Below are 107575 nucleotides of genomic sequence, written 5' to 3'. Positions count from 1 at the left end.
TACGTGCGCATCGTCGGGTTTCACTATAGTGAAACGGATGCCTGTAAATTTGGGAGGTCGCCGGGCGAATTGTATCGCATAGCCAAGACGGATCGTGCGTAAAAGCCAGCGCGACGGACTGGGAAGTTGCTGCCAAGCTTCCAGATACCGGGCAAGGGGAATTAACGGCACAATCGTAGTACCCGCGGCGAGCGGAACGGCGGTGCTCGATGACGCGCTCTCTTGGGCTGCGTTGACATGTGTATTGTGAGAATGAGCACTCACCTGACTCCGCTGATGGATGGCTGCGCGGGGAAGACTCTGATGAAGATATCTCGATGCGCTTAACACATCCGTTGGCGAGAGAGGAGGGGGAGGACGTAGGGTTATGAGCCCATCCGTCACACCCGACTGCCTCTGATGACCTGGAGGAGGAAGAGGAATTCGCTCTTTTTGTGGTTTTGTGGGTGCCGGCTGAAAAGCCGGCGGAACGGAAATTAATGAAAACCAAAGATTCCCCACCCGGTCCTCCTCCGGGGGGGGGAGTGGTGCGTTCACCATCCCCCGAAGAGCGATCCCCTCCACCTCCAGGTCGCCCATCTCAGGGCCTCTTAGATTTTCGCTTTCCACCAGGCTTAGCGGGCTGAGCGGGCGGGGCGGGCTGCTGACGGCCGGTTCCTCGCTTTCTTGGACGGCCCCGATGAGGAACGGAGGCGGCCGCCGCTGCAGGACGCCCTCGGCGAGGGGCAGACTGAGGTGCCGACGTCGACGGGGCAGGTGCTGGTCTCTTCCGACGCGGCATGATGTTGGCAAGAGCCTCAGTCTGCTTCTGGGTGGCGGAGACCTGTTGTGCGAAGTCTTCCACCGCCTCGCCGAACAGGCCGGCCTGGGACACCGGGGCGTTTAGAAGCCGGGTTTTGTCGGCATCCCGCATGTCCGCAAGGCACAGCCAGAGGTGGCGCTCCTGGACCACCAAGGTGGACATAGCACGACCGACGGCTTGTGCGGTGGTCTTGGTCGCACGTAGCGCCAGATCCGTAGCCGCACGCAGGTCTTTAAAGACCGCCGAATCGTGACCTCCCTCGTGCAGATCCTTCAGAGCCTTAGCCTGATGAACCTGCAACAAAGCCATGGCATGTATGGCAGAGGCCGCCTCCCCACAAGCCTGGTATGCAGACTCCGTTAGAGCTGACGAATGCCTGCAGGCCCGTGAGGGAAGGGCAGGACGGTCCTTCCAGTAGGAGACGCCGGCAGGACACAACTGCATCGCTACCGAACGCTCCACTGTCGGGATACCGGCATACCCTTTAGCGGCCCCCCCATCGAGGGAGGTGAGGGGTGATGGCTGATACGGACGGTTCCGGGAGGAAAACGGGGTTTTCCACGTCCGAGTCAGCTCATCATGCACCTCGGGAAAGAAAGGTACCGGTGGGGAAGACTGTGAAGCCCGTGCAGCCCCAAAGTACCAATCGTCTAGGCGGGACGGTACGGGAGGGGGAGGAGCTCTCCACTCCAACCCGACCGTCTCCGCAGCCCGAGCGAGCATGGCCGTCATCTCTGGATCGAGATCGGGAACCGCAACCCGTCCCGAAGGAGGGAGAGGATCCGGATCCACGTCTGAAAATGACGGCCCCCCCTCCGATGTTACGACAGACAAGGAATCCTCGGGAGGTCCAACAGAGGCAGAAAGCGACGCAGAACGCGCGCTCTCCGTCTCCATCGGAACCTAAGATGGTTGCGGATCCGCTAGCTGAGATACGCTGGACGAACCAGCTAGATGATTCAGCACCGTGAGGCGGAGGTCGTCTCTCCGTAGCTTCACAGCCGCCTTCTTGGCGGTGATCAGCAACGGAGGGCGGCGTTCCCGGAGAAACGCCACACGACCCCGCAGATCCGCAAGAGTCAGGCTCTCGCAAGCGGAGCATGTCCCTCCCACGAAAGCCGCCTCAGCATGCTGGAGACCCAGACATGAGAGACAACGATCGTGTCCATCGCGAGGAACCATGTACTTGCCGCATCCAGAAGTTGAACACGGACGAAAAGACATCTTTAAAAAGACGCTTTAACGCCCGTGAGCAGTGAACGGCTGTCTTTAAAAAGACGCAAGTTCAACTGCAGCTCTTTTAGGGGAAATCACTCTTTTAGCTATGTAGTTGATGAAGCACACAGGGAGGAGAACGCACACACTCAAATAAAAGAGAGTGAAAAAGAAAGAGGTGGAAACACTCGCGAGCCTCGCTGTGGTGCCTTCGCCCAACCAACTGACACGCAGAGATCTATTCCTTTAGATTTAGAGCAGCTTCTCGTGAGCAGTGTCACTGCCAGCTTTCGAAGCTAAAAAGCTGATTTGATAACTGCACCTGCCGCTCATTAAATACCTATGCGGCGGGGCGGCGCCGGCAGATGCAATTATCTGCATGCCAAGTTCATTGGCGTTTTAAAGGTTTCTCGAAGCAGATAGGTCACCCGCGAAGCGGTTCCCAATTCGTCGGTCACGACGTGACGTCGTAGTGACCGACTGAAAGGGAACTATTACTTAATGTCAGCATTGAAAGAAACATGCATACATTAAACAGGATGTGTCTCAAGCAGCATCCCAGCATAATAAATCAAAAAACCTAAACACATGTTTTACCACATTCCTTTGATATTTAGTTATAAACTTAATAAAGCAATAAGCTCCGCGAAGCAGTGGGTTATCAGTGCATTTTATAACAGCTAAGGGTGTTGTTAGGCTCGACGCGAAGTGGACCCCCCTTAGCTGTCATAAAATGCCATGTAACCCCACTGCTTCGCGGGGGGTATTGCGTTTATAAAACGGTTACTTAATATGCATAACGTTAGTGGGATTTTATAAAAACACAAATAAGTTGTAATTATATTAGTACAAATATTAGTCTTCCGCCAAACAAAGTAGTTCATCAGAATCAAGTGTGACTGAAACAGAGCGCAGTTCTCAACCAACACAGACGCAGCAAAGACACAATGAAAATATGATTTAAGACTGTGGTGTTTATTTTTATAAATCACCATTCATCTAATTTATACATTAACATTTATACCGTGCAACTGTTGAAGTGATGATCAAATATGCTTGGAAGCATGCTTAACGCTTTCCCCGTCAGTGTTTTATTTATTTTTTTAAGTTGCCACCCAGTTTTAGTTTAATGCCTTGCATAAAAATTATCTTCTTTAAATAAACATAAAATATCAAATGAAATCATGAATGCGTCAGTGTTTAAGTTGGGTAAGATCGCCACCGAGTGAATAGCGGAAATATGATTTTGAGGTGTAAATTCCTCAGGGAGTGTTTTCTCTTTATTGATGAGATGACTCAACAATATTTATTGAAATTTATCTGGATATCGACATAATTGTGCAATTGTATACAAATTAAAAATATGATTAAAGAGTGTGTTGTTTATTTTCATAAATCAGTACGCAGCAACAGTGGCGTATTGATACTTATTTAATGAGGTCTGAACCGTGGGTTTACCGGGGTATTTTATCACGGCTTAGAATGCGTTTCAACCAATCAGAATGAAGAACCAGAACTTCCCATTTTATAATATACAATATACATTAGTTTTTTTAACACTTTAACAAATCATTATCCTAACTTAAGTCATTGTTAAAGCAGAGTCCCATAAATATATAATTTAAAACAAAAGATTAGCCTACATGTTATATAGGGAATGAAGTTTACATTATAAAGTTTACCTGTTATAAAAGAAATAAAACAAAATTAGAACACACAAAACTTCAATTTTCAAAATGTTTTTAATAGTGATGATTATTTTCCTCTCTTACCTGTTTGTGTTGTTAGTCTGCAGGCAGTTCAACAGGACTGATGATTCAGGGCTTTTACAGGTGAAAATAATCAGGAGGCAGCTTGAAATGAACTGACTAAATTTAAAATAAAAAAGGCGGGAATTAAAGGAACAGTATGTAGGATTGTGGCCAAAACTGGTATTGCAATCACAAAACTTGTGGCTAAAACTGGTACTGCAATCACACAACTGGTGGCCAATACACTAAAGCCCTTCTCACACAGATATTCCGTAAGATACACGGGACAGGCATCCTGGAATTTTCCGGGACCGTTTAATATTTTATTCATTCACACTGACATGATTACCCGGTCCCGGAAAGACACGTGACCTGTTGAAAGTCCCGCCCTCTCTTCTACGCAGCGTCTGAAGTTTGCATATTATTTATTATTTCTCTCTCCAAGAAACACTCGCATGCATTTTTGTTTATGATAAGACTACAAAGGAGCGCGTGAACGCACAGTTCTATTCTGGTGAATGATCTCAGCTTCATAGTGGATATTTGACGAGCTCCCTGATTTCTGCTTTGATACAGTTTTCAGACATTTCTCATCGTGATTGTTTATATGCATTTAAAACCCGCATTTTGAGGAGCTGAACGATATTTCTTGTTGGGATGACGCGCGGGTATTTTCGTTTATTATAGCTCAAATAAGCACGTGACGCGATATTCTTTTATGCTGCTGAATGATCTCTGTTTCAACGCAGTAAGTAATGAGCTAGCTTACCTGATATCTGCTTCAGTCCAGTTTGCTGACATTTCTCGTTGTGAATGTTGTAAATCCGTCATTTTAAAGAGTTAAACCAACTTGCAACTTCATGTTGCCATGACACGCACGTCCTCACTACGGCACGTGCGTCATTGTTTATGCGTCTCATTTATCATTTCCTGATAACTGCATCAATCTAGTTTGCAACATTTCTCGTGGTGAATGTTTATATGCATGTTATCTCTCGTTGTAAGGAGCTGAACCATAACTTGTGTCCTCACTTCGACACGCCCATTACGGCATTCGTCCGGCTTCTTGTTCACACAGAGGGTTACCCGCGTATCTTACTAGGTCCTCTTTCCGGCAACGATCCCAGAAGATTAACGGAACGAGTTTTTGTTTACACAGACGCTTGTCTGGCAATTTTACGGGTATTTTCTGGGACCAGAGGTCTGTGTGAATGGGGTTAAAATGACAACATAAACATCAGTTGAGGGCTGCAACTCCACTTTTTAAATGACAATATCCTGGCCAGACCACTGTTGTCAGTATTTGAAATTAAAATTATTTCTTAATCTCTAGAGACATATCAGGGCCATTTTATGATTTGTTGATATACATTTCTTACATACTGTTCCTTTAAATAACCCCTTTGCTAAGACAAATAACCATTTCAGCACAAAATGGTACTTCAGTAAGCTCTATATAGAACCACTATAATCGTTTAAGAACCTTTGAAGAACCATTTTTCTTAAGAATGTAGCCACAGCTTTCAAATGCAAAAACCACACTTCAGACCTTTAACATCATTAATTTATAAGGAAATTATTTAACAACTAGACAATACATGTCTATATTTTTTTATAAATCTTTTAAGTCAACTGTCCTATTACTGTTGGCGTCTTTAAAAGGGAGAGTTACATATTAAACGCTATAATTCCTAAACCCTTCATTCAATTTGTATGTGAATACCCTCTAACTAAAGCTGAAAGTGTGCACTGTAATCCAATATTCATAATATGACTGTAGTTGGAATAAAATTTGGTAAACAGCTTATAACTTAAAATGTGCTGGAGCTGACTGTATTTTGTACAGTATTACATTTTATAAAAAGGTATACAATGGTAAGTAAATGTGCTTTCTCTTATGTTTTTAACAGAAGTTGATCCCTGCTCCAACTACAATGTGTTGGATGATCTCTGGAGATCCACCAGTAATCAGGATTCATCTCAGATAATGTGTGACATGAATGTGAATTGGGCGGGTTGGTATCGTCTCATCATTCAGGGTGAGAGTGTTCAGATGCCAGACACATGTGTCCCAGAGAACCGATGTGGTACTCATGCACCACTGTGGTTAAATGGTGGACATCCAACGGTTGAAGATGGAGTGGTCACACGAGACGTCTGTGGTCACTGGAACGGTGACTGCTGTTTTTTCCACTCCAATCCCATTCGAGTCAAAGCCTGTCCAGACAATTATTATGTCTATGAGTTTGTGAGTCCTATAACCTGCCATTTGGCATACTGTGCAGGTAAATATATCAACATATGCTTTGTATATGATATGATAATTCATTCTTTGTTGATTTAATATTCATCCATTCCCTACAGATGTTACAAACATTATCACAACTCCAACCTCAATCATAGAAACTACAACAGGTATGTGTTGTGTTGTTTATTGGGTTAAAATCTAGAGGAATATTGATTTTTATGAGCAGTTCAGATTCACTGATTTGACTGAGACTCTAGGGCTTTTCACACTGCGCTTAACCCTGGGTTATCTTCATTCCAAACCCTGCTTTTAACCCTGGGTTAAGTAGCGTTTCACACTTGTAATTTGAAAGTGGTGTTAGCACCGCTTTTTACCCAGGGTTATGAAACCCTGCTCCGGAGAAGGGTTAGCACCGCATTTGCGGTGTTACCCCCGCATTGCGGTGTTAAGTTTGTTTAGTGTGAAGCGGAACGGTGTTTGCTTGTTGCTGCCGGCCGCTTGGCAACAGACAGCCAATCAAAATTGAGCAGCGAGGGTTACGTCACGTCAGGAAACAGGAAACGCGCGGCGTGTAAACAGCAACCAGAAGTTACTACTAAAATGTCCAAAGACGGAAAGCGTGTGAACTGGAGTGACGAGGAGAGTGTATTATTTCTTCAACTATGGTCAGAAAAGTCTGTTCAGGACAAATTGGACGGCACGGTCAGAAACAACAGAGTATTTAAAGAACTGACTGAAAAACTAGCTGAGGCTGGGTATCAACGAACGCCCGGTCAGCTACGCGACAAACTTAAGAAAGCAAAAAAAGATTACAAAGCTGTAAAAGATAACAATGCCTGCTCTGGGGCAGAACGACAGACATGTCCTTTTTTTGATATTTTGGACCCAATTCTTAAAGATCGACCAAGCGTCGAACCTACCATACTTGTTGACACTGCTACAGACTTGTGTCCTGAGGAGACAGAGGAACTGGATGACATAGTGCCCAGCGAAAACGCCATTTCCATTGAAACTCCTGAACAAGATGAAGTGGTGAATTTCCCTTTGGATTCTTCTGTCAACGAGGAGTCATCCTCCTCATCGGTAAGTAATTATGGTATACGTTTAATAATTCAAAAGGGAGACGAGGAGAGTAGGCTACACTTGAAGATTAACCATGCTTTTATTGTAGAAAAAAAACATGTTTTTTGCGTATTGACTTAACGTACATTTGTAGTTTTTCCACAAATAAATAAAATGTTTCAACTATAAAACCATGGTTAACATTCAGGCTACTCATGAAAAACTAAAACCCAATTTTTATTGTTACAATTTTTGAGGCTTTTGTGCATGATATCAGTTATTGCTCATTGAAATATACAATTAAACAGGTAAGAAAATAGTTTATACATGTTTGAAGATGTATTTGCCCTTAACATTTTAATAATAACATTCAAAACATTTGGAAACATAATTATTCATTAATTCCTGTGATCCAACGCTGAATTTTCAGCATTATATTAGTCTTCAGTGTCACAAGAACAGCACTGTGGATCGTCTCGGTTACGGATGTAACCCTCGTTCCCTGAAGGAGGGAACGGAGACGTCACGTCGTGACCGACGAATTGGGAACTCGCTTAGAGAGACCAATCTGCTTCGTATACTACTAAAACGCCAATGAACTTGGCATTGAGATATTTGCATAATGCTGGCGCCGCCCCGCCAGGTGCGTATATAAGGCGCACGTGCAAATAGGGAAATCAGCTTCTGTTCGCTGAGAAAGCCGGAAGGTGACCGGCCTAAACAGCAGGTGGCAGCACCTGTGGCGACGGGACGTGACGTCTCCGTTCCCTCCTTCAGGGAACGAGGGTTACATCCGTAACCGAGACGTTCCCTTTCAGTCGGTCACTACGACGTCACGTCGTGACCGACGAATTGGGAATCCCTACCAAAACGCCACTGAGGGCTGACCTCTTCCAGTGTCTGCGTAAAGCCCTCCGGTTCCACTTAAGGATAAGGAGAATTAGGTTTTAAGGCAGAAGGCCGGGCACTAGATGTTCCTTTAACCCACAGTAGTGCCAGCGACTGGGAAGCGCCCTATCTGAGCGGTATAGGGACGCTGCGGAAGCCACCGCCCCGTTAAGGGCTATTGGTGGGCGAAAGTCAACCGTAGTTGAGGTCTAAATGACAGCCGTGGCTGTGTAAGCAAAGCAGTGCTCTGCTAAGGGAAACGTGGGCTAGTAGGATTAACCCCACGGAATAATACTCACAAAGGAACCCGTTGGGACGCAATGTGGGGCCCAAGCCAAACACGTAGGTTCGTAAGAATACAGCTAGTGAAAGGCTGACAGCCAATGCTCCGCAACAAAGGCTGTCAAGGCAGTGGAGAGAGCAAATCAAACCATTGCGCATTTTTGCTCTGTTAGCCTTCCATACTGAAAACTCAATTTGGAGCCTCAGTCGGAGGCTGCAAGCCGACTTGCGAGTCTGCTCTCCGTGCCCTCCCTGGTAAGGAAAGAACACGAGAGGATACACGCTCGATTCGAACATTGTAAAATCTAATGAACGTATTAGGTGTCGCCCAACCAGCAGCTCTACAGATGTCTGTTAGCGAGGAACCACGAGCTAAAGCCCAAGATGAGGCAACACTCCGAGTGGAGTGCGCTCTCAAATTAAAAGGCAAGGAATGCCCTGCAAATTATAAGCCAGGGCGATAGTATCAACTATCCAATGAGACATCCTCTGCTTAGTGACAGCTTTCCCTTTCTGCTGGCCACCATAACAAACAAAGAGCTGGTCTGAGGTCCTGAGGCTTTGCGTGCGGACCACGTAGAATCGCAGTGCGCGTACGAGGCACAGCAAAGCCTCGGTTGGGTTTGCCTGCTCCAAAGGCAACGCTTGCAAGCTCACCACCTTATCTCTGAAGGGAGTGGTGGGAACTTTGGGCACGTAGCCTGGTCTGGGTCTTCAGTGAGACAGCAGGACCAAACTAAAGGCACGAATCGTCAACAGAGAATGCATGTAAATCTCCTACTCTCTTCATGGAGGCCAATGCCTCAGGAAAAAAGAGGGAGGGCGCGAGGGGTTTAGCCTGCGAGCGCCTCTTTAAAATGTAATAATTAAATCATGCTGGCCAACTGATCTGCCGTAGATAAGTGAGTGATGAGCAGAAATAGCGGCGATATCAATTTTAATGGCGGAGGGACAGCTTACCATCTAACCCATGTTAAAGATATAAAAGCATAATGTCAAAGGGCATTCTCTGGGTCCTCGCGTTGCGAAGAGCACCGGGTGACGAAAAGGTTTCATTAAGCGCATAAGCCCGTCCTGTGGACGGTGCCCGAACCGTGTCGATGGTGTTAGATACCGCTTGCGATAAATCACCTAAACCTTGCACGCGCTCAACGACCATACATGGATATCCACAGGTCGGGGCACGAGTGCCAAATGTGCCCCTTCCTAAGAAAGAAAGTCCTTCCTCAGGGGAATCCGCCAGGGAGGGCTGTCGCGAGGAGCATTAACTATGAAAACCAATTCTTGGTCGTCCAGTACGGACGATTAATAAAAGGCTCTCCTCGTCCTGCCTGACTTTGCACAGTGTCTGCGCAATAAAGCTCACTGGAAGGAATGCGTATTTACGCACCCCCCGCGGTCAGCTGTGTGCCAACGCATCCACGCCGAGGCTGCCCTCGGTTAGTGAATAAAATAGGTGACATTGGGTATCGTCCGGCGACGCAAACAGATCTATCTACGCACAACCGAACTTCTTCCAAATTAGCTGGACCGTCTGGGGGTGGAGTCGCCATTCGCCGGGGGCGCAGCTCGGGAAGCGCGTACCGCTGTATTGAGCGATCCCGGGATGTAAATGGCACGAAGGGACCTCAGATGCTTCTGACTCCAAAGGAGGAGATGACGAGCGAGATGCGACAGGTGACGAAAGCGCAAAACCGCCTTAACGGTAAATAACGCAACAGTCGCAATGTTATCGGTGTCGACAAATACATCCTTCCCTCGCATCTCCATAGCGGAGCGTACAAGTCCCAGATATACAGCGCACCGCTCGCGGCAGTTGGGGTGCTATGCACACCCCAGAGACTGCAAGCCCGTCATACGTGGCTGAACATCCCGTGCTGAGGGCATCGCATGCTACAGAATGCCAGGAGACCCCTCAGAGGCATATCTTGCTATCAGAAATGCTGGGTCTACTACGGGGAAATCTAAATGACACGCAGGTGTAGTGTTTACACAATGTATGCCGGTGCGCCACGCTCTCCTCGAGACTCGATCGTAAAGCCAACGCTGAAGCGGTCTCATATGACGCAGCTCGAGCAGAGTCACAGCTGCAGCATGCTGTCATATGTCCAGGAGCTTCTGAAATTGTTTCAGAGGGACCGCGTACTTCCCTCGAATTAAACCGAGGCAAGTCAGAACTGACTAGTTGCACGCTCTTGTAAAACACGCCAATTAGTTGATCGAGTCTAATTCCATACTGAGAAAAAGGATCCTCTGCACGGGGCAAAGTTGCTCTTTCCCAGTCGACCTGATGACTTAAACGAGCGAGATGTCGAAGCATTAACTCTCTGTGTTCGCGCACGTCTGCCAAGAACGGGCTATTATAAGTCAACGTAAATAAAGCAGAATGCGAACAACGCTCTCTCTCTGATATTTTAATGCCGTGACTAGCACTTTCATGGAGACACGGAGAGAGAGAGACAGCTCGAATGGTGTACTTAATATTAATATGCCAACCCCACGACGCAGAGCGAAAAAACGGTCTAAGGCGAGGGGAGATGGACACAAAAGTACACGTCTTACAGGTCTAAGGCTGCAAACCGATCTGAATATTGAAATACGAGCCTCGGCGTTATCATCCAAAAAAAAGACCACCTCTGTAGAGCCGGGCGTAAATCAAATCGATCGTAACCCACCGCGTATTTTGGGTACTATGAGATAAAGGCTGGAAAACCCTATCATCATATCATCATCTCGGTAAGAGGGACCGGCTCGATAATCCTTCGCCAGCAGGACATCGACTTATGCACGCAGTACATGTGCATCGGACACTTTCACTATAGTGAAACGAAAGCCCGAATTTTTGGGGTTGTGCCGGTAATTGTATTTCGTAACCGAGGCGGATCGTGCGTAAAACCCAACGAAACGGGCTGGGAACTGAAGCCAAGCACCCAGGCACCGTACGAGGAGAATTAACGACACTACCGGTGTACCCGCGGCGGGGCAGCGAGGCGGGACAGGCGGGACTGCCGGTGCGTCTGCCGTGACAGCATAAGCATCTACAGTATGTGTGTGTGTGACACTGACCTGAGCCCGCTGAGGGAAACGGTCGTCCGGTCTCCTCAGCTGAGGACGCAGACTCCGAAGGGTTTGCTGGTGGTCCGGTCTCCTGAGTGGAGGGCTCGGACTCCTCAGAACACCCGCTGGCGATAGAGGAGAGGTAGGGTGAGCTGGTGTGTGCCCGCTCACGGCTCTCTCGATCCTCTGGAGACCTGGAGAGGGAAGAGGAATGCACTCTGTGTGTGGTTAGTGGGTACCGGCTAAACAGCCGGTGGAACATATGCAAACCAAGAATTTTCCACCCGACCCTCTATCGGGGAAAGGAGCGAATCACCGTCTCCTGAAGAGTGATCCTCTGCCAATCCAGGTCGCCCGCGGGCGGGGCGAGCTGCTGACGACCGGTTCCCCCGCGCTGCCGAGATGGGGTCCGAGGAGGGGAACGGAGGTGGTCGCCGCAGGACGCCGACGGCGAGAGGCAGACTGAGGAGCCGGCGTGGTGGTTTTTTCCAAGGGCAGCTCTCCTTCGCCGGGGCATGACCTCAGAGATCGCCTCAGTCTGCGCAGCGGAGCTGTACGACTCCACGGCCTCGCCGAAGAGGCCGGTCTGTGAGACAGGAGCATTCAAGAAGTTATTCTCGCCTGCGTCCGTCAGCCAGACACAGCCAAAGGTGGCGATCTTGAACCACTGTCGTGAACATCGCACGACTGAAGGTCGCGGCCTCCCTCGTAAATCCTTGGTGAACCCGTAGCAACGTTATTGCGTGCAGGGCTGAAGCCGCCTCTCCGCATGCCTGACGGACAGCGCCCGTAACCGGACGACTGTCTACAAACACGGGAGGGAAGGGTTGGGTGGTCCCTCCAGGAACGCAGCTGCATCGCAACCCCCCGCTCCACTGAAGGGTCCCTGCCCTTAGCGGCTCCATTGGTGAGGGAGGTGAGGGGTGAAAGCTGAAGCTGAATGGCCGGATGGCCGCAAACCACGTCAGCTCTTCGTGCCGTTGGGAAGAAAGGCACAGGAACAGAGGACCGAGAGGCCCGAGCAGCTCCGAAATACCAATCACGTGGGCGGTACGGTTCGGGCGGAGAGGGGTTAATCTCTCCAACTCTACCGTTACCGCCGCTCGAGCGGGCACGGCCGCCATCTCCGGAACGACTCCACTTCGGAGGAAATTGGACACCCCTCTGATGCTGCAGAAGTGAACGGGACCAGAAGGAGGTCCAATGGATTCGGCAGACATCGTAGAACACGACTCTGCCGTCTCCACCGGAACCTCAACCGGCTGAGGATGAAAGGCCGGTAGGTGGAGGACGCATCCTCCGTCCTCCTCAGCGTAGTGATGCGAAGAGCGTCATGCGAGCGCTTGACAGTCGCACCATGGCGGTGTCAGCACTGCAAAGACGCGGACAGCATTCCCGTAGAAACGTCAGTCGTCTCCGCAATCCAAGAGGGTTATGCTCTCACAGAGAGAACAAAAACTCTCCACGAGCGTAGCCTCAGAGTGCTTGATGCCCAAGCATGAAGACAGCGCTCGTGAACGTAACTGGAACCCTTATACCTCTCACATCCAAGATCGCACGGACGAAAAGCAATCCTGAAAAGGACGCCGATCTCCGAATATACGAGAGAGTGGCTGTCTTTAAAAAGAGCTCTCACGTATCACTCTTTTAGGGAAATCACTCTTTAGGTGCTCAGCTGATGATGCGCACAGGGAAAGGCAACGCACACACTAAACTCAAAACAAAAAATATGCAGAGCAGTGGAATACTGCGAGCGTCCGCTGTGTTAGTACTGCTTGTCAATCAACTTCAGCAACCGTTCCCAGAAGAGCAGATAGTAGCTTCTCAGTCAGATAAAGCCGGCTTTCGAAGCGAAAAAGCTGATTTCCCTATTTGCACGTGCGCCTTATATACGCACCTGCAAATATCTCAATGCCAAGTTCATTGGCGTTTTAGTAGTATACGAAGCAGATTGGTCTATCTAAGCGAGTTCCCAATTCGTCGGTCACGACGTGACGTCGTAGTGACCGACTGAAAGGGAACTGGGCATTATCAGTTTTGTAAATGATCATTACTGTAAAATGTTGTGTTACATGATTCATTGATGCAAGCACAAAATCTATCAATTTAAAGTTAATAACACACAAACTTATATTTGTTTATCAGACATCAGGTGCATCAGCCAGCTCTGTTTACAAGACACCCAAGAGAAGACAAAAATCAGAAGACTTGGAAAACATCATGAAGCGTTTCTGTGAGCATCAAGATGCAGCCAAAAAAGACTTCATGATGTGGGTGGAGCAACGAGAAGAGGCTGCTGAAAGAAGAGAAGAGCGGCGCCGCAGAGAAGATCGGGAACATGAGGAGAGACTCTTTGCCCTTTTAGGTCAAATGTTTCAACCACAAGAGCCACAAAACAATTCTCACACAAGATCCTACACACACCTATGAAAATGTGGGAGCCTTTAAGTGCTTTAAACACATATATTTATTAGAAACTTTAAACATAGCAAGTTCGGCAGCATAAAGACAGAACCCTTTGGGCTAAAGTGTGTTGGATTGTCTCAAATGAAAATTTTTTAAATGGTAGTACCTTGTGTTATATGAACTATATACATTTTATTAACCATTTGGACCTAATACATAAAATGCATATTAATATATACTTAAGTTTATTGCTTAAGATGCTTCTTTTGTAACTTTTGTTAAATTGTTTAATAAAGCAATAAATAATAAAAGTTCCAAAATTTACAACAGTATTTGCAAGGTATCTATATCCTATTTCTTCTGAGGTCACATTTGCTTATTTAGTTCTTATCTCTCAAAATATTCAACAAAGGCATTGCGCACTAAACAAGCATCGGCATTGTCATTGGCAATTTCACAAGCCTCGATTGCTTGGTCCACCTCGTTCATCAGGTGTGTGTCGAAGTCTTCTCCTGAAGATTCACACAGATTGTGGAGCACACAACATGCAATTACTAAATTTGGCAGCTTTCGGATGCTGGTGTCGTTTCTTTTGAGAAGGATGCGCCATCTGCCTTTTAATCGTCCAAAAGCATTTTCAACGACCATTCTTGCCCGGCTTTGGTGATAGTTGTATGCCCTTCTTCCTGGAGTTTGTAGCCTGTTGTCACTGAAAGGTTTCATCAGCCAGGTAAGTGCTGGGTATGCACTATCTCCAAGAATAACAACAGGAACAGACTTTCCCCCAATTTGTCGGTGCACTTGAGGACACAGAAGTCCTTCACTGCCTAGTTTGTAAAGCTGTGAGTTTGCAAAAACACGTGCATCATGAACGCTTCCTGGAAATCCAAAGTTCACGTTCATAAATTTGTACTGATGGTCAACAAATCCCTGAAGAACCACAGAGTGAAATTTGCGATTGTAGTAGTCGCTTTGGAATTCCTTTGGGGCCTGTATTGGAATGTGAGTGCCATCTACTGCGCCAAAGCAATGTGGAAAACCCCATCTGGTCACGAAACTTCGTATCACTTCCAAAGCAGCATTTCCTTTTGGGATGTGAATTAGATCTTTTGCAAGAACGTGAACAATGGCTGCACAGACCTAAAAAAAATTTAATACAGATAATGAAGTTAATTGCTTATTTCTAATCAGCTATTCTGGTATTCTTTAATATATAATAATCTCAACTTTATTACTTCTTGAGAGTATAAAGATATAGTATAAATGTAACACTTAACATTAATTTATTTAGTAACATAAGCTAACTGAGCAGTACAACAGTATTTATTAATTGACTGTTTATCAATTAATAAATTGTTCGTTTATGGAATTGTTTCTTCATGTTAGTTCACAGTGCATTAACTAGTTTTAACAAATTAATTCGTAAATGTTAAAATTGACAATGCTGTAGAAGAACATTATTCATTTTTATTTCATGTTAACTAATGTAGTTAGCTATAATTTAATTAATGAACTTATTACAAAATGTTACCATATTTATATTTTATGTTTAATTTGTTTTATTTTTAATTGTAAAAGTATAGTTGAGCCAAAAATTTGGCTCAAAAGTTACAGTGGTTTGATGTATTTTATCTCAGAAAGGTAAATGTAAACACATCTTCATTCTTTTTAGCAGGAACATATTTTGCATGGCTTGGTCTACTTCTACACATTTTAATATATTAGAAAAAGTTTACCTGGTGAACCACAGTGCAAACTGTTGAAATTCCTACTCCAAACAGTTGAGCAATGGTCCTGTACTCTGCGTTGGTTGCTAGCCGCCACAATGTAATTGCGACCCTCCGTTCTGCATCAATAGCATCTCGTAGAGAAGTGTTGACTTTCGTAATGTGGTCTCTCAAAGCGTTTACTAAATACAAAAAAGTTCTTTGTGTTATTCAAAGTGGCGTATCCAGTCACTGTCAGTAAAATTTCTGCTTGCAATGAAATTCCACCAGTGATGACATTTGGGAGCGACCCATAACTTCCGGGATGAGGGTGCGACTGTAAACAATGACGCAATTGTACAAGTAAACACTAGTCTATCCACACTTAAAAGAAATTCAAAGAAATATTCATATACTTTGCTCCTCCTTTAATTCTTTTGCACTTTTGTCTTTGTTTTCTTGCCTTGTGCGTCTCATGAAGCTTAAAACGGCTAAAGACCTACGAGGCGACATTTTTTAGTAACCGAAAAGACGCAGAAAATGCGTGTAAACAGGTTGCTTGCTGGTCTTCCATTCAGTGAAAGTGACACCGCAAATATGCAAATAAGAACGTTAACCCGGGGTTTAGGAATATACAGTGTGAAACGCATGTTAATGAATACCCAGGATTAACAGTTAACCCCAGGTATAGTATAAGCAGTGTGAAACATGATTATAGATAACCCAGGTTTCCGTTTATCTGGGGTTTAGGATGACCCAGGGTTAACAGTTTCAAGTGTGAAAGCATCTTTGTGTAACTTTCTCTTTTCTCTCAGTACCTACAACTCTCAGCTATGACCCATGCTATCAGTATAACACTATTGATGACTATTGGAGAGACATACGGCTAAACCCATACCAGGACTATGGACATGATGACACTACTGTTGAGTGGAACAGCTGGTATCGACTGTATTTGAATGGAGAAAGTGCTCAGATGTCTGAATGGTGTGTAAATCCAATGGGATGTGGTGGTGAAACTGGACTGTATCTCAGCGGTTCTCATCCACGACTTGAGGATGGAGTGGTGACCCGTGAGGTTGTTGGAAACAGTTTGTGGTGGTGGTACTCCAGCCAGTGTGGTCAGTACAGATCCAACCCCATCCAAGTCAAAGCCTGTCCAGGAGATTATTATGTCTATAAACTCGTCACCCCAGATGTGTCAATCTCCAGACCTTCATACTGTGCAGGTAAAGATCTCTGAGGAACTCTTGTGATCTTTTCTTTCTCTCATTTCTTTCTCCCAGACGTGACTGTCTCACTTGTGATGTTTTGCTTTTTACTTATTAGTTGTTAGTAAAGAGATCACTATTCTCTGATAACTTTTTGCAAAAATTGTTGGATATAGGCAAGCAGTGCGTTGTTGTTATTGAGTCATGTGGTGGTGTTTTTTCCACTGCAATTGCTTATAATTTCTAGATACATATTAACCTATTACACTTCACGCTGACTGCAGAACTGACTAGAACAATGTCAAGGGATCTTTTATTAACATCTCTTTTCTTCATGTCAGTTGCTTTCAGCAGCATCAACAATGATCCCTGTTACAACTATGAGTCTCTGGATCGTCCCTGGAGAGCAACAACTGAAAGTGGATTGTGGATTTGTGATGATTCTTTCTCCTGGAATGGCTGGTACAGACTTTATCATTATGGGATGAACATCCAAATGGCAGAGAGCTGTGTTAATGGATACATGTGTAACACATACTTGGGTCTGTCACTCAATGGTCCTCATCCTCAGATAGAAGATGGGGTGGTGATCCGTGAGGTCTGTGGGTCAACTTATTGGGGTGGCTGCTGTGATGTGAAGTCAGAACCCATCAGAGTTAAAGCCTGTCCAGGAGATTACTATGTCTATGAACTTGTAAAACCAGTAAACTGGTGTTCAGGATACTGCACAGGTACCCTACACAGGTTTTTTCTTTCTTACTATGACTTTACATTTAAATGGTTTTTAAAATGATTCAGTCATGTATTCAATTTTCTTTTTTTAGACATCAGCACTCTATCACAGATCGATTTTACAACTCCAGCTGTGATTACTGGATCAAGCTTCACATTGGGTAGGTTTTACATTATGTTTTAAAGTCTATAATTTGGGGAAAATGGGAACTTTATATTTAAAGTAAATAATAAAATAATAAAACTAATACAATTTTTGCAAGTTATTGCAGTCTTCTGTACATTAATTTATTCACATTCTGTACACACACACACACACACACACACACACACACACACACACACACACACACACACACACACACACACACACATATATTTATAAAACGGTTAGTTCCAATCCTTGATCCTGATTGGTCAATAGGTGTGCTTTATTCACAATAAAACACTGCTATGACCGCTTCACCCAATGGTTCTATTTAATATCACTGCGCCCTTAGCAACACCCTTAGCAACACATAAACATATAATGAGACAAAGTCTGAGAGCAGTTTGTTGTTTTTATTTGAGCTTTCATGTTGTTGTTCGCAGTCAGGGACTATTTTTTCTAGCGGAAGGAATGCTTTTATTGATTTAACTTCATGAAAGTTGCACTAATATTTTTTTTACTTTAATATTTTGTGGTAACCGTTTTATAAAAGCAATAAGGTACTCGAGGCAAGTGCTGTATCGTGAATAAGTAACGGCTGAAGGGGTTGCAGGCACTCCGCTTCGCGTCGTGCCTAACAACGCCCTTCAGCCGTTACTTATTCACGATACAGCACAGCCTCTCTTACCTTATTGCTTACATATATTCTGTATAGACCCTTAATAATTATATGAATATCTATTTATTCTTGTATATTTGTACATACATCTATTCTACTACTATGTGCAGTTCTGGTATAGATACTAACTGAATTTTGTTTCTTGTTTACAAAAAAGTTATCTTATCTAATCTAATCTGTATAGCAATAAAATGATCATGAGTTAATATTACACAGTCATTTTGTAGATGTTTGTCTGGTTAATATGCAACTGATGAATTTGGTTAAAATTAGAATGTATAAATCAAGATTACATTGTATTATTGTTTTTCACATTTGTTACTTTTTGGCTATAAAATTCCAGTTTTATGGCCAGATTTACGCAAACCATCATTTTGGCGCTAAACAATGACTGTCAGGATTTACTAAAGGCACACAGAGTAGATCATTGGCACTGTAAAGGTGTAGTCTAGTTAGCTTTGCGGGTGACCTTATTGCTTATGCATTTCTAGGAGTTTCCCTTTCATATACAACATTTATTGTAGGAGATTATTTTAATGATTTACACACATGATTTACTAAGGTTTGCATGTGCCATTACTGGTATTTGCGCCATTATTTAACGCTGAAAAAAGCGTGACTTGACCTTGAAATGGCAGCAATTGTAGCTGATAGAAGGCTTGGCAGAGATCATAGAGCGCATGATACAATGCAGTGGATTGTTTTAACATGTATCAGTTTATTTGGAATGCCAGATAAACATATTATTCAAAAATATTGTTAACCAAGCCATGTTATGCATTAATTTATTATTTTTAATAGGACTCGAGAAGTCACATTAGCCGGTGTTTTATTCTTCTTCTCGTAAACCTTCATTTTTCGTCCTCCAGTTCTTTTCAGTGCAGCTACTTAAAACAGAGCTAACTGCAATGTCCGTGGTGCTGAACTCAATATCAGCTCAATTTAAGACCCTGGACTAATTTGCGCTGCTTTTAGTAGAGTGTGTTGGTCATTTTGGAAATCAGCTGTTGCGCCTGTGATATTTAATTTGCGCTTTTTAAGTAAATAACTGGCAGATATTACCACTCCCATCTCAGGTGATCCATGCTTAAGTTATGACACACTGGATGAGTACTGGAGAAACACACAAGATTACTGGTATTGGTATGGATATATAACTGGACATGATGACACCATTGAAAAATGGGACGGCTGGTATCGACTCTTCATCAATGGATCGAGTGCTCAGATACCTGACTGGTGTGTTCCTTATATGACATGTGGAGGTTTCAGTTCTCTGTGGCTTGCTGGTTCTCATCCTGAAGTAGAAGATGGAGTTGTTACTCGTGAAGTCTACGGCTCTTATTATGATCATTGCAGTCATTTCACATCAAACCCAATCCAAGTCAAAGCTTGTCCTGGAGATTATTATGTCTACAAATTCACCAGACCAAATGTAGCGATCCCACTCCCTACATATTGTGCAGGTACATTCATTCTGTTTATATATTTCCATGAATTTTGTTGTAACAGGAATCAGTTGACCTGAACTATTATATGAACTGAACCCCAACTACATGCATTAGACAAATCAAGTTTACATCAGTTTTAACTCAAAATCATTTATTGACATAAAATATTTCATTTCTGCGCTAATAAAACCCTGATAAGCTGTCAGATATGCAGTAATATCAGTAATACAGAGTATAGAGTAGATCAATGAATAAAGTAAAAAAATACACAACAAACTTAATTTGCATTTTCACTTTTGTGGTAAAGAAATACTACATGCTAAACAGGGTCCATATTTACCAAAGCAAACACTAATTACCTGAACAATGGCTTTACAGTAAACTATTGTCATTGAAATCAGTTCTTATTCTTTGATTAGGCTTATCTAATCAAAAATCTAGCTTATGGGAATTTTTTGTCTCTAACATTCAAGTAAGAATGTTTAGTCATGATAACTTAAAGCGTTCTCCCAGAATTAAAATTATGTCATTAATTACTCACCCCCGTGTTGTTTCTTTCATAAATACAGTAAAGTCAGAGACTTAATGAGCACAAAGAATTATTGTCACTTTTTGAAATAAAGATTAAAGCACTGCAGTCACATTGACTATATTGATGATGTCTTTACTGCCTTTTCTGGGAGTTCATAAAAATATTTTATTTGTGTAACTATGATGATAAAAGGTCACAAAGTGTCCAACAACGTGAGAAATTAATGACATTGACTTATTTTTATTCGGAGGTGAGCTAACACTTTAATTTTATAAGTAAAGACAAATTTAGGATTTATGTTGTGTAATTTGTATGTCAGCTATATTTGCAGGTCTGTGAAAGATTCTGTACTGTGAAAGATACATGTATTATTACCCTGAATGTCTTTAATCTGTATCCAATATAATCAACATTTAGTAATGGACTCATATTTTCCTTATAGTTGTTTTCAGCACTCCAAGTGTTGACCCCTGTGACAACTACACCAGTCTGGATGAACCCTGGAGATCCACTGATAACTCTATATATAACTATTACTACTACACCATGTGTGATTATAATGTCGATTGGAATGGCTGGTACAGACTTTTCATCAACGGTCAGAGTACTCAGATGTCAGAATCATGTGTCAGTTGGGGGATGTGTGGCACTTATAACCCACTGTTCCTCAAAGATCCTCATCCACAGCTGGAAGATGGAGTGGTCATAAGACATGTCTGTATGTCCTCATGGAATGGCTGCTGTGGTTTAGAATCTCATCCCATACAAGTCAAAGCCTGTCCAGGAAATTACTACGTTTATGAGTTTGTCAAACCATTCGACTGCTCAGCTTATTGTGCAGGTAGAGAATTTACTTATATCGTCTCTTTTATCATGTCTGGGTTTTGTTTGAAAAATGATTCACATTGATATCTACAAATGCTCCTGATTACAGTGAATAACACATTGACAACAATAACAGCAACACAGGCAACAACACAGATAACAACAACACAGATAACAACAACAACAACGCAGACAACCCAGAACTCAACCACACAATCCCCTTCTTCACCCAACACAATCCCTGGTAAAGTCCTTTTCCATCTATGAGCGCTCATCTTCATCTTTCTGGCATATTTTTAGTAAACTATTTTTTTTTTGTTCATCTACATATTGAAAGTGGAGTCAATTTGTGGAGAAAAAATCTGAAATGTAACTTTTTGGGTAAACTGCACTATTGCTGTCTCTGCTTTATACCCTTTTGGAATCCATACAGCTGATTTCTGATGTCTGGCGGTACAAATTTTAACATACCTTAGCATAATTCATTGAATCTGGTTAGACCATTAGTATTGCGCTCAAAAAAAGAGTTTTTATATTTTTCCTATTTACAACTTTACTCTTCTGTGTAGTTACATCATGTACTAAGAGTTCAAGTTGATTTTCTAGGCCGATATGGCTAGGAACTATACTCTTATTCTGGCGTAATAATCAAGGAATTTGCTGCCGTACCATGGCTGCAGGAGGCGCAATGATTTTACGCAGCACCCAAAAATAGTCCCCTTGGTAACTTTTTATAGCAGGGGACATTTTTGGGCAGTGCGTAATATCATTGCACCTGCTGCACACATGATATGCAAAGTCCTTGATTATTACGCTAGAATGAGAGTATAGTTCCTAGCCATATCGGCCTAGAAAATCACAACGTTTATTTTTCCGTTGGTCTTAGTACACAATGTAACTACAGAAGAGTCAAGTTTTAAATAGGAAAAATATCAAAACTCTTTGGTTATTTTTGAGCGTGATGGTAAGGGTCTAATCAGATTCAATAGATTATGCTAAGCTATGCTAAAAGTGATACTGCCAGACCCGGAGATCAGCCGAATGGTTTCCAAAACTGTTAAAATCTAATGTTTAACACTACGGGAGCTTGAAATTAAGCCAATTTGTCAAAAAAAGTGGATTGTCCCTTTAAGGTCTAGAGTCTTTTGTCTTTTAGGTTCATGTTCTCAGCCCTCAATGCTCTGCTGTCCTGGACAAAATAATGGCTGCTATCGAGGGTGTTTTTGTGATGTGGCCTGTCTTACATTGCGGGACTGCTGCAGTGACTACATTCAGACATGCACTTCAAGTAAGACTAAATATTATCAACACCAACTTCTTTTTTGTGTTTTCACCAAATATGTTTTTCTTGAAGTGTCTTTGACTTTTTGCTTCAAAATGTTTAGCAACTTTATTTATGAATAATTTGTATGAGTAGTTCATGCAGTGTACAGAAGAGAAAAATGTATAATGTATAATTATATTGTATTGCTGTCTTTGTTTACTGTATATTGTTTCAGTTAATGGCACATTGGCTCCTCTATCAACAACTTCACATCCATATTCACCACCAACACCACCATCACCAATGATGACCTCTCATTCAGGACTCACACCTGAAACACAAACAACAGGTGCTGTTTACTGCTGACTTCAAATCACAAATCACAGTTACTACACATAAATTTTTTATTAAATAGAATTGAAATGTTTTCCACACTGAAGCTGTGTGTCTAAATTTAACATACAAGTACAAATATTTGTTTATCTTAATTTTTTACATTCGAATCTACAAGCATTTGAGTTCTGCTATTCTTTGACCTCCATACAGAAGGCACACTTTTGATTTAATAGATTTAAGTAAATATCAGCAAGAACAGAGATACAATACTGACAACTAAAGCACTTGGACCAACTATGTTTAGTCATGTTGTATGTTAAAAATGATTGTCTGTGTCGGGGGCTCATGTTCTCAGGGCAGTTCCCTCCATCACCTTTGAATCCTGACTGTCAGGATTTGGCCATTGTATCCTGTTTAATATTATGTCTTGTCATTATGGCTGGGTTCTGACATAGGGCTGCACGGTTAATCGAAAAATAACCGAAACCGAAATTCTGAAACTTTAACCGACCCCATTTTGTCATGTCGGTTATTTTCGTTTTTTAATCCTGTTAATACTTTCCCTTTAAAACATACTACCGCGTGTGAGGTTATGTGGCTCCGCCCCATCCAGTCAGTAGCATATTAGAGACACATGGAGGAGAACTCAGACACTGTGTTAACTAAGCAGATCATCTAGTGCCAAAGAAATACGAAGTAGCCGCGAATGTGCGGGCCCCCGTGATAAAACGGAATGCGCGATCGGGTTTTTACCGCAAATTTGCATGACGTGTAAAAGTTGTATGTCACCTTGCACTCAGTTGAATTTACTGATGAGTCTACGCAGCCCAGCGTAAAGTAAACACATAACTCAGAACCGCGAGAAGACGCGGGAGTGCCCGTGCATGTTTAATTAGACATAGCAGGATGAGAGAAGACAAGAAACGTGTAAAGGATACAATGTGTATTACCCTACCACTCATCTCATTATCTGGATATAACTTATTGTATATGTATGTATGTTATGGCTAGAATTAGTCATGTGTGTTGTATAGATCTTTGGTTCATAAGATTTCCTATGCATAATAACATGTGCAGCAACTGCATTTGGTCAAGTATATTTAGTATTTTTCAGTAATGCAGTTATTTTGGGGGGAAATGTGAATAATAGCATTGCAGGCTGATTTAAGGTTTTCCCTAAATTTTCTGCTTGTGCTCCTAAATTTTTCAGTCAGGGGGTACAGTACTTCCAATAACAAAAAAGTTAGTCTGGAGCCCTGAATTACTAGACTTTTAAAAAATTAAGTTATTTATTTTCTACTTTTTTTAGGAAACTTGCAGTATACAGTAAACTAAAATGTGACTCTTTTCATTTCAAGCAATGTTTGCTTTGATTTCAGTTAAAGTCAAAATGTTCAATAAATAACCTTCACACATAATACTTTCCTCTTCACTTAATTCTTTTAAAATCACAAAGATAACAACAAATGCCCTTTAAATAGAAAAATATATCCCACCTTTAATATCTGAGCATATTTAAAATACAAACCATGGCATTGAACTATGAGGCAAAAAATAATAATAATTGCTCATTAATCGATAACCGATGTCAAATGTTAAATTAACCGAGGTTTTGATTTTAGGTCAAATCGTTCAGCCCTATTCTGACAGTCCCATGTCTTATGTGAAGGCTCATGATCTTGTGTTTCAAGTCATGTGCCTTCGGTGTCTCGTCTCCTGATAAAGTTTAATAAAGTGTTTTTTGTTCTCCACGACATCGTTTGCATTTGGATTTGGGTTCATTTGACCACATTTCCTGACACTGACACATTTTGATTCTATTTACAGTATATTGGCATTAAACTGTTTGTAAATTTGATTTCATGTTAAATGAAAGTGTACTAAAGAAATATTTTACATTTTATAAGAAGTATATAATGTTTAGTAAATGTTCTTACTCTTATGTTTTAAACAGAAGTTGATCCCTGCTACAACTACAATGTGTTGGATGATCTCTGGAGATCCACCAGTAATCCGGTTTCATTTGAGATAATGTGTGATGTGTCTGTGAATTGGACGGGTTGGTATCGTCTCTTCATTCATAATGAGAGTGTTCGGATACCAGACACATGTGTTCAAGAGTACAGATGTGGTACTCGTGCACCACTGTGGTTAAATGGTGGACATCCAACGGTTGAAGATGGAGTGGTCACACGAGATGTCTGTGGTCACTGGAACGGTGACTGCTGTTTTTTCCACTCCAATCCCATTAGAGTCAAAGCCTGTCCAGACAATTATTATGTCTATGAGTTTGTGAGTCCTGTAACCTGCCATTTGGCCTACTGTGCAGGTAAATACACTAATATATATTATATATACATATGATATGATAATTAGTTCTTTGTTGATTTAATATTCATCTATTTCCCACAGATGTTACAAACATTAGCACGACTCCAACCTCAATCACAAAAACTACAACTGGTATGTGTTGTGTTGTATACTAGTTTAACATCTAGAGCAGTGTTTCTCAAACTTTTTCAGCCCAAGGACCACTTTATCTTCCATTTTTTTTTTGAGGACCACCTAACAGAATCCCACTCTAACACGCCCCCATAAAACAACAAAAGAGGAAGGATAAGCTAAATTTAAGTTTAATATGCAACTGTTTCAAGTCAAAAACTATTTTTTTAAACACAAATGCAATGCTATGTTCAGAAATTATAATATGAATTTTATTTCATTTGAAAAAGTAAATGTGAAATGAGTTGCAGCTTAATATGAACAACAAACAGCACATGTGAAACAAACTGCAATTAAACAGCCTGTAACAAAAATAAAACTGTAACAGCCTATAGGTCCCATTTAATGTCATTCCAAAGAGCCATTAGTTTAAAACTGATTTGAAGTCTATGGTTGTAACTATGGTAACAAAAAGCTGAACGCTTTTTCCTAAATGTCCAAAATCACTGAAATTACAGGGATTTTACACATGAAACAAAAACTAGTACATTACAAAACTAATAGATCTGTGGATTTTGGCTGCTTTCAGTTGACGCTTGATCTTTTCTTTTGACTCCTCTTCGGTTTATCCACACTCTAAAAATTAACACATCTTGTGTCTAGTTAAGGACAACACACCTAATTAACACAAATTAACACATCTTGTGTTGTCCCTTTTATTTATATGAACTCTAAATCAGCACGAAATGACACATAATGTGTTAAAATGAACACATAATGTGTTAAATAGTTTAACACAAAGCAATGTGTTAAAATTAACACACCCTGGATGTGTTAATTTTAACACATTGCTTTGTGTTAAACTATTTAACACATTATGTGTTGTTTTTAACACATTAAGTGTCATTTAAGTTCATAAAAAATAAAAGGGACAACACAAGATGTGTTAAAACAACACAAAGTGTGTTGTTCCAAAAATAACACAGAGATGTGTTAAATTAAGGACAACACACTAGATGTGTTGTCCTTAACTAGACACAAGATGTGTTCATTTAATACATTCATTTTAAGAGTGCACCGATCCATTTTTACGTTATTAAAACAGAATGGCAAGAACTGATATCACAGTTTCACAAGTGCATAAAAAATCTACTTAAGTGATGATTGTATAAACACTTGCCTAGTTTAGGTCATCTTTTGGCGAACCACTGGGGGGGGATTTGGCGGACCACTAGTGGTCCGCGGACCACACTTTAAGAATTACTGATCTAAAGGAATATTGAATATAATAATATTTTTATGATCAGTTCAGATTTACAGTTTTGACTGAGACTTTGTGTAACTTTCTCTTTTCTCTCAGTACCTACAACTCTCAGCTATGACCCATGCTATCAGTATAACACTATTGATGATTATTGGAGAGACATACGGCTAAACCCATCCCAGGACAATGGACATGATGACACTACTGTGGAGTGGAATGGCTGGTATCGACTGTATTTAAATGGAGAAAGTGCTCAGATGTCTGAATGGTGTGTGACTAGTATGGGATGTGGTGGATATAGTGGACTGTATCTCAGCGGTTCTCATCCACGACTTGAGGATGGAGTGGTGACCCGTGAGGTTTTGGGAAGTAATATATTGTGGTGGTACTACGGCCAGTGTGGTCATTACAGCTCCAACCCCATCCAAGTCAAAGCCTGTCCAGGAGATTATTATGTCTATGAGCTCGTCACACCAGATGTGTCACTGTCAATGCCTTCATACTGTGCAGGTAAAGATCTCTGAAGAACTCTTGTGATTTTTTTCTTTCTTACATTTATAAGTAAAACAATCTGCTACTGAAAATTCATCTAAGCATGTTCAACCCTTCGAGGTCTTTTAACTTTTTAACTTCATGTGTAAAATGTTTTCAGTCGCAATGAAAGCCAGACATGAATGTCTAACTTGCAGTGTTCTGTTTTTTAGTTATGAATTAACAACTTATTAGTTATAGTAAAGAGACACTTTTATCAGCCAGCAGATGGCACTTTTAGAACAGCAGATATGAAAATCACTATTTTCTGTTACAACCTTTCACATAGCATCTTTAGGTTATAATTACATTAAAAATTCAAATCCAATAAATCTATTGAATCAATATATAAATGTGCATTCATCTTTGCCATATTAATTTAGCTGACTAGTGGTATACACTGATTAAAAAAATAGATATTAATTGCATTAATCAAAACACGTCAGATTAAGATCACTGTCATTGCTGTTGCAATACTTGGGACGTCATCTCTGAACTTTTTTGACAGCGATCAGCGACAGCGAAAAGCCACCACAGGTTTAGCAATGCCATCAAAAGTATTATTTTGTTTTTGTTTATTTGTTGATCACAAAGCGTGTACAAAGTGAACTTATTAGGCAATAGCTAGCCTGGCTGTAAATGTGTTTAAGTAATTCTGACCGACATTCGCCCTTACTGGCGAACATGGCACAAAATGTTGAATATAGGCAGGCATGTGTGTTGGTGTTATTGAGTCATGTGATGGTGGCATTTTTAAACTACAATTCCCTGATTTGTAGACTCTGAGAGGTCACTTAAATAATTTCTAGATACATATCAGACTATTATACTTCAAGCTGACTACACAGCTGCTTGACGACTTTTAGGCTACCAGGAAATACTCTGGTGCTCCAGACGGCCAGTCCGCTAATGTCAAGGGATCTTTTATTAACATCTCTTTTCTTCATGTCAGTTGCTTTCAGCAGCATCAACAATGATCCCTGTTACAACTATGAGTCTCTGGATCGTCCCTGGAGAGCAACAACTGAAAGTGGATTGTACATTTGTGATGATTATTCCTCCTGGAATGGCTGGTACAGACTTTATCATTATGGGATGAACATCCAAATGGCAGAGAGCTGTGTTAATCCATACAGCTGTAACACATACTTGGGTCTGTCACTCAATGGTCCTCATCCTCAGATAGAAGATGGGGTGGTGACCCGTGAGGTCTGTGGGTCATATTATTGGGGTGGTAGCTGCTGTGATGTGAAGTCAGAACCCATCAGAGTTAAAGCTTGTCCAGGAGATTACTATGTCTATGAACTTGTGAAACCAGTAAGCTGGTGCTCAGGATACTGCACAGGTAACTTTTCCTTTCTTACTTTGACTTTAAAATCATTTAAAATAATTTCAGTCATGTATTCGGGTTTCTTTTTTTTTAGACATCAGCACTGCATCACAGACCAATTTCACAACTCCAGCTGTGATTCCTGGATCCAGCAGCACATTAAGTAGGGTTTCTTAATGTTTTAAAGTTCCAAAAAGTTATATTTACAGTAACTAATAAAAAAATAAAACTAAAAGTAATAAAACTTTTGCAAGTTACTGCAGTCAGGGGTTAAACTGAGATTTGTTATGTGGGGGGGGGGGGGGGTCTCTGTGTCATTATGCACAATGGATCAACAAACTTTGAGAGAAGTTATAAAAACCAACCTCCTTGACTAATTCTAGGCATAAAGGATACCCAAAAAGATTAATTTAACAAGAAAAGGTACAACATACCAGAGGTGGGTAGTAACGACTTACATTTACTTCGTTACATTTACTTGAGTAAATTTTTTGGGTAACTAGTACTTTTAGAGTAAATTTAAGGATGGGTACTTTTTACTCTTACTCAAGTACATTTCTAGTGAAAAAACAGTACTTTTAATTAGCTACATTCGGCGGCGTTACTGCGCTACTGTCAAATGGTATTAATTAATGAATATATTTTTAAAAAAGTTTATAGGGCGTGTTCGAAAGTTTCGCGAGACAGGCTGCGTCACCCTTTAGCGCGCGACCGCGTGTAGATAGGAGAAGCAAATGAGGGCGCGTGTGCGAGATATCGGAGGCAGATCATGCGTGGCTTCAAGTTCGGTCTATGTTTTCACTCCAAGAGCTCAAAAAGAATAGTTTCATAATGCGATGCATGCTTTGTTCACTAAACGAGCTGACATCACAGCGTACAGGAATTCAAGATCCAACCTGAAGTAAGTGTCACAGTATTGTCTATTTGAACACTATTTATGGTCAATTCACACACTGTCCGAGTTTTTTTGCCATATGCACTCTTGTGCAAGCGATTACAAATCCTAATGTAAGTTAAACCATACAAACAGCACATTCACATCTGCACATTTCCATATAATTTCCCCACAACTAAACAAACTTAACAGCATAATGTAATGACTGCATTTATACAAATCCGGACACCTCACTAATGTGTAGAAAATACATTCAAATAAAAACGGGATTGTATTTTAGTTAAATCCTTCCTAAAGAATGAATGAATAAAAATAAGAGAATAAAGTTTGATTTTAAAGAAACATGTATTATATATTATAATAAATGTAGAGTTGATTTGCACAAACAGATAAGTTCCATATGAAATTCTAAAATGATCATTTTTATTAAGCTCCTGTTTATGTTCAGTAATTGCACTTTACTGGCAATGAAAATAACCTATTCATATAAAAACATGATAACAAACAGACACACATGGTCTTTTTTTGTTTACTGTTTGCATGTTTTAAGGCAGATGCTGACAAGTTTGTGTTGTGAACATGAAAATAAATACAGAGTTAACCATCAGAAAAACATCTGTGTGTGTGTGTGTGTGTGTGTGTGTGTGTGTGTGTGTGTGTGTGTGTGTGTGTGTGTGTGTGTGTGTGTGTGTGTGTTGAGATTTTTTTCTCAAATAACACGTTATGTGATGTTAATGTACCCATTGCAGGACTGAGATAGGCTGCTTTACTTGTATATAAGCAGAACAATGAGACTTTTAAGGAGAAGTTTGTGAAAACCCTCCAAGTAGTCTGAAATTCAGTGCTTTTGCGCTACTTCTCTATCAGATCGGAAGTAACGAGTAACTAACTACTTGAGTAGTTTTTTAATCTAATACTTTTTTACTCAAGTAAATAATTAGATTGATACTTTTACTTTTACCTGAGTACAGATTTTGGGTACTCTACCCACCTCTGCAACATACAGTATTGAATCAGCAACATGTCTTATAAAGGAGCCATAGAGATTCCCTGGTCAGACAGGACACTCCATTACAAACAATTACACAAAGGCAATAGACTAAACAGCATTTGTACACACTATATAGTTAAATGTCACAAAATAACTGCGGCCCTGATGGTCTGGTAGAGTAATAATTTGAGTAAGAAATCATTTGTATTGCGTACGTGTTGAACACGGCCATCCGAGCATTGCGGTGGTGAGTATACTTTCAAAGCTGTGCGAACGTGTGTACACGCGAGCCGGACGCGGAAAAATGTATACCCAGCTCTTAACTAAGCACATGTAAAAAAGCGGTAAAATCCTGGTCACGCATCTGTTATTGTTGTGTGTGCCCTGCACGCACGTGCGTTAAGTCTAATGAATGGAAACACATTATTCGCTTCATATCAGTGCACACGCACTAGCATAGCAAGGACACTTGCGCGGAGCAGAGCGAAACCTTCAGCCTATGTTGAAGTTAATTTAAAACTTGCCCAATTTTAACCGTGACTGCAGTCTTCTGTACTTTCATTTACATTCTGTATATTCATAATCTGTATATACATAATCAGACACTTACATCCTGCACCTACATCTAATCTAAACTAACCTAACCTTTATAGCAATAAAATTATCACAAGTAAATATTAAACATTGTCATGTTGTGCATGTTTGTCGTGCTACTCTGTAATTGATGAATTTGGTTTTAATTAGAATTTATAAATTAAGATTACATTATATTATTGTTTTTTATATTTGTTACTTTTTGACTTTTAAATTCCAGAGTTAGTGTCAGTGTGACAGCTTCTAAAATTTGCATAATAATGTAAATAATTTGTTTTAGTATATGACAATTACTCTTTCATAAAGTTAAAAATAAATCTATTTTTATCTCAGGCGATCCATGCTCAAGCTACAACATACTGGATGAATACTGGAGAGACACACAGGATTACTGGTATTGGTATGGATGGATTGGTAACAATGATGACACTCGTGTGAAATGGGACGGCTGGTATCGACTCTTCATCAATGGATCGAGTGCTAAGATGGCTGACTGGTGTGCTCCTTATATGACATGCGGAGGTTATACTTCTCTGTGGCTTGCTGGTTCTCATCCTGAAGTAGAAGATGGAGTTGTTACTCGTGAAGTCTACGGCTCTTATTTTGATCGGTGCAGTGGTTACACATCAAACCCAATCCAAGTCAAAGCTTGTCCTGGAGATTATTATGTCTACAAACTCACCAGACCAAACGTAGCGATCCCACTCCCTTCATATTGTGCAGGTACATTCATTATTCTTATAGACATGAATTGTGCTCGATAAACTTTAAAAATGTTTGAAAACCTGTTTTCTTCAAACTTCTTAGTTTTGTATAAAGTGAAAATACACAGTTTAGGGTGTATTAACAGGACCTTAATTGCATTCGTTAGACAATCAGTAGTCTTTACTTAAAATCATTAATTAAATGTAAATACAGAGCATTGAGTAGAAGTCATGATTGACTTTGTAAATAATTGATTAAACTTGATTCTTTAATCTGTATCCAATAGTTGTTTATAGCACTCCAAGTGTCGACCCCTGTGACAGCTACACCAGTCTGGATGAACCCTGGAGATCCACTGATAATTTTGTATATAACTACAATTACATGTGTGATTATAATGTCAATTGGAACGGCTGGTACCGACTTTTCCTCAACGGTCAGAGTACTCAGATGTCAGAATCATGTGTCGGTCAGGGGATGTGTGGCACTTATTACACACTGTTCCTCAGAGATCCTCATCCACAGCTGGAAGATGGAGTTGTCAGACGACACGTCTGTATGTCAACATGGTACAGCTGCTGTGGTTATGAATCTCATCCCATACAAGTCAAAGCCTGTCCAGGAAATTACTACGTTTATGAGTTTGTCAAACCATTCGACTGCTCAGCTTATTGTGCAGGTAGAGAATCTACTCATATCATCTCTTTTATTATTTCTGGGTTTTGTTTGAAAATTATTCACATACAAATGCTATTAATTACAGTAAGTAACATAACGACAACAACTCAGACAACAACAACAACAACTCAGACAACAAAAACAACCACACAAGGCACTACTTCACCCATCACAACCACAGGTAAAGTATTTATTTATGAGCTCTCATCTACATCTTATGGCATATTTTCATGAAACTCATTTTTTATAGTAAATGTGTTGCTTGCACCTAACCTAAGACAATTATACCAGAATAAAAATAAGAATAAAGATTAATAAATAGAAGTATTTAAAATGATTTCAGAAAATATCTGAAAATTTGAGGGTTTGATCTGAGTGCAGTACTACTGTAGAGTGAGAACTATACTGCACCAAATAATAAATAAGAAAATGGTAATTTTTATATATATATATATATATATATATATATATATATATATATATATATATATATATATATATATATATATATATATATATATATATATATATATATATATATATATATGAAGAGTTTCGTTGCAAAACCAGATAACCACTGATTTTTTAATTGTTCAGAAATCTCGTTTTTTGGTTGTGCATTCCAATTAATTTCAATTCAACTGCAGTTGTTTTGTTTTGATTTAAACCTTCATAACTTAAAAAATACAGCTAAGTAGTACCATAAAAAAATAATAACATGATAACATAATAATAAACATGTTTTCACAAAAATGTTAATATTTTATATATATATATATATATATATATATATATATATATATATATATATATTTTTTTTTTTTTTTTAAACCAGAGCAAATTTCATAGAACAGATATTTATAATCCACAACCAGTGTTGGTTGTAACTAGCTACTAAGTAAATAGCTACTGTAATTTAATTACATTTTCTTTAAAAACTTAAGTAAGGGATTACTCATATTTCTCCAGTAATTTAATTACAGTTACTTCTGATATAATTACTAAATTAATATAATTTATAACTAAATACCAGAAATTATATGTAACACAATAATAGATTTAAAATCAAAAATTTAAGTCTAATTTTAAAATGCATGTTTTATATTTATCCTACTCACTTTAAATACTTTTCTGATTTAATAAGATTAATGGTAACTATCTAATGTAGTTTACAATTCTCACTATTAACTGGTTGGTTATCAGCATTAATATAACTGATATATTGGCTGATTATTAATACTTAAAAAGCACATATTAATGTCAAAATGAAGTTAAAATGTAAAACTGTCATTTGTTTTGGAATATTGGAGTATTTTTTTTTACAAATGACTTATCTGTGAGCTTTATTTTTTTATCCATGTGGCCTCATAATAGCAGTGATTAGCAACATGACTCAAACAATCAGTTCTCAATGAACAAATTCACGTCCAGCCCTTACTTTTATTAATTTCATAGGCCGTCGTTTTACTCGGATATACGTCTCCACGGGGAAAATTAGACAATCCCTACCTATTTCATGGCGACTTCAAAGCTGGTGTAACTCGGGCTGCTTACACAAAGTGAGAGAGAGACGAATCCATATGTAGATGTTTTTTTTTAATCCCAAAAGCTCAGGCAAACACATCCAAAGGTTAATCCAAAAGCGTAATCCAAAATACACAGTCAAAACCATAACAATAAACAAAACATGAACAGGAAAGGCAATGAAACGCTCGGTAATGCAGCTCTACACTAAACAATACTTCGCAATGCAATGATGAGTTCAACCAGTTTTAAAGGAAACAAACAGGAAGTGAAGTGTGACATGACCAGAATACAAAATAAAAGACCAGGGGCCCATTTCAGAAAGGTGGTTAAGTGCAAACTCTAATGTTTGTTAACCTTGAAATGAGGCAAACTCATTTCCGTTTCAAAATGAGAGGTAGGTTAAACCTAAGACAGCTGGGTAAGTCAAGCCTGTTTCAGAAGGAGAGGTAACTTATACTCAGAGTCTGTTTCCGGCAGGGGCATGTCTAGAGGGGGGGCATGGGGTGGCACAAATCAACACAAATCAAATAGATTTTTGATGATTACCATTTACATTTTATTTTACTTTTTAAAATGGCTTTGTACGCTTTTGCAAGCGCTCAGCAGCGCCTCTCTCTTGCGTGCACGCTTTCTCACTGCTGCGTGCGGAACCTCAACGGTGCCTCTCTTACATGACACTGAGTGAAGGAGTTAAAAGTTGGTGGTGTTTTCCACCTGGGTTCCTCCGTTGTCTTTTCACGTAAAAGTTAACAGTCAACAGATGTTACTGACAGAGAAGACGGTTGATCGAGTATTATGACTTAACGAAAGGTTAGTATTTTCCCCCACACACACCAGTTCTTTGTGTACGAGCTCTCTCCCTCCCTATGGTGCGGTATGCACGCGCACACGTTACAGTATTCTCTGGTATTTTTGAATTTGCGCTGAATTGCATGCGCTATACGCGATCCACAATTAAACTATCACTCGCATTTAAAATTAAAAGCGCTCATAAACACAATCAGATGAGAAAAGTAACCCTGCATGAGACACACAGGTAATCCGAAATCACCTCGTATCAGCTCTTCAATGTAAATTGTATCAGACAATGTCGCATTTAAATCAGGATTTTAACAGTATAAAGTAACAGCTGGTTGGATTAATCATTAGGTGTTATTGGGTCGTGTTTAGTCACTATTTTAAACTCTTTCTTTATGTCTGACAACAGAACAGATAATATGTAAAAATAGCATTCAGTTGTGTTAAAATACAATATATTAAACAATGAAAGTCAGATCAGACAGAGAAGAAAAACACATTTTTAAGTACGCTAATATTTTCCCAAACGGTCCTGATATGTCAGAACATTAACTAATACCAGCTACACGCAACTCTGTGTAATTTAGCCTAGTTAAAGGAATAGTTCACTTAATTTAAATGGTCATATACCTAAACTTGTTTCAAACCTGTATGAGTTTTTTTTCTTCTGCTGAACACAAAAAAGAAAAGAGTTAAGAATGTTGGTAACCAAAATCAGTTGATGGATCCCATTGACTTCATATGTAGGAACAAAATAACATGCAGTCAATGGGGTTCATCAACTTTCTGGCTACTAAGATTCTTCAAAATATTTTATTTTGTGTTAAGCAAAAGAAAAACTCATACAGGTTTAAAATAACTCTAGGATGAGTAAATTATGAGAATTTATTTAAAGTGAACTATTCTGGAACAGAATTGTGTTGTCTAATCCATGCAAAATACAAAAAATTAATACCATCTATATTAGACCACGTGGCATTGCACAAGAACCATGCTTAATATTTTCTAAACCAGTATTTATTTTCATTTGAATTTTCTGATTGCCCCCCCCCCTGACTGGTTCTTGGTCCCGGGTCCTGTGCCCCCCCATTTAGAAAATCCTGGAAACGCCCCTGATTTCCGGAGTAACTTACTCTGTGAACGTAACCTAACCATAGCCTTATGAACCTATTTACAAAGTCTACCATTCAAAATCATTGCAGGGTCAAACATTAGGACTTTTTAAGTTGTGTAAATGTGGTTTTAAAGAGAAAAAAACATGTACAGGTATACTTTATTAGATTTTAAACTGATGTTGTAATATTGCAACCGAGGATTTTACAGGGTTAACTGCGATAAAAAATTGAATGTATGCATTTACCAGAGTAGCAATTTCCAACAACAACTCTTTTCTTGAAAAAATATGCTTGTAGTTGGTGTACACTTGCAGTAACACTTTCAGTTACAAATGATTTAGGCTCCACTGTGTAGGATCTACTCCCATCTAGCGGTGAAATTCTATATGACAACCAACTGAATATTACTTTCTACCCCCCCCCCATTCGGAACGCATTTTAACTCGTACGGTGGCCCGGCCGTGTCATGCCAAGGTTAACATGGCTTCCAGTAGCTACAAAGCAAAAGCAATGAAAAAAATGAACAATTTGCAATGTCATTTGCCTGTGATCCATCAAAGCACACAGATTTATGTTAAACATGGAAAAAGTCTGATTGTCATGATATGTCCGCTTAAAATCACATACAAAAAGCAACCATAAACGTAGCTTAGACACTCCTTTTTCATCGACGCGAGGAAAAATATCACAGGGGTTGTTACACTTGGTATAAGATGTGTTTTCTTCGATCGGATCACAAGTGGACGAGAGAGACACATCACGTTTACACTTGGTATTTAAATCTGTCTCTTTTTGTCCATTTTCGACCGCTTCTCTGATGTTGTAATATTGCAACCGAGGATTTTACAGGGTTAACTGCGATAAAAAATTGAATGTATGCATTTACCAGAGTAGCAATTTCCAACAACAACTTTTTTCTTGAAAAAATATGCTTGTAGTTGGTGTACACTTGCAGTAACACTTTCAGTTACAAATGATTTAGGCTCCACTGTGTAGGATCTACTCCCATCTAGCGGTGAAATTCTATATGACAACCAACTGAATATTACTTTCTACCCCCCCCATTCGGAACGCATTTTAACTCGTACGGTGGCCCGGCCGTGTCATGCCAAGGTTAACATGGCTTCCAGTAGCTACAAAGCAAAAGCAATGAAAAAAATGAACAATTTGCAATGTCATTTGCCTGTGATCCATCAAAGCACACAGATTTATGTTAAACATGGAAAAAGTCTGATTGTCATGATATGTCCGCTTAAAATCACATACAAAAAGCAACCATAAACGTAGCTTAGACACTCCTTTTTCATCCACGCGAGGAAAAATATCACAGGGGCTGTTACACTTGGTATTAAGATGTGTTTTCATCGATCGGATCACAAGTGGACGAGAGAGACACATCACTTTTACACTTGGTATTTACATCTGTCTCTTTTTGTCCATTTTCGACCGCTTCTCTCCAGATTACTTAGGAGATGGTCTGTGGACGAGTCCCTCTCCTGTCATTTAATCATGAGCGGGAGTAATGACGGGTTTAATTTGCTGGCAAACCTGTACGACGGTCGACAACTATCAAAATGGCTTTGATAAACGCCAGATCAGTATTGAATAAGTCCTTTATTCTCAATGACTTTTTTATCTCTCACCATTTGGACTTTTTATTTTTAACTGAAACTTGGCTTGGATCCAATGAGTTTTCTATTTTCGGCGAACTTTGTCCACCTGATTGTTCTTATTATAGTACCCCTAGATGCGACGGAAGACGCGGAGGAGGAGTCGCTGTGGTTTTTAAAAATCATTTTCAACTCAGGACCGTCTCACTCAAGTCCTATTTCTCATTTGAACTACAATGTGTGGAAATTACGTCAACTACATCCCCGGTTCTATGTGCCCTCGTCTATAGACCTCCCAGACTGGATAAAGACTTTACTGTGGATTTTGCAGACTTTCTGTCTCGGGTTATGTCCGTATATGATCGTCTTCTCATCCTCGGTGATTTTAATATTCATATTGACTGCCCAGGTAAGCCTTTGGTCGCTAAGTTTAGCCGGGTCTGTGATTCCTTTGGCCTTATTCAACATGTTGAGGAGGCTACTCACGTCCATGGTCACACCCTTGACCTCATTCTGTCCTCTGGTCTCTCAATTGGAGATATTAATATTGAAAACATTGTATTCTCTGATCATAAACCTATCATATTCAACACTACATTGTTTTATGATCTATGTCCTACAAAATCCTCAGGCTATTCTATGCGTAAGATAAATGCTGAAACTATAAATCTCTTTATTGACAGTTATCATAACAATGCCGTAAACTCTTTACTCCCAGCTTCGGACTCCTCTAGTCCGGATAAGCTACTTGAATGTTTTAATTCCTCCTGCATTTCCATTCTGGACTCTGTTGCTCCTGTTAAGTTTAGGGTTCCTAAACTTAAATCTCAGCCATGGATGAATGAGTCTGTCCGTCATCTCAGACAAGATTGCCGGAAGGCTGAGAGAAAGTGGAAGAAAGACCATCTCACTGTCTCCTTTGACATTTTTAAATTCTGTTTGGATAAATTCCAAAAGGCAGCAAAAACAGCAAGATACAGTTTCTTTTCTGATGTTATTACCAGTCATCATAATTCTCCAAAAACTCTTTTTAGCACTATAAACTCTATTATTAATCCTAGTAATATACTCAAAATTGAGCCATCGAATACTGTCTGTGAAGACTTTTTAAAATTCTTTCTTGACAAAATTGATGTGATCTATTCCTCTTTTAATGCACCTGATCTCTGTGAATTTCCGCCTGTGCCATCTAGAACAATGATGTTAAATGATTTTCAACCTGTTTCCATTTCTGAACTGAGAGATGTGGTTATGCAGACAAAAAACACCTCCCCCCCCTCATGATGTTATACCATCTATTATCATTAAGGAGGCCTTTGATACTTTTGGTCATATAATTGCGGCTATCATTAACTCATCTCTAGTTTCTGGTATTGTTCCGGCATCTTTTAAACATGCTGTTGTTCAACCATTATTAAAGAAACCTAATCTGGATATTTCTTCCCACAACAATTATCGACCCATTTCAAAATTGCCATTTATTTCAAAAGTATTGGAGAAGGTGGTTTTTTCTCAAGTATACACTTTTCTTAATCGCAATAATATTCTGGAACCTTTTCAATCGGGTTTCCGAAAACATCATAGCACTGAGACTGCTTTACTAAGAGTTACAAATGACCTTTTGACAGCTGTTGATTCAGGTGAAAATGCAATTCTGATTCTATTAGATCTTACAGCGGCCTTTGACACAGTGAACCACAACATTTTGCTATCTCGTTTAGAGAACTGGGTGGGCATTAGAGATTCAGCTCTTGATTGGTTCCGTTCATATCTCCAATCTAGGACTTTCTCAGTGTCGATAGGTCAGTATTCCTCTTCGACTGCTTCTCTTGCTCACGGGGTTCCACAGGGATCAATTTTAGCCCCACTTCTTTTCAATTTGTAAATGTTACCTCTGGGGAATATCATTCGAAGTTTTAATATCTATTTTCACATGTACGCTGATGACTCACAATTGTATATCCCATTAAAATCCAATGCCTCTTTACAGCCCCTATTAAATTGCCTTGACAGCATTAAGACATGGATGATAAATAACTTTCTCCAAATGAACCGTGACAAAACTGAGGTCATTATTTTTGGTCCACAAAAAAATCGCACCGGTCTGAGAAATAATTTGGGCCCTTATTCATCTTATGTAAAGCCTTCAGTAAAAAATTTGGGGGTCATCTTTGATTCTGAGCTCAATTTTGAGAAACAAATTAGTACTGTTGTCAAGAGCAGTTTTTATCAATTACGAACTATCTCCAAATTGAAACCAATGCTAAACTTTAAGGATCTAGAAAAGGTAATACATGTATTTATCTCATCTCGATTAGATTACTGTAATTCTCTTTATGTTGGTCTTCCACACTCCTCTTTAAATCGTCTACAGTTAGTTCAAAATGCAGCCGCTAGGCTCTTGTCAGGTAAGAAAAAGTTTGATCACATATCGCCAGTGCTAGCCTCTCTACACTGGCTTCCAGTTAATTTTAGAATACAGTTTAAAGTTCTTTTAACTGTTTTTAAAGCTCTTAATGGTAAAACACCCGATTATATTGCGGAAATCATTCACCCTTATACAGCACCTAGATCTCTTAGGTCTAACGATCTATCTCTTCTCTGTGTCCCTCGCTCAAGGCTTAAATCTAAAGGGGATAGAGCTTTTGCTACGGTTGCGCCCGTTCTCTGGAACCAGCTTCCACTCAGTATAAAAAACGCATCATCTATTGGGGTTTTTAAAAAACAACTTAAAACTCATCTCTATCGTAAGGCCTTTCCTGCTGAGTCTTAATTATTTTTTTCTTTCTTTCTGCTTTCATGGTTTTATTTTACTTATTATGATGTGCTTTTTTATTATTTATTGTGTATTGACTTCCTGTTATGTATCTGTACAGCACTTTGGTCAGGTAGAGCTGAATTTAAATGTGCTTTATAAATAAACTTACTTACTTACTTACTAAATTGACGCAAACTAATATTATGTCAGAGTCAAATGCTTATGTTTTAAGTAAACATGTTACATGTCCGTGTATATGTAAGAGCTTTAATCTCTGATATTGGTGAAAAAAGATTGCTCAACTTTCACACGCTTGTAAAATGAAACGAAAGACGCGCAGATCAGACGCTTTTATCAATGAAAGGCTAAAAATAGCGCTGTACACTGTGTGTTTGTGATAGAGGTCAGAAAAGATGAAAAAACATTTATCTCAGTACCTCAGATTGCATAAATGGGCGGAGAGACGGCGTGTGGCTGTTCAAACACATTAAACCACATGCGTGGTTACACTAACAAGTGTTATGCATAACCTTGCTATAGTTAGCCAAAGAACTATAAAACTTCAAGTTTACAACATAGACTGTATATAGATGTAAACGAATATAATGAATTAACTGTGGAGAAGATAGAAAGTGTGCAACTTCTGTGTCCCTTGAGCCTCATGATCTTGGTAAACTAACATTACTCCAATATTGACTTTGGTCTTAATGTTTTTCCTGTCGCGTTGTCATTTTAAATCCCCCTTTAGCTTCCTTGGCGACGTGTTTTAATGTCCTCGAGAATAGTTCTTCAACAGGCTTTCAAATCTGCCTCAAATCAAAGCATTAGATCGCGGGATCATCACGGTGTGCGGCTGTTAAATCCGAAGGATTCAGTCTACGCAGGTCGCCTATCCGGGCTGCATACGTCATCAAGCCTGGTTTATTTAAATTAACTGAGCATTACATTTGCAAGTCATAAGCATATTACATCAATTTACAATTAACTTAGAATAATTGTCAGCTTTATATTTGTTAATATTCTGAAATAGACCGTCTTGATGACGTTTACCGCCTACACATGCAACCTCCGGAGGCTTCAGTTAGCGGCCAGCGTGAGTGTAGTCTGAAAGCGCGAAAGGCGGAGCTTGAATTTCAGGAATGTCCCTCATCGGCGAACGTATTTCAAAGATGGAGGCACAACATGGATGCGCCAGTCAAGCTACTCGAACGTATGTATTTTAAATAGCAGATTCTGAGAATACTTTGATTAGTGGGTGGAAGTAATTACACATGAATGAGCACATACTTTTGAAAGAAAACATGGGTTTTTGCTAAGAATTAATCAAAAAAGTACACAGTGGAGCTTTAAGACCTCTTTGTCACGTGGTGTTGCCATGGTTAATCGTTATATCGGAGCTCCATTGATGATGGCTTTCATTGTGGCTGTGCACACGATTGAACTAACTCAGATCAGCTGTTCTGTAACTCAGAGTTTCCTATTTCAGAGTAAGTCAACTCAGAGTTCAAGTTTAAACTCAGAGTTAGTTGAACCTCCTTATTGAAACGGGCCCCAGTACTAGAACATGGCTTCAAAATAAACAAACAACAACAAAACACAAGACAAAACCATTACACACAGATTCTGCAAAACCTCATTCTACATCATTAATACTTCCCAATGTATACCTTAAACTTAACAACTATTTACTAAGTATTAAAAAGCAGTAATTAGGAGTATTTAGAGCAAAAGTACTTAATAGTTTGAGTGTAGAAAATTTGTCCTTATAAAGTGTGACCAGAATAATTTATGTACTTTCATATGATTTATTCAAGCCATTTTAAGACTGTCTTTGTCATTTACTAAATAGAATTTAAAAAAAATATTGATAAGTATTTTTTTATTTTTTTTGAGAGAGAGAGTAATTTGTACAGTAATCTAATTACATGATTGTAGATGTAATTTTTAACTAGTAATAAATTTCTTTTTTGAGCAACTTACCCAAAACTGTCCACAACACAGAATAATAACTAAAATGGATTGCCTATACTTGATTCTTACTACCGATTTTTGATTCACTAGTTGATCGTGAGTTTCTTGTTGAAAACCAAAGATTGTGCAGAACCTGGAAGATTTTTCTGAAAAGTGGATAGTTTAATATCACAGATCAAACAAAAGACTCATGATCAACTTCAAAAGATAAATGTAATTCATGTCATCAAGTCACTGACTGTTCTAGTAACGCAGCGCAGTGTAAATAATAAAGCATATGCAAACATTTCAACTAGGATTATAGTAAATTCAGTTAATATTTTATGTACTTGTTGCACATATGTTAATAACTGTTATGTGAAATGGTTTATTCAAAACAGTGTACCATAAAAAACAAACAGAAATTTGTATAATCATTTTCCAAAATTTTGTGCATGGGTTTAATGTTCGATATGTCAGAATTTATTAGCAAATGCATTTCCATCTTCCATTTTTCCATTTACTCTTTCGCATAAGTCAAAAACCACCTCAAGTGAACTTAAAAACTTAAGGGATTTTTTTTTTCAAAATTTGGTGTTTCCATCACTCATTTCTTATGCGATACTTCTATGTTCTGCGGTATATACATAAACAAAACACAAAAATATATGATCGTTTTACAAGTTATTTATCTATTACTCTTCAAAATTATTTCAGGCCCAATCCCATTTTATCCATTTGGAGTTGGAGACATAGAGAATGAACGCATTGATGATGGAAGTTCTGCAGTCATTTACCTCCTTCAACCGTTTATATTTTTTGGACACACATACAACCAAATTTATGTAAGTAAACCCTTATGAAAATATTTGTGTATGTTTACTTTTAAATGATTAGAAATGAATGATACTGGATTGTTCTATAGCCTGATTTTTTTTTATTCTGACGTGATAATAAATGCACATCTGTTTTATGTCAACAACAATGGACACTTGACCTTTGATGGACCCTGGTACAGCTACTCCCCATACAGCTTCCCAGGTCATGGTGGACAAGACATCATCGCTCCTTTCTGGACTGATCTTGATAATGGTTTGAACGGTGTGATCTCATATCAGCAGTACACCTCTGGCGATGTCCTGACGCAAGCTACACAAGACATAAACCAATACTTCCCTGATCTGAGCTTTTCTGCTTCATGGGTCTTTGTTGCAACTTGGGACAGAGTGGCATATTTTTCATATTCAGGAACTGTAAGAGACTCTTTTCTTCTATCTAATAAAACATTTAAATAGCAAAACATGACTAAACTATTCAATGTTGGAATTTGTATATATATTTACAGGAAACATCATTCCAAGTGGTTTTGATTTCAAATGGCCATCTCTCATTTGTTTTAATGAACTATGGCAGAATTGCTCCATCACAGCGATTTGTACAGGTATACACATTATGAAAATCTAATAAAAGAAAATCTAATCTATTTGTATTATCTGTAACTAAATGACTAAGTAGACATCTTGATCTTTTTCTTACCATTAGGCTGGTTATGACACCATCGACTCCAGCTATTATTTCTCAATTACTGGATCACTCCAGACTGACTTCACAGGCTTAACATACAGCACCAATGTCAATGTTACAGGCAGATGGGCCTTCAGAACAGATTATGGACCACAGGGCTGTCAGTTCAATGGTAATTTTATTTTCCCAGTTTTCCCAGTGCATATTTAATATTAACAAGTCGCTATCCAAACTCAGGTCATGGAAAGTATGTCTGCGCTGCACACAACACTACCCACTACAGTACATCAAGGACTCTGATAAAAGAATTCTTAAGAAACACAAAGGCAACTGTTCAGATGTAAGAGCATGGCCACAAAGTCTGATATTAGTCACACAATCACTATCGATATATTTAAACAGCTCAAATAAATGCTTGTGAATATAACAAAATCCATTCTGGGTCTCATAATCCTCTCCCAAAATAAATATAACTGAATGCAACATCATCAGCTACAGGATCCTCTATAAAGGACATGACATTTTAGTCGCTAAACGGGAAGTTTATTAAATTGGCTTTGCAAGTCATTCCCACTTACTGCTTTAGCTTTTTAGTTGCAATTTTAGTGCAATATATAAATTACTGTATATTTAGTAGTAAGTTAAAATTACTTGGAGAGGCAATTTAATTATAACATAAACCTAAAAAATGTTTTGCAGTTTACGTTATAAAAATGTTTGCAATTAATAGATTAACTAAAGGAACTAACAAGATAGTTAAACACTGTTTCTCATTTGAAAAAAAAAGGGGGGCGCAAGCATCTCTAAGTTTATGAAATAAAACCTGCTCCTGCTCAGAGTGTACAGTAAGTTACCCTGTAAAGTGACTCTGAGTATAAGTTACCTCTCCTTCTGAAACAGGCTTGACTTATACCACTGTCATACCTTACATTCTGAAAGGAAAACCCAGAGTTTTGCTAAATTCAGGGTTAACATACTCAGAGTTTTTACTTAACCTCCTTCCTGAAATGGGCCCCAGGTTTTAAAGTCCAGCACTCACTGTCAAGAGCATACATGTTGTGTTTTGGGCGCCAGTCCTCAGCTTAGAATCCTGCCATACTAACTTTAATATCTGGCTCATTTGTGCTTAAATATTTAAACTGGCTAGCTTCCTAACCAGCAGGCCTCATTTGGTTAGCCAGCTTCATCAGAAACAACTGTTAATCAGGAGTTTTGGATGCTGAACAACAAAGCAGCACGAATCAGCTTGGACTAGCTTGAAAAATCATTCTGACCTAAGCTGGTTCTTTTCTAGTGCTTTAAAGAATAATTTTTGGTGTTTATATTTACAATACCTACAGTAAATCTTTGTTTCAGGTTTATCAGTGCAATTGGGAGATTCTTTCTGGAGTGACGTCAACTGTCAGGAGAGATGCACCTGTACCAGCAGTGGCCTCCAGTGCAGTCTGGAACCCTGCACTTATTCCCAAGCATGTCGTGCAGCAGCTTTCCAATACTCTTGTCAGTACATTCCAAGACAAACCTGCACCATCGCAGGAGATCCTCACTACTACACTTTTGACAATCAGATTTTTCACTTTCAAGGAACTTGCACTTATGTTCTCTCTGAGGTTAGATTTATATTTGTGATCTAATTGTGTGATCTAATTTATAATTCATGTATAATTCTGAACTTGTATCATTGTTTAGGCTTGTGGAAATGGTTTGCCATACTATCACATTGAGGGCAAAAATGATCATCGAGGTAGTACACATGTGTCATGGACTCGAATGGTCAGAGTGTTTGTGTATGACCAAGAAATTGAACTGATTAAAGATCACTATTATGAGGCAAAGGTCAGTATTACTTTATACTATTACTACATTGCAATAATATTGATTTGAATTTGATGATCTTTTCATCTTCCTAAATTCCCTTATGTCAACATCGTCCAGGTTAATGGAACCTTTAGAGCAACACCATTCACACTGAACAATGGATCCATCCAGGTCTATCAGTCAGGTTTCACCTTGGTCATCAGCACAGACTTTGGTTTGGTTGTTACATATGATGCATACAGCTGGGTCACCATCTCTGTACCTTATGAATACCAGAATGCCACATGTGGTCTTTGTGGAAACTTTAACCTGCATCCTGAAGATGATTTCCGTTCTCCTTCTGGAGATATACTGAGCTCAGATGTGGACTTTGCAAACTCTTGGCAAGTAGAAGGAGACACAGACCCTGAATGTCATAATGTCAGGTGCACTGGTCTGGCTTGTCTTGATTGTAGCGCCAATGATATGAGTGTTTACAGTGATACAAACCACTGTGGCCTCTTAGGAGATGTTTTTGGTCCTTTTGCTGCCTGCCACTCTGTGCTTGCACCACAGACCTACGTAGAGAACTGTGTCTACGATCTTTGCCTAGGAGGAGGATACCAACCAATTCTGTGTCAGGCTCTCAATGTGTATGCTGCTCAATGCCAACAACAGGGGGTACAACTAGGCCAGTGGAGACGACAGGGATTTTGTGGTAAGACAATTTGCATTTAACTTAAATCACTGTGCTACAGTAGGAGAAAGTTCAGAGATTCTTGCTTGTTCTTACTTACACCCTCCCATTCCAGAGATTAATTGCCCTATTGAGCACAGCCATTTTGAGGCCCAAGGAACAAGCTGTCCTGCCACCTGCAGTGATCCCTCTGCTCCAATGAACTGTCCCTTGCCGGGCCAAGAGAGCTGTATCTGTGATGATGGGTACATTCTCAGTGCTGGGACATGTGTACCCGAAGCAGCCTGTGGATGCACCTTTGAGGGATTCTATTATGCTGAGGGACAGTCAGTAGTGTTGGATGAGGACTGTGGCAGGCAATGTGTTTGCAGCAGCATGACAATGATCTGCTCTCACCATCAGTGTGGTCCAGCAGAGGTGTGTGAAGTTCATAACGGTGTAAGAGGCTGTAGACCCACCAGCTATGCTACTTGTTCAGTTGAAGGCCTAGGTTCATATCACACCTTTGATGGAGAAACTTTCAGATATCCTGGAGCTTGTGGATTGACCCTTGCAAGGGTGATGGCGCCATCCCAACTGCCATCCTTTGCTTTGACAGTGGAGAAAGTGCCTAGAGGCCTTCAAGGTTTTGCTAGGTTCCTGAAGTTTGAGGCAGAAGGAACTCAGGTCTCTATAGAAATGGGAGAAGGTAGCAATGTACAGGTTAGCCAAAATGCTTTATCTTATAAGTTTTTCCTGTATTAAAAGCAACGTCATTCACATGCTAGATCATTCAACATTTGTTCCCTGTTCCCATCCATAGGTGGATGGACAGATGGTTGGTTTGCCCATCAGTGTTGGTTCCAGTCAGATCCGAATCTATCACAGCAGTGTTAGGGGTTTTGTTCTGGAAACAAACTTTGGGGTGACCATTAGAGCTGACTGGCCACACATTGTCCGAATCACAGCACCAAGCACTTACAGTGGTACACTCGGAGGTCTATGTGGAAACTTCAATGGAAACATTGACGATGAGTTTTACAGCCCAGATGGTGTCCTACTGAATGACACCCAGACATTTGCAGACAGTTGGCGTGATGGGTCCCTATCAGCCCACTGTGAGGACCCAGCTGACCTTTGGGAACCAGGACAATATCAGAACAGCAGTCAGTTCAGTGAGCACTGCAGCATCATGACCATGCCTGATGGACCATTTGCTGAGTGCAGCAGAACAATAGACCCTTCACAGCGCATACAAGGTTGCATTCAAATGTTGGAGCAGACAAGCGGTGCAAGAGAGGCTCTATGTGAGTCCCTGCGGGGATACACACTGCTCTGCCAACAGAAAGGCATCACAGTTGGAGAGTGGAGGAGCATTACCTACTGTGGTTAGTATTTTGTAACTTCTGAGATTTGCAGATTCAAAACTGAATATTGTTTAATTAATTACTTTTACATTGAGCTGCAAAGTGCTGATTACATTCTCATGATTCTTATTATGCTCTATTTCCAGATCCCATCTGTCCACTAAATACCCATTACGAATTGTGTGGCACATCCTGTCCTGCATCCTGCCCTAGTCTCTCATTTCCTTTTCAGTACACCTTGCAGTGCCAGGAGGGATGCCAGTGTAATGATGGACTTGTTCTGAATGGAGATCAGTGTGTGCCTCCAACAGGTTGTGGTTGCCACTATGCTGGACGTTATCGGCAGCCTGGAGAGCAGTTCTGGCATGGTGAAGAGTGTCAGTCTCTGTGCGTTTGTAATGGGATTACTGGAAATGTCCAATGCACACCATCATCTTGCAGTGAACAAGAAGTCTGCCGTGTGGTCGATGGAGAGTACGGCTGTCATCCCAATCCACATGCTAGCTGTTCTGCCTCAGGAGACCCCCATTATATATCTTTTGACAGAACCTACTTTGATTTTCAAGGCACATGCAGATATGTGCTGGCCACAGTATGTAATGACACTCGTGGGCTTCCGGTCTTCCAGGTGGACGCACGAAATGAGGCATGGTGGGGATCCTCGGTTTCAGTTACCGTTCAGGTTTTTGTCAATGTTTCTGGGCATCTTGTGCACATGACACAGGAGATGAATGGTTATTCTTCTGTTCAAGTAAGCAAACATCACTCATTATCATGTTCATTGCTGGGCAAATTTTTTTTTTAATTTAAAATGTTTAACTTTTATGATCAATTTAATCTTTATACTGCCTTTAATTAGTGATACAAGCACTACTTTTGCAATCTTTTGAGCTGGTCACAACTATTTGTTCAGTTGTATTTAGTCACTATTTGTCTGCTTAGTGTAAATTATCTGTTTGTTTTTCTGTTCAGGTTGATGGAGAGATCAGAAATCTCCCAATCCTGCTTGACTCTGGCAGGGTATCTGTCTACTCCACTGGATCACAAACAGTTGTTTCAACTGACTTTGGTTTCAGTGTGACTTATGGCTTCTGGGCAGTAAACATCATTGTACCTGCAGACTATCGAGGAGTTACATGTGGACTCTGTGGCAACTTTAATGGTCATACAGAAGATGACTTCATGACTCCTTCAGGTTCTTTGGCACCTTCAGCAAATCAATTTGGAGCAGAATGGAAGGTTGAGGATGAAGTGCAATGCAGTGATACACACAATAGAAATGATGACCCATGCCAAGATCAGACCATTGCTCATAGTCTGTGTGAGATCATCAGGGACAACCAGGGCCCATTTAGCTTCTGCCATGCTGTTGTAGATCCACAAGCATACTTTAATGACTGTTCGTTTGATGTGTGCCTCTCTGGAAACCGAAATGATGTCTTGTGTCACTCTTTGGAATCTTATATGAGGGCTTGTCAATCTGCCAATGCTGTTGTCTTCCCCTGGAGAGAAAGTGCATCCTGTGGTAAGTGACTGGAAGTGGGAAAATGCCCGTTTAATTAATCCATAATTTAATTAAAAATGTGTTGCTGGTTTAAGGGATTTCTCTCATCTTCATTTTTCAAAAGAAAAAATGATTTCTTTTTAAATTTTGCAGTGTTTATAACTACAGTAAGTGTATTATACAGGGTGAATGATACTAACAAAAAATGTTATGGTACATTTTGCTTCTTTGTGATGAATATATTTTGTTTGTTTCATTGACAGTCATGCCGTGTCAGTTAGAGAACAGTCACTATGAGTTGTGTGGCACAGACTGTGGTCATACGTGTGCCAGCAGCGTTGATGCTAGTTGTGAACACACATGTTCAGAGGGTTGTTTCTGTAATGATGGATTTGTGAGAAGCGCAGGACTCTGTGTACCTGTAGAGCAATGCGGCTGCTTGTATGACGGATTCTACCATGATGTGAGTATTTAAACTTTTATAAGCTTTAGTTTTACTGCGTTAATGTCTTTTTATGGATGAGTATGTAAAGTACTGTGGTTATACTGGTAGTATCACCTGGTAGGACCAATGGTAGTATCACATAGTATTTTAATACTATATTTGGTAGTTGATTACTGTATTCAGAGCACTGCTTTTTGTGCTTCTATAAATAAGAAAATGTGGTGACATCATGGCACTCAATGGTAACCTTTTTTTATTTAGCCAAATAAATGTACACTCATTCATTATGTTTCAATAGATTGGTGAACAGTTCTGGAATTCAGAATGTTCTCAACGTTGTGAGTGTTTTGGCCCGAATGATCTGCGTTGTTCTGCATCCTCTTGTCCAGCGACTATGGAATGTACAGTCAGAAATGGACATCGTGGCTGCTATAGTGAAATGTCCACGTGTACAGTATGGGGTGACCCTCACTACATCACCTTTGATGGGGCTGTCGCCCACTTTCAGGTATGATTCAAAAGAGCTCAAAAGAGCAAAGTGCTCACAACTTTCTCACCAACTCATGACAGAATATTAGTGAATGTACTTAAACTTTTTGAGACTAATGTGATACGTGCATCGTGTCAATTTCTATCAGGGAACGTGTTCATATGAGATCGCCCAGACCTGTGGTAATGCTACTGATGAAGATCTGGAGTTCCGTGTGGTGGCCACCAACAGGCACCGTGGAAACATGGCAGTGTCATTTGTGTCTGTAGTGGATGTTTGGCTGTCCCACCATGGACAACAGGCGCAAATCACTATTGGACAGAACAGAAGACTAAAAGTAAGTTAGATTTTATATTGTTAAAGCAAATACATTAGTCTTTATTTTCTTATCTTTCTTTTGCTCCAAATTTGTAATTTTTAATGAATTTAATTCTTTAATTTCCCTCCAGGTTAATGGGAACTCCACTGACTCATCAACTTTTCAAATCAGTGATCTTGTGGAAGTATATGAGGAGCCGGGATTTGTGGTTTTAAATGCATTTAATGAATTCACCGTCCATTTTGATGGGCAGAGCACTCTTCTAGTCAGACTGAGCCAAAGTTTCCATGGATCCGTATGTGGAATGTGTGGCAATTACAATGGAGACCCAGCAGATGATATTGCATCACCCAACGGAGACCTTGCACCTAATGATAATGACTTTGGCAACAGCTGGATTTCAGACACCAGTACACCAGGGTAAAAAGTGTGGGACTTTAAAGTAGTGGCTCCAACTTCTGGACAAATGTCTTTTCTGATAGCATTCAGATTTATTCAAATACATCAATTAATTTCTATAACGCTTTTCACATTTTTTTCCCCTTTTTTGAATCATTCTGAACAAAGTACTAAGATAATGTGAGATGTAATGTTATTTACATGTTATTTAATGTTATAAAGGCATGTGAAGATGTTTTCAGTTACACAAATCTGTAGAATCGATATGCAAAACACTAGCCATGAAGAAATTCATGCCATTTCATTCAGTTCAGTTGTTAACCTCATTGATAAAACGTTCATAACCTCAGGAGGACATGAAATTCTGAGTTTACAGTAATACAGAACCAGAACAATTTTGGGATGCTTTACTGTTTGACTGGATCACTAAACCACAAATACCACTATACAATAAAATATACCACAATCTTGATCTTGAGACATTGCTTTAATGCACGAGAAACTGACCTCCATTTTTGTGTTTTCTTAGATGTGGTGCGAGCGATCGGACCGCTAATCCTGACGAGTGTCCATTCAAACAGGAGTATTCGGATCTGTGCAGTATTATCACCAACACAAACGGACCTTTCCAGGAATGCCATCATCATGTTGACCCTGCACCGTACTATTACTCCTGTGTGTATGACCTGTGTCTCTACACAGCACAAAATGGCATGTTGTGTTCAGCTGTTCAGGCTTATGAGGCGGCTTGTGTCGTATTGGGCACACAGATCCCAGAATGGCGCTCCAGTCTGCAGTGCTGTAAGTCAAAATTCTCAACATGCAACCAAACGAATGACATTGAAAATTAAATAAACTTTATTTTTGCCTAAATACATACTTCCTTTTAAAAAAAGCTGTTCTACAAAATCCTTCGACTCAGTCCTGTGGCTTTAGCTGCAGTGCATTTCTAGATATTTTTAGGGACAATTTCAATTCGTTTTTAAATAAAGATGTATCAAATGTATTATGTGAAGTTGTTAGAAATTAATTTTAAGACTTTCATAACTAGTGTTTTCATTATCACAAAAATAATTCAGTCTTTACAATAAACTTCCAAGTGTCTGCTTTGAAATGAAACCAAGCAGCATATGCTTCATGAACTGGTTGACTTTTAAGTGGTTAAAGGAGTAGTTCACCCAAAAAATAGGTCTCACTGACTTTTCATAGTAGAAATTAAAATTACTATGGTCAAGTCAATGGGGACCATTTTTGGGTGAACTACTATTTAAGTTTATTTTACCTCTAAACCCAAACAAAAACATAAAATAAATCAGGGGATCCAAAATTAGTTGTCTGTCTGTGTTCATCTGTTTTCTTCTTAGCTGAAAGAGATCCCTGTTCTGCACTCAACTGTACTGAAGATGAATGGTGTGGAGAGATGAACGGTGTTTACGGCTGTTTATGCAATGAGAACCAACCCAGATCTGATCCTGACTCTTTTGGTTTGAATCTTCCCTTTACAATATCTGAAATACAGTATAACCCTTTTAATTTTTTACCAATGCTGACAATCTGTTTTTATCTCTCAGATTTCTTTGAAACCTGTGAAAGCAGTACAGGATCTATATCTATATCTCGCTGTCAGCTCTTTGAAGCTGGTTTTTCAGCTGATGGCCTGCACCTCAATGATCCCAGCTGCAGAGGAATCATCCAGAATGGCCGAGTGGAGTTTAGTTTTGATAACAATGAACACAACTGTGGTACAAATCTTATGGTAAGACTCAATATCTACATAGTGTTCAAATTAGGGATGTCAATTCATGCAATTTCCCATATTTAATTATATTTTTCTAGTGTTCACCTCACTTTCTGGGTCGATACACCATTTGTTGTAATTATATCCAAGAAAGGCACTTTCCCTGTCATCACCTCGGCTTAGACCTGCGGCATACTTTTTAGCAAAGATGCTTATATTATGGAGATGGCAAACTTGCATTAGAAAACATGCAACAGTCAACTTCGGTGGCGTGTAGCATCTCAACCAGTCAATAATGATCAGTGATATATGTGGCGGGCGTTCAAAGTGTAACAACAGTAAATTACAGTTTACATTTTACAGTTTCTTGACAGAATACGGCTTCTTGTCTCTTTCCGTTTATAACAGTGTTAGCAGCATTGCTATGCTAATCTTGCAGGCTTCCCTGAAGAGGGTCTTTGCTTTCTGTATCCTAACCGTATTTGCATTTTCTGTATCAGACCCTATCAGATTCACTGCGGATGCCATTTCGTTGCGCTGACAGCCAGCCTCGTCTCGCATGACGTTAAAAAGCCCAGGTGTGTGTTTGGCATCGAACATCGTTGTGATCATGGCTAGTTTAACTTCTGCGCGCTCATTTCATTTTTGTTCTCCGGCTGTATGTGTTTTGAGCAGGCACTGCGCACATGTGCATGATTGTGCTTATTCGACAAACGTTAAGTTTTATCGATTTAATTATTATCGAAGATCGATTAACTGTTAACATACCTAGTTCAAATACACTCAAACTATAGCTACATTTTACAATTTGTTCAATCTAAATCATTTTCTGATCTTTCTCATTTTTTAACTAAAAATTATGTTTGTGATCTACAGGCCAATGGCACTCATATCATCTATGAGAACTTTATTTTGGGAGCACCAGGATTATCTGAAGGTCTCATCAGCAGAGAGAGAATTCTGCAGATATCATTCAGCTGTGTTTACCCCCAAACCCAAACACTTTCTATGATAGAAATCAACCCACTGGAGAGGTAAAAAAATTATTTCTACTTTGTCAGTATACATAATTATACACAACAAGAAAATCCACTGATCTAAATAAATGTCTGGATTGTGCATGACGTCACAATTGTGAAGCCACCGCACTGCCATATTGGTAAGCCCTAACATTCTGTTAAATTAAAGAGCCCCTATTACATTGCTAAAACGGTGCAATTTGGTGTAATGCAATGTGTTTGCATGGTTTATGGTTCAAAAAACATTATTTTCCACATAATGGACATTATTGTTGCTCCTTTATTCCCTACGTCCTTGAAATACGTTGATTTTGTACAAAGCTCATTCTAAAAAGTGCAGTGTCCTTCAATTGGCCAGCTAACCAGTACATTTATGATTGGCCTGAATACCTTTGACGTCAGCCAGAAATGTGACGCTCCTTACCGTATTTGGAAGATTAGCTCCTAATGCAATACTGACAGGAGATAATTTAATCTTTGCTACCATATCAATATGAGCTGAACCTGAACCAGAAAATGCAGATGACCAAGCTGATCAATCAACTTTACCACCGCGGCTTTAGCAGAACGTAACGGATTGGTAAGGTAAAGACACTAAAACATTAAAACCATGTCTGCATTTGTGATTGTAGAAACAACAAGCACTACTATGCACTGCAAAAAACAGATACCCTGTAATTCACCAGATGAATTTAGATCATGATTTTGAATGTAAGTCAATTATGCCCTCTGCCGGTTGGGAGTACCAAGATGGTCACTCAAACTCTTCTGGTAGCTTCACTTCTAGCTGTTACGTTAGCGTTCTATGTGTAATCCAGTCATTTATATAGATCAGTGGCTATATCCCATATATTTATTTTAACTGATATGTGTTGTTGTTTTCCCAGTCGTGTGAACAAGAATCTTGTTGGTCAAGGGATGTATCAGGTCCGAATGATCCCATATCATGATGTTGGGTTCTCTCAGCCCTTCAATGGTAGTGTGAATGCAGAACTCAACCAGCAGATTTTTGTTGAGGTTCGTGTTGATGGGGTTGACAGTCGACAGTTGGTGACAGTGATTGACACATGTTGGGCTACACCTGTGAATGATCCAGATTACAGTCTGCGCTGGGATCTCATCACTGGAGAGTAAGAGACAAACATTTCTTTGTGTTTGCTGTAACGTTTTTAAAGACATTTAAAGGGTTAAATAAATAATCCTCCTTATCCTCAGGTGTCCAAATCCACATGATAATACAGTGAAGCTTCTTCAGAATGGTGTCTCAACATCCAGCCGTTTCTCCTTCAAGATGTTCATCTTCAACTCAAACTCCACTAAAGTTTACCTGCACTGTGCTGTTCATCTTTGTATTCTGGCCAACAATCACTGCTCAGCGGTTAGTTTACAAATATATACATATATATTTACAGTACACAAAATACTTTGATGCTGTATATAATGGCTGTTTAATATTGTTTACAATCAATGCATAATGGCCTAAAAAAACATATATGTGAATTGCGGTTCACATTATCTATCATGTTATTTATTATGAGAAGATTAAATTATTTGGGATTAATAATATTACGCACCAGTGAATACTGGAGCTAAATCATTGTAATACTCTAACTTGTGCTCTTATTGGCTTTTTTTTGGGGGGGGGGGGGTCTTCAATAGTATAATTATATATTATCTGATGAAACATTTTCAATCTTTTAGCACTGTGGCTCTGGATATCACCAGAGGGTCGGTAGGTCTCTGGACTTCCGTGACAGTTCTTCTATATCAATGGGTCCTTTCGTCTGGTCTGATGGAAATGCAGGTAAACATTTGCTTTAATATGCTTAACGCTACGTTAACAGAAATTAAAGGACTGTTTTATTTTAAAGTCTTATCAATTTGTGTTTTGTAACTTAATCATGCACTAAATCCTATTCACAGGCACATGGGCTCCAGAATTAGTACGAGCGTCCGGAGCTCCAGGTCTGACTGGTTGTTTGATGATACTGCTGGTTTCACTCTTGAGTGCCTGCATCATCTTCTAGGACATCTCCACAATGCACGATTTTTAATCTTAAAAGTTTCTATTCTATAGCTTAACATTTACTAACACACCAATGAAGGATTAGCACTGTACGTGTTTTGATGAATATTTTGAGATTATTCTGTATAAAAATAAGATTTAGTTTGATTGTCAATTTTCTTTTTATAGTCTTTCCTTTAAAATACTTTATTGTGTTTAAAACAAAAAGCATATTGTAAAAATAAAGTTCAAACCAAGCATCTAAATATGTAAGAAGTTGATTTGATTGACTTTGAATGTTGCATATTTGTTGGTGACAGTAGAGTACATTAAAAACTACTGATTTGAGTATTTGAAACTACTAGTTTAGCAGAGGCTTTGTAGGCTGTGTAATTTGGGAGTTGTGTTACAACAATGTCTTCAAAACTCCAACAACAAATAAGTTTAATTTGTCTGTTGCTGGCTGCTAGCCTCTGGAAATGAGTAAATATAATGAACCCTTTAAAGTTTGTAAGAACCACAACCAACAATTTTTTTTCTTGGCAGAAATCTCCACCTGTTGCTCTTGTACACCTGCACCAAAACCTGCAGCGGATAGCCATCCACGTTCCTTTATTATTTTGATGTAATTGAGAATATTTGATGAAAAGCTAGTCAGGATAGGCAGCTTTAATTCAGAGACAATTTTTTTTGTCTAGATTGCTATGAAACAGGCCCGTTACAATGAGGTTAAACATTTTCTGATCTCCATGCTAGATATTAAGTTTATCTAAAGGATCTCACTGGCTTTAGAATCACAAAAAATGAGACTCAAAACGTGGTGTTATCCGCTCAGTCTCTGGACGCACAGGCCAGAGACTCAGAACTTGTGGTAGATCTGGGACAGTCTCTGTTGTCGAACTCAGAACGAGGAGCTGTAAAATCTCAAGGAGAGATTCAGAAACTTGGTTGGTTTTCTGATGATCTGTTATTGTCTCTCTCAGCGGAAGACTCAGAACTTGGGTGCCCTGTTGAGCGATGGGGGGCCTCTTAGCACAGGGCCCGAGACTCAAAACGTAGGTGTGCTCTGTTAATGTCTCTCTTTTCAGGAGGACTCAGAACGAGGAATGACTGGAAAAAAGGAACTTTTATAACATTTTAGATAAGGAGGAGTTTGCATTTTGGAGCTTTCCTGATGCAGAGCCGTGATTGGCTGTTGATGTCAGAGGAAGTCCACAGAAGATGGTCCATCTCTCTTTACTGCGAGTAACTCATTTGCATTGCATAAAGTACAAAGTTTAACTTTGTCTTCAGAATTTCATTTATGCATTTTCCACTTACCAAACCCTTTCTGAAATAACATTGGCATTGTCCTGAGTGTAAAAAGTATAAACATGACAGCAAAATGTTACCATATATCAAACATGCATTCATTCATTCTTTCACACGTTAATAACTGTGATTATTTGAACAGTTTCATAACAAAGAGATTTATTTCAGAATGCTAGTGTCTTTAAATGAGTATGAAGTCAACGGGTGATGGTTTTAAGTCCATTTTGGTGGTGGAAGGATGTGCAGATTTGTCCTTTGGTTTAGCCAATACTTTGTAAAGCCTTGCTGTGTGCTTAAGGAATTTACGATCAGCCCTTCAGATGGTGAAAGGGTTTTTGAAAGGATGATAAACAGAGATGGTGTGGGCCAATCAAAACGTCATTTTCTTCTCCGCTTTGGCACGAAGGTCAGCCATTAAAGATGTCCGAGCAGCCTTACCTGATTGACTGGACACTTGCTTATGTTTACCCACCAAAATCCACTCCAAATGAAGCAATTGGGGAGAGGTCTGGAATGTTTGTTGTACGCTGTTCACTACATGTATAATGCATATAACAAGAAAGATCTTCCTCTTCTTTCTTATTTTTTTTAGCAGTTTAGACTGCTGAGGCAGATCCCCCTAAAACAATCTGTGATTATTAATTATACACTCCAACTGGGTAACAGTAAATAATCTTGATCGTCATATAGTTGTTCTTATTCTACCTGTCTAACGGGTTTAGTTATGTACCAAGGTGATGCTTCTGACATTAAGTTCCACGAAGTGTCATTAGGAATGTTGCTGCACTGGTTCAAATGATGATTCTTTATAAATAAAATTGATTTATTGTTCTTGTCTTTGTGTAAAGTAAACACGATGAAGAGAAACCAAAACGAAAGAGTCAACATTGTGTGCATGCTGTTCCATGTTCGCAGGTGAATTGTGGTGTTGTGTGGGCGTCATGGGAATTTTGTAGACTCCGCCTTAGGGTAAAATGAAACTTTACTTCTATTTAATATATGTTTACAACCCTAAAGTTGTGTATTAGTCTGTACATTCACATGTCATGTTTTTTATAAAAAACATTGAATATTTCTCAAAAATGTTATACATTTATTACTTTAAATAAAAATATTATATTATCAGTGAAAGTGACGTATTTGCCAATGCATGGCAACCCATACTTTAAATATGACCTCTACATCACAAGAAACCAAATATATGTTCGTTTTATGGGTCATTGTGGCTTTTATGGTTCTCCTGATTTTGCCAAGTGGATGATGTCCTCAGGGCAACATTGTGTTGACCCTGGGACAACATTTCAATCAACCAATCAGATTTCAGAAAAAAGTTTACAGTTTGTTTTAAGTTTAAGCTTACAACTAGGATTAGCTGTTTCTAGACCATTGTTTTTCACTTATCATGTCCCTCTGATTTTAGGGTTTGGTTATGGTTAGAGTTGGGGTTTGGGGTGGGTTTAGGTTTTATTTAGAAAAATGTTGTCCTTGGGTCAACACAATATGTTACCCTGAGGACATCAACCACTTGGCAAAATCAGTTCGAGCGTGGTTTTATACTGCCAAACGTAGTTAAAATGGCCTGCATGATAAGCTTGAATGATAAAAACTGTGTTTGTATCCTCACAATTTATTTGAAATTGATAGCCTTCATTCCTTCTGCATTCAGATCTATTCATTCAATGACAAAGAGCATCTTTCTGAATGACAGGTGAATAAGGAAGCAAACGGTTAAAAATAGAAATTTCACATTAAGACAAAGAAAAACTGGTACTTCTACAGTTTTCGTTCTCGTTCCAGTTGTAAAGCTCCACCTATCATTTATTAATAAAGTCACAGATTTCAACAGCATCTCTACTCTACTTCAATCGATCAAGAGAGAATCTCAGTGATTTTGCTCTGTAGTAGCTTTTAATCTACGGTAAATTGAATTGTCATAATTTTTTATATTTTTGTCGCTCTAAATAATTTTGTAATATTTACATTGTGTGTGGGTGCAGGAGTTGCAGGTTTGACACAATGAGATTTTTAATCTCATTGTCTGTGTGTCTGATGTTGTTGATTTTTGGTGAGTGTTTAACGCATCTTTAAGTACACAACTGAAGAATCTTTCTTGTTTCTTTGGAAAGACACATTAAGTCATCAAGTTAAAGTTAAACATTAACTTTTTCTAATTATATTTTGTGTTGAACAGATGGAATAACCATTGGAGTGGAAGGTACTGTTATCAAAGTTTGCTAACTTTTGGCTAGGTTTGTGCCTTAAAGAAGGCAATATAATGATAATAAAAAATGTGTTAGTCTTCGTTTTAAAATGACACCTTGTCATATTTTACCAGTTTACAACAGACTATTGTTTCTAAAGACTATTAATCAGACAGCAGAATCCAAAAGGTACTTTGTCTAAAGTTTTGTATAAAGCTTACCAGTTCTTTAGAGAACTAAGGATTACTTAAATAACTTAAAAAGGGATGGTGTTTTTGTGTAAACAGTTGTAAGACAGCATTTATATTTAATAAGAACACAAAGAGGAAGTTTATTGAAAGTAATTTAGTTTAAAATGTGGGAAGCTTGTTGTCTCTCCAAAGTACATTAACTGGCTACAGCACTCTTCTGGTCTGGACACTGGGAATCATTGGTACAGTAGTTAGGCCTAAATAGATGTAATGTTTTCTTTTAAATAAATAAATGGGTCTGTTCTTAATTAAACTTTTAAAACTTTTCAACAATTCGGCCACGCTGTGAAAAGCCCCTGATAGTTTGAAGATTAAAAATGTTACTAGACCTTTTTATTTCAGTTTTGATGTGTCCCATTATTAAGAATTTAATAAATCATTTCTGGCTAGGAAGTTTCGGAAGTAAAACATCAGATGTATTCAACCCCATGGTATGCTGCGCATACCGAACGGGGTATGACAACAATTTATGAAACTTAATGTCATACGCCATCTGGTCTCTGCAGTGACGCATGAAGTCGAAAATACCTATCTTTTTCAATTATCAAATCTCTGCCCTGTAAATAATGTCATTGCCAAGGTGTGGTTACCCAAACTTGGAATCTGACTTCTCATTTAATCCATCCAGTAAGCAGTGAATACACCCACACTCAGTGGCATAACTTTCTTGTGGTGGAGACACATTGTCATAGGCCAGGGCTATTCAAATCTTACCCTGGAGGGCCGGAGCACTGCATAGTTTAGCTCCAAACCTAATCAAACTTAACCACCTGTGATTGTCTAGTGATCATGATTGATTAGCTTGCTCAGGTGTGTTTGATGAGGGTTGGAGCTAAACTATGCAGTGCTCCGGCCCTCCAGGGTAAGAAATAAATAGAGGGAATGCATTGACGTCACTTTTCCACGTGACCACGCCAGAATTCGCCCCCGTCGAGTGGCAAACCTTCAACAAAATGGCTGGTTTTCATAGCGGCTGCAGTGCACATGCTTGTAAAACTGAGAATTATCAGCTTAAATTAGATTTAGTTGGACTTGATAGCAGAGGTGGACAATACATAGTTACATTAGTTACATTTTCCAAGCATCTGTGCTTTATTAGAATGTGTTTGTATTGGGAAAAATTTTACTTCACTACATTCTAAAGCACATAATCATACTGTGTATTCTTTAATGTTGCATATTAAAATGTATTTAATACCTAATTACATTTAAATTCTGTACATTTACTTGAGTAAAAATATGTTAATGTACTTATTAAGTTTAAAACAAACATGTGTATTCATGAAATGTAATAGAATAAAAATTATGATAATATGCTTTGGAATGTATGTTTTCCAAAGAAAAACACAGATAAAATACAAACACTTAAAGATAAAATACAAACACTTAAAAAAAACTTTTAAGTAGAAAGTAAAACCTCTTGATAGTGAGCCTAGTAACTTATCAACCCACCTGTAGTCTGTGGACGTTGGCATGAACGATCTATTTATTTCTCCTTTCGGTGTTTTCTGGCAGTCTGTAAAACGATAGCTCCGATTTCTTGTTAATCTGTTAGTACAGTCTATCGCACAACAGCTGTTTCTCATTTAGACGCGTTTTCCTCGTGGGAAAAACATTACTTCACTACAGTCTAAAGCATACAATCATACTGTGTATTCTTTAATATTGCACATTAAAATGTGTTTTATACCTAATTATATTTAAATGTTTTACTTTTACTTGAGTAAAAGTACGTTCATGTACATAAATATTAAATGTAAAACAAAAACGTATTATTTATGAAATGTAATAGAAAAAAATTATGCTTTGGAACGTATGTTTTCCAAAGAAAAACACGGAAAAATACAAACACTTGAAAAATACTTTTAAGTAGAAAATAAACCCTCTGCTTGTTAGTGACCCTAGCAACTTATCAACCCACCTGTGGTCTGTGGACATTGGAATGAACGATCAATTTACTTTTTCTTTCGGTGTTTCTTGGCAGTCTGTAAAACGATAGCTCTGAATTCTTGTTATTCTGTTAGTACAGTCTATTGCACAACAGATTTTTCCCATTTTGACGCGTTTTCACCGTGTTTTCACCAATGTCACGCTGTACTTAAATGCTGCCGCTCTGTCTTTTGCCACTCATTGTGGCAAACCTGCAACTCCTGCACCCACACACAATGTAAATATTACGAAATAATTTAGATCGACAAAAATATAAAAAATGATGAGAATTCAATTTACCGGAGATGAAAAGCTATTCATATCCTCTATAACCCTGTTATAAGGCCGTTTCTCAATATGCGTTCTTATGCAAATTTCCATTTGCTCTACATCATCACCAACCGTCAAAGTCCGGTTCAAATACATAAGAATAGTGAACGCATGGAAGTACCCAGATGTGTTTTTGATATCAAGAAATCATTGAATGAAGACTTCTGGGTTCCTAATCCGCTATAAGTCCCATAAGACATTGTGACGAAACAATGGGAGGAGCAAGGAGTTGCTACTCATAACTATATTTTAACGTGTTCTTAATGACAATATGCGTCTTTAAAGAAATACTTCACTTTCATAAAAAATCCAGATACTTTACTCACCTCATTGTCATCCAAAATGTTTCTGTCTTTCTTTGTTCATGTGAGAAGAAAATACGTTTTCTGAGGAAAGCATTTCAGGATTTTTCTCCACATAGTGGACTTTAGTGGACCTCAACAGTTTACAGTTTCAATGCAGCTTCAAAGGCTCTAAACGATCACAACCGAGACATAAGGGTCTTATCTACCAAAACCATCGTCATTGTCAAAAAAAACCTTTTAAACCACAACTTCTCATCTTAAACTAGCCATGTGACGCACCAGTGGGACCTTGTGTATTACGTAATTAAGTGGAAAGGTTACGCGTTACGTATGTGCAAGGGTGTAACTTTGGTTTGAGAATTGGGGAGACACAAAATGGGGGAAAATGTTTTCGACTTATATCCCATTCACTGCATTTACATTTAGACACTATGGTGACACAAAATAGGAAATAATTAAGTTAATTATAATGATAAATTCTGCCAAGAAGAATATGCTACTAAACTATGTATAAGGTTCATTGGTAAGGTTTACTGTTTTCTACATAAAATCACCCTACATAATGTAAAGAACATATAAAATATAAACTTGATATCTTTAATATTTACTGAGTAGTCATGTCAGTGATTAAAATCATAGTGAAATTAATGCTTGAAATCAAACTGTGATGCTCACAATAAAATTTGAGACTTTAGTCTGGTTTTCACAGAGTCAGAGTCTCAGTGACATACTGTATACTAACACATCAATAAAATTGTAACATTTAAAAATGGCAAACAACAACAATACATCTTTTCTAGAAATGTACTTTCTCCATTATGCAGGGTCAAGAAATGCTTGTCCAAAGCTTGTATTATTATTATCATTATTCATAAAGTGAATAACCATTTTTGTGACGGACTTTTCATAGAGATCCCATTCAGAGCGATCTTTAAAACAGACACGGACATGCAGAAGCTTGCCAGAGGGCAATACTTCCGGGTTTAAAAAGTTGCGGAAGGGCGCCACCTAGTGGATAATAGCGGTATTGCGGAAAGACGGAAATACTCGTCATTGGTGGGGAAGCGTTTTCTCTTGATTGACGAAATATCTCGTCAATGGCGGGGAAAGAGTTAATGTTCTTATTTTTATGAAAAGCTCCAACTCATCTAGACAGCGCGGGTCACTTGCTGCGTCTCAATTCATCCAGCTGTGGGTCAAACAGAAATTGCGTGTTACGTTAATCGCGCGTTAATAAAATTAGTGCCGTTAAAATGAATTTGCGTTAACGCATTAATAACGCGTTTATTTTGACAGCCCTATTTATTATACATCATAATCAACTCCTCGGATGCATAAAAATACTTCCTTGGCATATTGTGTTACAAATGTTTGGGTGTGTAACTAATAGAATTTTTAGTTTATGTTAACTATCTTATACGGCTATGTTAATTAAAACAGCTTATAATGGCTGACTTTGCCTCAGAATCATAACAAAAAACAGGTAATGTATCTGTTTTGTATTCCTCACATTATGTAAACTGCATTTATAGTAAAGAAATATAAAGATGTCCTAGCAAATAGCAGTAAATACACACACTTTATCCTCTGAAGTTTACTTCTCACTCCGTGAGACCGCGCTAAAAACGAAAGATGGGGCGCAGCGAGGGAGAGAGGGCCCAAATAAGGGGGTTGCGCTTGAGGCACATTCAATGGCTGGGAACTTCCAAAGTTTATGGGCCATTAGAATCATCCTAAGCATCCCCCCTTACGGCGCCCCATCAACACAGGCAGACTCTTCCTTGTTCTGCTCGGTCCTGTTCTTACTTGACAATGTGCGGTTAAAAAAATCTAAACAAACGACTTTAAAAGTGGGGGGACACCATATGTGAAGCGCACACTTGCGGGCCATTTTAAACAATAAACTGACACAAAGACATTTATAAATATCATTCCACATACAACTGAAAGGTCCTATTTCTCCACACTTGTAAACATTGGAGCAGTAGTTTTGCATACGTCATGCTGGCGCATCACAAGACTAGTGCCAGATGAGAAGTTGTTGTTAAAAAGTTGTTGTTTTTTGTGAAAAATGATGATGGTTTGGCTAGATAAGACCCTTATGTCTCAGTTGGGATTGTTAAGAGTCCTTTGAAGCTGGATTGAAACTGTGTACTGTTGAAGTCCACTAAAGTCCACTATATGGAGAAAAAAAAACTTAATTTCTTCTCGACTGAACAAAGACATCTTGGATGACATGTGGGTGAGTAAAGTTCCCAGATTGGTCTACTGTTTTAGGTGAAAACATCATCACCTGTTTCTTGTTTAGATAATTATTAGTCATGTATATTTACCCCTGCCTTCAGTGTTCAGTTCATTGGTAAATGGTAAATGGACTGCATTTATATAGCGCTTTCACAGACCAATGGCCGTCCAAAGCGATTTACAAGTTTTTGCCTCACATTCACCCATTCATGCACTCATTTATACACCGACGGTGGTGTCAGCTATGCAAGGCGCCATCCAGCCCGTTGGTGTGTATTTGCAGCTGGTCTTCATTTTTCCAGTATCGTCAGTGTTATGTGTGTATTTTCCAGTCATCCCGTTTATTGTTTTGTTATTATTTATATTTATTCGTATTCTTATAACTCCTTGTTTCCTCGTCTCACTCTCTAGTAACATACAAATGATAGAGATGCACTGTACATGGGGACGGGGACTATTTAGTTTACTCATATATTAATAGTTGTGAATGTTTGTAACTATACTGTTAGCTGTTCTGCTTTCAAATACATATGTAAAGAATCTTTCTCTCAAAAGAAACAAAATTATTAGATGTGAACTGACTATCATTTCCAAACATTAAATCTTTGTGGTTATTGTTTTGTTCAACAGCTGGAACAATCACTGATCCAACAAAAGGTACTGAAATCAATTTTCCAATTTATCTTTACTCTTTTGAGCATATAACATGTCTTCTACATCACTACTAACACGGGACTGGTCTACATCTGTGCTAACAAGACTTTGTATGAGGTTGTAAATGATTATAAATAAGTGTGTTAGTTTTCATTTAAAAACATATTTTACCAGTCTACAACAACTTATTACTTTATTATTTATGACAGAAGATTATTAATCATTGTTATTTATAGCATAATGCAAAACTAATTGATCTGGAGTTCTGTTTAAAGCTTACTAGTTTATTTCAATAACAAACGTGCAAAAAGCAATATTTTTTAATTATACTTTATTATCGGAAAATGGATAAAGTAATGCAAAAGGGGTGGATTATTATTTTTCAATGATGTAGTCGTGTAGTCTGTGTAGCATACAGATCAATCCGCTCTTGCTGTACTTTGATGTCAAACATTTGTAGCGTTGCATAAAGTCAAACACACTTATCAGCTTTACCCCGTGGAGTTCTTAATTTGCATTCAGACGATTATACCTTGTTGTGAGGAGAGGTTTTAGGTGAAATTGTATTATTTAGTTGAATAAAAACATAATTTTGCTTCCTGATCTGCTTTTTCAATTCCTTTGTCAATAAATGAGTCTCCTTTTGTGTGTGCTGCACACTTAATTACATTTACTTTAGTTGATTGAGGTACTGTCTCAAATAGTTGTGTGATCTCTGTAAGATGTTTAATTGGGTGGCCATTACTTTGCTTAAACCCGTTTTTACACCATATTCCTCCCAAATAATGCACCACGCCATGCCCGTAAGCGGAGTCAGTATATACATTGATTTCCAGACCCTTCCCAATTTCACATGCTTCAATTAAGGCCATTACATCTGCACGCTGAGCAGACATGTGCCCATGCCACACCCTCTCACGCCTCAATACTTTAAATCTGTCATCCACTGGATCTCCCATGATCACACTATATCCCATGCAACTTTAACCTATCTCATTTTTATAGCATCAACCATCTACAAACAAATGCTTGTAACCAGGATCCCCTTCTTAACCCAAGTCTGCTCTCAGTTTCATGTCTTTAATGCCTTCTGTTATACAAAGGCATGGTGGGCTTTATCTACGATATACCAACATCTGTCTGATTTTTTTCCACATCCTCACGTTTAAATTCCCTAAATTACTTTACCCTACTGGCATATTCTGGTATTAACTCTGGTATGAACTACAATACCCTGCGGCTCCCATTAATGCCATCATTTGCTTTACTGTGTTTTGCTATGGATAGTCAAGCATGGTTCTGTAGTGTTTGTCACAATTTTTTTATTTTTTTAATTCCGCAGCTTGTCTTGGAAGATCAGCTACATTTTCACACTTGTTAGGAGGGTGTGTTGCCACCGTTTTGCCCTGAGAGTGGCTCGCTGACTCATTTGACCCTGCCCATCCCACGACATAGGTTCCCATGGGGGCCTTACTAATGTCTTTGTGTCTTTTCTTTTCTTCCAGACTAACTTGAGCCAGCTTTTGTTCAGTCCCTTTAGCTTGTTGCTCTACGTCTTTTTCGTGTTTCTGGTGTTTGGAGGCATGATGTTTCAGTGTCTCCACCCACTGGCTGTGCGGCATGGCATCCAGCCCTGTTTTGCACAGACACTGACAGTGCGTCCAGCAGTTCCTTTCTGAACAGTCTTTCAAAGTCTCTTGGGTCAGTGAGGTCTTTTCTCAGCCCCTGCCTTTTCCAAGTTTGCAAGTTTTTAACAATTCACAGTGCACAGTCCTCCTGACCCAGTGCAGCGGGGGTCAGTTTGGTGCCGTCAACTTGATAGGAAACTCAGTTCTCAGGGCACCCCAGAGTTTGCCTCTGTAACAGTCAAGAGCCTGGGCATCAAAATCAGATGAAACCACACTCTGTCCAATACCTGTTGACCACAACACATCCTCAATTTCCCTCAAGCTAGTGATTTTTGCCAGTAAGGCCTTAATGTCACCCACGCCAATCTCGTACCTTGTGTTCCTTTCTCCAATGCACCTATCCAGGGACCAGCACCGTCTCTTAAACTTGGCAACAAATTTATTATAGTCTCTAAATCCCTATGAGCCCATGGGACATACACAGCTGTTTTTCCTTTAGTACGCAATGGAAATACACTCACACATGGCTCATTTATTCCACCTCTAGGGGTGCTTTTTAATGATCGGGATCTGCCCTCTATTAGGTCAAAGTCTAAAGCTAATGTGTCCCTATATTCCAAATCTCTGTTTCTCTCCTCTACCAACATCTTAGCTCTGTAAGTTCTTAATCCATCAGGTCCCGACATTTTTGTCATATCTACACCACCTTTAGGAGCTAGGTACTCTTGTGTCATTTTCATATCTAGCCTGTCATCATTGTCTTGCTTTCTCTGTTCCATACCCTGGACTGCCCTGGCCTTTTGTAGTTTAAGCAGGTTTTCTTTTGCTCTCTCTCTATCCTGCATTTCTTGCTCCAAAATCATCCTTTCTTCCTCTTGTAATCTTATTTCCAGCCCTGTGATAGCCCTGCTAAACCCAAAGACTTCACGTCTTTAGTTAGTTCTGTTATTTCCTTGGCTTTCCTGGGCTTTCCTTGTTCAATTAGTTGGTCCAGATGTTCTTACTGAGTCCTGGTATACTGACTAGCTCCTCCTATTGCTTGATTTTGTTCACTGACTGAACCTTCCTTGTCTCCATGAATCTCATCATACAGTTCCACATTTCCCTCAACTTCTATTTCCCCTTTAAGCTGCATAGTTAATTTCATAACTGGATACAGTGTGCTAGCAGTTGGTAAAGCAACAGGGGTGGTTGGGACTGGATAAGCTGTAAAGGGAGGGAGGTTTTCTGAGAGAGTTGTAAAGGGAGAGCTCATTGTGTGTATAGTAGAGGGAGGGCATTGATTGTGGGAGGCAGAGGTTGTGGGCGGTGTATAGGGCGGTGGCTTGACTGTTTTAGTGACCACAGGTAATTAGTTTTCAGTGTCTAATGGCTGTTCAAGCAATCGTGTCTTTTCTGTTCTTTCTCTGTGCTTTGCCAGCTCTTGTGCTCTGACCTCTTCTCTATCAGCCATCACTCTTTCAGCTTCCTTACTTTAACAACCTCTAGCTTTTTACCACAGGTCCATTCCATCTAACAAGGCTTTCCTCTTTTCCTTCTTTCCATCTTTCTTGGTTTTCAAATGCTGATTAGCTATATAATTAGTCAATCAAATTTTCATACTCTTTATTTTTTCTTTATTCCACATTCCCTGTTCTGGCCAGCGAAAGGGAGGCTGCTCTCCTTTCTTATATTTGTTACTTCTGGTATATTTAGATCATTACACAACTTAGCGAATGCTTTACCATCAAAGCCTTTGTCTAGCAAGTTACACCAGTCTACAGGGGCAACAGTGATAGCACACTCTAATTCTTTGGTTGCTGCTTCCATGTTACGTTGAATAGTTGTTTTCTTTATTTAGTGATTCACTGTGTCTAATTCTCGGACATCGGATGGCAAATCTTTACACAGCTTAGGGGCTAAGTAGGAAAAGGATCTACCCCCTTTAGACACTTTTTATATTCTAGGGATAATTAAGAGACCAGAATTTAACGACCGTGTATGTGATGGATTGTATTTTGATAGTAATTCTCTAAGATACGAAGGTGCTAGGCCATTTAAGGATTTATAGGTGATTAGTAGTATTTAAAAATGTATGCGATATTTGACTGGTACCCAGTGTAAAGATGCCAGAAGTGGGCTTATGTGTTCATACTTCTTAGCGTTTTGAACTAGCTGAAGCTTGTTTACCTGATTTGCGTGGCATCCCTCAAGTAATGAGTTCCAATAGTCTATTCTAGAGGTCATAAAAGCGTGGATGAGCTTCTCTGCATCGGATGCATACAGCATATGACGTATTGTTTAGATATTTCTCGGATGTAAGAAAGCTGTGTGGCAGCTTTCTCGGGCTTTATTGATAATACTATTGTACTGACGACAACTTCAATAGGAGACTCCACTGACAATGGTATTAGCTGTATCCTCTTTTACAGTCTGGATGACTGTATTACTGAATTGACAAATGGTGTTTACATCAGTGACAAAACCTTTCAAGATCTTTTCTTTCTTTATTTAATGTTTGTTTATTTCTTTCAGATTTTTTGGGCTTTATTGATACTACTGTTGTACCAACAACAACTTTAACAGGAGACTCCACTGACGATGGTATGTGCTGTATCCTCTGAGGGTTACAATCTGGAGGACTGTATTACTGAATTGACAAATGTTGCTTACATCAGTGCAAAAACCTTTCAAGTTCTTTTTTTATAAGTTCTTTATTTATTGTTTCTTCATTTCTTTTAGATTTTTCAGGCTTTATTGATACTACTGTTGTACCGACGACAACTTCAATAGGAGACTCCACTGACAATGGTATGTGCTGTATCCTCTGTTGGGTTACAGTCCGGAAGACTGTATAACTGAATTGACAAATGTTGTTTACATCAGTGCCAAAACTTTTTAAGTTCTTTTTTTATAATTTCTTTATTTAATGTTTATTCATTTCTTTTAGATTTTTTGGGGTTTATTGATACTACTGTTGTACCGACAACAACTTCAATAGGAGACTCCACTGACAATGGTATGTGCTGTATCTTCTGTTGGGTTACAGTCTGGATGAGCGTAGGGCTGTCCTCGACTAAGGATTTACATATTCGAATCAGAATTGTCGAATCTTTTCGTAGTCGACTGATAGTCGAATTATCTATGTGTGTGTGCATGGGTTGGGAGGGGGTCAGACCAGGTACAAATTGATAACTTTTATTTTCTTTCACAATTAGCACACATAAACAACTTTCTGATAAAGTGACCAAAACTTTCTTTCAAGTGATGAACGAAGACAAAACTGACGATGCATTTATATATTTTTAAGGTAAAATGTAAGGCAACATTTGTTTAATTATTCCTCATAACATTTTAAAGCCACAACTACAGAACATCAGACAAAAAAACATTTTGATAACTAAACCTTAAAATATAACAAAGGTGATCCTGCCTTGGAAACCTCGGCTAATTCAGTGTTTTTATTTAATTTGGAGATTAAGCGCGTCAAAGCAGTCATGACCAAAAAAAACGACAAATGAGAAATGACAAATAATTGGTTTACTTGCAAATTATAAAAACAAAGCTTTATATACAATTCATAAAAACACTGAAATTAATGATTTTATAGACACTACGCGTTATTATTTAGCACAGAAATACATGCTTGCTTTCACTTTGATCATCTCCATTCACTTTAGATACAGAAACAACTGATGATATTATTTATTTTTAGGAATCTTTTTATTTCAGGAATCTTTTCTATCATTTGAAACACAGACCATAATATTAAATCACAAGAAAGACAGTTGTGTCAGGCATAAATGTAGGTTCAGTGCAGATATTTTCCGTTTCATCACCGAAATTTAAAGAAACGGCTTACCTGTTTTGTAGTTTAACTTTTGACAAGATAACCACTATGTTTTAAATACATTTTAAAAACGTATACCCGTCGAAAACATCAGTTTTCTTAACGTTTAGTTTGATGAACTTCTAAATATGAGACGAAGAGCACCTTGCACGTTCGGCTAAACTGCATGCGCAAGCATGGCCAGCACGCAATAGTGCGACATCTATACAACGAAAAGCAATTCAAAATGTACACGTGAGGCTCTGGGACAGATGAACCCAAACGCAAACGATGTCGGGGGAAAACAGAAAACACTTTATTTAACAAACAAAAAACCCCACGAGGGGGTACACAACATAAAACATAACTCTGACAGATAACACTAAAACTTGACTTGGTAACTAGACTAGACTAGAAACGTACACACAACACGAGAACAGAACACAATGAACCTGCACAGAACTAAAGATACACTGACATTAAATAGAAGAAAAACCAAACAAGATAACGAGCGGGAACAGGTGATGGGAGAAAACCAATGATTATTAATAAGCAGGAGAACGAGGGGGCGGGGTCACAAGACAAGACACCGGAGGCACATGCCACACAAAAAACAAGGCATGAACCTCCACCCAAGGCCTGGGACTGCCAGAACTCTGCCACCATGACAAAATACAAATATAACAAGACTTCAAGGCAGAGTCCTGACAGTACAGACTTAGGCTCTGTTTACACGTACATGGTTATTTTTAAAAACTGAGAGATTTACCTTCGTTTGTGCCCCTCGTTTACACGCAAACGGAGAACTCGCCTCTGAAACCGATTGTTTCTAAAAACTCCGGCCAGAGTGGAGATCTTGAAAATCTTCGGGTTGCACGGTTGCATGTAAAGTGAGACAAACGGATGTTTAAGCAGGCAACGTCACAGACTATGCGCCAGAGCTCTCAACTACGTCAAAAGTGCGACCCATGTTTTCATGTGACTGCTACTCTGAACGCTTCCAAGATCACATTTATGTTCGTGCAAACTCGTTTCGTGTGTTTGTATTTGCAAATACAGCTGCTCCATTATGTCGAGGAGCAGAGACGAGTGCTCGGAGATCAGCAATTTTACGCGTGTAAATTAGATGAGAATTTACATTAATAATAAATACATTTTTTTAATAAAATAAGGTCAGAAGTAACAAAGTGCAGAACAAATGTGCAAAATGCCTCAAGTGCACGAAAACAAAACACAAGCCAAATAGATAAATCAGATAACCCAGAGTGATTTATTAATAAAATAAAATAAAGAAATTATTAAAAGAACGAAAGTATAGCCAGAATTGCAGCTTTTTCTTTTAAATGTAGAAACAAAGAGGCAATGGTTCCTTAACATAGAAACCTCTTATGGACGTGTAGCCCCGGTCACAGGAGTTGCTGGATTTATTAACGCATTTTAAAAATATTTATTGAAAGCTGCTACTTTACATATTATTTACAGAATTATAATAATATGCTGTATATTAATATATTGGGAGAAAGCTGTTATATGTGAAATCAGAGTTGTGCACAGTGCACCCATATACGGCCAAAATTAAAGGATCCTCATTTCATAACACATCTGCGACGATTCGACTGTGAGATTGCTAGTCGAATCAGGCTTCTCCTATTGATGCATCGAATCTTCGACTATTCGGGGTCACCCCTAGATGAGTGTATTACTGAATTGACAAATGTGGTTTACATCAGTGACAAAACCTTTCAAGTTCTTTTCTTTCTTTATTTATTGTTTTTTCATTTCTTTAAGATTTTTTGGGCTTCATCGATACTACTATTGTACCAACGACAACTTCAATAGGAGACTCCACTGACAATGGTATGTGCTGTATCCTCTATTGGGTTACTGTCTGTATGACTGCATTAATGAATTGACAAATGGTGTTTACATCAGTGCCAAAACCTTTCAAGTTGCATGAGGAGTGATTGTATTAAATTGAAAAAAAAAATGTGTGTGAAAGCTGTGGTGAACTAGTTCCTTTTCAGATCCCAATTAATGATTTGTGTTTGATTTTAGAAATAGAATTTAATTTTATTGTTGTTATAGTATATGCTGGCCTTATTCTATTATATCCATTGTTTCTTTCAATGACCAAAGACATACAGATTACATATTATATTTTACTTTATTTCAGTCTCATTTTATCCATTTGGAGTTGGAGACACACAAAATGAACGCTCTGATGATGGAAGTTCTGCAGTCATCTACCTCCTGCAACCGTTTATATTTTTTGGACACACATACAAGCATATTTATGTAAGTAAACATTTGATATGAAATTCATTCTTTATTAATCTGTTCAGATCTGAAAGATTGGGAGATGTCTTTTTAAAGATTCTGTCCATCATAATAAATCCATGTTTCTCAGGTCAACAACAATGGACACTTGACCTTTAATGGGCCATGGAACAGCTGGTCTCCATACAGCTTCCCAGGTCATGGTGGCAAAGATATCATCGCTCCATTCTGGACTGATCTTGATAATGGTTTGAATGGTGTGATCTCATATCAGCAGTACACCTCTGGCGATGTCCTGACGCAAGCTACACAAGACATAAACCAATACTTCCCTGATCTGAGCTTCTCTGCTTCATGGGTCTTTGTTGCAACTTGGGACAGAGTGGCATATTATTCATTTTCAGGAACTGTAAGAAACTCGGCTTACTTCTGTCCAGTAAAACAATAGCAAAACGATGACTAAACTTTTAAATATTGAAAAACTGCTTATATACTTACAGGAAACATCTTTTCAAGTGGTTTTGATTTCAAATGGTCATCTCTCATTTGTTTTAATGAACTACGGTAGAATTGCTCCATCACAGCGATATGTACAGGTATGAACATTATGAAAATTTATTAAAATCTAATCTAATTGTATTATCTGTATCTAATTGACTAAGTAGACATTGATCTTTTTCTTAACATTAGGCCGGTTATGACACCATGGACTCCAGCTATTATTTCTCAGTTACTGGATCACTTCAGACTGACTTTACAGGCTTAACATACAGCACCAATGTCAATGTTACAGGCAGATGGGCCTTCAGAACAGATTATGGACCACAGGGCTGTCAGTTCAATGGTAATTTTTTCCCAGTGCATATTTAATATTAACAGTTAATTAGCAATTTTTTTGACATGGTGAAGCTATCAGGGGCCTGTTTCAGTAAGCAAGTCCAACCAACTCAGAGTAAGTCAACACAGAGTTCAAGTTTTAAAGGATTAGTCAATTTTGTTATAAAAAAATCCAGATAATTGACTCACCGCCATGTCATCCAAAATGTTGATGTCTTTCTTCTGTTCAGTCGAGAAGAAATTATGTATTTTTTAGGAAAACATTCCAGGAATTTTCTCATTTTATGGACTTTAATGAACCCCAACACGTAACAGTTTCAATGCAGTTTAAAATTGCAGTTTCGACAGAGTTTCAAAGGACTCTAAACGATCCCAAACGAGGCATAAGGGTCTTATCTAGCAAAACGATTGTCATTTTTGACCATAAAAATAAAAATATGCACTTCTAGCCCCTTACGGAACGGCTGAAATTCCACAAGGGGGCGTATTTGTTCCTCAGACGTTGCACAATAAACGTGACATCCGAATATTTTCATTATAAATCGCGAATGTCCGTTAGTGAACTAATTGTATACACTATTTATATCGTAATTTGGTCAGAAACATCAAGATTGTGAGATGAACAAATCGTTTTTGGATTAAAAGGCATGGATATTCCATTTCCTTGGACTTTTGGGGATTTATGAACAATTTCCCAAAGCGGATAAAGGGAAGATTTTGAAGGTAAGTAAATATCCTAAATTGGCGCCGCACGGTTCAGGTAACTAAATCTTATTATGCTTTGTGTGTGTGCGCTTAATGGAATCCCGAAAGTCTAAGCTTTTCAACGATGTGCCGCATTTAACGCTTCAAAGTTACAATGACATTATGCAGCCTCACGTGCAAGGGAGGGGTGTGCCGTGTACAGTGTTCCTTATCAGGTTGAACCACAACTTTTCGTCTATCTCCGGTCCTGTGACCCGCTAGCGCGACCTCACATAATTGCGTAATGCTGTGGAAAGGTCACGTGTTAAATATATGAAATATATTAAAGTCCATTAAAATGAGAAAAATCCTGGAATGTTTTCCTAAAAAAACATAATTTCCTCTCAACTGAACAAAGAAAGACATCAACATTTTGGATGAAATGGTGGTGAGTAAATTATCTGGATTTTTTTTAAGAAAATGGACTAATCCTTTAACTCAGAGATGAGAAACTGATAGTTTATGGTTACAGAACAGCTGCAATTAGTTAGTTCAGTTGACTCTAAGTAGGGTGACTCTGAGTTAAGCGTGTACACAGCCACTATGGCTATAGCCCTATTCGGACGGGATTCGTTTTACAGGGGGACCTCTGAGAAAATCATGCTTCTCAGAGGTCCTCTGTGTTTTTAATCCCTTCCGAATCGACCATGTCTGTGTTTTTCTTTTACGACCTCTGTAAAAATTCCAAAGCAATTTACCTACTGTTTTTCGCCGAACTTAGAGGTCCTCTGAGAAATCCAGTCCAGATGCAAATGTCTGTGTTTGCCCACACTATCTTTTGAAAACGCGGTTCTTGTCGTGTTTTGGCCAACGTGATCTGCCGTAAGGTGTTACTGACAGGCATATATTTTACTTCCTGAGTCCTATTCATTCAGAAATGGATGGTTTTTTTTACATTCGGCAAAATAAATAATTAAATCAAGACGAGCTGAATATCAACCACTGTTAAGACTGGCCACTGTAATATCAGTATAAGGTAAACTCAACCTTAATTTGTTAATTAATAAAGATAATCAATTGTTAAAACGACAAAAGACTCCACTGAGGATGGTATGTACTGTATCCTCTGTTGGGTTATAGTCTCCAGGACTGTATTACTGAATTGACAAATGATGTGTGTGTCAGTGTCTAAAACCTTTCAAGTTCTTTTTTATAAGTTATTTATTTAATGTTTGTTAATTTCTTTCAGATTTTTCAGGCTTTATTGATACTACTGTTGTACCGACGACAACTTTAATAGGAGACTCCACTAACAATGGTATGTGCTGTATCCTCTGTTGGGTTACAATCTGGAGGACTGTATTACTGAATTGACAAATGGTGTTTGCGTCAGTGTCTAAATCCTTTCAAGTTCTTTTTTATAAGTTCTTTATTTAATGTTTGTTCATTTCTTTCAGATTTTTTGGGCTTTATTGATACTACTGTTGTACCGACGACAACTTTAATAGGAGACTCCACTAACAATGGTATGTGCTGTATCCTCTGTTGGATTACAATCTGGAGGACTGTATTACTGAATTGACAAATGGTGTTTACATCAATGCCAAAACCTTTCAAGTTCTTTTCTTTCTTTACTTAATGTTTGTTCATTTCTTTCAGATTTTTTGGGCTTTATTTATACTACTGTTGTACCAACGACAACTTTAATGGGAGACTCCACTAACAATGGTATGTGCTATATCCTCTGTTGGGTTACAATCTGGAGGACTGTATTACTGAATTGACAAATGGTGTTTACATCAATGCCAAAACCTTTCAAGTTTTTTCTTTCTTTACTTAATGTTTTTTCATTTCTTTCAGATTTTTTGGGCTTTATTGATAGTACTGTTGTACCGACGACAACTTTAACAGGAGACTCCACTGATGATGGTATGTACTGTATCCTCTGTTGGGTTACAATCTGGAGGACTGTATTACTGAATTGACAAATGGTGTTTGCGTCAGTGTCTAAATCCTTTCAAGTTCTTTTTTATAAGTTCTTTATTTAATGTTTGTTCATTTCTTTCAGATTTTTGGAGCTTTATTGATACTACTGTTGTACCGACGACAACTTTAACAGGAGACTCCACTGACGATGGTATGTACTGTATCCTCTGTTGGGTTACAATCTGGAGGACTGTATTACTGAATTGACAAATGGTGTTTGCGTCAGTGTATAAAACCTTTCAAGTTCTTTTTTATAAGTTCTTTATTTAATGTTTGTTCATTTCTTTCAGATTTTTTGGGCTTTATTGATACTACTGTTGTACCGACGACAACTTTAACAGGAGACTCCACTGACGATGGTATGTGCTGTATCCTCTGTTGGGTTACAGTCTGGAGAACTGTTTTACTGAATTGACAAATGGTGTTTACATCAATGCCAAAACCTTTCAAGTTTTTTTTTCTTTACTTAATGTTTGTTCATTTCTTTCAGATTTTTTGGGCTTTATTGATACTACTGTTGTACCGACGACAACTTTAACAGGAGACTCCACTGATGATGGTATGGACTGTATTCTCTGTTGGGTTACAATCTGGAGGACCGTATTACTGAATTGACAAATGTTTTTTACATCAATGCCAAAGCCTTTCAAGTTTTTTTCTTTACTTAATGTGTATTAAATTCTTTCAGATTTTTTGGGCTTTATTGATACTACTGTTGTACCGACGACAACTTTAACAGGAGACTCCACTGATGATGGTATGGACTGTATCCTCTGTTGGGTTACAGTCTGAAGAAATGTATTACTGAATTGACAAATGGTGTTTCCGTCAGTGTCTAAATCCTTTCAAGTTCTTTTTTATAAGTTCTTTATTTAATGTTTGTTAATTTCTTTCAGATTTTTTGGGCTTTATTGATACTACTGTTGTACCGACGACAACTTTAACAGGAGACTCCACTGACGATGGTATGTACTGTATTCTCTGTTGGGTTACAATCTGGAGGACTGTATTACTGAATTGACAAATGGTGTTTGCGTCAGTGTCTAAATCCTTTCAAGTTCTTTTTTATAAGTTCTTTATTTAATGTTTGTTAATTTCTTTCAGATTTTTTGGGCTTTATTGATACTACTGTTGTACCGACGACAACTTTAACAGGAGACTCCACTGACGATGGTATGTACTGTATTCTCTGTTGGGTTACAATCTGGAGGACTGTATTACTGAATTGACAAATGGTGTTTGCGTCAGTGTCTAAATCCTTTCAAGTTCTTTTTTATAAGTTCTTTATTTAATGTTTGTTCATTTCTTTCAGATTTTTTGGGCTTTATTGATACTACTGTTGTACCGACGACAACTTTAACAGGAGACTCCACTGACGATGGTATGTACTGTATTCTCTGTTGGGTTACAATCTGGAGGACTGTATTACTGAATTGACAAATGGTTTTTACATCAATGCCAAAACCTTTCAAGGTTTTTTTTCTTTACTTAATGTTTGTTAATTTCTTCCAGATTTTTTGGGCTTCATTGATACTACTGTTGTACCGACGACAAATTTAACAGGAGACTCCACTGACGATGGTATGTACTGTATCCTCTGTTGGGTTACAGTCTGGAGAACTGTTTTACTGAATTGACAAATGGTGTTTACATCAATGCCAAAACCTTTCAAGTTTTTTTTTCTTTACTTAATGTTTGTTCATTTCTTTCAGATTTTTTGGGCTTTATTGATACTACTGTTGTACCGACGACAACTTTAACAGGAGACTCCACTGATGATGGTATGTACTGTATCCTCTGTTGGGTTACAGTCTGGAGAACTGTATTACTGAATTGACAAATGGTTTTTACATCAGTGCCAAAACCTTTCAAGTTTTTTTTTTCTTTACTTAATGTGTATTAAATTCTTTCAGATTTTTCAGACTTTATTGATACTACTGTAGTACCGACGACAACTTTAACAGGAGACTCCACTGATGATGGTATGTACTGTATTCTCTGTTGGGTTACGGTCTGGAGAACTGTATTACTGAATTGACAAATGGTGTTTACATCAATGCCAAAACCTTTCAAGTTTTTTTTTTCTTTACTTAATGTTTGTTAATTTCTTTCAGATTTTTGGGGCTTTATTGATACTACTGTTGTACCGACGACAACTTTAACAGGAGACTCCACTGATGATGGTATGGACTGTATCCTCTGTTGGGTTACAGTCTGAAGAAATGTATTACTGAATTGACAAATGGTGTTTCCGTCAGTGTCTAAATCCTTTCAAGTTCTTTTTTATAAGTTCTTTATTTAATGTTTGTTCATTTCTTTCAGATTTTTGGAGCTTTATTGATACTACTGTTGTACCGACGACAACTTTAATAGGAGACTCCACTGACGATGGTATGTGCTGTATCCTCTGTTGGGTTACAATCTGGAGGACTGTATTACTGAATTGACAAATTGTGTTTACATCAATGCCAAAACCTTTCAAATTTTTTTTCTTTACTTAATGTTTGTTCATTTCTTTCAGATTTTTTGGGCTTTATTGATACTACTGTTGTACCAACAACAACTTTAATAGGAGACTCTACTGACGATGGTATGTACTGTATTCTCTGTTGGGTTAAAATCTGGAGAACTGTATTACTGAATTGACAAATGGTGTTTACATCAATGCCAAAACCTTTCAAGTTTTTTCTTTCTTTACTTAATGTTTGTTCATTTCTTTCAGATTTTTTGGGCTTTATTGATACTACTGTTGTACCGACGACAACTTTAACAGGAGACTCCACTGACGATGGTATGTGCTGTATCCTCTGTTGGGTTACAATCTGGAGGACTGTATTACTGAATTGACAAATTGTGTTTACATCAATGCCAAAACCTTTCAAATTTTTTTTCTTTACTTAATGTTTGTTCATTTCTTTCAGATTTTTTGGGCTTTATTGATACTACTGTTGTACCAACAACAACTTTAATAGGAGACTCTACTGACGATGGTATGTACTGTATTCTCTGTTGGGTTAAAATCTGGAGAACTGTATTACTGAATTGACAAATGTTTTTTACATCAATGCCAAAGCCTTTCAAGTTTTTTTTCTTTACTTAATGTGTATTAAATTCTTTCAGATTTTTTGGGCTTTATTGATACTACTGTTGTACCGACGACAACTTTAACAGGAGACTCCACTGACGATGGTATGTACTGTTTCCTCTGTTGGGTTACAATCTGGAGGACTGTATTACTGAATTGACAAATGGTGTTTGCGTCAGTGTCTAAATCCTTTCAAGTTCTTTTTTATAAGTTCTTTATTTAATGTTTGTTAATTTCTTTTAGATTTTGGGGGCTTTATTGATACTACTGTTGTACCGACGACAACTTTAACAGGAGACTCCACTGACGATGGTATGTGCTGTATCCTCTGTTGGGTTACAATCTGGAGGACTGTATTACTGAATTGACAAATGGTGTTTACATCAATGCCAAAACCTTTCAAGTTTTTTTTCTTTACTTAATGTTTGTTCATTTCTTTCAGATTTTTTGGGCTTTATTGATACTACTGTTGTACCGACGACAACTTTAACAGGAGACTCCACTGACGATGGTATGTACTGTATCCTCTGTTGGGTTACAGTCTGGAGAACGTCTCGGTTACATATGTAACCCTCGTTCCCTGAAGGAAGGGAACGGAGACGTCACGTCGTGACCGACGAATTGGGAACCGCTTCGCGGGTGACCTATCTGCTTCGAGAAACCTTTAAAATGCCAATGAACTTGGCATAGAGATAATTTCATCCGGCACAGGTATTTAATGAGCGGCAGGTGCAGTTATCAAATCAGCAATTTTTTGCTGAGAAAGCTGGACAGAAGGAAAGGGTCCGGCCGATATCAGCAGTGGAACAGCAAACTGTGGCGACGGGATGTGACGTCTCCGTTCCCTTCCTCCAGGGAACGAGGGTTACATATGTAACCGAGACGTTCCCTTTCAGTCGGTCACTACAACGTCACGTCGTGACTGACGAATTGGGAATCCCTACCAAAGCGCCACTGAAGCTGACCCTTCCAGTGCCTGCATAAACCCTCCGACTCTCCTCTTTAAGGGAACGGAAATGGGGTTGAAGCAGAGGCCGGTCACTACTTGTTCCTTAACCCACGATAGTGACTAGTCGAACTGGGAAGCGAACTCGTCAGGCGGGACTAAGATCGCTGCGGAAAAAAACCCTCTAGGGGTCTACCACTAAGGTGATGGATAAAAAGACACGAGGTCTATAAAAATACACTCTCTTAGCAACACTAGAGAGGCGCGGAACGAACTCCGCTAAGGGAAACGTGGTAAATCATAAACTTTCCACGGAAATACTCACAAAGAAACCACTAGGGGGCGCAATGTGGGCGCTAGCCTCACCCAAAAAGTCAAGAATACATCTAGTGAGAGGCTGGCAGCCAATGCTCCGCAACATCGGTCACCAAGCGGTGGAAAAGACAAAAAACATTTTTTGTAACGTTTTTGCCTTAATGGCCTTCCATAATGGTGCGGGTTCTGCGCAGCCAAAAAGAAAGGCTCCAAGCCGACCCAGGAGCCGTTCCTCGATGTTCTCACTGATCTGACGCCAGCCCTCGAGAGGAGACCGGCTCAACACGAACACTGAAGAATCTAGTGAACGTCTTAGGCGTCACCCAGCCAGCAGCTCTACAAATATCTGAAAGCGAGGAACCACGAGCCAAAGCCCAAGATGAAGCCACGCTTCTGGTTGAATGGGCTCTCAAACCAAAAGGGCAAGGAATGCCCTGTTTCTCATAAGCCAGGGCGATTGTGTTTACAATCCAATGAGACATCCTCTGTTTAGTGACAGCTTTCCCTTTCTGCTGACCACCGTAACAGACAAAGAGCTGTTCTGAGGTCCGAAAGCTTTGAGTGCGATCCAAATACACACGTAGTGCACGTACAGGACATAACAAAGCCATAGCTGGGTCTGCCTCCGAAGGCAGCGCTTGTAAGTTCACCACCTGATCTCTAAAGGGAGTGGTGGGAACTTTAGGCACGTAGCCCGGCCGGGGTCTCAGTTTAACGCTGGATTCAGCCGGCCCGAACTGAAGGCACGAATCGTTGACCGAAAATGCATGAAAATCCCCTATCCTTTTAATAGAAGCCAATGCGAGGAGCGTCAAAGTTTTCATAGTGAGAAACTTGACGCTCACCGTCAGCAGAGGCTCGAAAGGGCAGTGCTGAAGGGCTTTCAGCACCATGGACAAGTCCCAAGGAGGAATAGAGGGAGGCGCGAAGGATTCAGCCTCCGTGCACCTCTTAAAAACCTTATGACCAGATCGTGCTGACCCACAGATCTACCGTCTATGGGTGCGTGATGCGCGGATATTGACGCGATATCTACTTTAATAGTAGATGGTGACAGCCTCTTCTCCAAGCGGTTCTGGAGATATGAAAGCACAATACTGATCGAGCATTCTCGGGGGTCCTCTCGCTGAGAGATACACCAAACAACAAACAGGTTCCATTTCAGCGTATACGCCTGTCTCATAGACGGTGCTCGCGCTGCAGCGATGGTGTTAGATACCGCCTGGGGTAAACAACCTAAAACCTCCGCGCCCCGTCCAAAGACCACACATGGGGGTTCCACAGATCGGGGCGAGGGTGCCATAATGTGCCAGGGAGTCAGCCAGGGAGGGACTGTCGCGAGGAGAGTGAACTCTGTAAAACCAATTCCTAGTTGTCCGGTACGGCGCAACTAATAGAATGCGCTCCTCGTCCTCCCTGACTTTGCACAGTGTCTGCGCAATAAAGCTTACTGGGGGAAACCCCGCGGCCAGCTGTGTGCCAGTGTATCCACGCCGAGTGTTCCTTCGAATAATGAATAAAACAGGCGACAATGGGTTGTCTCTGAAGAAGCAAACAGATCTAACTGCGCTATGCCGAAACATTTCCAAATCAGCTGAACCGACCAGGGGTGGAGTCGCCACTCGCCGGAGCGCGCTGCTCGTGAGAGCGCGACCCCGACATGTGAATGGCACGAAAAGACCTCAGATACTTCTGACTCCAGAGGAGGAGAGACGGGCGAGATGCGACAGGTGACGAGAGCGCAGACCGCCTTGGCGATAGATATACGCTACAGCCGCAGTGTTGTCGGTGCGCACTACATCTTAAGCATCAAATCACGTTGATGAAACGAACGAGCGCAAGATATACAGTGCACAGCTCGAGGCAATTTATGCTAATGTCGCTGGAATGTCGACTAGACCCCCGAAGCGACGAGCCCGCCGTACGTGGCTGCCCACCCCGTGGTAGAGGCATCTTTGCCAACAATAGCATGCCTGGAGACCTCTCAGTGGCACCCGCACCCTGAGAAACGCTGGGTCTGACCATGGGGTGAAAGTGTGACGGCATCTCTATGTAATTATAATACTGTGAAAGCCGGTGAGCCACGCTCTCCTCGGGACTCGGTCATAAAGCCAACACTGAAGCGGTCTCATATGGAGCAGCCCGAGCGGTGTCACGGCCGCGGCTGCTGTCATGTGCCCCAGAAGTTTCTAAAATTATTTCAGTGGAACCGCAACCCTGCCTTTAAATGTTGAAGCAAGCCAGAATTGACTGAACACGCGCTTCTATGAGACGTGTTGTTAAATCGACCAAATCCCGTTACTTTCCGAGAAAAGAGATCCTCTGCACGGGGCAAAGTTTACTCTTTCCCCAGTTGGCCTGAAGACCGAGACGAGCGAGGTGTTTAAGTACACGATCTATGTGTGTGCACAGCATCTGACGAAACTGAGCTATTATGAGCCAATACGCCAAAACGCAAATACCGCTCTCTCTCTCAGGGGCTGCAGTGCGCCATCCGCAACTTTCATGAAGACACAGGGAGAGAGAGAGAGAAAGCCCGAACGGTGAGACTTTGTACTGATATGCCCTCCCCTCGAACACAAAGCGGAGAAACGGCCTGTGTAGGGGGAGTATGGAGACATGATAGTATGCGTCCTTCAGGTTGAAGGCTGCGAACCAATCCTATGGGCGGATGCATTAAAATATGCTCCTCTGCGTAAACATTTTGAACAGCATTCTGTGAATGTGAACTCTGTGAATTCTCGATTCAGTACGCGCAGATCTAGGATCGGACGCAACCCGCCACTCTTCTTGGGTACAATGAAGGGCTGTAAAGCCCCTAATTTATCTCGGCTGGAGGGACCGGCTGGATCGCGTCCTTCGCCAATAGGACAGCAATCTCCGCACGCAGTACGTGCGCATCGACAGCCTTCACCCTGGTGAAGCGAATGCCTGAATATTTGTAAGGTAGGCGGGCAAATTGAATGCGTAACCGAGACGGATCGTGCGTAAAAGCCAATGCAACAGGCTGGGAAGCTCTTCCCAGGCCCCCAGATACCGAGCGAGAGGAAATTAACGGCACGATGTGTGTACCCGTGGCGAGACGAGGAACTCAACGACGCGTGCTCTTTGGCCGCATTGTGAGATGTTGTGTGTAATGAAACACTCACCCGAAACCGCTGATGGATGCTGAGCAAAGGCTCCTTTGTTGATGTCCCGCTCGATACATCCGCTGGCGAAAGAGGAAGAGGAGAACTTAGGGTTTTGAGCCCGTCCGAAACTCCTATATGCCTCCAGTGATCTGGAGAAAGAAGAGGAATTCGCTCTTTGAGGTTAGTGGGTGCCGATTGAAGTCGGCGGAACACAAAACGAAACCAAGGATTCCCCACCCGGCCCTCCTCCGGGGTGGGGGGGAGAATGATGCTTTCACCATCTCCTGAAGAGCGATCCTCTCCATCTTCAGATCGCCCGACTCAGAGCCGCTAAGTTTCATTTTCCACCTCTGTAGCGGGCTGAGTGGGCGGGAGTACTGCTTACGACAGGTTCCTCAGAGCTGCCGGGATGAAGGAACAAAAAAAGCCGTAGCAGGACGCCCTCGGCGAAAAGCAGACCAATATACTGACGTAACGGAGGGGGCAGCTACGCTCCGACGTGGCATGATGCCTCAGTCTGCTCTAAAGCGGCCGATCATTGTTGGACACTCTCAGCCGCGTTGCCGAAATGGCTGGTCTAAAATGGAACATTAGGACGATTATTAACGACCTACTTAATGCCCGCAAGACACAACCAGAGATGGCGTTCCTGGACCACCGGGAGTTGGCATAGCACGTCCGGCGGCCTGTGGGGTGAACCCAGTCGCTCGTAGCACCAGGTCAGAGCCACACAGGATTCTTTAGTTGCCGGACCGTGACCTCACCTGTGCAGATCCTAGGCGGACCTGCATCACGCCATGGCGCGCACGGCAGAGGCCTCCTCTCACAAGCCCGTGGGTCTGTGAGGGGAGGGAGGCTGGTCTCTTGGAGCAGCATAACCCTTAGCGGCCCCGCCGTCAGGAGAGGTGAGAGGTGATGGCTGAACGATCGGTTCCGGGAGGAAAACAAGTTTTCCACGACCGTGTCAACCAACATGCACCCCGGGAAGAAAGGCACAGAAGGTTTGGGGCTGTTCTTGCAGTCCTGAAGTGCCAATCATCTAGGTGGGACGGTGCGGTGGGGGAGGAGCTCTCCGCTCCACACAGACTGTCTCCGCGCTCCCGAGCGTACATGGCCGCCACTCGGGGTCGAGCACGGGAGCCCCTACCCAACCCGAAGGCGGAGTGGGTCCGAGTCGGCGACCGAATAGACGACCCCCTCTCCGATGCTGTGACAGACATAGAATCCTCATGAGGACTGAAAGAGGACGAGAGCGCGTAGAACATGCGCCACCCGTCTCTTACGGCACCTCTGGCTGTGGATGGGGGTGCTGAGAGTCACTGGACGAACCAGCTAACCGATTCAGCACCGTTTATAAGGAGATAAGATTTCCGGAGTTTTGCCACCGCACCTTTAACGGGGCTCCGCAACGGAAAAACGGGGGTGACGTTCCCGGAGGTACGAAACCCGTCTCCGCCATCCAAGAGGTTCATGCTCTCTTAGGAGTATGAACCCTCCACGATCGCAGCCTCAGCATGCACTCTTGCGCACGAGAGAAAACGATTTTAATGTGCTGATGTTGATGAAGCACACAGGGGAACGGCTACGCACACACTCAACTAAGAGTGAGAAAAAAGTCAAAAAATTAAAAAGAGAGGTGGAACACCCGCGAGCCTCCGCTGAAATGCCTTTGCCCAACCAAATCGAACACGCAGAGTTCTCCAAAGAGCAGAGAGTAGCTTCTCGTGAGCAGTCAGTCTGCCAGCTTTCGAAGCTAAAAAGCTGATTTGATAACTGCACCTGCCGCTCATTAAATACCTGTGCGGCGGGGCGGCGCCGGCAGATGCAATTATCTGCATGCCAAGTTCATTGCCGTTTTAAAGGTTTCTCGAAGGAGATAGGTCACCTGCGAAGCGGTTCCCAATTCGTCGGTCACGACGTGACGTCGTAGTGACCGACTGAAAGGGAACTGTATTACTGAATTGACAAATGGTGTTTACATCAATGCCAAAACCTTTCAAGTTTTTTCTTTCTTTACTTAATGTTTGTTCATTTCTTTCAGATTTTATGGGCTTTATTGAAACTACTGTTGTACCGACGACAACTTTAACAGGAGACTCCACTGACGATGGTATGGACTGTATCCTCTGTTGGGTTACAGTCTGGAGAACTGTATTACTGAATTGACAAATGGTGTTTCTGTCAGTGTCTAAATCCTTTCAAGTTCTTTTTTATAAGTTCTTTATTTAATGTTTGTTCATTTCTTTCAGATTTTTTGGGCTTTATTGATACTACTGTTGTACCGACGACAACTTTAACAGGAGACTCCACTGATGATGGTATGTACTGTATCCTCTGTTGGGTTACAGTCTGGAGAACTGTATTACTGAATTGACAAATGGTGTTTCCGTCAGTGTCTAAATCCTTTCAAGTTCTTTTTTATAAGTTCTTTATTTAATGTTTGTTAATTTCTTTCAGATTTTTGGGGCTTTATTGATACTACTGTTGTACCGACGACAACTTTAACAGGAGACTCCACTGACGATGGTATGTACTGTATCCTCTGTTGGGTTACAATCTGGAGAACTGTATTACTGAATTGACAAATGGTGTTTCTGTCAGTGTCTAAATCCTTTCAAGTTCTTTTTTATAAGTTCTTTATTTAATGTTTGTTCATTTCTTTCAGATTTTTTGGGCTTTATTGATACTACTGTTGTACCGACGACAACTTTAACAGGAGACTCCACTGATGATGGTATGTGCTGTATCGTCTGTTGGGTTACAGTCTGGAGAACTGTATTACTGAATTGACAAATGGTGTTTACATCAATGCCCAAACCTTTCAAGTTTTTTTTCTTTACTTAATGTTTGTTCATTTCTTTCAGATTTTTTGGGCTTTATTGATACTACTGTTGTACCGACGACAACTTTAACAGGAGACTCCACTGATGATGGTATGTGCTGTATCGTCTGTTGGGTTACAGTCTGGAGAACTGTATTACTGAATTGACAAATGGTGTTTACATCAATGCCAAAACCTTTCAAGTTTTTTTTTCTTTACTTAATGTTTGTTCATTTCTTTCAGATTTTTTGGGCTTTATTGATACTACTGTTGTACCGACGACAACTTTAACAGGAGACTCCACTGATGATGGTATGTGCTGTATCGTCTGTTGGGTTACAGTCTAGAGAACTGTATTACTGAATTGACAAATGGTGTTTACATCAATGCCAAAACCTTTCAAGTTTTTTTTCTTTACTTAATGTTTGTTCATTTCTTTCAGATTTTTTGGGCTTTATTGATACTACTGTTGTACCGACGACAACTTTAACAGGAGACTCCACAGACGATGGTATGTGCTGTATCCTCTGTTGGGTTACAATCTGGAGGACCGTATTACTGAATTGACAAATGTTTTTTACATCAATGCCAAAGCCTTTCAAGTTTTTTTTTCTTTACTTAATGTGTATTAAATTCTTTCAGATTTTTTGGGCTTTATTGATACTACTGTTGTACCGACGACAACTTTAATAGGAGACTCCACTGAGGATGGTATGTACTGTATCCTCTGTTGGGTTACAATCTGGAGGACCGTATTACTGAATTGACAAATGTTTTTTACATCAATGCCAAAGCCTTTCAAGTTTTTTTTCTTTACTTAATGTGTATTAAATTCTTTCAGATTTTTTGGGCTTTATTGATACTACTGTTGTACCGACGACAACTTTAATTGGAGACTCCACTGAGGATGGTATGTACTGTATCCTCTGTTGGGTTACAATCTGGAGGACTGTTTTACTGAATTGACAAATGGTGTTTGCATCAATGCCAAAACCTTTCAAGTTTTTTTTTCATAAGTTTTTTATTTAATGTTTGTTAATTTCTTTCAGATTTTTCAGGCTTTATTGATACTACTGTTGTACCGACGACAATGTCAATAGGAGACTCCACTGACAATGGTATGTGCTGTATCCTCTGTTGGGTCTTACTGAATTGACAAATGGGGTTTACATCAGTGTTAAAACCTTTCAAGTTGCATGAGGAGTGATTGTATTAAATTGAAAAAAAAAATTGTGTGTGAAATCTGTGGTGAATTAGTTCCTTTTCAGATCACAATTAATGATTTGTGTTTGATTTTCAAAATAGTGTACAATTGAATATTATTGTTAATTTAGTATATGCTGGCCTTTTCCTGTTATATCTATTGTTTCTTTCAATGGCCAAAGTTATACAGATACAGCCTTACAGAGATAAACCAACAACAATCATATAAAGAACATGAAAAAAGTCAATTTACTGTAACACAGAGTGCCAGAATGTGACAAAACAAGTACATCTCAAATGATCAGATGACCTATGAGATCAACCTATCACCTAAACTGGGGACCAAACAGAAGATAATGTAAACTTCTATCTCAAAACTGGCTGGACATTATTGATAAAAAAATAAAAATAGGTCAACACTACTTGAACAAAGTCTTTTTGTTCTTTCAATCTTGATTTCAAATTTTCAGCAGCCATTACATTTTCTTAATTTTACAAATAATTGTGCAAAATTGTTTATTTGGCATTAGAAAATGACTTGTCATTATATAAGTCAAAATATATAATAGTTAAAACTGTTTAGTTCATTAAATTCGGCTTAAAGATGCAGTCTGTAAATGTATTTGGTTGCAAAAAAATCTGTTATTTAGCAAGTGCATAAACACAGTTGATTAACCTGGATATTGTGTATACTTAAACAATGACGTAAACATCACTTAATATTTTGTGTTTTGGACCAATGCTTAAAAAGTTTAGTTCATTTAACTTTTAAGCGTACAAAATCAATTAAACTAAAACATTTAACTAAACTGAACTTAAAATTCCAGCATCTTCGGCTATATATAAATAGCAAGAACTGGTTAATCCATACACAAGTTAATCCACACAGGTTGATCCATACACACATTGGTGAGGGGCAATTTGGAATCTCCAATTCACCTAACCTGGATGTTTTTGACCTGTGGGAAAAAGCCGGAGTACCCGGAGTAAACCCCTACTGACAAGGCCGGCTTCAGTGTTGTCAGCTTGCATTCTTGTTTTGCTGATAACAGAAAATAAGTAACTGAGAAGAGATTTATTGGGCATTCAGCTATATTAAAATACAGTATATAATACTACAGAGAGTAGCAGAATAGCGAAACTAGCAGACTTCAGCTATTCAGCTATAACACTAGCTGTTTTATAAAGTTTGGGGCGCGCCTCTCTGTATGGTGAAAGTGTGGAAATAAATGCCTTAATGTGGTTGCAATTGGTTATTTGGGGAAAGTTGTGGCTAAGTGGATGATTGGACTTGTAACCCAAAGGTTGTGGGTTAGATTAATTTCATGAGAAATCTAGACTCTTTGAAATCGGGTTCCCTTTAGGACTTCGACCGGTATAGCTGATCAAAAGTTATCTCGGTATCTTGTATGGCTTGTATCTCTGTGTCTTGCATCCAGGCAAGACAATGACATTACTCCAAGGTAGAGTAGGCATGAATTTTGACACTATGCACTGCAAGCACCATCTTGTGTCGAAACGCGGAAGTACATTTGGCACAAGTCTTAGGGGGAAGGGGTACTGGCTAGCCATTGAGTATACATTATTGTGGTGCATTATGGGATTGAATAAGAGCACTCAATAACCACTAAATGGCTGTCCTCTTATATAGTGCACTATTTAAAGGTCTAGAGAGCTATTTAAGACACAGTTAGTTGCAAGTAACCATAACCTCTCATTGTCATTTACCTCTAAACCCAAACACATAATATTATGAAGACATTTTATGTTTTTGTCCCAATGTACAATAAAAGGGGGGAGGGGGGCATTGTCATTTGTCTACTGTATGTGTCAAAATCTATTTCATCTGTTTTCCTCTTAGCTGGAAGAGATCCCTGTTCTGAGCTCAACTGTACTGAAGATGAATGGTGTGGAGAGATGAACAGTGTTTACGGCTGTTTATGCAATGAGAACCAAACCAGATCTGATCCTGACTCTTTTGGTTTGAATCTTCCCTTTACAATTTCTGAAATATAAACCTTTTTTATTTCCTAATCTATACAATCTTTTTTTACTGTATCTCTCAGATTTCTTTGAAACCTGTGAAAGCAGTACAGGATCTATATCTATATCTCGCTGTCAGCTCTTTGAAGCTGGTTTTTCAGCTCATGGCCTGCACCTTAATGATCCCAGATGCAGAGGAATCCTCAAGAATGGCCGAGTGGAGTTTAGTTTTGATAACAATGAACACACGTGTGGTACAAATCTTATGGTAAGATTCAATATCTACATAGTGTTCAAACTACTATACCTGAATAACTTCCACAAATGAAGTTTCACAATTTGATATAAATCTTTAGATTTCTTTTCAACAACAACAAAAAAAACAATGTTTGTGATGCACAGGCCAATGGCACTCATATCATCTATAAGAACTTTATTTGGGGAGCACCAGAGTCATCTGAAGGTCTCATCAGCAGAGAAAGAATTTTGCAGATATCTTTCAGCTGTGTTTACCCACAAACCCAAACACTTTCTATGATTGAAATGAACCCACTGGAGAGGTGAGACTTTATTTCTACTTTGCTATGCATATAGAAGACAATCAATATACAAGAAGACACGACTATATTGCATTATAACTGATCTATTTTGTTATTTTCCCAGCCTTGTGCACAAGAATCTTGTTGGTCAAGGGATGTATCAGGTCCGAATGATCCCATATGAGGATGTTGGGTTCTTTCAGCCCTTCAATGGTAGTGTGAATGCAGAACTCAATCAGCAGATTTTTGTTGAGGTTCGTGTTGATGGGGTTGACAGTCGACAGTTGGTGACAGTGATTGACACATGTTGGGCTACACCTGTGAATGATCCAGATTACAGTCTGCGCTGGGATCTCATCACTAAAGAGTAAGAGACAAACATTTCGGTTGCACTTTATTTTACAGTACGTGTACTTACCTTGTACATATGTGACCAGTCACGGAAACTAGGGACACAAGTCGGCAGCACAAGTTTTGAGATAATGAGCAACAAAGTGTTTATTTTCAAAATTTGTGATTTTCGTTTTATTGCAGAATCTGTTATAAAACAGAGACGCTCGGAATTAACAAATAGAACTTTGAGGTCTGTATCTAGAGGTGATTGTGATGTTTCAAAAAGAAAGTCGGTTTTCTCTCAATCAGCCTTTTCGTATAAAGCCGCTAAGGAATGGAATGGTCTTCCGGACACTATAAAAAACAATGCAGATTTTTATAGTTTTTCAAGGGCAGTTAAAGACTGGCTTTTAGAGCACCAGTCCTGCTCTCACTAATTAGTATTTTAAGTTAGTGTACTTTCGCACATAATTGGGTAATGACAATTTTATATTTATGTATTGGATGCTTGTGGTCAACAGCATTTTATTGTATTGATTGTTCTTGTTATATTAATATTTTCTATACTTAGTGTTTTGTTAGGTATTTTTAATTGTGTGATGTAATTTTAACTGTGTAGGACTACAGATGGAAAGTAGCTTTCTGCTAAATCTGGTGCAGCCATCTTTTTAATGTAACTGCAGCTGCACATTGTCCTGAATAAACAAACTCAAACAAACAAATCACGAAGAAGCCTCTCTATGTTTGAGATAGCAGTTTTTGTATATTTAAAAGCGTACATTTTGAGGTTGAAATAGGCTTGTTTTTCCGGAGATTCTAGCGTGGTTTTCGCCCCCGCCCGCAAAGGGAACACGACTACTAAATAAGGATAGTTCGCCCAAAAATGTAAATAATGTAAGTAATGACTAACAACTTTATTCAGCATTGTCTTCTCTTTCGGCTCGAGCGTGAAGTCACGTGACTGTAGTTCCGTGTCACTGACTTTATGCGGCGCCGCAGTCGGATGACGTCAAAGTACCGCGAGAGCTCTTTAACTCTTTCATTGCCATTGACGAGATATCTCATCAATTAAGAGAAAACGCTTCCCCGCCAATGACGAGATTTTCCGTCTTTTTGCAATACCTTCCGCAACTTTTTAAACCCAGAAGTATTGCCCTATGGCAAGCGGCTGCATGTCCGTGTCTGTTTTAAAGATCGCTCTGAATGGGATCTCTATGAAAAGTCCGTCACAAAAATGGAATTATCTCTGCTTTTTGCTCAAAATTTGGTGATTTTGCAGAAACCTATTCATATTCAAAAGCTGATTACAAAAGAACTACTGAAGGTAGGATGAAACGTTTTTTTTTGTTTGAAAGCAGAGGGTCTGTTCTTTTATTTGATATATTGTATGTTTATATATTTAAAGAAGAACTTTTTCTGGAAGGCAACTTTTTTAAAAAAACGCTGGCGGTGAAAGAGTTAATAAATCTTATGGAGTAGTTTAATTCTACTCGCTCTCGCGGTACTTTGACGTCAGTTCTTGCATCACAACATGAAGACAAACACATACACAAAAAGTCACACAGACATTGTCGAATACGTTATATAATTGGCTGCATGTTTTGTCCATCAATATTATCAATGAAGTCTTTGGCTGATGGAGGAACGAGCGAGCGATTGGTTACATTAAAGTGTAATATCATATACAGTGCTACATTTTGCTGTTGAAAACGGGTTGTTTTTCCTGAGATTCTAGCGTGCAGCGGGGGCGTCATTGTCTGTGTTTATTTACATACAGCGGCTTTTGATACTTTAGTTATGGACCCGCCCCCCAAGGGAACAGCGGGGCTACTAAGCAGCACTCTGACAGGCTCAATGTGATATCATTGATATCACAGTGCAAACTTCGGAAATGATGACATCCACAAAGAAGACACAGACAAAGAGAGGTGTGCCCGAACGACTTATTTCATTGGAGAGAACGAGATCTGCAAGAACACTTTTCTGTTTCTTGTGGGGTGAGTTTCCATAAACATTAAAGTTTGTCGTTTTTTGTTCATTGTAAGAACATGTAGACCTTCACATTTAGTGCAATTGTTATTAGCTAGCTCAGGTTTCGATTGCCAAAACCCAAAGTTATTGTTAGCTCAGGACTGTGGTTTCGATTGCCAAATCCCCTATTGTTATTAAATAGCTCAAGACTGTGGTTTCGATTGCCAAAACCCCTATTGTTATTAAATAGCTCAAGACTGTGGTTTTGATTGCCAAAACCCAAAGTTATTGTTAGGTAAGGACTTGGTTTTGAATGCCCCCATTACTATAATAAGCTTTTAGATGACAATGTGAGCATCTGCTATTAATTTGAATAATGCCTGAATTGACTGATGTTAATGACTTAGCTCACGTATGTGTAGCCGTTAAATGTGCATTATAAGTCAAAACTAAAAATATTTTTAAGGTTTTATTTTAATCAGACTTAAACAGGTCTAACCACAAACTTTTACAGTGAATTAAAAGTAAAAGGTATTGGTCAAAATTTACTTAAGTAAAATTACCTATAATTGGCAAGACCATGATGTTAAACTTTTTTCTTTCTTTCCTTTTCAGCATTGGGAAAGACACCCTGGCTGATATAGTCAAACACTATGAGGAGAATGGGGCAAGACCACGTTTGAGGAAGAAGCATTCACTGCCACGTCCACCAGTCAGGTTCATCAGCCCTGAGGACATCAACAGAGTTGTGAACTTCATAAAAAACTATGCAGAAGACAATGCCATCTTGCTGCCTGGCCGACAGCCTGGGCATAAGGACTGGCATATGAAGTTGCTGCCAACTCGTGTCCAAGGCTTCAGTGTGGCCTGTCTATGTGAAGTCTGTTAAGGAACTTGGTATGTGTAAACACTGATTTAGAACTGAGTGCTTATAATGTGAAATGATATACAGACATACTTCATGCCCACAATCACATGCCCAGCGCCAAAGGTCACAACACAGAAGAGGATGCGGATGTGAGGAGTAACTTTGTTTCAAGAACAGCAATCCTTTGTAAAAGTCTGTGGCAGTTTGTGCAGCAAGTAGATTTTTGATGAGGCATTTCTTTTTCTTATCCTTTTGAATGAAGGCAGCTGTGTTTTTCCTTCTGGAATATAAGCTGATGGCGGTGGGAGGCTAGACAGATGAAAAATGCCACTTTTTTGTAATCCTCCAGTCCCGAAAGTTTAACGTTGATGCCAAGCTTTGTTGTTTGAGCACTATGCTGATTTGCTGATTTGCTGAAGTTAAAATTATAAGATAAAATATAAAAAGCGATAGAGCAAAGCGCGGAGCAGTAAGCAAGAGCGTCCGAACATCTAGGTATTGTGTTGAAAGGCACAAACTTTAAAAGCCGTTTTCTCAGCATTAAGAATTTTGGAGTGCCTACCTTCAAATGGCCACAACTTTTCCAAATCTTATCAGATTTCCATGTGTTACACTTTTTAGAATATGTGAATAACTCAAAATGTCCCAGATCTGACTTGTGTCCCTACTTTCCGTGGCTGGTCACATATATGGTTAATAAGTTGTACTTACCGACAAATGTGTAGTACTTACTTTTAGGTATCTACATGGTAATTAATTGGTTTCATTACTGTACTTACATACTTGGTAGTTATTATGTAACTCTAGGTAAGTACTGGGTAATAACATATACATACTTATAGTGTAGATATACTGTAACTAACGAGAAACATTACTGTACTTACAAATAAATGTACAATATAAGTATTTAGTATTTACAGGCAAGTTAGGGTTAATGACATGTATTTATAGTGTACATTTATATTAACTAATATCAAACACTACTGTATTTACAAATTGTATATACATGATAAATGTGTGGTACCTGTAGGCCAGTGTAAGTTATTGACGGCACATATGGTGTATGTATACGGTTACTAACGAGAAACACTACTGAACTTACAAATTGTATATACACGATAAGTGTGTGGTACCCAAGCATTGACTATCATACGCATTAACTACTGGGTACATTCACTAGTACGTCCATGGTAACTGCATGGAAAAGGAACTGTAAAATAAAGTGTTGATTTTTACACAGTTATTACATAGGACCTAACACCTAAGATATAGCATCATATACAGGTACATGTCACTGTCTGGCAATCCCAACCATTGACCATCATATGCATTAACTACTGGGTACATTCACTAGTACGTCCATGGTAACTGCATGGAAACAGAACTGTAAAATAAAGTGTTGCTTTTTACACAGTTATTACATAGGACCTAACACCTAAGATATAGCATCATATACAGGTACATGTTACTGTGAGGCAAACCCAACCATTGACTATCATACGCATTAACTACTGGCTACATTCACTAGTACGTCCATGGTAACTGCATGGAAACAGAACTGTAAAATAAAGTGTTGCTTTTTACACAGTTATTACATAGGACCTAACACCTAAGATATAGCATCATATACAGGTACATGTTACTGTGAGGCAAACCCAACCATTGACTATCATACGCATTAACTACTGGGTACATTCACTAGTACGTCCATGGTAACTGCATGGAAACAGAACTGTAAAATAAAGTGTTGCTTTTTACACAGTTATTACATAGGACCTATCACCTAAGATGTAGCATCATATACACGTACATGTTACTGTGAGGCAAACCCAACCATTGACTATAATACGCATTAACTACTGGGTACATTCACTAGTACGTCCATGGTAACTGCATGGAAACAGAACTGTAAAATAAAGTGTTGCTTTTTACACAGTTATTACATAGGACCTATCACCTAAGATGTAGCATCATATACAGGTACATGTTACTGTGAGGCAAACCCAACCATTGACTATCATACGCATTAACTACTGGGTACATTCACTAGTACGTCCATGGTAACTGCATGGAAACAGAACTGTAAAATAAAGTGTTGCTTTTTACACAGTTATTACATAGGACCTAACACCTAAGATATAGCATCATATACAGGTACATGTTACTGTGAGGCAAACCCAACCATTGACTATCATACGCATTAACTACTGGGTACATTCACTAGTACGTCCATGGTAACTGCATGGAAACAGAACTGTAAAATAAAGTGTTGCTTTTTACACAGTTATTACATAGGACCTATCACCTAAGATGTAGCATCATATACACGTACATGTTACTGTGAGGCAAACCCAACCATTGACTATCATACGCATTAACTACTGGGTACATTCACTAGTACGTCCATGGTAACTGCATGGAAACAGAACTGTAAAATAAAGTGTTGCTTTTTACACAGTTATTACATAGGACCTATCACCTAAGATGTAGCATCATATACACGTACATGTTACTGTGAGGCAAACCCAACCATTGACTATCATACGCATTAACTACTGGGTACATTCACTAGTACGTCCATGGTAACTGCATGAAAAAAGGAACTGTAAAATAAAGTGTTGCTTTTTACACAGTTATTACATAGGACCTATCACCTAAGATATAGCATCATATACAGGTACATGTTACTGTGAGGCAAACCCAACCATTGACTATCATACGCATTAACTACTGGGTACATTCACTAGTACGTCCATGGTAACTGCATGGAAACAGAACTGTAAAATAAAGTGTTGCTTTTTACACAGTTATTACATAGGACCTAACACCTAAGATATAGCATCATATACAGGTACATGTTACTGTGAGGCAAACCCAACCATTGACTATCATACGCATTAACTACTGGGTACATTCACTAGTACGTCCATGGTAACTGCATGGAAACAGAACTGTAAAATAAAGTGTTGCTTTTTACACAGTTATTACATAGGACCTATCACCTAAGATGTAGCATCATATACACGTACATGTTACTGTGAGGCAAACCCAACCATTGACTATCATACGCATTAACTACTGGGTACATTCACTAGTACGTCCATGGTAACTGCATGGAAACAGAACTGTAAAATAAAGTGTTGCTTTTTACACAGTTATTACATAGGACCTATCACCTAAGATGTAGCATCATATACACGTACATGTTACTGTGAGGCAAACCCAACCATTGACTATCATACGCATTAACTACTGGGTACATTCACTAGTACGTCCATGGTAACTGCATGGAAACAGAACTGTAAAATAAAGTGTTGCTTTTTACACAGTTATTACATAGGACCTATCACCTAAGATGTAGCATCATATACACGTACATGTTACTGTGAGGCAAACCCAACCATTGACTATCATACGCATTAACTACTGGGTACATTCACTAGTACGTCCATGGTAACTGCATGAAAAAAGGAACTGTAAAATAAAGTGTTGCTTTTTACACAGTTATTACATAGGACCTATCACCTAAGATATAGCATCATATACAGGTACATGTTACTGTGAGGCAAACCCAACCATTGACTATCATACGCATTAACTACTGGGTACATTCACTAGTACGTCCATGGTAACTGCATGGAAACAGAACTGTAAAATAAAGTGTTGCTTTTTACACAGTTATTACATAGGACCTAACACCTAAGATATAGCATCATATACAGGTACATGTTACTGTGAGGCAAACCCAACCATTGACTATCATACGCATTAACTACTGGGTACATTCACTAGTACGTCCATGGTAACTGCATGGAAACAGAACTGTAAAATAAAGTGTTGCTTTTTACACAGTTATTACATAGGACCTATCACCTAAGATGTAGCACCATATACACGTACATGTTACTGTGAGGCAAACCCAACCATTGACTATCATACGCATTAACTACTGGGTACATTCACTAGTACGTCCATGGTAACTGCATGAAAAAAGGAACTGTAAAATAAAGTGTTGCTTTTTACACAGTTATTACATAGGACCTATCACCTAAGATATAGCATCATATACAGGTACATGTTACTGTGAGGCAAACCCAACCATTGACTATCATACGCATTAACTACTGGGTACATTCACTAGTACGTCCATGGTAACTGCATGGAAACAGAACTGTAAAATAAAGTGTTGCTTTTTACACAGTTATTACATAGGACCTAACACCTAAGATATAGCATCATATACAGGTACATGTTACTGTGAGGCAAACCCAACCATTGACTATCATACGCATTAACTACTGGGTACATTCACTAGTACGTCCATGGTAACTGCATGGAAACAGAACTGTAAAATAAAGTGTTGCTTTTTACACAGTTATTACATAGGACCTATCACCTAAGATGTAGCATCATATACACGTACATGTTACTGTGAGGCAAACCCAACCATTGACTATCATACGCATTAACTACTGGGTACATTCACTAGTACGTCCATGGTAACTGCATGAAAAAAGGAACTGTAAAATAAAGTGTTGCTTTTTACACAGTTATTACATAGGACCTACAACCTAAGATGTAGCATCATATACCGGTACATGTTACTGTGAGGCAAACCCAACCATTGACTATCATACGCATTAACTACTGGGTACATTCACTAGTACGTCCATGGTAACTGCATGAAAAAAGGAACTGTAAAATAAAGTGTTGCTTTTTACACAGTTATTACATAGGACCTACAACCTAAGATGTAGCATCATATACAGGTACATGTCACTGTCTGGCAATCCCAACCATTGACCATCATATGCATTAACTACTGGGTACATTCACTAGTACGTCCATGGTAACTGCATGGAAACAGAACTGTAAAATAAAGTGTTGATTTTTACACAGTTATTACATAGGACCTATCACCTAAGATGTAGCATCATATACACGTACATGTTACTGTGAGGCAAACCCAACCATTGACTATCATACGCATTAACTACTGGGTACATTCACTAGTACGTCCATGGTAACTGCATGGAAACAGAACTGTAAAATAAAGTGTTGCTTTTTACACAGTTATTACATAGGACCTATCACCTAAGATGTAGCATCATATACACGTACATGTTACTGTGAGGCAAACCCAACCATTGACTATCATACGCATTAACTACTGGGTACATTCACTAGTACGTCCATGGTAACTGCATGAAAAAAGGAACTGTAAAATAAAGTGTTGCTTTTTACACAGTTATTACATAGGACCTACAACCTAAGATGTAGCATCATATACAGGTACATGTCACTGTCTGGCAATCCCAACCATTGACCATCATATGCATTAACTACTGGGTACATTCACTAGTACGTCCATGGTAACTGCATGGAAACAGAACTGTAAAATAAAGTGTTGCTTTTTACACAGTTATTACATAGGACCTACAACCTAAGATGTAGCATCATATACAGGTACATGTTACTGTGAGGCAAACCCAACCATTGACTATCATACGCATTAACTACTGGGTACATTCACTAGTACGTCCATGGTAACTGCATGGAAACAGAACTGTAAAATAAAGTGTTGCTTTTTACACAGTTATTACATAGGACCTATCACCTAAGATATAGCATCATATACACGTACATGTTACTGTGAGGCAAACCCAACCATTGACTATCATACGCATTAACTACTGGGTACATTCACTAGTACGTCCATGGTAACTGCATGGAAACAGAACTGTAAAATAAAGTGTTGCTTTTTACACAGTTATTACATAGGACCTAACACCTAAGATATAGCATCATATACAGGTACATGTTACTGTGAGGCAAACCCAACCATTGACTATCATACGCATTAACTACTGGGTACATTCACTAGTACGTCCATGGTAACTGCATGGAAACAGAACTGTAAAATAAAGTGTTGCTTTTTACACAGTTATTACATAGGACCTATCACCTAAGATGTAGCATCATATACACGTACATGTTACTGTGAGGCAAACCCAACCATTGACTATCATACGCATTAACTACTGGGTACATTCACTAGTACGTCCATGGTAACTGCATGAAAAAAGGAACTGTAAAATAAAGTGTTGCTTTTTACACAGTTATTACATAGGACCTATCACCTAAGATGTAGCATCATATACACGTACATGTTACTGTGAGGCAAACCCAACCATTGACTATCATACGCATTAACTACTGGGTACATTCACTAGTATGTCCATGGTAACTGCATGAAAAAAGGAACTGTAAAATAAAGTGTTGCTTTTTACACAGTTATTACATAGGACCTACAACCTAAGATGTAGCATCATATACAGGTACATGTCACTGTCTGGCAATCCCAACCATTGACCATCATATGCATTAACTACTGGGTACATTCACTAGTACGTCCATGGTAACTGCATGGAAACAGAACTGTAAAATAAAGTGTTGCTTTTTACACAGTTATTACATAGGACCTACAACCTAAGATGTAGCATCATATACAGGTACATGTTACTGTGAGGCAAACCCAACCATTGACTATCATACGCATTAACTACTGGGTACATTCACTAGTACAAACTTATTGTGTATATACAATTTGTAAGTACAGAAGTGTTTGATATTAGTTATTATATATGTACACAATAAATACCTGTCATTAACCCTAACTTGCCTGTAAATAAAAAATACTTAAATTGTACATTTATTTGTAAGTACAGTAATGTTTCTCATTAGTTACAGTATACCTACACTATAAGTATGTATCTGTTATTATCCAGTACTTATCTAGAGTACATAATAACTACCAAGTATGTCAGTACAGTAATGATACCAGTTAATTACCATGTAGATACCTAAAAGTAAGTACCACACATTACAATTCATAGGTACAACTTATTTACCATACACTGTAACAAATTTCTGTAATTTCTACAGCAAAATTTTACAGTTACTTCTTGTTCTGTCATTTTACAAAGTTTAGCTGTACATTGCAATGCATTGTGGGTCAAAAAACTATTACAGAAGTTGACAGCTTTTCCCCCAAAATAAATTACAGGTATATTTGCGCTTGCCTGTAAATGATGCAGTATTACAGTTATTCACTGTTGAATGCGTTGCACGAGGCAGCTTGACGCCATTTTATGTCGGATTGCAGAGGAGCAGGGACATTGCCACGCCACTCATCCACAATATGTAAGTATACTATTATAAATAGCTATTATAATTGTTAATGTTGGTTGAAATAAAGTTTACCGTGTATCAGTCAAGCCCCACAATAAAGTTAATAAAGAAATTTTGAACAAGCAATCCCAGGTGAAGCAGTTTAGCAGTTCAATTTAATAAAGTAAATGGTATAACTTTCATGTTAACCCTTTTCATATTTATACTGGACTTCAATGTATGTGCCTTAACGTCACTCAGGCATGCAAACAGGGTGCGTGCATGCGCGTATGTGCACGTCCACATTGATGCATAGGTCTTATACATGCATACATATATTTTTAAATATTAAAATATTGATAGGATGAGATAGAGAGTTTTTAACAAACGTGCGTGTTAGGCGCCAAATTCTTTCTCCGCCGGTGGCAGCGTCAAGCAATGCTTAGCAACGAAAGAAGATCTGAAGCGCCCACGCGATTTGAAGAGGAGAAAAGCGGCGCGGTCACGTTTTCCGCGTGGTTTCAGACGCGACATGTAAAATAAATGTAAAGCAACTGTGCGTATGTGTTGGCCATTTCGGTGGCTGCTCGAGCCGAGCCCCGGAGGACCCAGGGGATCAGGGCATATCTGCGTGTTTATTGTAGCACTTCCACTCATAAAACAACAAGTGAGAAACCTTTTTGGGGTTATAATGTTTCCACCTGCGCTGAAAACGCGTTCTGATGGTGTACTTGTAGCGCAGATTGATATTTTTTCGCAACAATGTATGATCAACAAAGAATAATAGTCAAGCTTTCAAAAATGATATTGCTATGAAAAATTACTGTACATTTGAATCTATTTTTCTTTGTTTTTTAGGTGTTGGCAACAGCAACAGACATTGAAAAAAGACTACAGTTTCCTGACTCTAATTGTCTTAAGTAGTCAATTTTTTTGTAATGAGTTGTAAAGCATTGCAAAGACAGAGTCTATGAAGGACACACATTAGTTTAACATGGATATGTTTATGTGGAAGGCAACAGATTTTTTTTGCATGTAAACCATTTGTTTATGCTTAGGCGAATCAGCGTTTGGATGCTGAGCATCGGGTGGTTGTGCCTCCACATCCCAACTTCGTGGCTGGAATGGCAGCTTTGTTTTAAGGTTACCACAACTTCAATCTTGTGTAACAGGAGCAAGCATCTTGCACACTGGAGTTCATTCAAAGGTAACTATGTGCTTGAAGTACAATGCAGTTTATCATTATTTTGTAAAGTGTGCTATTATGAGTAACAGAGGTTTTATTTTGCTTTAAGTGTGCTTACAGGAAATCCCTTTAACATGATATTTTAGTTGATAAATTGGGTTAATATAGCAGTTATTTACCCAAATGCTTTATATCATTGCAGAACAAATTCATTGTAACATTCAAACATTGACAATAAAGATTTATTTGATTATATATTTTGAAAAGTAGTTCTGCATTGGGGTAACTGAGCATTTAGGTAAATAAACTGCAAACTTGCTTTGTTTTTTTTTTATGGCATTCACAAGAAATCCCAGATGAACATTAATTTTACAGTTATGCATAATTTCATATGCCCACCCAGCCCTCACCCTCCCCACTATGGCAGTGATGCTCAAGGCAAACACACAAAAAAGGATCTGTATGCATATACTGTATACACACACCAACATATATATACTGATACATAAACATATCTTACAAATCTACCTAGATGTTTTTTAACAAAAAAAAAGAGATTTGCATGATCTTTGACAATCAGTCATTTATTCATGGTTTTATTGGGGTATGAATGAGACTTTGTTATGAAAACCATAGGATTCGGAGTCATAGGATTAGTTCTTTTGGAGTTTTTTCACAAGTCTGTAGGCCTACATGTTATCAACTGTAGTGATGTAGTTGCATGGACATAGCCCTGTACTATGAGTCCTTTAATTGTAGATCTTTGGATGGACCAGCCCAACAACAGCAAACTTAGACAACCAAAGAAAATTTTACCAAAGACATGTCTTGTGTTCCTCAACAGAATACATTTATTTTCCTGCTTTAGGGTGCCCTCTGACCACTCCCTACATTGGAACAATTTTGTTCATTACAGACTGACAGTATAACTACGTTGTGGAGCCTCGCATCTACGTATCTAGAATGTTTTTCAAGTCTGAAAGCACTATAAAGTCGCTTAATACACTTAATATGGTGTATTATGCCATGAATACTAAAATGTTATATTGTTGTGGTTTGTTTTATGTTTTGTTGTCCTTTGAAGCAGGGGATAGTCGGGAAATTTTCAACCAGAGGACCTGCTGCTTGAGGTTATGTTAATGCAACTAACCTAACCATAACTCATGCAATTTTGTGACTAGAAATCCAAATCATCCCTTCAACTGCTATGACTCTATATTTCACTATAGTCATTGCATTGGAGAGCCACTTCCTGGTTTAGCTTGCCTGGACAGCACAACTGAAATTAAATGAATAATAATTACCAGCTGAATTTTTCTGTTGCAGTTTTTCTGCACTTAAGCTGAAAAGGGCAAATCAGCTTGATTTGCACAGTCTGATGTATTTTGCACTCTCTTGTAGAGCAGTTAAGGTACTTTTTCATAAAGTTTATTTTCATGTCATTTTGTGATTTCAGATGCTTCATTGGACTGAACCCCTCCAGTGGGACCAAGAAGAGGGAAGGTACAGGAGAAAAAGAAGAACTGCATTAACCCTCACGTCTCCTCTCTTCTTAAGCGGCTGATAGATTTTGAATGGCTTCAATTGTAAGTCTCAAGCGACTTCCTCACAATATGAATGGACATTGTTCTAAATGTTTTCTGAATTTCACTGAATGTTAAGAAAATGAATAGAATATGCTGTTAAGAAAAAGACATTCTGAAAATGTACAGTATTGTAACACTGTATTTTGTTTTAATAATAAAATTTCATGATTTTGCATCTTGGACTATGGTTTTATTTAACAGTTGAAGAGAATCTTATCCAATGATGTTTGGATTTAAAGCAAGCCTGGTCTTATTTAAAACATTTTACAATAGGCATCAGCAAAGATTAACTATTTATTTTTTACAACAACACAATGTATTGTAAAATATTTACAGATTTTTGCTGGCAACTTGAGTTGGCAGCAAAAATATGTAATTATTTCAAAACACATTATGTTGTTGTAAAAAAGATTCTACAATAACATATTGTATTGTGAGGAATTTACAGATATTACCTGGCAACTCTAGTTGCCAGGTAATATCTGTAATTTGAAAAGAAAACAAGATAATGTTGTAAACTAAATTACAATAAAGTAGTGTTTTAATATAAAAACCTAATACTTTGCTGTAATTTATGTACAACAATAACCTGTAAACGAAATCCAGTATTATACTGTAATTCATTTTTACAGTTCTTAAAAGCAAATTCACAAAACTTTACAAGATTTTACTGGCAACTTTTTTGCCAGGTACTTACTGTAAAATCTACAGGCAAATTCGTTACAGTGTATATGTACAAGGTAAGTACAAGTACTGTAAAATAAAGTGCTACCAACATTTCTATGTGTTTGCTGTAATGCGTTTAAAGACGATGGGTTAAATAATCCTTCATATCCTCAGGTGTCCAAATCCACAAGATAACACAGTGAAGCTTCTTCAGAATGGTGTCTCAACATCCAGCCGTTTCTCCTTCAGGATGTTCGTCTTCAACTCAAACTCCACTAAAGTTTACCTGCACTGTGCTGTTCATCTTTGTCTTCTGGCAAACAATCACTGCTCAGCGGTTAGTTTACAAATATATATTTGTACAGTACACAAAATACTTTAATACTGTCTATGTATCGCAAGTATTCTTGGATAAGGACATTAAACTCTAAATGGGTGATTTTGGCTAGTATCCATGGCCTTAGCCAGCTATAAGGTTTTTTTCTAAATGTCTTATATTGGCATTCATGTATATAAATAAGTTTGGAAAGTTTACTGTGTAGTTTAATGTAAAATGATGGAGATCTTAAGTTGCAATGCAGACACTATCAAAAAACAGAAAGAAACTCGGGTACAAAGATGTAGAACAATTGGGTTTAAATTAAATACACTAAAATGCGTGAAATAAATGCGTAAAAGTCTCCTCAGGTTTAAACGCTCACTCAGAGAAGATAAACCGTTGATAGTTTGAATGTGAATTTCCCGCTGTTGGGGCTGCGCGTGTTATGTGACTAGAGGGTGCTAGAATCAAAGAATTAAAAATCTGGGGACGTAAAGCTTACAAAGTTTACAGTTCTGTATGTGTTCTTATTCTTTTAATTTTGACTTTATTTATTCTATTAATTGTATTTTTTTATAAATGTTATTTGCACAAATATAATGGCTGTTTAAAATTGTTTAAAATCTAAACAAACCTAAAAAAAAAAACATTAAAAAAGTTCACATCATGTCTATCATGTTATTTAACATGAGAAGATAAAATTATTTTGCATACCCCCCCAAAAAATAAATTTGTTTTCTGAAGAACATTTGGGTTTTGTATAAATATTAATATTATGCACCAATGAATCCTGAGTTTAAATCATTTTAATACTATATTATTGGCTTTTTTTGGGGGGGGGGGGTCTTCAATAGTACAATTATATATATTATCTGATGAAACATTTTCAATTTTTTAGCACTGTGGCTCTGGATATCACCAGAGAGTCAGCAGGTCTCTGGACTTCCATGACAGTTCTTCTATATCCATGGGTCCTTTCGTCTTGTCTGATAGAAATGCAGGTAAACATTTGCTTTAAAATCCTTAACGCTACATTTACAGAAATATAATGAATGTTTTATGTTAAAGTCTTATTAATATTCTATTTCATTCTTTTCTATCATTAATTTGTGTTTTGTAACTTAATAATGCACTAATCCACAGACAAATGGGCTCCAGAATCAGTGCACGTGTCCGGAGCTCCAGGTCTGTGTGGTAGTTTGATGATACTGCTGGTGTCACTCATGAGTGCCTGCACCATCTTCTAGGACATCTCCACAATGCACAATTTTTAATCTTAAACGTTTCTATACTATAGCTTAACGTTTGCTAACACACCAATGAAGGATTAGCACTGTACGTGTTTTGATGAATATTTTGAGATTATTCTGCCTGTAATAAGATTTAGTGTGATTGTCGATTTTCTGTTTTTTAATAGTCTTTCCTTTTAAATACTTTATTGTGTTTAAAAAAAAAAAAAAAAAAAACATTGTACAAATAAAGTTCAAACCAAGTATCTGAAGTTGATTTGATTGACTTTGAATGTTGCATATTTGTTGGTGCCAGTAGAGTACATTAGAAACTACTGATCTGAGTATTTGAACTACTGGTTTAGCAGAGGCATTGTAGACTGCTTAATTTGGGAGTTGTGTTCCAACAATGTCTTAAAAACTCCAACAACAAATAAGTTTGATTTGTCTGTTGCTGGCTGCTAGCCTCTGGAAACGAGTAAATATAGTGAATCTTTTAAAGTTTGTAAGAACCACAACCAACAATGTTTGTTCTTGGCAGAAACCTCTACCAGTTGCTCTTGTACACCTGCACCAAAACCTGCAGCAGGTAGCCATCCACGTTTCTTCATTATTTGCTACGATGTAATGTAGAATATTTGATGAAAAGCTAGTCAGGATGGGCAGCAAATTCAGAGACAAAAATCTTTGTCTAGATTGCCAAGAAACTGGCCCCTTACTATAAGCTTAAAGGAACACGCCCACATTTTGGGAATTTAGCTTATTCACCGTATCCCCCAGAGTTAGATAAGTCCATACATACCTCTCTCATCTCCGTGCGTGCTGTAACTCTGTCTGACGCAGCCCCCGCTAGCTTAGCTTAGCACAAAGACTGGAAATGCATGGCTCCAGCTAGTATACTGCTCCCAATAAGTGACAAAATAACGCGATCATTTTCCTATTTATGTGTTGTGATTTGTATAGTCAAACCGTGTACAAATAACAAGGTGATATGAGACACAGCGATCTTTTAACAGTATACATACTGAGAACTATATTCTCTGAAGACGAAGCACTGCCGCATGGGCGGAGTGATTTGCACAACTCTGACCGAATTCTCTGCTGCTCACCAGGGGCTTCTCGTGTGCTGCGAGCAGATCACTCCGCCCATGCGGCAGTGCCTCGTCTTCAGAGAATATAGTTCTCAGTATGTATACTGTTAAAAGATCGCTGTGTCTCATATCACCTTGTTATTTGTACACGGTTTGACTATACAAATCACAACACATAAATAGGAAAATGATCGCGTTATTTTGTCACTTATTGGGAGCAGTATACTAGCTGGAGCCATGCATTTCCAGTCTTTGTGCTAAGCTAAGCTAGCGGGGGCCGCGCCAGACAGAGCGACAGCACGCACAGAGAAGAGAGAGGCATGCATGGACCCATCCAACCCTGGGGGACACGGCGAACAAGCCAAACTCCCAAAATGTGGGCGTGTTCCTTTAAACATTTACTGATCTACATTTTTATTTTTATAATTTCAAAGAAGTTTAAATTAATTGTAAATTTAATTTTGTTTAAATTTTTACCAGTCTAGACTCCCGAATTCCCTCTGGGACTTTGAAAAACCCTGCCCTAATCCCTCGGTTTTTCCATTATGCTCCTTCTGTATAGCTTTGTGGTAAAGTATTGCTTTTTACTTTCGGTTATGAAGGATTTGAAAAATGTTGTTTAGCTTGTTAAAATGTTCTTTTATAAGTAAAACAATGTTCATGTTTTGTTATAGTGCTTGGTTTTAGGAGTAAAACATGAAAGTAACTGTAATACACTAAATGGACCTTTTCTTTTCATGTTCTTTTCTTAAAACCAAGCACTATAACAAAACAAAAACATTGTTTTACTCTAAGCTTAACAATATTCTTTAAATCCTTCATAACTGAAAGTAAAAATCAATGCTTTACCACTGACCTAGGAGCACAATGGATAAACTGAGAATGTAACAAAACAAATAGGCTACATCTCAAAACATCACATGACTATTGAGATAAATCTCACTTTCACCTACACAAAGATTGGGAGTAATGTATAGATCTGCTGTTTCAGAAGATAATGGGAACTTTAATCACTAGTCATTGACAGACCTGATTTTCAGCAACAGTCACGTCAACATTTTCTCTTTTCTCCAATTTAGTAATTGTGCTCAATTGCTAATTTGGTACTAGAAAATTACTTGCCACTACATAAAATATTTTGATTAATTAAATTCAGCTTAAGGATGTAATTCATAACTTTATTTGGTGATAAACAAAAATCTGTTCTTGAGCCTTAGTGCTTGAACAGGGTTTGAAAACTGATATCCTATCAGAGTCGGCGCCAGACCATAACTAACAGGGGGGCACTCGTCTTCCAACGGGGGGCACGCAATAGCAACAATAACTTGCAAAAACAAGACATTAAAACAACAAATACAGCAAGCACACACTCATACAACTGGTACAGACTTTCAGCTCATTTCCCGTATAAAGTGCAAAAGACCACAAACTATGCGCAAAACTATTAAACTTCGACCGCGGCGTGAGCGCAAGCTGAGCTCCGCTGTGCTCGCGCTTTGCTCAACGCAACAACAAACCGCACTCGGGCGGCGCAAGCCATTGAAATGAATGGGTTTCATAGCGCAGCGCACACCGCGTCCTAGCTTTAAAAAAGCCGCTCTACCATAATCACGTTGTAATGC

General features: G+C 39.1%; 4 protein-coding genes and 2 long non-coding RNA genes across 7 annotated transcripts; all 6 read left to right on the top strand.

Moving 5' to 3' along the window:
• Positions 1–5679: 5679 nt before the first annotated feature.
• On the top strand, positions 5680–21079 carry LOC129420660 (uncharacterized). The gene is made up of 7 exons (XM_073866517.1): positions 5680–6053; positions 6133–6183; positions 16233–16646; positions 16970–17359; positions 17453–17521; positions 19264–19653; positions 20613–21079. Exons 1-7 carry the CDS (start codon positions 5756–5758, stop codon positions 21077–21079), a joined length of 2079 nt encoding a protein of 692 aa, XP_073722618.1. The 5' UTR covers positions 5680–5755.
• On the top strand, positions 6582–13981 carry LOC141363733 (uncharacterized). Its single transcript, XM_073867211.1, has 2 exons — positions 6582–7099; positions 13451–13981. Exons 1-2 carry the CDS (start codon positions 6617–6619, stop codon positions 13733–13735), a joined length of 768 nt encoding a protein of 255 aa, XP_073723312.1. The 5' UTR covers positions 6582–6616; the 3' UTR covers positions 13736–13981.
• Positions 21080–21134: 55 nt separating the features above from the next.
• On the top strand, positions 21135–55316 carry LOC129420657 (alpha-tectorin-like). The gene is made up of 30 exons (XM_073866516.1): positions 21135–21239; positions 22152–22283; positions 22495–22608; positions 24550–24924; positions 25008–25058; positions 26398–26811; positions 27785–28177; positions 30976–31365; positions 31634–32026; positions 42501–42628; positions 43326–43479; positions 44664–44917; positions 44997–45143; positions 45243–45822; positions 45917–46503; positions 46604–47168; positions 47294–47898; positions 48120–48672; positions 48915–49114; positions 49395–49604; positions 49735–49923; positions 50036–50325; positions 50834–51105; positions 51669–51788; positions 51876–52060; positions 52919–53076; positions 53949–54191; positions 54277–54439; positions 54763–54865; positions 54985–55316. Exons 2-30 carry the CDS (start codon positions 22172–22174, stop codon positions 55086–55088), a joined length of 8052 nt encoding a protein of 2683 aa, XP_073722617.1. The 5' UTR covers positions 21135–21239; positions 22152–22171; the 3' UTR covers positions 55089–55316.
• Positions 55317–58219: 2903 nt separating this feature from the next.
• LOC141363737 (uncharacterized) lies at positions 58220–68709 on the top strand. The gene is made up of 4 exons (XR_012369357.1): positions 58220–58592; positions 64268–64294; positions 68434–68502; positions 68641–68709. It is a non-coding gene; the product is annotated as an uncharacterized lncRNA (long non-coding RNA).
• LOC141363658 (sushi, nidogen and EGF-like domain-containing protein 1) lies at positions 68707–72893 on the top strand. The gene is made up of 7 exons (XM_073866515.1): positions 68707–68718; positions 68785–68917; positions 71516–71584; positions 71901–72022; positions 72135–72413; positions 72505–72600; positions 72695–72893. The coding sequence occupies exons 1-7, from the start codon at positions 68707–68709 to the stop codon at positions 72872–72874; spliced, it is 891 nt and encodes a 296-aa protein (XP_073722616.1). The 3' UTR covers positions 72875–72893.
• Positions 72894–99626: 26733 nt separating this feature from the next.
• Positions 99627–102823, top strand: LOC141363734 (uncharacterized). Of its 2 annotated transcripts, none has more exons than XR_012369354.1 (4): positions 99627–99909; positions 100735–100796; positions 100935–101083; positions 102519–102823. It is a non-coding gene; the product is annotated as an uncharacterized lncRNA (long non-coding RNA). The 2 variants fall into 2 exon arrangements; XR_012369353.1 differs by lacking the exon at positions 99627–99909 and adding an exon at positions 100068–100543.
• The last annotated feature ends 4752 nt before the right edge of the window (positions 102824–107575 follow it).

The sequence above is a fragment of the Misgurnus anguillicaudatus genome, chromosome 4 (assembly GCF_027580225.2).
Source record: "Misgurnus anguillicaudatus chromosome 4, ASM2758022v2, whole genome shotgun sequence".
NCBI classification, from domain to species: Eukaryota; Metazoa; Chordata; class Actinopteri; order Cypriniformes; family Cobitidae; genus Misgurnus; species Misgurnus anguillicaudatus.
This window is presented reverse-complemented; position numbering and strand designations above follow the sequence as displayed.

Excerpts from the sequence above, each read along its gene's own strand:
- LOC129420660 (XM_073866517.1), top strand. The coding sequence starts at position 5,756 with ATGTGTGACATGAATGTGAATTGGGCGGGTTGGTATCGTCTCATCATT. Across the intron at positions 16,647-16,969 it reads CAGACCTTCATACTGTGCAG|TTGCTTTCAGCAGCATCAAC; the intron begins GTAAAGATCTCT and ends TCTTCATGTCAG. Across the intron at positions 19,654-20,612 it reads ACTCCCTACATATTGTGCAG|TTGTTTTCAGCACTCCAAGT; the intron begins GTACATTCATTC and ends TTTTCCTTATAG.
- LOC141363733 (XM_073867211.1), top strand. The coding sequence starts at position 6,617 with ATGTCCAAAGACGGAAAGCGTGTGAACTGGAGTGACGAGGAGAGTGTA. Across the intron at positions 7,100-13,450 it reads AGGAGTCATCCTCCTCATCG|ACATCAGGTGCATCAGCCAG; the intron begins GTAAGTAATTAT and ends TTTGTTTATCAG.
- LOC129420657 (XM_073866516.1), top strand. The coding sequence starts at position 22,172 with ATGCTCTGCTGTCCTGGACAAAATAATGGCTGCTATCGAGGGTGTTTT. Across the intron at positions 25,059-26,397 it reads AATCACAAAAACTACAACTG|TACCTACAACTCTCAGCTAT; the intron begins GTATGTGTTGTG and ends CTTTTCTCTCAG. Across the intron at positions 52,061-52,918 it reads ACTGTGGTACAAATCTTATG|GCCAATGGCACTCATATCAT; the intron begins GTAAGACTCAAT and ends TGTGATCTACAG.
- LOC141363658 (XM_073866515.1), top strand. Across the intron at positions 68,918-71,515 it reads AGGAGACTCCACTGACAATG|ATTTTTTGGGCTTCATCGAT; the intron begins GTATGTGCTGTA and ends CATTTCTTTAAG. Across the intron at positions 72,023-72,134 it reads ACACATACAAGCATATTTAT|GTCAACAACAATGGACACTT; the intron begins GTAAGTAAACAT and ends CATGTTTCTCAG.